General features: G+C 42.2%; 2 protein-coding genes and 1 non-coding gene across 4 annotated transcripts; 2 read left to right on the forward strand and 1 right to left on the reverse strand.

The window, feature by feature from the left end:
• Positions 1 to 9,036: 9,036 nt before the first annotated feature.
• LOC117354868 lies at positions 9,037 to 35,639 on the reverse strand. Its single transcript, XM_033932832.1, has 4 exons — positions 35,533 to 35,639; positions 33,041 to 33,329; positions 11,912 to 12,203; positions 9,037 to 9,266 (listed from the first exon to the last, which is right to left on the reverse strand). The coding sequence occupies exons 1-3, from the start codon at positions 35,637 to 35,639 to the stop codon at positions 11,931 to 11,933; spliced, it is 669 nt and encodes a 222-aa protein (XP_033788723.1). The 3' UTR covers positions 9,037 to 9,266; positions 11,912 to 11,930.
• SLC16A8 (solute carrier family 16 member 8) lies at positions 35,020 to 91,990 on the forward strand. 2 transcript variants are annotated; one of them, XM_033934086.1, is made up of 5 exons: positions 35,020 to 35,439; positions 51,742 to 52,019; positions 61,311 to 61,454; positions 75,309 to 76,151; positions 91,283 to 91,990. In XM_033934086.1, exons 2-5 carry the CDS (start codon positions 51,794 to 51,796, stop codon positions 91,654 to 91,656), a joined length of 1,587 nt encoding a protein of 528 aa, XP_033789977.1. In that variant the 5' UTR covers positions 35,020 to 35,439; positions 51,742 to 51,793; the 3' UTR covers positions 91,657 to 91,990. The 2 variants fall into 2 exon arrangements, with proteins under 2 accessions (XP_033789977.1, XP_033789978.1); XM_033934087.1 differs by lacking the exon at positions 35,020 to 35,439 and adding an exon at positions 40,833 to 40,877.
• A 16,227-nt stretch (positions 91,991 to 108,217) lies between these two features.
• Positions 108,218 to 108,324, forward strand: LOC117356144. The gene has a single exon (XR_004538578.1). It is a non-coding gene; the product is annotated as a U6 spliceosomal RNA (small nuclear RNA).
• Positions 108,325 to 117,323: the final 8,999 nt, after the last annotated feature.

Here is a 117,323-nt window from a genome sequence, read left to right on the forward strand (position 1 = left end):
GACCAATCATGCCTCTAACCATGCTCTACCCAAACTCCACCTCAGAGCACACCTCCACTGGACACCCCCCTGGTATTCAGTGCCAGTTAAACAACCAGAAACAGTTCCTGATTGGTTAACTAGTACTTAGCTATGCACTAATATTCAGTGAAAGATAACCAATTATCTCCACTGAATATTAGCAGTTAGCGGCTTGTCAGGCAACTTACCCCCCTTTTACAAAACTGTAATGTGGTTTTTAGTGCCGGCCACGGTGGTAAGAGCTCCGATGCTCACAGAAGTCCTATGAGCACCGGAGCTGTCACCGCCACGGCCAGTGCTAAAAACCATGCTACGATTTTGTAAAAGGGGGGGAAGGAAATTAGTTGGTTAATCGCAAATATTCAGCACTAACTGGCTAAGCTATTTAGTGATCAAAATAGGCTGCCTCTGACAGTCTGAATATCGGCCCCACATACTCTTACATATGGGATAATTTATGACTCATTGTATATTGTGGCAGGGCCAGGGATAAGCCTAGCGCTGGTAACCCGGCTCCTGCCCCAGGCGCAGGACGGAGCGCTCCCTGGAGGACTCCCGCTGGATAATCCCAGTAGAAAATAGCGTACACTGCTCATTTGGTAAAGTTCAGATTTTTCTTTTTATTATCCCCAGTTCAAGACACTGGGTCTCAAATAGTCCCTCTTGGCTGAGTGGACTTGAAACAAATAATACATCAGCAATGCTTCTCCTTTATAAGAGAGTCCAGACTGCTGTTCAGGCAGATAAACCAAAAATAAACAAAAACGTTTTTTTTCCCTTCAGTTTCACCAATTGTGCCTGTGGATACTTCAGGAAGCTTTTCCCACCTGACCCACCTGAAGTACAATGCCCCCTCTACCCTTATGCTCCTGGGGTAGGGGCTGGGGAACCATCCACCCTTTTCTGACTGGTTTAAGTCCCCACCCAAAAGTTCCCCTATTCAGGGCTATGTAACGTCAGGTCACTGAATTCCCGTTCAGGCTTTTCTCGGAGGTTAATTAGGGTTCCCACCTCCTTCACTCTCTCTGCAAGGCCTATCTTTCGGGCTCTAATTGACACATTCATACTTCCTTACAGTCCTGCCCAAGGGAGAAAGCACTGCTGCACAGAAAGGCGTTAACTTTCATTCCCCTCCCCCATTCATTACCTTATTGACTGTAGTTAGATAGGAGATCCCAGGCTGCCAGACTGCACTCCATTTCACTTCCTTCAGATACCTCTATCTCTATCTCCATTAGGGACTCCCCGCTCTCTGAGGCTGGATAGGAATTCCCTTCAGGGGCAGCAACCGGCCAGCCCTGCTCTGGAAGCCATTCTCCTCCCTTGAGCTTCTGCCTGGGAGCCAGAAGTTTGTTAATTCGTGAGGGCTGTAGGACAGCCTGTTCTTTAGCCCTGGACTGTGAAAGAAAACTCCTAGCTGTTTCCTTCCTGCTCTGCACTGCACGGCTCTTGCAGTTCCTGAGTTCCCCTGAGTGTTCCCAGGTGTGTTGGTTTTATACTGCAGGCTCGTTCCCACTCTCCCTCCAGGTTCGTCTTGCCTGTCAGCTCCGCCCCTTTCCTTAACCCTTCCTGGGCTAGTTTTCTTTACCAGAGGCTTTACTGGAGAACTGCCCAAGGAATTATAAAAGGGATTATAGTGCCCTAAATCAGATATTGTGGTTTCTGCCCTTCTCTCTCTGCCTTGCCCTGCCTGTTGGCTCTTTACAATAGGAACAGAGTTAATGGGCAGCTTCCTGGGCTTAGGAATAAGGACAGCCCTTTGCATGGCAGGGTTTAAAACCGGGTTTAAACCAGTGACAGGAGCTTCCCTGTCACTGTCAGCTGCAGGCAGAGAGGAGAAGGTAGCTGATTCAGCCAGAGGAGAGAGGAGCACGTGGGGAGGCAGAGAAAGCGCTGAGGAGCGCAGAAACACTTCGGGGTGGCTGAGAGGCGACCGGGGCAGCGGCAAGAGAGAAGCTCCGCCCACCCCCACCGCGTCAGCGACTCGCGACCGGGCTCCTCCCTTAAAGGAGGCAAGCCAACGGGCGCAGCACTGATCAGCTGCAGGCAGAGAGGAGAAGGTAGCTGATTCAGCCAGAGGAGAGAGGAGCACGTGGGGAGGCAGAGAAAGCGCTGAGGAGCGCAGAAACACTTCGGGGCGGCTGAGAGGCGACCGGGGCAGTGGCGAGAGAGAAGCTCCGCCCACCCTCACCGTGTCAGCGACTCGCGACCGGGCTCCTCCCTTAAAGGAGGTAAGCCAACGGTGCGCAGCCGTTCGGCGCGCGGCGAAGGCGAGCGGCAAAGGCGCTCGCCTTAGCGAGAGCGCCTTTGCGAAGGGCCTTGAGAAGGGCCTTACACACAGCCTAATCTAAACTCTTCATTCTCATACTCAACCAAACACACTCTTCCCTTTTTCTTCTCACACCCATACCCTTTTCTTGCACTCTCAATCAGATAGTTAATCTTCCCTCGAACCTCTCAGACTCTCTAAACTCTCAAACTCACCAATATCTCTATCTTCTTTTTCTCCTTACTTACTCCCTGACATCTCAACCTTTCTCTTTACAGAAATAAACCTCTCATACTTGGAAATGGCAGGGAGGACACGGAGTACCAAAGCTTCTATCAAGATCAACACTCCAGCATCCGGAGGGACCCAGGGGATGACCAAGGTCTGTACACAGAAGGAAGAGGGCGACACGGATCAGAGGGTAGAGGTCTCAGTGCAGACCGAGACCATCCCCCCCCTCCCAAGGTACACTACAGTCTCCACGCAGACAGAGGAGCGGGGACTAGGAGACTTAGACGAGGATATCTTGCAGGAACTGCTGAGCCTCAGGGAGGAGGTAAAGCGCCTGAGGAGCATCAGAGATGACGAGGCCTTCATCGACGATGCCATCCTGGAACTGTCACACATCGCAGAGAGAACCCACGACGGGTCCATCCTCGACACGCCCAAACCTACAGCCCTAAATACAACGATTGGAGTACAGGAGATGATTGGAGATGCCAGCCCCTGGCAACTGGTAACCTCCTCTACGGGCAAGCGAAGAAAACCCACCTCATTCTCACTTTCTTCTTCTTCTTTTTCTCTCCAACAGGGTAGTTCTACATCAATACCACAACTCACTCTCAGAAACAGATTTCAGATCTTGCAGGAAGGAACCACCGAGGAAACAGCAGAGGGGGATCAGGAGGATACCCACCTCACAGCTTCGATTCCAGGACTCACAGACCGGCCCCCCAGGAAGGAACGTAGAGTGGTAGTCATTGGAGACTCCATGCTAAGACCGAGGGACCAATTTGCAGGCCTAATCGACAGTCAAGAGAGGTCTGCTGTCTCCCTGGAGCAAGGATCCAGGATATCACCACCAGCCTGGACAAACTTCTAAAACCTAATGATCATTTTCCCATGTTTCTCATCCATGTAGGCACAAACGACACTGCTAAGAGTACCACAGAGAACATTCCCAGAGACTTTGGAGCACTGGGTAAGAAGTTGAAGCAGATAGGAGCACAGGTAGTCTTTTCATCAATTCTACCAGTAAGAAACAAAGGCAGAGCTAGAGAAGAGCGCATCCAATGGACTAACGAATGGCTATGCGAATGGTGCATAGAAATGAACTTTGGATTCCTAGACCACGGCGAGACACTCCAGGGACTACAAGGACCAGACGGACTCCACCTAACCAGAAGAGGTAAGAACGTATTTGGACATCAACAGGCCCGCCTACTTCATAGGGCTTTAAACTAGGTAAGTTGGGGGAGGGTACATACTTATATCCCAGAGCAGTAAGAAACCACCCTGAGGAGGCAAGTCGCACTACTGAGTCTAAGGTAGGTACCAATGATATCCACGATAATTCAGGGAGAGTTATCAATAATAATTTAGGAGCCACACTAACCCATAAGAAATGGAGGGCTATGTATGCTAATGCACACAGCTTGGGCAATAAAATTCTAGAATTAGAGACTGAAATAACTAATGCCGATCTTGATGTGATAGCGATATCCGAAACCTGGTTCACGGACTCGCATGGGTGGGATATGGTCATACCAGGCTACAACCTACTTCGTTGTGACAGGGAGGGTAAATTGGAGGAGGTGTAGCACTGTACACTAAGGAAAGCATCAAAACTACCAGAATCACAGATGTAAGATACACCGGGGAATTCCTCTGGGTGAACCTGGCCAGAGGGAATGAAAAATGCCTATACCTCGGTGTGATATACAGGCCTCCCAGGCAGCAGGAAAACAAAGACATGGAATTAATCGAGGACATAGAGAACATCACACTACGCGGGGACACAGTAATGCTAGGAGACTTCAACATGCCCGATGCAGATTGGAACACACTCTCCGCGACTACAGGTAGCAGCAAAAGAATATTAACCTCCATAAAGGGTGCATGTCTCAAACAAATGGTATTAGAACCCACCAGAGACCAGGCGATACTAGACCTAGTACTCACCAACGGAGATAGCGTCTCGGAAGTCTCAGTAGGTGATACACTGGCCTCCAGCGGCCATAATATGGTATGGCTCAACCTCAAGAAAGGTTTCTCTAAGTCCAACACAGCAACAAGGGTTCTCAACTTTAGAGGCACAGACTTCAACCGCATGGGAGATTTTGTCCATCAGGAGCTACATAAACAAGCAAAATCTGACAATTTAGAGGATATGTGGTCGTCTCTGAAGTCCATCCTACATGAAGCAACAAACCGATACACAAAAACAGTAAGTAAACGCAGGAGAAACAAAAGACCCCAATGGTTCACTAAAGAAATTTCAGACCTAGTTAAAAAGAAAAAAGAAGCATTCATCACCTACAAATATTTAGGAAACCAGGGGGCGAAAGAGGACTATCTAGACAGATCTAAAGCTGTCAAAAAAGAAGTCAGAGAGGCCAAACTCCGAAGAGCTAGCACGGAATATTAAGAAAGGGGATAAATCTTTCTTTAGTTATGTTAGTGACAGGAAAAGAAACAAAGTTGGGATAGAACGGCTGAAGCAATCGGCGGTAACTTTGCGGAATCAGATTCTGCCAAGGCAGAGCTACTAAACGAATACTTCTGTTCAGTCTTCACCTGTGAAGCACCAGGAGCTGGTCCACAGCTTCAGACGGGAGATAACCTGAAAGACCCATTTCAAGTTTACGCCCAGTAGCGTCTATGACGAACTATCAAGACTCAAAGTAAACAAGGCCATGGGACCGGACAACCTACACCCCAGGGTGCTCAGGGAGTTAAGTGAAGTCCTGGCAGAACCATTATCTGTGCTTTTCAATCTTTCCCTACGCACAGGAAGAGTCCCCTTGGACTGGAAAACCACCAACGTAATCCCACTCCACAAAAAGGGCTGCAGGACAGAGACAGCAAACTACAGACCAGTGAGTCTCACATCTATAGTGTGTAAACTCATGGAAACACTGATCAAACGGAACCTTGACACAATTCTAGACGAGGAAAACCTACGTGACCTCCACCAACATGGGTTCACCCAGGGTAGATCCTGCCAATCTAATCTGATTAGCTTTTTTGACTGGGTTACTAGACAACTGGATGCCGGCGAATCACTGGACGTGGTATATTTGGACTTCAGTAAAGCATTTGATAGCGTCCCACACCGAAGGCTTTTGAACAAGTTGAAATCGATAGGATTAGGAGACACTCTAACTGCATGGGTTGGGGATTGGCTGAGCGGTAGACTTCAGAGGGTGGTGGTAAACGGTACCCCATCTGAGCCGTCGGACGTAATCAGTGGGGTGCCACAGGGCTCAGTCCTGGGCCCGATTCTATTCAATTTATTCATAAGGGATATAAGGTATTATTCAATTTATTCATAAGGTACGTTAGATAGATTGTGAGCCCACTGGGACAGAGAGGGAAAATGCTTGAGTACCTGATTGTAAAAAACCGCTTAGATAACCTTGATAGGCGGTATATAAAATCTTAATAAACTTGAAACTTGAATATGACACAAGGGCTTAAAGGAAGGGTAGCACTGTTCGCTGATGACGCCAAACTTTGCAACATAGTAGGCAAAAATTTATTACCTGATAATATGACACACGATCTACTGCTGCTGGAAAGATGGTCAAATACTTGGCAGCTAGGCTTCAATGCTAAAAAATGCAAGTTAATGCACCTGGGTAGGAGAACCCCACGTAGAACTTATGTACTGAATGGTGAGACCTTGGTTAAGACCACGGCAGAACGCGATCTAGGGGTGATCATTAGTGAGGACATGAAAGCTGCCAATCAAGTGGAGAAGGCTTCCTCCAGGGCAAGACAAATGATGGGTTGTATCCGTAGAGGTTTTGTCAGCAGGAGACCTGAAGTCATGCTGCCGTTGTACAGATCCATGGTGAGGCCTCACTTGGAGTACTGTGTTCAGTTCTGGAGACCACACTACCGTAAGGACATACTGAGGATCGAGTCAGTTCAGCGAATGGCGACCAGGATGGTCTTGGGGCTCAAGGATCTCACGTATGAAGAAAGACTAAAAAAACTGCGGCTGTACTCACTTGAGGAAAGAAGAGAACGGGGGACATGATTGAAACGTATAAGTACATCACGGGACGTATTGAGTCGGAAGATGATATCTTCTGTCTCATGGGACCCTCAACCACCAGAGGGCATCCGCTGAAAATCAGGGGAGGAAAATTTCATAGCAACTCCAGAAAGTACTTCTTCACCGAGAGAGTAGTGAATCGGTGGAACGGACTCCCACTGCAGGTGATTGAGGCCAGCAGCGTGACGGATTTTAAGAGGAAATGGGATACTCATGTGGGATCTCTAAGGGAGTGAACTCTGGGGGGGTGGGCACTTGGAATCAGTAGACTTGGTGGGCTATAGCCCTTTTCTGCCGTCATTTTCTATGTTTCTATGTTTCTAATATGCACAGAATAACCACAAAGAGAGACAGACTATAAAACAAAAATATATAACATACTCCCCTTTTATGAAGCCGCGTTGGCATTTTTTATCGCTGGCCACAGTGGAAAAGGTTCTGACACTCATAGGAATTCTATGAGTATCAGAGCTTTTACCACCAAGGCCGATGATAAAAAACACAAAACAGCTTCATAAAAAGGGCGGGGGAGGGGAATAATCAGTAGTTTGCCAATATTTGAAAGAATTTGCAGGGTTGTCTCAGTGTCTAAAACATTAAATACACCTCAAAACTCTGTAGGGTAGTGCCACATTTGCAAATCCAGTCTAATATCAGAGACCCATTTTTTTCTCATTGGTTTTGTTCAGTCAAAAGGCAAAAAAGGACAGTCATAAAAATAGAACCTCCAAACAAACCTGATAAAATCCTTAGACCAGGCGTGTCCAACCTTTTGGCTTCCCTGGGCCGCATTGGCTAAAAAAAAATGTTACTGGGGCCCGCACAAACATAGAAACACTGCAGCAAGACAGAGGAAGGAGCCGGCAAGATAGTAAAACACTCGGGGCAGCAGAGGAAAACACTGCATCGCCCTCAACCGGGGCCACACAAAATACTTCACGGAGCCGCATGCGGCCCTCGAGCTGCAGGTTGGACACCCCTGCCTTAGACAGAACCATAAAATGGCACAAATCACATGTATAGTCTTTAAAAAAGACTTTTCAATTCTAAGAACTAATTTAAAAAAACTTCACAAAACCCCCTAATGAAATTTATGTTGTTGCTGTGCAATGGATTCACAATACAGATTTCAATGGGAGCTTTTGTGACTTCTTGTAGTGGACTGAGTTGACCAAGTAGAACCCTTTTGAAATAGCCCCACTGAAGGTTCTCCGAGGTTTGCTTGGAGGTTTGTTTTAATCCTATTTTTCCTTTTGACTAAACAAAACCAACAATAAAAAAATGTGTCTCCGATATTAGACTGAATTTGCAAATGTGGCACCACCCTACAAAGCTTTGAGGTGTATTTAATGTTTTGGATACTGAGACACCCTGCAAACTCTTTCAAATATTGGCAAGCTATTGATTATATATCATTGTACATGCATACATTAACATATGCACATGAAAATCACTTTATGAAATTAACCACTTATGTACCTATGTTGCTTTTATAAGCCAAAAAATAGTCTTAGAGACATCTGGAGCATAGAGATAAAACAGTATATTTCTGTGTCTCGTTGGCCACGAATTTGGACTTGGAGATTGAAATGTACAGCGTCAGCATTTATGAGACAAACATGGTTATTTTTGTTACATAGGATTTTCTGGACCCCAGTTCGATTAAATAAAATAGATAGTTCTAAGTCTAATAGATGCTGGCATTGTCATACTGGTATAGGGACTTTGGATCATCTGTTGTATTTTTGTCAGTTTATATTAATATATTGGAAGTCAATTTGGGGACAAATAAATTTAGTACTAGATTCAAATGTTCCAGTGTCATATGAGGCTATAATTTGTGGAACAATTTTACATGTGAAACCCACTCTAGATAAATATGAGTCGTCTATTTATGATCATAACAGGAATAGCCATTCAATTGATTACAAGTAATTGGAAAAACCATGATAGAATTAATTATACATTTTGGTGGGTGAATGTGTGTACTATATACAGATATGAACGAATTAACACAGAATATAGGGGTTTTAGTGAGGTATTTAATAAAATTTGGAGCCCAGACTAAATTTGCAAAAACATAATAATGTATTTTCATCAAATCTCTTCTTTTCTTTGGTTTATTTATCTTTATACATCCAGGGGGGTGGGGGGTTGGAGGGAGGGGAATAAATATTGATAGTGATATTTGGGTAACTTTTTATTCTTTATTTGTATTGTATATTAGGATATTATTATATGCAGGAAAATGAAATTATTGAATGATATTTATGTTACCTGTATAGATAATAGTGGAATATGTGGAATATCTTTTGTTCTTTCATTTGTATGACACTGTTTTTGATTAAAAATCAATAAAGAATTAAAAAAATAAAATAAGAGTCCAAATAAGAAATCACAGAAAATTTGTTTTTTGCAGAAAATGCATTGAGAGTCTTTTAAAGTACACCAATAGACATGCTTAATAAAATCCTTCAAAAGGCAGCAATTGTGGCTTGAAAGGACCTAGAGTCAAAATAAAACCATGAGCTGAAGAGTTTAACGAGGTACTGTAGATCTGGCTATCTAAAGAATCAATCTTTAGATAGATCGAATCTTCTTACATCAGCCCCTAAAGGCCTGTGTGTTCCAGTGGTACGTATGTTATTCCACTGGAAAGTCCAGCAAGATGGTTTTCTACTGAATGTGTATGACAGAGAGGGCAGGTTAGGAGGGGGGGTAGCTCTATACATAAAGAGGACATCAAAACCACCAGGATCACAGATGTCAAGTACACCGGGGAGTCCCTCTGGGTAAACCTGGCAAGAGGCAGAGAAAAATGCCTATATCTAGGTGTGGTTTACAGACCCCCAAGACAACTGGAAGACATGGACGCAGAATTAATTGAAGACATAGAGAATATCACTCTACGAGGAGAAGCTGTACTGCTAGGGGACTTCAATATGCCTGATGCAGACTGGAACTCATTTTCAGCGACAACCAGCGGTAGCAGGAGGCTCTTAACCTCCATAAAGGGAGCACGTCTCAAACAAATGGTAACGGAGCCCACTAGGGCCCAGGCGATCCTCGACCTGGTACTCACCAACGGGGAAAGCGTTTCAGAGGTTTCAGTAGGAGATACGCTAGCCTCCAGCGACCACAATATAGTATGGTTCAACCTTAGGAAAGGCTTCCCTAGATCAAACACGAAAACAAAGGTACTCAATTTCCGGGGAACAGACTTCGCACGCATGGGAGATTTCGTCCATCAGACGCTGCAGGACCAAGCGGAGACCGATGATGTAGAAGCTAAGTGGTTAACACTGAAATCAACCATACATGAAGCAACTAGCCGCTTCATAAAATCAGTAAATAAACGACAAAGAAACAATAAACCCCAATGGTTCACCGCGGAGATCTCGCACCTCATTAAGGAGAAGAAAAAAGCTACAGCGGTCAAAATGGCAGTTAGGGAGGCAAAACTTCGAGTGGAAGAAATTCTGGCAAAAAACATTAAAAAGGGGGACAAATCCTTCTTCAGGTATATTAGTGACAGAAAAAGAAACACAGGCGGGATAGTGCGCCTTAGAAGACCGGACGGAAGTTACGTGGAAGCAGATTCCGATAAAGCCGAACTACTGAATGAATACTTCTGCTCAGTCTTCACCTGTGAGGCACCGGGACACGGTCCCCAGTTGAAGGCAACACAAAGCACAGAAGACCCGTTTCAGAATTTTGAGTTCACACCAGGTGAAGTTTACAGTGAACTGGCAAGACTCAAGATGAACAAAGCCATGGGACCAGACAATTTGCACCCAAGAATGCTCAGAGAATTGAGCAATGTCCTGGCGAAACCGTTGGCTGAGCTATTCAATCTCTCCCTAAGTAAGGGGAAAGTTCCCCTGGACTGGAAATTAGCTAATGTTGTTCCTCTGCATAAAAAGGGTTGCAGGGCAGAGGCTGCGAATTATAGACCGGTGAGTCTCACATCAATAGTGTGCAAACTCATGGAAACACTAATTAAAAGCAAATTGGACACGATCTTGAATGAAGGGAATCTTCGGGATCCCAGTCAGCATGGATTCACCAAGGGTAGGTCCTGCCAATCCAATCTCATCAGCTTCTTTGACTGGGTAACAAGAAAGTTGGACTTGGGAGAGTCTTTGGACGTCGTGTACCTGGACTTCAGGAAAGCTTTTGACAGTGTCCCACACCGCAGGCTGCTAAGCAAGATGGAATCGATGGGGTTAGGAGAGACACTAACTGCATGGGTCAATGATTGGCTGAGTGGCAGACTTCAGAGGGTGGTGGTTAATGGTACCCTCTCTAAAACATCGGAAGTGACCAGTGGAGTGCCGCAGGGCTCGGTCCTGGGTCCACTCCTTTTCAACATATTCATAGGGGATCTGACTCAAGGGCTTCAAGGTAAAATAACACTATTCGCCGATGACGCCAAACTATGTAATATAGTAAGTGAATGCAGTTTACAGAATTATATGGCGCAGGATCTGCTTACATTGGAAAGTTGGTCCTCAACCTAGCAGCTAGACTTCAATGCTAAGAAATGTAAGGTCATGCACCTCGGAAGCGGAAATCCATGAAGATCGTACTTCTTGAACGGAGAAACTTTAACTAGGACTTCAGCAGAACGAGATTTAGGAGTAATCATCAGTGCAGACATGAAAACTGCCAATCAAGTGGAGAAGGCTTCATCTAAGGCAAGGCAGATATTGGGTTGTATCAATAGAAGTTTCGTCAGCCGAAAGCCTGAAGTCATAATGCCGTTGTACAGGGCCATGGTGAGACCTCATCTGGAGTACTGTGTGCAATTCTGGAGGCCACATTACAGTAAAGATGTGCGCAGAATTGAATCGGTTCAACGGACGGCCACCAGGATGATCTCGGGGCTCAAGGGTCTCTCGTACGAAGAGAGACTGAACAAATTGCAGCTCTACACTCTTGAGGAACGTAGGAAGAGGGGAGACATGATCGAAACATTTAAGTACCTCACGGGACGTGTCGAAGTGGAAGATGATATTTTCTTTCTCAAGGGACCCTCGGCCACAAGAGGGCACCCGCTCAAACTCAGGGGCGGAAAATTTCATGGCGACACCAGAAAGTATTTCTTCACAGAGAGAGTGGTTGATCATTGGAACAAGCTTCCAGTGCAGGTGATCGAGGCAGACAGCGTGCCAGACTTTAAGAATAAATGGGATACCCATGTGGGATCCCTACGAGGGTCAAGATAAGGAAATTGGGTCATTAGGGCATAGACAGGGGGTGGGTAAGCAGAGTGGGCAGACTTGATGGGCTGTAGCCCTTTTCTGCCGTCATCTTCTATGTTTCTATGTTTCTGTGACTGTACCGTCTTCCTGCCTCCTACTTCACCTCTGCTGTTCGAGTTCTCATTCTAGACTGGAGCCTTTCTAGCCACCTCCTCCATTTGTATTCCTGCAGCTCCTCCTCCATCAACTCTCTCTCTCTGTCCTTTTGACCTTGTGCAGTACTCCTCTTATCACTCTCTCTGTTTCCGTTTACATCTTTTTTCTCCTCTTCTCTACTCCCTTTTTGCCACACTTCTTCCTGTTTGAAAAGCATATCAGGCCTCTGTGTTGAAAATCCACAATGCTTCCTGGCAGCTGAGTGCCTTATCTAACAAATGAATGAAAAAGTCAGATATTAAAAAACTAGGCCTTAGAAAGCGTACAGTACATAGTGTGCAGATGAGAACCTACTATGCTATTTTGCCTCTGTTCACTGCAACCTAATTTGCATATGATAAAGACCTTTATGTTACTTGTGAGTATGCACTTGTTTTACCTCATGTCCAGTAACATTCTGTGAGCTCAGTTTCTTGTGCATAGGAGGGTTTAGAGAGCAATTCTAAAAAAGGGAACTTACAATTAGGCACTAAAAGGTGCCCATTTGGAGGTTAATATATAAAGAAAGGTAGGCGGCTACTTTCTTTTCTAGGATAGCAGTGTAACCAGGTGGAGACTCACATTTCAAGTTTATTTAAAAATTTGATAAAATTGCTGTTTAAAAATTTCAAAGCGATGTACAATACACTTCTCCCTCCATATTCGCAGTTTCAGCATTCACGGTTTTGATTATTCACGTTTTTTAGCTTGCTGGCTCATCCCACCCCCCCCCCCCCCACCCCAATTACGTCAACTTGCATAGAGAAATCGCCGATTCCAAGCGTTTACAGAAAAAAAATAGCTGATTCCCGGCACTTTCTTCGCCGTATTTTGCTTCTCCTTCAGGGACAGGCCAGGTCTCCCACCATGTTATTCGCGGTTTCACCATATTCACAATGGTTTTTTAATAGAAAACAGCGAATAACATATGAAAAAGATATTCGCGGTTTATCTGTATTCACGGGTCTGTTAATCCCCTATCACAGTGAATACGGAGGGAGAAGTGTAAAATGGGGAACCAAAATTTAGGCACAGAAATAATTTTTTGCTTGAATAATCACAATACAACTGCATAAAGTATAGCACCACCAGGGAATACCAGATTCCAAGCCAATCGATCAGTTTGCTTGGCGCCTCAGAACACCACTCCAGGCTCACACAGTTCACAGCCCTAAGGGCTCCTTTTACGAAGCTGCGTTAGCGGCTCTATCGCAAGCACATTTTTAGCGCGTACTAACCCCCGTGCAAGCCAAAAAACTACCGCCTGCTCAAGAGGCGGCAGCTAGTGCGGCCGGCAAATTAGCATATGCTATTACACGCGTTAAACTGCTAACGGCGGCTTCGTAAAAGGAGCCCTAAGCTTTATGTGTATGTTCCTCACAGGTTCTGAATACATCCTATATAATAAAAAGTTAGCCACGCATGCGCACTCCTATCGGCGTGCTTCCGTGATCAGTAGGTCTGTGGCCGCAGGAGTGCACATGCGCGAATTCCCAGCACTTACCTACACTCGCCGGAAGGACTGGACCCCAGCGCTGGACATCTTGCTCTCCTGTCGGCTCCTCTCATGAGCCGCACCAGTGTCAGAGAAGGCTTCCGACGCTGGCGGGGATCGAGAGGAGCCGTGGCGACACCTCTAGGGGCGGGAAGGGAAGCGCAGAAAAAAAAATCCAGCTGCTACTTTCTTCACGGGCTGTCTCTTTTCCCCCCCCCCCCCCCCAGCGCACCCGAACCCCTGTTGACCCTCCCATCCAACCCTCTCACCGCTGAGTCCGGCAATGAGAGGTTCCCTCAACAGGAAGCGTCGGGTTCAATTCAAATGCTCTCGGCAGGTTGGGAGGGGGCAGAGCAGGCTCGCACACCTGGCGGAGACAGGGCAGGATCGAGACTCCCTGCAGGAGCCGTCCTGATGGCTGGAGTTCGCTGCTAAGTCCGGTGAGGAGTGCTTCCCTCAACAGGAACCGTCGGATCGAATTCAAATACTCCCGGCAGGTTGGAAGGGGGCGGAGCAGGCTCGCACGCCCGGCAGGGACAGGGCAGGAACTAGACTCCCTGCAGGAGCCAGCCCAATGGCTGGAGATTGCTGGACTGGACAGGGGGAGCAGGTAAGAGAGTGCTGCAGTACAGGAGGAGCAGGGAAGAGGTGTTGCTGGACAAGGAGGGAGGTAACAGGAAGGGAGGCCTACTGCTGGACAGGGGGAGCATGGAAGAGGTGCTGTTAGATGGGGGAGGAGATAACAGGAAGGGAGGCCTATTGCTGGATAGGGGAAGCAGGGAAGAGTTGCTGCTAAACGAGGGGGGGAGGCAAAAGGAAGGGAGAATACTTACTGCTGGACAGGGGGAGAATGAATGGGTGCTGCTGGACAGGGGGAGACTTAAAAAGAAGGAAGAAGGGCTCCTCCTGCACAGGGGGAACAGGGAAGGGATGCTGCTGGTCAGGGGGGAGGTAAAAGGAAGGGAGAAGGGCTACTGCTGGACAGGGGGAGCAGGAAGGGGTGGTGGTGGTGGACAGCCAAGGAAAGAGAGAGACAGAAAGTGGCCAAGGAGAGAAAAAGAAAGACAGACAGACACATATTCTAGCACCCGTTAATGTAACGGGCTTAAAGACTAGTTTTTTTATATATGAACTTTAACTTATAAATATTAAAGATTTTTAAAGTGCAAACAGTGCCTAATTTCATTTTAAAGCTTTTTTAAAGTAGTACTTAGCTTAATGTGTGGTCTCAAAGTATCGGGATCATTTTAGGCCGCCGACATGTTTCGCCAGAACTTTTTCAAGGCGAGATCCCCTTTTTACTTCCCGCCAGCTTCACAGGCCACTTTAGTTCTTTGATAGAAGCTGGTGTTCTGAGGCTCTAGGAAAACTGATTGATTGGCTTGGAATCTGGTATTCCCTGAGTGGTGATATACTGGACAGCAATAAAATGGGGAAGACAGACAATTCATTTGGGAGACAACAACTTACTTCGGACAAAGGTAGACTGTCCAACAAAAGGACATTGGGGAGAACTACATTCAATATAGGAAAGAGAATGAAGAAGGAGTAAAACATTAGGGGGAGGAAAATGTATTTTGATTATTAAAATTTCTTAATTATAATATTGTAATCACATAATATGTCTTCTTATATTAATAATTGAGAGGGGGAGAAAATTATTATTTTATTTATAAATTATGTATGTAATAGTGCGTTTTATGAAATGTTTATGCTCAAGTAATTGTATTGCATTGTCAAAGTTTAAAAATCAATAAAGATTTATTAAAAAACAACAACAAAAAAACCCATTAGGGAATAACTTTGCAAAGAGAAGGCCTTGCGTGAATTGAGGTTCAAAGTCAAATTTAACTCAGAAAGGTTTTATTCAAAGGCATCCTTAAAAAGGTGGATTTTTAATTTCCCTTTGAATTTATATAGGGTTTTTTCTTCCCTCACCTGGGTTGGTAATAGATTCCAAATTTGAGGGGCTGTGACTGAGAAGAGTATTTATGGCCTAGTATTTATGGCTCTCAAAGATGGTATAGGCAGAAGGTGACAGGTCAAATGCGCGCAAGACAACAGCGCATGGACAAAAACGCGAAGACAAATCAGCGCAAAGATAATACCGTGCTAAGACAATAACACGCAAGACATTTGAGTGCAACGATAACTCAGCGTTTGTCCGCGCCCATTTGTCCGCGCGCTGTTGTCTTGCGCGCATTTGACTATGAACCAACCAGTGGGCATTCTTTAGCAGTTAGAAGCAAGGACTTTTGTCAGCTATAGAGTAGGTGTAAATGCCAGTGCCTAGATTCTGGATACAGATGTGTAACATAACATATACTATTATATAAGTTATGCAGGACTGGCTCAAGATGCTATGGCTTCCCAGACCCATTTCTGTTTTGGTGCCCCCATGCTCCACCCCTCCATGCCAGTTCCCTCTTCCCTTCTCTGATGCTACTGCCCAGTCTCAACAGGATGTGACTTCATATGCTAGTTGCTTCAAGGAGGAAGGGCCAGCAGCAGGACGGAAGTGCTGAACTTCCCTCCTCTGATGCGACATTGACGCTGGTCCTCCTCCCTAGTGGCAGCTGACCTTTGTAGCCACTTCCTGTCGGGACTGGGCTGCAGCATCGGAGGAAGGAAGATGAAGATAGTGTTCAAGCTGCATCTCATAGCTTAACTTATGGGTCGGTGATGTCACAGCCTTGGGTGTTTGGCGTCCTTTAGCGCCAGCGCCTCACCTGGTCCATAGGTTAAGCTGGACCTGAAGCTCTGTACATAAGTTTGCACTCTGCCCAGTCTCCACCCATGTGAATATGCATACAGTTATAGGATAGCTCCTATATGCTGGTGCTCTAGCCATTTACATGTGTATCGGCTTGTAAATGTTAGTGCTTCCTTTATAGAGGGCAATTCGATAAACCAGACTCTTAATAGTTACGCATCCATTGTGCATTTACATTTGTAAGCTAGCAGTTTAAATGTTTAGGGAGTTAATATTCAAAGTAATTTAAAAGGTCAGAAATAGGTCCTGGTCAGTTAAATCACCTATCCAGGGTAAGCTGTATTATGGCACAGTGGTTAGAGCAACAACGTCAGCACAAGAAGCAGCATGGGATTTGAACTCACAACCTCAAGGTTGCGAGTTCAAATCCCATGCTGCTTCTTGTGACCCTGGGCAAGTCACTTAGGCCCAAATTCTGAAACCAGTGCCTAAAGTTAGGCACCTATTTTGGAGGCGCCCAACTAGATAGGCGCCTATCTAAATTGAATAACAAGCTCAATTAAGCTTTATAATCAGCACTGAATGAAACCTAGGCGCCTATCAAGAAAGCACGATTCTGTAACAAGGCGCCTCTAAAAATTTAGGCGGCCTTCAAAAAATAGGCGCTATGCATGTTAGGCGTGGGCGTGGCTATGTGTTAGGCGCCTTCTTATAGGATCACTGCTCTTAAGCGTGCTTAAGCGTTCGCATGGGCGCCTAACTTTTAGTTGTGCCTAGAGGTGGCCTAATTAATGGGCGTCTCCAAAATAGTTGCCGCTCTGCGTGATTCACTGAATAGCACCCAATTTTACTCGAATCGCGTTGAACAGTGTCTATATAGGCCCCTAACTTTTGGGCGCTTCTTATAGAATTTGCCCTTTAATCCCCCATTGTCCCAGGTACATTAGATAGCGTGAGCCCACCAGGACAGATAGGGAAAAATGCTTGAGTGCCTGAATATAAACCACTTAGACTATAAGTGGTATATGAATTCTAAAAGAAATAAAAATAAAAGAAATAATCACTAATTTTCAGTGACACTTAACTGAAAATAACCGGTTACCACTAAACTCAGAAACGGCTATTTTGGTGATATTCTGGCAATGGAGTCAGTGCTTACCTGGCCATGCCAACCACACAAATAGGACCACGTAAAATCAGTCCTATCTTTATGTGGCAACCCATAGCTGCTTAAGTGCTGAATATTGAACTTTACTGGCTATGCTTAGCCAGCTCTGCAAATCTGTAAATTCAATGCCAGTACCCAGACATGGACCAGCTTTGAATTTCTGGGTTTAATGCGAGCAGCAGTCAGCAGAACACTGATCGCCACCAGTTAAATAATGACTCCTTAGGTGCACACCTATGTGTGTGTATGGCAGGTGCCTGCCGCATATATTTGCAAGGGGGCATACACATGAGTGAAGCTTGGTTGGGACAGAGGCATAGCTAGGGAGCACACAGGGCATGGCAGGGATTGTCTTAGCAATTACAAGGCCCTGTGTAGGCCAGTTTGGTAGGTCCCCCTGTCCTAACTTGCCCCACCTCCTGTTGATAAGATTTTTTAAAAGTTTTTTAAAAAATTTTTTTTAAAAGATGAAATTTTTAATAAAAAAAATAAAAGCAAGCAAAATTTGTACAGAAAAACTAATTCAAATAAGCACAATGCTATCATAGGAAACCTAGTATTATCAAAATAGCTAGAAATGATTCAGCTCAAGTACTCTACAATTTGGAGTTCCAGTTCTCATAACAGAAGATGATAAACTTTGATAACTCTGCCTTCAGAATCCTGGTACAATCCCTCGTATTAAGTCAACTCGACTACTGTAACATCGCCTACTTAGCAATCCCCCAAAAGAATATGCGATGCTTACAACTAATGCAAAACACTGCGGTCAGACTAATCTTCGGTCTAAAGAAGTTCGATCACGTGACGCCATACTTCAAACAGCTACACTGGCTGCCGATGGAAGCTCGTGTAAAGTTTAAGTTCGCCTGCCTCTGTTTTAAAGTTTTTTACGGTCTAACCCCTAAATACATAACTGACCTCTTCTCCTTCTCAGCCAACAAACACAAGAGAAGCTCCCACTTGCACTTCGTTTCTCCCCCAGTTAGAGGATGCAAACAAAAAAAACACCATGAGCATCTTCTCTCACATCAAGCAGCTCTATGGGGTAAAGACCTAGAACAACTCCTATTGCCCACCACTTATGAGGTATTCAGGAAACGCCTCAAAACTCACCTATTCCTGAAATACCTAGACAGCTGACCCACTTCTCTCTTTCCCCTCTCTAAAGGTGTTCCTGCCCTTTCTCCCTATTATTCCCACATCCCTTAAGTTAACTCAACTTGTACGTCAACTCAACTTGTACTTCACTAATCTTTTGTAAACCACATAGAACTTAACGGTACTGCGGTATATAAACTGTTATTATTATTATTATTATTATAAAGGAAAAATAGTAATTAACAAAAAAAGATCAGTATGTGGACTGACTACTTTAAAATTGCACCCCCCCCCTCCATTACTATAACCCACCAATCTGGACAGGCAACACCAAAGATCCCCTTGTAGCAAAAAAAGATGTCAAGTGTATATAGCAGGTTCTCCAAAAGACATTTCACTAAAGACAAAATTGCAACACATTTAGAGATAGCAAACTTTTCCATAAATCAGCTAGAGCAAGCAAAATAGTATCTAGGGAAGCCTCAGCAGGTCTGGTGGAAATTAATATCCCTGAAAAATAGCAGATAGACTGTCTTAAATCTAGTCCTAGCAGGCAAAAAGAAGAGCCCTTGTCTCAGGATACAGACACAACAACAAAGAAAAGACAAAGGGATGTTTAAATCAACCAAAACAAGTTTTTATTCAAAATAAAAGGTTATTTATTTTGAATAAAGACTTGTTTTGGTTGATCTAGATATCCCCCTTGTCTTTTCTTTGTTGTTGCGTCTTAAATCTAGTCTTATCATCATTTTCTACTTGGACAGGAGAACTCAAGGCCCACAGCTGCAAGGCTAGGGGCCTCAGGTCAAGGCTCAATTTTTTCTCTGGCCCATGAGACTAGTTATCTGGGATCTGGGGTATATAATCCTAGAAACAGCTATGAACCTTAAGTCACAAACACTGCACACAAATAGACCCTTGTCAGGTACAGATTAGCAGTGTGTGGTGCAGTGGTTAGAGCTACAGCCTCAGCACCTTGAGGTTGTGGGTTTGAATCCTGCATTGCTGCTTGTGACCCTGGGCAAGTCACTTTATGCCCATTGCCCCAGGTACATTAGATAGAGTGGGAGTCCACTGGGACAGTTAGGGAATAATAGAAACATAGAAATAGACGGCAGATAAGGGCCACGGCCCATCTAGTCTGCCCACCCCAATGACTCTCCCCTACCTTTCTCTGTGAATAGATCCCACGTGTCTATCCCATTTGGCCTTAAAATCAGGCACGCTGCTAGCCTCAATAACCTGAAGTGGAAGACTATTCCAGCGATCAACCACCCTTTCAGTGATAAAGAATTTCCTGGTGTCCCCATGCAGTTTTCCGCCCCTGATTTTCCACAGATGCCCCCTTGTTGCTGCGGGACCCTTGAAAAGAAGATGTCTTCTTCCACCTCGATGCGGCCTGTGAGATACTTGAATGTCTCCATTATGTCACCCCTCTCTCTGCTTTTCCTCTCTCTGCAACTTATCCAGCCGTTCCTCGTACGGGAGATCCTTGAGTCCTGAGACCATCAGGGTGGCCATTCTCTGGACCGACTCCAGTCTCAGCACATCTTTACGGTAATGCGGCCTCCAGAATTGCTTGAGTACCGGAATAATTTGTAATTCGCATAGAATTGTAGGATATGCAGAACATAATTTAAAAAAAAAAAAAAAAAAAGTGAGCACAAAGTTAAAATATGAGTACGTAGAAAAAAATTAAGTTTAAACCCCAAGAAGCCATACTTTGCAGGCAGTGCAACACTAGAGAAATAGGAGACACATCCTACAGTCTGCAAACTATAAAGAAAGCAGTGTAAATTTACTATAAAATTGACATTTTCCATTCACTAATTCCGAAGTTTTTCTACCTTTGTTGTCTGGTTGTTTTATTTATTTATTTCAATTTCTATCCCGTTCTTCCAGAAGCTCAGAACGGGTTGCAAATTGACATTCACAATCGTTTGAAGATAGACTAGTCATGACAACAAATAGGTTACAGTAGATAATCACAGAGCTTATTCTAGAGACCAGACTGGTCATAGCAAAGAGTACTTGGAGAAGTATATTGAGGAAGCAGTCATTGATGGCCCAATTGGCGGAAGAGGAAGGTCTTTACTGCTCTATGGAAGGTCATAGTGAGTCTAGTGACCTGATCTGTGTGGGTAGTCGGTTTCATAGCTGAGGATCATTTACATGCCTTACTCATTCGGAGGGATCTCCCTGCGGGAATGCTGAGTCTTTGTTCTGCTTTGGAGTGGAGGGGCAGTTAAGGGTGTATAGGCATAGCTTGGATGCTATGTAGGCTGGGGTTTTGTGGTGGAATCTCTTGTGGGTCATAACCAGGGCTTTGAAGATGCATCACTTTTTGACTGGTAACCAGTGGGCTGCACAGAGCACAGGAGTAATGGGGTCACAGTAGCTGAGGTTGTATAGGAGTCAAATTGCTGAGTTCTGGACTTTTTGGAAGCGTTTTAGATCTCTTGCAGTGATGCCGCTTGTCTGGGAAGTAGAATCAAATGACAAAGACCACTAAGAGTGCTTGCATAAAGAATATATGTATATTGTGCAGAAATACAGAAAGCAAGATTCATAAAGATTACAGTTAAGCATTACAATTAAGGAATAAGTTTTACAAATACAGACTGCTTCTGTGCTCTTGTGAATGAGAGAGAAAAACAGCTTCCTGAATAGGTGTTGTGAGGACAAAGAAAGAGAGAGAGAGAAAGGGGGGTGGGGAGGGTGATGTTCCAAGCTTCGGGCTCCAGAGAGAGAGGGGGGTGTTGCAGAGAGGAGGCTTTTATAGCTTGGAATCTTATTCTAAATATAAAATCTATTGAAGTTAAATATCTCTATCCTTTGTAAACTGTTTGAAACAATGGTTTCAACAGCAGTTGTAATCCACATTGGAACCAACGACATCAGCAGGAAAAATTTCAACCGGACTACACTGACTGAGCAGTTCAGGATCCTGGGGTGGAAACTGAAGCTGAGATCAAAGAGGATAGCCTTCTCGGAGATCCTGCCAGTACCGAGAGCAGACGCAAGGAGACAGAGCGAACTACAAGCAATGAACGGATGGCTGAGGAGATGGTGCGAGAGAGGAGGGTTTCCACTTTGTTCGAAACTGGACGACCTTCTTGGGGAAGAACAAGCTCTACAGGAGAGACGGACTGCACCTGAGCACGGCTGGGACGAGGCTGCTGGCAAGAAACATCCAAAACGCCATAGACCTAGCTTTAAACTGAGGAGTAGGGGAAAGCCGGAAGTCGATCTGGCCTCGACACATCGGACATTGGTATCAAAAAATGATACTGAGCAAGGACATTGCAAAAGAGAGCTTGGGACCGAGTGGGATCTTTTGGACAAAGGGACTGAGAGGAAATTCTTGGGCAAAGGGACTATGAGGGGCTTCTTGGACAAAGGGACTGAGTGGACACTTTTGGGCAAAGGGACTGAGTGGGAACTCTTGGACAAAGGGGCTGAGAGGGACTTTTTGGACAAAGGGACTGGGAGGGAACTTTTGGACAAAGGGGCTGAGTGGGAACCTTCAGAAAAAGGACCCACAGATGGGACTGAGAGGAAAATCTTGGACAAAGGCACTGAGAGGAAATTTTTGGACAAAGGGACTGGGAGGGAACTTTTGGACAAAGGGACTGAGTGGAAATCTTCAGAAAAAGGGCCCACAGATGCAATGCAGGGGCCCAGTGCCCAAATGAATCTAACAGGCAGGGTCGAGAGAGAAAAATGGGAGCCAGGGGACCATCCAAAAAAGGGGATACTGGCTGGGGGCAGAACGGACACGCCACGGGAGGTGGATGACCGAGTAAAGGCAAGCCAGGTGGGAGCGCCGAGCCATGGAAAGAAAACAGCAGGGCGTGTGACAAATCAGGACCTATATTGCCTCTACACAAATGCGAGAAGCCTCAGGGCCAAAATGGGAGAGTTGGAAATTATAGCCAGTCAAAAAGCCCTAGACATAATTGGAATCACAGAAACGTGGTGGGCTGATGACAATAAATGGGATGTGGTCATACCAGGGTACAAACTCTACAGGAGAGACAGGACACACAAGAAGGGTGGAGGAATAGCGCTATACATAAAGGACTCCATACCCTCAACCAAAATGGAAACAGCAGTAAGGGCGGACGGCTTGGAATCAATATGGGTTAAGCTACCAGGAGGATCTGGAGCAGACATCAAATTGGGTCTATACTATCGTCCGCCTGGCCAATCGGAAGAAATCGACCGGGACCTGGAGACTGAACTGCGGCAGGTATGCAAGAATGGAAGTGTGGTGGTGATGGGGGACTTCAACTACCCTGGGATAGACTGGAGTATCGGGCACTCAAGTTGCGTGAGAGAGACCAAATTCCTGGAAGCCACGAGGGACTGTTTCCTGGAGCAGCTGGTCACGGAACCTACACGAGGAGAAGCTACTCTTGATCTAATCTTCAGTGGACTGGGGGGACCTGCAAAGGAAGTAGCAGTATTAGACCCACTGGGGAACAGCGATCATAACATGATCCAGTGCAGACTAGAACTGGGATCATCCAGGGTGAAAAGAACCACAACAACAGCACTCAACTTCAGAAAAGGGAATTATGATGCAATGAGGAAAATGGTGGGGAAGAAACTCAACGGTAGCACAAGGAAGATAGAGTCCGTAGAAAGCGCCTGGACTCTGCTCAAGCATACGGTGCACGAAGCACAGAACCTGTACGTCCCCAGGTTCAGAAAAGAGTGCAAGAAAAATCGAATAAAGAACCCAGCATGGATAACGGCTGCTGTAAAAAAGGCGATCAGTGACAAGAAAGCATCGTTCAAAAAATGGAAACAGGACCAAATGCAGGCCAACCAAAAGGAACACAAGGAAAGCCAGAAGGAGTGCCACCGAGTGGTTAGGAGAGCAAAGAAGGAATATGAAGAGAGACTAGCGGGAGAGGCAAAAAATTTCAAATCATTCTTCAGGTACGTAAAGGGAAAGCAACCAGCGAGGGAGGAAGTGGGGCCCTTGGATGATGGGGATAGAAAGGGAGTAGTGAGGGAGGAAAAAGAAATAGCTGACAAGTTAAATGACTTCTTTACGTCGGTCTTCACGAGGGAGGACACATCCAACATTCCGGAACCAGAGGCAATAGAAAATGGAGATCAAGATAGCAAGCTGGTCCAACTAGAGGTGAGCCAGGAGGATGTCCTCAGGCAGATAGACAAGCTAAAGAGCGACAAGTCGCCAGGTCCGGACGGCATTCACCCAAGGGTGCTCAAGGAATTAAGGAATGAAATAGCAGAGACACTTCAGCAAATATGCAACCTATCCCTAAAAACTGGAGAGATCCCGGAGGACTGGAAAATAGCTAATGTCACGCCCATCTTCAAGAAGGGTTCAAGGGGCGACCCGGGAAACTATAGGCCGGTGAGCCTCACATCGGTCCCGGGAAAGATGATGGAGGCGCTGATTAAGGACAGCATCTGTGATCATATCAAAAAAAATGGACAGCTAAGGTCGAGCCAGCATGGGTTCTGCAAGGGTAGGTCGTGCCTCACAAACTTGTTGTACTTCTTTGAGGGGGTAAATAGCCAGGTGGACAAAGGTGAACCCATAGACATAATTTACCTAGACTTCCAGAAAGCCTTCGATAAGGTACCACATGAGCGGTTGCTCAGGAAGCTATGGAATCACGGGGTGCGAGGGGAGGTCCACCGATGGATCAAAAACTGGCTGGCAGACAGGAAGCAGAGGGTTGGTGTAAAGGGCCACTACTCGGACTGGCAAGGGGTCACGAGCGGGGTTCCTCAAGGGTCAGTGCTGGGACCGCTCCTGTTTAACATATTCATAGATGACCTGGAGGCGGGAACAAAATGTGAGGTCATCAAATTCGCAGATGACACCAAACTATTCAGCAAGGTTGAAACCACGGTAGATTGCGAGGATCTCCAAAGGGATCTTACGACACTGGAAGAATGGGCGAAAAAGTGGCAAATGAGCTTCAACATAGGGAAATGCAAGGTCATGCATATAGGGAGAAGGAACCCGATGTTCACTTACAAAATGGGGGGATCAATGCTAGGGGTCAGTAAGCTGGAAAGAGACCTGGGAGTGATGGTAGACACGACATTGAAGGCGTCGGCACAGTGCGCCACAGCCTCGAGGAAAGCAAACCAAATGTTAGGTATCATTAAGAAGGGTATCTCGACCAGAACGAAGGAAGTCATCCTGCCACTGTACCGGGCTATGGTGCGCCCGCATCTGGAATACTGTGTACAGTACTGGTCACCGTACCTCAAAAAGGACATGGCAATGCTTGAGGGAGTCCAGAGAAGAGCAACTAAACTGATTAAGGGTATGGAAAACCTTACATACACTGACAAACTGAAGAAGCTGGGGCTGTTCTCCCTGGAAAAGCGGAGACTCAGAGGAGATATGATAGAGACCTTCAAGATCCTGAGGGGCATCGAAAAGGTTGACAAGGACAGATTTTTCAATTTGAAAGAAACCACAAGAACAAGGGGACACTCGATGAAATTGAAGGGGGACAGGTTTAGAACAAACGCAAGGAAATTCTTTTTCACACAGAGGGTGGTGGACACATGGAACACCCTTCCGGAGGCCGTGATAGGAAATAGCACAGTACAGGGTTTCAAGGAAGACCTGGATAGGTTCCTGGAGGACAAAGGGATTGAGGGGTACAGATAAGAGCAGTGGAAGGTTTAGAGATAAGTGTAAGAGGTAGATATAAAATTAGTCAGGGACCGCTGCTCAGGCAATATGCCTGATGGGCCGCCGCGTGAGCAGACCGCTGGGCGGGATGGACCTCTGGTCTGCCCCGGCGGAGGCGACTACTTATGTTCTTATGTACTTATGTTCTTATGGTTAGTTTCATTGATAAGGAAGGTGAGTAAGGTGTGCTAGACTGGAGTCAAATGTACTTTCCAGTATGCCTCTGACAATAGTTTCTGATTAATCTTAGTTATCTGTGTACCTGGACCCATTGTACATCCTAAGCTGTCCATCCTAAGCATCAGACATTAACACATCTTCTTAACACCTCTTAGCTGTCTTTAGCACCTTTTTACTGCCAGGTCCCCTAAGCACTGATTTAATTAATGCTGTTTGCAATGACATTCCCTAAGGTCAGACATGAATGATATGATCTCCCATAGGCCTTTGCTGACATTGGTTAGGGCAACCGAAAATGCTGATTGCCAGCAATGCTAGGTTGACACCATTGAATAGGGAATTGCAGTAATCTAGTCTAGAGAGTGCATAGGCATATAGCTGTTGGGCTAAGTCTGTTTCTGGGAGGTAGGGTTTGATCCTTCGCAGTTGGTGTAGGTAGTAAAAAGATGTGAAAACTACCTGCAAGATATGGGCAGAGAGGAACAGGTGGCCATCCAGTATAATTCCAAGACTTCGTACCTGGTCTTTTGCTATTAAGGGGTGGATTCCTAGGATAATGTTGGACAGGTGAAAGTAGTGTTCTATTCCCTGATCCAGAGTAGTTAAGTCTTTGAGGCATTCAGCTGGAGTTTATAGGTTGTCATCCAATTTTTCATGTCAGAGAGGCAGTGTAGGAGGTTAGTGAGTTGAGTTGGCTGATCGTCACCTAGGGGGAACAATAATTGAAGGTCATCAGCATAGGAGTGAATCTTAATGTTGTATTTGTGTGCAATATCGATGACTGGCCTGATATACAGATTGAAGAGGAGAGGGGACAGCAAGGCACCTTGGGGAACTCTCTATTTAATTGATTTGGGGTTTGATTTAGCTCTCCCTAATAGCACGGATTGTGTTCTTTGATCCAGGAAGGAGGTGAACCATTGCAGTGCTGAGTTCTTGATTCCTATGTCAGTGAGTCAGTCTCGTAGAAGTTGATGATCTATAGTGTCGAAGGCGGCTCTAAGGTCAAGCAGGACCAGTAAGGCATCATTTCCTTTATCCAGTATTGACCGTCATCAATGATGTCAAGGCAGACAGATTCTGTACTTTGGCCTATTTGGAAGCCCGACTGGAGTGGAGATAGAGCTTCTTGTTGTTCAATGAAAGGTTGAAGTTGGTGGAGCACTATCTTCTCAAGTAGTTTGGAGATGAAGGGGTGGTTGGAAACAGGGTGGTAGTTGCTTGGATCATTTGGGTCGAGGGAGGGTTTCTTGAGGGTGGGTTTTATGATGGCCGATTTCCAGTTGAGGGGAATTTTTCCAGTTGACAGTGAGGTGTTGATGATGGGGAGGATCGATTCTGCAAAGGCATCTTTGAAGGACAGAAGGAGGTTGGATGGGCATGAGTCAAGGATGGAATTGGAGGGTCGAAGCTCTTATAGCATTTCTAGGAGCTCAGCATGTGTGACCGAGTGTAATTGGGAAAGGGTTCTACAGGGTGGGGTCTTGGGCATGTGAGGGGGATGAGCCTGGGGGGGGATCTTGCTGGGAGTGGAGTCGAGATTGCTTTGGATGTTATCAATTTTTATTTGGAAGAAGTTGGAGAGAGTTTTGCATCCGTGAGCAGCGGAGAAGAGGTGGTTAGTCAAGGTGAACAGGTATCTGGAATGATTAGGAACTTTCTGCAAGAGTAGTGAGCTTTCTTTGCTTCCAGAATGGCAGCTTTGTAGGTGTTTGATAAATTTCTCTAGTGTGATTTGTAGTTCTCTTTTTGGTGTTTGACCCATTTCCTCTCTGCTTGTCTCAGAGCTCTCTTTTGAGATCAGAGATCGTTATTAAAACAGGGAGCAGGATTTTTGTTTGTAACTAAGCGTGTAGTTTTGGTTTGTGCCAGGTTGTCGTAGAGAGCCTGAATCCCTGTGTGCCAGGTGGAGGCGGCCAGGTCAATGGAGTGGAGATTTTGGTTGCAAGTTTTACTGAGGTCCCAGATTCCGTGTTTGGATTCTGAGTTTGCTTAGTTAGGGTGGAGCCCTGTGGTTTGGGGGACGTGGCCATGGGCAGAATGCAGAGTTGGAAGAGGAGATGGTCTGACCATGGGACCGGTGTGGTGGTGTAGGTCAGCTCAGGAGGCACGGTGGTCTGGTCCCTGTGAGTGAAGACTAAGTCTATAGTGTTGCCAGCAGTGTGGGTTGCAGCAGTGATTGCTTGGTAAAATCCTAAACAAGTTAAGATTGCCAGGAAGTCAGCGTTCATTCCAGAGGTATTGGGATAGTCTGGGGAATTGAAGTCTCCTAAGATGGTTAAGCTCTTGTAGGAGATGTACAGATTGGTGATGAAGTCAAGGAGGACCTTGAGGTATCAGGAGGGGAGTGGGGTGCCCTGTATAGCAGGATGAAAGAAGCTTTACTATTAGGGCCCATGGTGAATGCGAGGCATTCTAGTGTAGGGAGGGTGAGGGAATATATCAATTTAGGAGAGGCACATGTTTTGATGATTGCAGCTACACCACCTCCTTCTTTACAGTGCAAGAGCAGGCCAAGCCTTGGTAACCCCGGGGGCAAAGATCACCTCGTGCAACTCCGTCATTGTCTTGGAGCCATCCGTTGTCGAGGAGATCGTGGAGAATGATGGATTTGTTGTTGGGAGGATCTTGCATTGATGAGAGCTATTGAAAGAGGGTTGTTGGCTGTAGTCAGTGGGAGGGCTGGATAGGGGTGAGGTTCAAGAGGTTCCTGGTTTGGTGGCTCTTATATTGTGAAGTGGACTTTTGTTTTTTCAAATTATATTTGTCCCAGTCTCCAGTTTCTGCTTTATTCTGTCTTTTCTTAACTTTCTTTACAAGCTTTCCCTCTCCCAGGCCAAGTCCCATCCATCTTTTACTCTGTTTCCCTTCTTCTTCCCCCCCCACCACCCATGTTCTGTACTTTCTAGGGTCTCCTGATTGTTTTGATATTTTTTCTCTGTCCATATCCCTCTATGTCCCTGCCCCTCCCCCTATGTTCCTGTGCATCTTTGTGTTCCGTTCTCCCCTTCTCTTCTGCACCCCCTCACCCCAGGGCCCACATCTCTCCTCTATCCTCTTCCCATATCTTTCACCCTTACCCTCACCCTCCCTCTTCAAATTCATCTCTTTCCCTCTCTCTCTCTGTGGGTTTAGCATCTTTCCCCATATCCTCAATCCAACTCTTCCCACCCCATCCTCCACTCTCCATATGGCACTTTTTTCTTCTCCCTTCCAGTGCATTAACCATCTTTTACTCCCCTCCCCCAGTTGGTGTATCAACCCTGTCTCTCTCTTTCCCTCCCCCTCACAGCCCAGCATCTGTCTCTTTTCCCTCTACCCTCCCCCAGTTTGGCATCTTCCCCTTTTCTCCCTGCTCCCCAGCACTACAATCTTCTGACCTTCCAGCATCGCCACAGAAAGGCAACCTCATCTACTAGCCCCAGAAGTTTTCCCTCTGTGTTGGCCAGTCTATGTGGGAACAGGAAGTGCAGAGGGAAGACTCTGAGGCCAGCAGGCAATGAGGCTGCCTTGATTCTGCAGTGATGCTGGAAGGACTGCCCCCCCCCCCCAACCTGTTATCCAAATATGGCTACGTTTCTGAGATAGAATATAGATGGAGCTTCCACGTATATGAATACCTTGCAGAATACCATAAGTTACATGCATTTTTGCCACATTTAGGCACTTGCACTTATACAAGATCTCTAAATCTTTGGCACGTCAACACTGGTATTCTATAGTGAAATGGAGGTGCTCAGGTGGCTAAGTTCTTTATAGAATGTGCTCCGCACATGATTACAGAATCGCACTCAGGAGCACAACAGCCATTTACACATAGCTGGATGTTCAAATTCTATGCATTTAACTATGCAAATGGGGCCAGATTCTATAAATGGCACCAAAAATTTGGCACCTGGAAGAGCGCTGTAGAATAACACTGAGTGCCAAATTCGGCACTCAGCTTTGGGTATGAGGATTGTGGTAAATCCCAGTGTGTAAATTGGGCATGGATCCTGGCTCTTCTGCAATACTGTTCACAAATTTTGTGAGTAAACCTGACTGGCACATGCCCCTCCCCTAGCCACGCCCCCTTTTGAGTGGCACACGATCCAGTTTGAAGTGCCCATTGTTACAGAATAGTGCATAGCCCAATTGGTGCACAGCTCATAATTAATGCTAATTAACTGCGTGTTAGTTCCAGTAATTAAATCATTGCAGCCCATCAACTAATTATTTTGACCACCAATCTTTGGTCCATGCTCAATTTTATGCACTCAAATAAATTTTGTTTGAAGAGGATTTTCATATAAATGTCTTTGACTAGGATGAGGGCCAGTGTGTGTTCATAATCAGGCGATACTGGAGCGTGGCGGCGGCGGAGAGAGAGCTCCATGTTGGACTCGGCCCCAGCGATGTCAGTGTACAGCTCGGAGCCTTGTGACTGCTGAAGTGCATTTACATCCACCGCCTGTATCCTGCATATGGGACTTCAGCGGCGTTGGACTGATCATCACCTGCCTACCCGAGATTCGGATGACTTCTACCCTGGTGTCCCGCTGTTTGTCGGCCAAGGTTGGCACAGTGATGACAGGACAGGAGTGTCCTATTTACCCTAGCAACACCGCTTGCTGCTCCAAATTCATCAATAACGCTGAATCTTGTTTAAAGACACTATTTTTCATTTTTACTTTATTTTTCTTGTAATATTATGAATTTCTTTAACATTATCTATTGTTTTTAATTCTGCCTTTATTATGTTATATCTCCTCATTTAAATTCTCTTCAAGATTCTATTTTCTAACGGTTCTCCCTTTTATATCTATTCCTTTTCTCCTCTCTTCCACTACCAAAGTACTAATCAGATCTATGCTATCTAGTTAAAATATTTAACATTAATCCTCTTCTTTATTTTTTCACTTCTTTATCAACTTTCAGGTGCTTTAGTTAGATTGTGAGCCTTCGGGACAGTAAGGGAATTTTTATTAAGCACCTTTCTTACTTCTCACTTTCAATTTAAATGTATATTTTCTTAAAACCGCTTAGAACCTAACGGATGTAGCGGTATACAAGAAATAAATTACATTACAAATTACATTACATAATTATGTAATCCTAGGTAAGCATCAAGCAGATTGCTTTTAGTAGAATATAACAATTTGTAGGGAGGTCAGGACCAGAACCACCTTTTACTGGGAGGCCATTGGCATGGAAAATTCACTCGCTCAACCTTCTTCTGATAGAAACATAGAACATAGAAAAATGACGGCAGAAAAGGGCCATAGCCCATCGAGTCTGCCCATACCAATGACCCACTCCCTGATTCTTACTCTTCTAGAAATCCCACATGAATATCCCATTTTTTCTTGAAATCTAATACGCTGCTGGCCTCAATCACCCGCTGAGGCAGCTCGTTCCAATGATCGACCACCCTTTCGGTGAAGAAGTACTTATAGAAACATAGAAAAAAGTACTTATAGCAACTCAGTCCAGGCCAGAAAGCATGTTCTGATTTGCCGACCGTGAACTTGGCTTTAATTAGATAGTAAGCTCTAGCGAACAGGATTTTCCCTTACATGTTAATGCAAGAAGAGAATGACAATGTGGTTCAACCAATGATCTGAAACAATGTCAAAACAGAGGATTTCGTTCCTGCATTTTGTCATTTTTTCAGGTCATTGATTGAACCATATTGAGGGGTTGAGCCAGGTTGAGAGGTGGTAGATTCAAAGGAAATGTTAGGAAGTTCTACTTTAAGGAGAGGGTGGTGGATGCCTGGAATGCGCTCCCAAGAGAGGTGGAGAGTAAAACTGTGACTGAGTTCAAAGGAGCGTTGGATGAATAGAGAGGATCTAGAATCGGAAAATAATATTAAATATTGAACTAAGGCCAGTATTGGGCAGACTTGCACGGTCTGTGTCTGTGTATGGCCGTTTGGTGGGCGATGGGCTGGGGAGGGCTTCAGTGGCTGGGAGGGTTTAGATGGGCTGGAGTAGGTTTTAACGGAGATTTCAGCAGTAGGAACCCAAGCACAATACCGAGTAGAGCTTTGGATTCTTGCCCAGAAATAGCTAAGAAGAAAAAATTAAAAAAAATTTAAATTGAATTAGGTTGGGCAGACTGAATGGACCATTCAGGTCTTTATCTGCCATCATCTACTATGTTACTATGTCACTATATTCTCTTGGTTGAGTTGAGAACTTTCAGCACCACGTTGTACTAACTCCCCCCCTCCCCCTTTCTACTAAGCTATGGTAGAGGTTTCTACTGTGTCTCGAAGCACAAAATGCTCTGATGCTGCTCCGATGTTCACAGAATTCCTACGAGTGTCAGAGCCTTTAGCACCCTGGGCCATGGTAGAAACCTCCGCCATGGCTTAGTCTTTATTTATTTATTCCATTTTCTATACCATTCTCCCAAGGGAGCTCAGAATGGTTTACATGAATTTATTCAGGCATTTTTTTCCATCTACCCTGGTGGACTCACAATCTATCTAATATACCTGGGGAATGGGGAGATTAACCCCCTCTTCTACAAAGTGTCATTAGCCGGGCCCGCGAGGTAACAGTGGGGGACCGCCGACTGGTGACAGCACGACCCTGGCGCGGCTCCCAAAGAACATAAGAAATTGCCTCCACTGGGTCAGACCAGAGGTCCATCGCGCCCAGCGGTCCGCACCCACGGCAGCCCATCAGGTCCATGACCTGTTAAGTGGTCCCTGACTTTCCTATAACCTATCTCTACTTTCTATCTGTACCCCTCAATCCCCTTATCCTGCAGGAATTTATCTAAACCACAGATATAATAATAATAATAATACATCAAAAGTTCTCAGACTATTGCAGTAAATTTTAATCCACAAAATGAAAGGAAACACAACTATTGTACTGGCTTTCACTCCAGGAGCAAAAAGTTCATAGCAGCCAGTTTGTAGTCCAGCGAACAAACTTAAGCTTGGTTTCAGGTAAGTAATCATAAGTTCAAGGCAACATCCGGCAGCTTCACATAGCTTCAAACCAGAAACAAAAACAAAGGAAACACTTTAATACCTCTTCCTAGAGACCTGGGCTTTCAGTAATACAGTCCTGTTTTTCACCAGGCTCCTGTATAATAAATCACAAAATAAAAGTTCAGAGCTTGTAAACTTCGCCTCTCTAGGCTGCAGCAACTCACCAGCCCCTGGAGACTGGGAACAGAATTGCTGGGCCCATCTTTTACTATTGGCTTTTTCAAGCACCCGCAAAAATCCCAACTCTAGGTCTTCGGGGAACCCTCCCCAATTCTGCAAGTCACTGGCTTGCAATGCAGCCAACAAAAGAAAGCCACACCAGCTTCCTACAAGCTCAGTCCCAGCTGATGTAAAGCAGTTCAATTAGTGCTGTGCACAACTCCAGCACTGCTTTCAGCCCAGCCCCCACTGCTGTGCAACAACAACAACAACAACAAAAAACTTTCTCAAAACAAACGAGTTTGTTCAATCAATTTGTAAACTGAGAATTTTTATAGCTCTGCTAATTTAACCAGTAACCTTAAGTACTATATAGCTTTCCACTTCCATTATGTAAGATTGTATTGATGACTTTGAATTGTGACCTCTTCGCTGATTGTCCAGCGCTTCTTGTGGTAAACCGCCTCGAACTATCATGGCTTTGGCGGTATATAAGAATAAAATTATTATTATTATAAATTGTCCCAAAGAGCAAAATAAGTTACTGGCAAGAAACTGCCAAACTCACATCCATCGGTTCCACCGATTCAGCATCAGGCACTCCAAACTCAGCTATGTCCATACATTCTTCTGGAGCCTCCAGCTCTGTAATCTCCTGGGGTGCAGAGCCTTCCCATTCCATGGGCTCCTGGCTCGTGCCTTGCTTTTGCCTTTGCCTGGCCAGAAGAGCCCTATCTGCCAGGTCTTCCTGTGCTACCTGCTTTACAGTCTTTGAGAGCTGTTTTAAGGTGTTCAAGCCATTCCCTAGCTTTGGCTGGGGCACAGGTTTGAGTGCTCTCTGGCTCCCTCTCAGGTCACTGGGAATATTACTGTTAGGGAACTGATTAAATAAACTTCCTAAGGGAGCTTACTCTCCTAACAGGCTCTGGCCCTAGCATGGGTTCCAGCTCGGGGTCAGGTTCATGCTCCTCAGGATAGGCAGCCCTGTCCTCAACAGCCTCTGAGGTTCTACTTGCAACTGGTTTCCTGCCTCGGGGAACTGATTTAACACCTGAGTTAACCCTGACAGGTTCATCTCTAGGGATGGAAATGTTGCAAAAGCCAAGTGGCAACAGCCCTGAATCCCTTTAAATCTCTATGGGGCTTTGGGGCCGTTACCGCGCAGCAGACGCTAGCGCGGCTTTGTAGAAGAGGGGGTAAGTGACTTGTCCAGGGTCAGTATTATTTTGGAGCCCTTCTACCAAACCAATAAAAAGTGGCCTTAATACACCCTTATGTGGGTCTTTCCTGCGCACTAAGGCCATTTGTACTGCACATTTTTCCATTAATGACCACTAGTAACCATTAATTTTCTGTAGCACTAAAACAGCACTAATCAGTCAGCACAGAGCAATACTGATCTGCTAATTCGCAGAAATGCCCCCCTCCTTGAAAGAACTGAAAATATTTTAGTGCATGCTTTGCATGCATACTTGCAGAAATTCTGGCAAGACACCTTAGCACACCCTGTGATATGCCATGTTAAGCTGTAGCAAATACATGATTGTACTAACTGCAGCTTTGTGAAAGGGATCCTTAAGTTTTTTTAAATGGTTTCTTTAATTGTTTTTTATATCCTTGTCACTATATATTTTTTGGCCTTTGGGAAGGATCAAAGAAATTGCTGTTTTATTAATACCAGCTTTCTCTCTTTTAATTTTCAAATCAAGCTTTCTATGCCTGTCAGAAATTTTGTTCTAATTTTATAGCCCTTTAGTGGACCCTTCATTTAATCTGGGAAGAAGGATTGTGTGTGTACCCCACTGTAGCTGAAAAAAGTGTTATCTTATTTGATATGTGCCAAATTGCAGACAGGAAATTCTATGGGGTTGTTTATTTTTTTTTTAACATTGGTTCAGATCATGGATTGAAACATAATCACGTCATTCTCTTGGTTGAGCTGAGAACTTTTCAGCACCTCCTTGCATATCTTTTTTTTTTTGGGGGGGGGGCAGCTGGAATCTGGGTAAATCTCTTCATAAAGGTGGTCAATAAATTTTAATACATAAAACCAAATTCTGGTCTTCTGAAGAAATTAAATGGTCAGTCGTTTGGCTCAAGGAGCTCTGCTACCTATTACACCTGTGTAAATTCTGTTAATTGCTTGTTACCCCTATTTCCCATCTTAGTACACATTGGGAATTATAATAAGGAATCTGTAATACGCGCAGAGAGGAGAAGCCTATGACTCTCTTGAGATATGAAGGATGGGCCATTTTTCCACACGAGGAGTCAGAGATCTATTTCTCCCATGAGAATAATTCCTGGCATTTCTGGCTCTGTTTTTCATCCCATGCTGAAATGACAACATTATCACGGTTGAGAGAGCAAACGGAGGAGGAAGAGAGGGGGAAGGAAGGGGGGGGGGAGACTGTGATGTCAGAAAGACATGCTCTCCATACGTGCTCAACCCTCCTGTCTGCTGTACGCACAAGAGACAAATTCTGACCCTAGCAGACAGTCTCCACCCGGACCAAGCCCTAGCTTCTTAAAAGAGGAAATACTGATAAAATGCAAAATCAGCACCTGAAAGAGAGGATTTCTATAGGCTGGAAGGTATGCACAGCCCACAGGTCTGATCTGGGGACCATGGCAGGGGCTGCTTCTGAGACCCTCCCAGGCACATCAAACTGATTTCCAGCCAAAGAGCACCCCCATCTTCTTCACAGCGAAGGCGTTGCACCTGAACAGCTCTTGAGAAGCAATGCTTTCCGGAAGGCAAAGCCGGGGTCTGTGAGGGGATCTGAGGTGAAGGGCAGAGCTGAAGACGTGAAATGACAAAGGACTGACAGCAGCATCTGCTTGGGGTAAGAAAGTGCCTTCCTCTCTCGGGGTTAAGGACGACGCTGGCAGAGGAAAGGACAAGAGGATTGCATCTGCCTTGAAGCAAGGGGGGGGGCAGGAATCCACACCTGTCTAACAGTCAAGGTTTGTCTTTAAAGCTCTTTTATAAATATTCTCACTACAGAGGCCACCAGAACGGTGGGCTCTGTCTGGGCCAACCCAGGGGACCACTCATACCCCACAAAAGATGCAGGGAAGTTGGCACAATTTGCATAGTACAAGGTCCTAACACCCTTGGAAAGATGTTCTAATCCTCTGGTTTCGTCTTCCATCTCTGCAGACATAGCTAGTCCCTCACCACTAATCCGACTGGTGTCACTAAGGATGGACAGTTTGTCAGAATCATTTTACTTACAATTCCCTGTACGTTTTAGTTTCCTAGAGTCTCTCAGTATAAACCCCACATGGGTTATGCAGGGCACGGCTCTTCAAGCACTGTGGCTATTAGAATTATTCAAATGTAGTTATTTTGCAAAGAATCCATGTGACAGATTCCTATTTTAAGAAAGTGCTACAATATGTAATTAAATCCTCGTTCTGATAAATGTACCTTTTAAAATCTTTTGTGTGCAAGCACAAATGCCTCGAGCGTTATAGAGCATTTAAAAACAGCCTTTTAAAATACAAACTTCTAAACTAATAAAAAAAGGGAGGTGTCTGAAATCGTGTACATTGTTTTCTTCTTGATAATGCCCTAAATCGACCCGAGTTTTCTCTTTTAAATGCATCTATAAGTAATTAAGCCTGTTTGTCACAAAAATAATACCTTCCTTCGAAAACATTCAAGTTTTATTTAAAATTTGATATACACGCTTATCAAATATTTCTAAGCGATTACAATTCTAAAATGGAGTGACAATAATATACTGTACATGGACAAATTTCAAACAGACGTACACATCCTGGTCCAGGATGGAAGAGGGAAAGAACTGCAAAAGTAACAGTGCAGAAAGGAACATGTAGGGTTAGCACAATTAGCTCATTACATTTTAGGGATTGTGCAATTTTAAACATTTATGAGGACAGTAAAACCTTGGTTTGCGAGCATAACTTATTCCAGAAGCATGCTTGTAATCCAAAGCACTCGTATCAGAAAGCGAATTTCCCCATAGCAAATAATGGAAACTCAGATGATTCGTTCCACAACCCAAAAACTTTAATACAAAATACTATATGTACTTGAATTGTAAGACCTCGCTCATTTAAAACAGTCACTACACTCCCGCAGCGTCAGAGAGAGAAGAACCATCGGCTCAGTTGTGATGATGCAACGCGTGTATACTGTATGTACTCATATTGCAAGACTTTGCTCGTTTAGAACAGTCACTACATAACATGACATAACATTATACTTAAAGACCGCATTACCAAAAAGTTCTACGCGGTTTACAAAAGATTATAAACCTTAAACATAATCGTATATTTGAATGAGTCAGCTAGTTGGGTATTTGGAGAGAAGATAGGTTTTTAGCTGTTTTCTAAAATGTGGTGTAAGAAACAGCTGTGAGCAACAATGATCGAAATTCTTTTTCATGAGAAGCTGCCTGAGATGCTAAAGAGTGATTTAGGAATTTCTTGCTTTTACAACCTTTTACAGTCAAGATCATTCAATTCCTATGGGCTTCAGTGCGTTTACCGCGGCAGCATCGCTACCATGGCTTTGTATAAGGGGCCCTAAATCCATTAGCGCACCTTAGTAAACAGACTCCTTTATGTCCTATGAACTAGTGGAATATTCCTTTTCTATTTCACACCATTTACATTTTATTAGCTCCAGTTATTAAAAATACATGTACAGTAAAACCTTGTTTTGCAAGTGTTTTGCAAGACAAACAAAACATTTTATTAAATTTTAACTTGATATACAAGCAATGTCTTGCAATACAAGTACATACAGTATACGCACATCACAAATGAACCGATGATTCTCTCTCTGATGTTGCGAGAGTGTAGTGACTGTTCTAAACGGGCCTTTGGTGTGTGCTAAATGCCACACATCCCACTGTATACCGTTGGGCTGCATGGCGCTTAACACACACCGATTCATTAGTGTGCACTAAATCCATTAGCGCGCATACTCCCCTCCCCCTTTACAAAACCTTAGCGCGGTTTTTAGCGCCAGCCGCGGCGGTAACAGCTCCGATGATCATAGGAATTTTATGAGCGTTGAAGCTGTTACTGCCGTAGCCAACGCTAAAAACCGTGCTATGGTTTTGTAAAAGGGGAGGTTAATAAAAGGATCCCATAATGAGTTAAGCCGATATTGTACCTTGGTGTGACTGAAAGGCATTCAAAGAAGCAAGCCTCTAAGATTGTTAAAATCCCTTCCATGCGCTTCATTCAGAAGCTTTCATTAGCCTTATAAAACTGTCACTCCCCTCCCCTCGTAATTCTGAGACTATAATGGTCAACATTTTTTAAATGCAGACTACTGCAAGAAAGAAAATCATAATATTCAACAGCACTATCTAGATCGAATCGAATCTGTGATTTTTGAGTCGCTCTATGCCTAATGAGGTTCAAGGGACTTACAACTGAAGAGAAAAACAGAGTCGTTAGGGGTACATAGAAGTTATGAAGCAAGTAGCATATAATGTGATCTGGTGTACATAGCAATTATAATGCAAGCAGCGTAATGGCAGAGATCATATAATATTAAGCCTAAGCTATTTGTCTGTGGGGCATATTTCCTCAAAGAGGTGAGCTTTTAGTTTTCTTCTGAATCTGAGGTAGTTGGGCTCTGCCTTGATCGTTGTTGGAAGTCTGTTCCAGGTCTTTGCACTGATATAGGTGAGTAGTGTGTTGAATATGCATTTGTATTTGACTCCTTTTGGAGACGGTAGGAACAGAAGAAGTTTCTTGTAGGTTCTGGCTGAGGCAGCCTAGGAGCTGATTAAGAGGTCAATGAGCAGTTTTGCAGAGTTTGCATATAGGATATGAAACATACATGATAATTTGAAGGTAATATGTTCATTGATGGGTAGCCAGTGAAGAAGGTTGTGATACTGTGTTATAGGTTCAAATTGTGTCATTCTGAATAATAGCAGTGTTATGGATCAGCTGTAGTTTGTGGATGAGAGTAGTGCTTATGCCTGCATAGAGAGAGTTGCAGTAGTCTAGTTGAAATAGTACTAGTATTTATGTTAGTATGGCGAAGTGGTGATCATGGAAGAGAGGTCTGATTAATCATACTATAGAAGGTTTTTTTTCTCAGGTTTGAAATTTGAGGCTCGTAGGAAATGACTGCCACTGAACATCTGGAAAAAGTGGTGAGGTTCCGGAACTTTCCAGAGAGTGGCATTATTCATCCTCTATGTACAGATAACTTATCCATATAGCTCTCAACAGTTTATTTGGTGTCCTAAATTTTCTAGATGGTTATCCAGAGAGTGGCACTGAAAATTGCTGCTAACCAGTTAAACTGTCTCTGCAAGTTTTATCCTACTTCTTTTATGGGCTCTTATGGTTGTGGCATCTTTTTAAAAAGTTGTGATGCAGAAATTTTTCAGACCATGCCTGTGACACTACAGTTTCATGAAGTAAAGTTTTATTACAATCCAGATTACAAAAGATTTTTTGAATGTATTTTTTGTAGGGAGATAAATGGTTGGGTGTGGCACGTTCCTCTTCTTCCACTTTTGGGCTTCCAGCTTTGTTGGCATCAGCCTATAAAGATCAATTCTTACATTTTTCTACCCAACTGCACCCCTAAATGTACAGAATATAGACATTTTCACACCCAAGTGTACACTTACTCCTGAAAATGTCAGTAGAGTGTCTGATATTCTACTAATATGCACTGAAATAACAATAGTATTATGTATATTTTTGTAAATGGGGCATATGCCTGGGGGAGGTCATAGTTGGTGTTGATGTGAGGGCATAGCTTATAGAATACTGTAAATTGCTGGTTTGTCTGCTACATTAAATATTTATGCCAGATATGTAGCAGCTGTAAATGGGGGTGCTCAAATGTAGATGTATCTCTAATTAGACTTAGAGATGTTTAAATATCTCCATGGCGTTAATGTATAGTAGGTGAGTCTTTTTCAAATGAAGGAAAATTCCAGAAGGAGAAGGCATATGATGAAGTTAAGAGGTGATAGGCTCAGGAATAATCTAAGGAAATACATCTTTAGGTAGTAGATGTGTGGAATAGTCTCCTGGTAGAGGTAGTGGAGACAAAGACTGTGTCTGAATTCAAGAAAGCATGGGATAGGCATTAGAGAATGACACGGTGAAAAAATTGGTCCCCGTCACCGCCCCGTCCCCGTCTCACCATCCCCGTCACCGCCCCGTCCCCGTCTCACCATCCCCGTCACCGCCCCGTCCCCGTCTCACCATCCTCTTCACCGCCCCGTCACCGCCACTGCCACCCCATTCACCGCCCCGTCACCGCCACTGCAATCCCATTCACTTTTCTTTATTTACGTATAAAGGAAACATTCTTTAAAACTTTAAAACTTAGTTAAATATTAGTTAATAACTATACAAAAACAAAACACGCAGAGAAAAAATTAATTAATATAAATTCTCAAAACTGACACATTTTGATCACTAAATTTAAAATAGTTATTTTTCATACAGTTTTTCAATCACTAATCTTTACTAGAGATCTTACTGAGCTCCTTCAAACCCCCAAGCTCCCATCCCATACACCTCATTTGGGCCAAAAGGGTTTCCGAAAGTACTTTAACCCAAAGAATGTAGGGCCTCCCTTTAGGTACAATTTAGTTAAACTTTAGTTAATAACTATACAAAAACAAAACACGCAGAGAAAAAATTAATTAATATAAATTCCCTGACTTCCCTGCACTGTCCCCCCTTGAAGGTCTGTCCCCATCCTGAAAGCCTGATGCCCCCCCCCCCGACGTCCGATACATCCCTCCCCCCGAAGGACCGCCGACTCCCCAACAATATCGGGCCAGGAGGGAGCCCAAATCCTCCTGGCCACGGCGACCCCCTAACCCCACCCCGCACTACATTACGGGCAGGAGGGATCCCAGGCCCTCCTGCCCTCGACGCAAACCCCCCTCCCCCCAACGACCGCCCCCCCCCAAGAACCTCCGACCGCCCCCCCAGCCGACCCGCGATCCCCCTGGCGACCCCCACGACCCCTCCACCCCCCTTCCCCGTACCTTTGGTAGTTGGCCGGACAGACGGGAGCCAAACCCGCCTGTCCGGCAGGCAGCCAACGAAGGAATGAGGCCGGATTGGCCCATCCATCCTAAAGCTCCGCCTACTGGTGGGGCCTAAGGCGCGTGGGCCAATCAGAATAGGCCCTGGAGCCTTAGGTCCCACCTGGGGGCGCGGCCTGAGGCACATGGGCCCGACCATGTGCCTCAGGCCGCGCCCCCAGGTGGGACCTAAGGCTCCAGGGCCTATTCTGATTGGCCCACGCGCCTTAGGCCCCACCAGTAGGCGGAGCTTTAGGATGGATGGGCCAATCCGGCCTCATTCCTTCGTTGGCTGCCTGCCGGACAGGCGGGTTTGGCTCCCGTCTGTCCGGCCAACTACCAAAGGTACGGGGAAGGGGGGTGGAGGGGTCGTGGGGGTCGCCAGGGGGATCGCGGGTCGGCTGGGGGGGCGGTCGGAGGTTCTTGGGGGGGGCGGTCGTTGGGGGGAGGGGGGTTTGCGTCGAGGGCAGGAGGGCCTGGGATCCCTCCTGCCCGTAATGTAGTGCGGGGTGGGGTTAGGGGGTCGCCATGGCCAGGAGGGTTTGGGCTCCCTTCTGGCCCGATATTGTCGGGAAGTCGGCGGTCCTTCGGGGTGGGGGTGCGAGTGGTCCTGCCGGGGGGGGGGATGTATCGGACGTCGGGGAGTCGGCCGGGCAAGAGGGCTTGGGCTCCCTCTTGCTCCGATCGCGGGTGCGGGTGGGAGCGCGTGCGAGCGGTCGTTCGGGGTGGGGGTGCGAGCGGTCCTGCTGGGGGGGTGAATCGGGCGTCGGGCGGGGTGGGAACTATGTTTTAAAACTTTTGTATACCATGCGTGAAAATACGGTAAATAGCGGTTCCTAGAAGGGGGTACATTGGCCCGCGGGGACAAACCTGTTCACCGTTTCCGCGGTCGGTGAATGGCCTTGTCCCCGTCACCGCAGCGACTGCTAGTTTTCTTCCCCGTTTTCGGCGGTGACCCGCGGCTTAAATGCGGTGGCCGCGGGTAAACCGTCACCGTGTCATTCTCTAATAGGCATGTAGGATCTCTTAGGGAGATGGCAGACAGGATGGGCCATTCGGCCTTTATCTGCAATCATGTTTCTGTTTCTATGTTAAATGTACATACAGAATAGCTCTCACCCACATCACTAGTTTCCTAAATAGAGGCTTTATTGCCCCATATTCTGCTGTGGTGCTATGGGCCTTTACCTGGGTTATTTTACCCATTTCACATTCTCTCCTAATCTAGTTCAGATGTTGCAGTGATGGTCCTTGGTCAGGAACCACAAACCATGGCACCTTCTAAGTCCTGGCTAATATGGATTCTGACTCTGGCTATCAGGTATCCTGATTGCAAGGTAACCAGGATTCCCTCCCCCACCCAGAGAAAGAGGTGAATTTGTTTTGTAAGGAACATGATCCCATTTCTGAACATGCTGCTAGGTTCAGGAAGGCACAGAAAATAAATTGGATGTAGCATAAGTGACTGCGTAAGATCAGGAAATCACTAGTGAGAAGATGGAAGAGAAAAGTTGTTACAGAGATCAGATTCAGGTGATTCTTTTAGGGTCTCAGACACTGTTACTGACGACCAGCAGACAGTTCCTAATTCATTTTCATAGTGTAGTTGATGTTCACGCCAAACTTGATTTTAGGCTAAATCAGCGCCAGTAATTGGTGTGCAAAAGTCTGGAACCACTTGTGAATTTTGCATTCTTTCAACTTTCTGACCTTTTATTTTAAATTTTTGTTGACCCAATAGATTTTTCTGTATACCACATTATAAGGGATACATTTGGCTATTAGAATCGATTTTTTTAAGATCATGTGTTTCTAATTTTACAATTTTGTGGATACAAGAACATAGCTACTATAACTTTACAGATCATGCTTCAAAACTGGATCAAGACTGTCCAATCAGCACACATTATTTCTTTCTTTTTTTTTTTATAATTCTTTATTCATTTTATAACTTACATCAAGTACATCAACATTGGTATTAACATTTTAACACAGATATATCACTTGAAATTCTACAATTAATCTTATCAAATTAAATTTATCCCCTTCCCTCCCATCCTTTTATATTTCATAAAAACATTTTCCAATAATAAATACCCCCCTCCCCCCGCCCAATTTCCATTTGTACTAATCAGGGAAGAAAAATATATACTCATTCTTTACAATAATCTGATAATGGCCTCCACACATCCTGAAATTTATTAAAGTTCCCTTTTTGAATGGCTAATGTTCTTTCCATTTTATAAATATGGCATACTGAATTCCACCAAAAACTAAAGTTCAATCTATTCCAACTTTTCCAATTAAGTGTTATTTGTTGTATGGCAACTCCTGTCAAAATGAGCAATAATTTATTATTTGTAGAGGATATTTGACTCTTAGCTCTCATCTCCATGCCAAATAATATTGTATCATAGGATAATGCCACATGATTTTCTAATAAACAATTTATTTGACTCCAAATTGATTTCCAAAATTCCATAATAAATGGACAATAGAATAATAAATGGTCTAAAGTCCCTGCTTCAAGATGACAATACCAACATCTATCAGACTTAGAGCTATCTAATTTTTAAACGAACAGGGGTCCAGAATGCTCTATGCAACAGGAAAAACCATGTTTGTCTCATAGATGCAGACATTGTACATCTCATCATGCTAGAATTGATAGAGAAATTTGGAAGATTTTCAGGTTATAAAATAAATTGGAATAAGTCAGAAGTTCTTCTACTCAATGTTTATTGTACAAAAGGTTTATTCAGTTCATTTCCCTTTATTTGGAAAGAGGAGGGGAAAAATATTTAGGTATTTGGATAAAAAACACACTGGAAGAAACAATAAAAATGAATGAAAAATGTTTGTTACAGAAGGTTACAGAATTATGTGAGCAATGGAATCCTTTACATCTATCCTGGTGGGGGAGAATCCAAACTATTAAAATGATGATTTCCCCTGTGGTTTGTTACCAAATGGGTATGATGCCAGTTTTTTTTCAGGGGTCTTTCTATAAAAAAATAAATAATATTCTTACAAAATTTATTTGGCTGGGTAGACATGCTAGGATTGCCTTAGTATCCCTACAAAAACCAATTACAGAGGGAGGGGTAAATTTTCCAGATTTTTATAGGTATCATCAGTCCTATATTATGCGCCAGGGTATGTATTGGGTGCTCCCAGAACTCATGGAAAAGCTCCCTGATTGGCTGAGGTTGGACTGGCAGCTCCTGTTTCCTTTAAGGCTGTGTCATGTTCTTAGCATTAAAATGCCTAGGTTGTACAAAGAAAACAAAATATTAATAGATACATGGAAAACTATAAGATATGTTAATAATTTAACACCTATCCCAATACAAAAATCTACAAATCAAACTATATGGCTTATCTCCAAGATCAAAATAGGCGGATTTAAGGTCGTTTGGAAGCATTGGATAATAGCAGGAATACGTACTTTAGATGATGTTATATCTAATGGTAAACTGCTTGATTTTTCACAGTTGCAACACAAATTTGGTCTTGATAAATCACAAAATTATAAATGGTTACAACTGAAACAGGTCATTCAAGCAGGGTTCCCTGAATGGAAAAATCTTAATAATCAATATACAGTGGTACAAATTAATATCTGGATTCATGAATAGAAAAACAAAGACAGGTCTTAGAGACATTTGGAGCAAACATTATTTCTGACCAATCAGAAGGCTGTTTTCATCAGCCAATCACAGTCTATACATCTAGGTAACAGGGCAGCTATTTTAAAAAATGCACACTTTTTCAGTTTCATAAACTTTCTACATCAACCATGAGCAAGACTTGAAACCTGACGGAGGAGCATGTTCGTGTGTCAATGATGAGTGAGGAAAGATTTTCGTGCCACCAGATCACCAGCAAATCACAGCACGGTAGTAAAGGTTGTACAAAAGAAGAATGCCATGGGTTCAGTGGTAGTCAAGCCTCAATCCGGTCATCCACATATATCAACATTACACCAAGACCGTGCTCTTCGACACATTTCATTGATAAATCGCAAGTTGACACCTTAGCTACTATGTGAGTGGTCAGATGAGTGTCATGTCAGTGTCAGCTCATCAACAGTTCATCGCCATTGCTTGCAGTTTGGTCTATGGGGTTCAAAGCATGCAACAAGTGACTGATGTCTAAAGGTGCAACCGGATTGAGTGTGCATGGAAGCATTCAAGCTGGACATGTGAAATGTGAGAAGAGGTGCTTTTCATTGATGAAAGCACCTTCTGCCTGTTTGGTTACCAGGCCTACATCTATGTGAGGAGGTTTTCTGGAGAGGAGTTCAAGCCTGAGTGCCTCAACCTCACTATGAAGCATCCTTTGAAGGTCATGGTCTGGGGCTGCATGGCTACCAGTGTTGTCGGATGTCTGCACATCATCAATTGAATGGTCAGTGGGACCAAGCACATCACAATACTGCAAAAGTGCTGGTCCTGGTCCAAGATGACAATGCCCCTTGCATCACTCCAAACAGGTGATTAACTGGAAGCGGCAGAACAACATCAGGTCAACAGACTGGTCTGTCCAATCTCTGGATCTGAATCCGATCAAGAACTTGTGGCACAAGGTAGCCTGGGAAATATCTAAGAGACATCCAACATCAAAACCTGATTTGACTGAGTTACTCATTGCACCCATGATCCCCTCATCAAACTAGGTCACTCAATGCCGACACGGTGCAGATAGGTGATCAAGAACAGAAGGTGACCAACCAAATACTGAGCCATCACTGACACACAAAATGGCCACCTACATGAATATGAAGGATAGAAGATGCTCATATGTACTTTTTTGACCATCGTAGTACATTTCTCGATTTACGCAGAAAAACAATTAATATGGCAACTTAAACAAACTCAGAAATTTAAAGCCAAAATAAAAAGTTGATTCTAATAGCCAAATGTATCCCTTATAATGTGGTACATGAACAAATCTATTGGGTCAACAAAAAAATTAAAATAAAAGGTCAGAAAGTTGAAAGAATGCAAAATTCACAAGTGGTTCCAGTCTTTTGCACACCACTGTAACAACTCATAATTGATATTAAATGAAGTTAATTAAATGTTAGGTGCATACCTTAGTAGGTACAATTCTATAGAAGTTAGGCACCTTGTCCAAAGCGCCTATCTTAAAGTGGGCATGGTTAGGAATAGATCATGGACATTTGTTTTAGTTATGCACACGATTATAGAATATGGGTCCATGTGTATACATTTGAGGCACAGACATTTAGGCCAAGAAAACCCTGGCATAAATAGGGTACGTTTAAGTGTTAGGATGCATAGCAATGCCTAATTCCACTTAGGTGACACTAAACGTGATTCTATATAATGCACCCAACTTTTAAATAATCGCGCTTAGCGCTGCACTAGTCAACACTGATTTTGTAGATAACATATATTGTATAGAATTAGGCCCCAAGAGTATAAAGCCGGTGTGTAGCCTCAAGAGGAGGGGGGTCTTGGACTAGCACAAGTCTCTCCAATTAATCTCAGGCCCCTCCAATGCTCCCAGAAAGAATTCCAGTGTTGGCAGGGATTCTAAGGCAAAGGTACCATGAACCCCCTGGAGCAACTTCCTCCTCCCATGCCTCAGCCACATCAGCAATCAGAGAGTGGTGGAGGCCTGATGCACGATCCATGAGACTCCATAAAGTCTGTAACTGCACTGCAGCTGAAGATGAACATGGTAAAGACACAAGTAATGTTATCAGATTATCTTATTTCAGATTTTCCAACATCCTTCCGAATTGATAATGTTGAGATTGCTTTTGTTCAGAAGATTTGTTTCTGAGGCATAATCATTGATACTGTGCTGACTGCGCAACAGCAAATAAGTAAAACAATTGGCATTATTTTTTCTAGGCTTAGATTAGTGAGAAGACTTAAAGATTATTTAGCACCACAAACTTTTAGGATGGTAATTCACAGCATAGTTATTCTATGTTTTGATTATTGTCATAGTCTGTTTTTAGGATTAATAAAGAACGCATTGAAAATTGAAATCCCTTCATATTGCACAAAATTTAGCAGCTCATTTGCTTTATGGATTGCCTAGATTTGATCATATTTCTCTGACTCTCTTATAACTATGTTTGTTACCAGTAGAGTACAGAATATTATATAAGTTTTTATTACTGCTGTTTAAAGTTTTGACAAGTAATATTTCACCAGCTATCTCTGCAAGCTTACATAAAGTACAAAAGATCGCAGAAAGAAGAAGACAGCCAAGAATATCTGGAAAAGTTAAGAGAAGCTGATAGAGTAGTCAGAAAGCAAAGATGCAAACGGGAGAGAAGCAAGTCAAAACTTAAAATGACTTTCTCAAGGCATAGAGGGGTTTAACTTGCAACCAGCCACCTTGCTGGACCAACTCAATGGATCATACTGATATTCATCTGCCATTATTTACAGCATAGCATAGCACCCTCCCTTTGGAATGCCATGCCATCGAATCTCTGTTCTGAAAATTTATTAAACAAGTTCAAAACACTCCTTAATTCATTTCTCTTTAAAGACGCTTATCAAAATTTCAACTGAATTTCCAAATAAAAACAGGACTACAAAAATGCTTCCAGGAAGCGACACCCCATATTTCCCTTTTGTTTTATCCTCCCCTCCTCACTTTCCCTTCCCCTCTCTCCCCTTTTGTTACATTACATTACATTAGTGATTTTTATTCCGCTTGTACCTTGTGGTTCAAAGCGGATTACATAAGAAGAAAGCTGGACATTTCCAGGAGGGTACATGACATTGGAGAAAACAGATTGAGGGTAAGACTTAATAACAGAATGAGTGTAGACTTAGTAATATTGGAAGATAGATCAAGTTACATTACATTACATATCAATAGTCTGTTTCCATGCGTTGGTAGGTAATCGGTTTCGGTAGGATGGATTAGGTTCCATGTTTTTTTTTTGTCGATTGAGGGTAAGGTGCCAGGGAGTGAGCAAAACCTGTAAGTCGGTGTAAGTGGAAGAGGAGAGGGAGATTAGGTAGATTGTATATACTTTTTGAATAGCAGTGTTTTGATTTCTTTACGGAAAACTTTGAAGTCAGATGTTGAGGTTAACAATCTGGTGATGGAGGGTTCGAGTTTTGCTGCATGCGTTGCTATGAGGTTATCATAAAGCTTTTTACGATGAGTGCCGTTGAGTGGTGGGTATGAGAATGGTGTCAGAGTTCTTCTTATTCTGGGTGGAAGGTTTACGGTTTAGGCGATCGTTTAGATAGGCAGGTGCAGTACCGTTGAATACTTTGAAGATTAGACAGTATAGTTTGAATTGAATTCTGGCTCTAATCGGTAGCCAATGTGAGTCTAGGTAGGCGTTGGTGATGTGGTCATATTTTCCGAGGGAGTAGATTAGTCTGAGAGCAGTGTTCTGAATGGTCTGTAGTTTTTTGATCATGTTTGTAGGACATGGTAGATATAGGATGTTGCAGTAGTCCACAAGTCCTAGTACCAGGGATTGGACAATGATCCTGTAGTGTTGTTTGTCGAAGAATTTCCTTATTTTTCTTAAGTTGCGCATTGTGAAGAATGCTTTTTGGGTAGTTTTGTTGATTTGAGCCTGCATTGTGCAGCATCTATCTATCAGCACTCCCAGGATTTTGAGGGAGGTTTGGATTGGGTGTTTGATTGCTTTAATTTCCAGGTCTGTTATGGATGGGTTTTTGTCCGTTTCAAGCATTAAGAATTTGGTTTTGTCTGAGTTTAGTTTTAATTTGTGGTTTGTCATCCATTTTTCTACTTTGTCCAGTATTGTTTCCAGGTGTCCTGTTGAGGTGTGGTCTTGGGTTTCGAAGGGGAGGAGAATAGTTATGTCGTCTGCGTAGCTGAAGGATGTTACATTTAGGTTGTCTAGAGTGGTACCTAGGGAGGAGATGTAGAGATTGAATAGAATGGGTGAAAGTGGAGATCCCTGTGGGACTCCGCATGGATTTGACCATGTGTTAGATTTCGAACCGTTTATCTTAACTCTATACGTTCTTGTTTTAAGGTATCCTTGGAACCAGTTGTAAACCACCCCTGAGATCCCTATTGCATCAAGTATCTGGAGTAGTATGGTATGATCAACTAGATCAAAGGCTGCAGAGAGATCTAGTTGGATAATTAGGATCCTGTGTCCTTTACTGAGGTGTTGTCGGGCTATGTCCAGTAGTGTTGCTAGTAGAGTTTCCGTGCTGTGGTAAGATCTAAATCCTGATTGAGATGAGTGAAGTATATTGTGGTCAGCTAGGTAGTTGGTGAGGTATTGAGCCACAAGTCCTTCAATCAGCTTGACATATAATGGGATCGACGCGATAGGTCTATAGTTGGTAGGTGTGTCTACAGGACCTTTTTGGTCTTTCAGTATGGGTGTGATTATGATCTCTCCAAGATCTTGTGGGAATTGGCCTTCTATGAGAGTGCTTTGTATCCACTGCATGAGGCTGGTTTTGAATTTAGGGGAGGCATTTGTGAGTAGATACGATGGGCAGTAGTTCAAGTCGCATGAGGTGTGGCTGTATTTTTTATATAGTCGGTTCAAATCAGGCCATTGTAGAGTTGGGAAGGTGACCCATGTTCTGTCTGCTGTTATGGCTTCTTCTGTTGTGGGGGTAGTTATTAACTCGTTGAGTATGGTAGTTGAGTTGTTGAAGGTAGTTCTGATTTTGATGATCTTGAGTTTGAAATGGTCAGCTAATTGGGAAGCTGTTGGTGTTTTGTTGCCTTGGGTGGCAAGGAATGGGTTTGTGTCTGTAAGTTTTTTTACTAAGTTGAAGAGTGTTTTTGTGTCGGGGTTGTTTGTGCTAATTAGTTTAGTGTAGTATGTTTTGCGCTTTTCCTTAAGTTTGTTGTTATATAGTTTGATTTGGGTTCTCCAAGCGGATTTGGTTTGGTCATTTCTCTTTTTTCTCCAAGATCTTTCAAGTTGTCTGCAATGCCTTTTTAGTAGGTGGAGTTCTGAGTCGAACCACTTGTCTGAGGGTCTACAGGTTCTGTGTTTGGTTTTTTCTGGGGCTAGCTCATTCAAGGTTGTTTCACTTAGGGTGCGCCAGTGGTTTACGAAGTCTGTAGGGTCAGTGGGATCGATTGCAGGGTCCACTTTGTCCCAGAATGTGGCTGGTTCAATTTTCTGTCTAGATTTGAAGGTTGTTTTTTGGGGCATAGATTTTATGTTATTTTGAGGCCAGTTGATTGTGAAGGTGTATTTGTGGTGGTCTGACCAAAGAGAGGGATGCCAAGTACCATTGGTGATGTGAATGTTTGGGGAGTGCAGGTTATGAGGCGAGAATGCTGCTATATCAAGTTGGTGACCTTTTTCGTGCATGGGTTCCGGATTGAGGATCTGGAAGGATAGGGCGTCGAGGTATGAGAGTATTTCGTTTGCTTGTTTGGATGTGTGGTCTTCGAGGTGGAGATTGATGTCTCCTAGGAGCAAGTTGTATGTGGAGGTTAGAGAGTTCTGGAATAAGAATTCTTCGAGGTCATGTTTTGAGGTGTTCCATTTTCCTGGAGTGATGTAGCATAGTAGACAGTTCAAGGTGCCTGTGAGTGTGTCGTCGGAGAGTTGGCAAGCAAGAAGGTCTAAGTGAGGGGTTGATTGTTTGTGTAGCACTTTTAGGTTGAGATTATTTTTTACTAGGATCGCTAGTCCTCCCCCTCGTTTGTTTTCTCGACATACCATTTCTAATTTGTAACCTTTGGGGCTGAATTCGGTTATGCATGGGTCCGAGTTGGATGTTAGCCAGGTTTCAGTTAGGAAGAGACAGTTTAGTTGTTCTTTGATTATCCAGTCTTTGATTAGAATTGCTTTTGGGCTTATTGATCTTATATTCATGTAGGCACAGGCTAGCGACCTTACCCTCCACATTTTTAATTTTTGCTTTTTATATATATATCTTTTATCTTTTATTACTGTAAACTGACCAGATACTTGGGATGGTCGGTATATCAAAATATTAATAAACTTGAAATTTGAACTCATCATCTTACCTCTCTCTGTTACTCCCCCTTTGAAACTAAGTCCCAATCTTCCTCCTCACTCCATCTCTTCTTTCCTGTTCCCTAGGATGGTAGCTGGAGAAGCATTAATCAGATGTCATCTCCTGCTACCAGCTTGCAGGAGCTTGCTGAAAGCTTGCAGGTTTTGTTATAGTTTCATAGTGAATGATGGCAGATAAATGCCAGTACAGTTCATCTAGTCTGTCCAATAATTTGGATAGAGTTATTCCTGTTGGTATGTGCAAGTTATTTTTCTCTATACCTTTCTTTAGCATTGTGTTTGCCACTCTGCAGTTTACACCCCTCTATATCTTTGCTGAAATGTGAAAGTAATTCCAAGCTTCCCTTTGATTCCATCTTCTTGTTGTATAGGGATTCTCTGTACTTATGCCATGCCTTTTGTGAATTCTGTCACTGTTTCTGTCTCCATCACCTCCACTGGGAGGACATTCCAGCATCCACCACCTTTTCCATGAAAAAGTATTTTTTTATGTTACCCTTTAGTTTACCTCTTGCAGCTTCATTTCATGTCCTCTAGTTTCCCAATCTTTGAAGATTATTTTTTCATGAATACCTTTCAAGTATTTAAATGTTTGTGTCTGTAGTCTGATAATTTCCTGAGAGTCTGGAGCAGGAGCTCTCAGCTCAGTCCTCAAGACACACCAAGTCAATTGGGTTTTTAGGATATCCCCAATGAATATGTATGCGATAGATTTGCATACAATGGAGGTAGTACATTCAAATGTATCTATGTAGAAGGTTACCAGATGTTCAGATTTACCTGGACATTTCCTCTGTTTATAGAACTGTCCAGGTGTTTGAATGGATTTTGAAAACCCAGCAGTTTGTCTGGGCTATGTCTTGAGGGTCTCCAAGCATGCACAGATGTGGCACGATAATGTCACATGCATGTGGTGTCATTGCGTCACATCCACACATGCTTGGAGGCCCTCCAGATGCGGCCCTGAGCTCAGGGAAGGAGAAGAGATGAGGTTTGTGTGGGGACGGGGTTGGAGGCGGAATGGGGCAGGGCCACATGTCCTCTTTTGTTACTTAAACAAATATAGTAACCCTATCTAGTGGATATCCTGAAAACCTGACTGGTTCTGCATGTCCCAAGGACTGGGTTGAGAACCTCTGGTCTAGAGGACTGCAATTGTAAGGGGTATTCATTATATCTCATTGTCTTATCTTTCTGCAGAGGGTGTGATTGGTCCTCTCTCTGTGCCACCTGACTTCTTGCCGTTCGGACAATGGGTATCCCTGTGCCAGACAGCACCCCAGGACCTAGGGTCAAGCCCCCAGATGGAGGCTGGGGTTGGATTGTGCTTCTTGGCTGTTTCATCATTACTGGCTTCTCCTATGCCTTCCCAAAGGCTGTTAGTGTTTATTTCAAAGAACTTATGCACAGCTTCAATGTGGGATACAGTGACACAGCCTGGATCTCTTCTATAATCCTGGCTATGCTGTATGGCACAGGTAAGAATCCTTTATTCTTCAAGCAAGATATAGGATAAAGCGCAGTACAGTAGATAATCATAATTGAAAAATCTTATTTTCTTATTTTTTAAAAAATCTTTATTGAATTTCCAAACTACAATTGTGCAAACAAGTAACATCTATGAATAATATTACAAGAAAAAAAGCACATTGAACTTACAGAGAATAATATACAATTATTTCCCCCTTCCCTCCTAATAATCAAGTAAAATAAAACCTGCAAGAATTAATCCATAAATTCTCCTAATCAAATTCTAAAGCAAATCCCTCCCCCCATCACCTTGGATGTGTATGTTTAAAGGTCCATAAATAAAATCAGATATCATTCCTTACAAAATTTAGTCAATGGCTCCCAAACATCCCAAAATTTCCTATAACGCCCCTGCTGTATGGCCATCAGACGTTCCATTTTAAAAATATGGCAAAGAGATTCCCACGAAAAGGTGTAATTTAACCTATCCCAGTTCTTCCAATTCCTCAATATAAGTTGTATGGCCACCCCTGTCATTATAAAGAGAAGCTTGTTATTCCGAGCCGATATTTGGCTTTTAGCTCTCATTAACGTACCAAATAAGATGGTATCGTACGTCAATGCCACTGGATTTTCCAATATTTTATTCACTTGATCCCAGATGGACCTCCAAAATTTAAGTATCAAGGGACAAGAGATGATCCAATGTCCAAGCTTTAAGATGACAATACCAGCATCTATTAGACTTTAAACTATCTAATTTCTGTAAGCGAACTGGGGTCCAAAATGCTTTATGTACCGTCTCATAGATGCTGACATCGTACATCTCATCCTCCAAGTCCAAATACGTGACTATTGAAACACAGTAATCTGATGCCTTATCTCAATGCTCCAAATGTCACGAAGACCAGTCTTTGGTTTCTTATTTAAAAATCCGGATATTAATTTATACCACTGAGCAGCCTGGTGTCCCATGAAATCCGCCTGAAAGCATAAGACCGGCAAGCTATACTGATTTTTAAGATTTTGCCAATCAGGGAACCCCTCCTGAATGACCTGCTTCAACTACAACCATCTATAATTTTGAGACTTAGCAATACCTAATGTATATTGCAGTCGTGGAAAGTCAAGCAGCTTACCATCTGATATAACATCATCCAAAGTGCGTATACCTGCTTTCATCCAATGCTTCCAGATTACCTTAAATCCGCCAAATTGAATCTTGGAGTTCAGCCAGAGGGACTGACACGTGGATTTATGAATTGGAATAGGTATTAAATTATTAATATATTTTAATGTCTGCCAAGTGTCTAATAAAATTCTATTATCCTTATATAACCTAGATAACTTGATACTCAAAACGTGACCTAATTGCAGTGGAGACAGGAGTTGCTATTCCAACCATAGCCAGTCTGAAAGATTTTCCATCGGGGAGGATCCAATACATACCCTGACGCATTATATAGGCTTGATGATACCTATAAAAGTTGGGAAATTTACCCCACCCTCCGCAATTGGTTTTTGTAAAGATACTAAAGCAATTCTTGCTGCTTTCGCCAGCCAAATAAATTTTGTGAGAATATTATTTAATTTTTTGTAAAAGGACCCCTGAAAAAACACTGATAACGTACCCATTTGATAGCAACCCTCAGGCAAAATCATCATCTTAACTGTTTGAATTCTCCCCCACCAAGACAGATGTAAGGGGTTCTATTGCTCACACATTTCTGTGACCTTATGCAGCAAAGATTTTGCATTTACTTTCACCGTCTCTTCCAATGTTTTTTGTATCCAAATACCTAAATATTTTATACCCTCTTCCTTCCAAAGAAAAGGGAATGAATCAAATAATCCTTTTGGACAATGTACATTAAGCAGAAGAACCTCTGATTTACTCCAATTTATTTTAGACCCTGAAAATTTCCCAAATCTTATTTTCTAATGAGTAGAGCAGATCTGTTATGATGAGGTCTTGTGACAACATTCCAGGTCTCAGGATGGCCGCCTCCTATACTAAAAGGGAGAAGATAGTTTAAAGGGAAATGCTGTGCATTTTTGTTTGCTAAGGTTACTGGGTATGAATCCTCTAATCACCACTAGAGTGTGAGATTTTAGAAACAGCATCTGACTGAAAAAAAGTCCAAATGGGTAAGACTGCGGAAAAGATGTACGTGAAGCAGGCTTTTTATTCAGTTATTAGCGTATATCAATAAATAATCCACGATTGCTCTTAATGAGTGAGGAGCCAACACGGTCCATGTTTTGATTAAAACATCTTCCTCAGGGGTCCGGAGGAATCTATGTTCAAAAAAAAGAGAGCCAAAGGTGGATGTAAAATAAGGTAAAACCTATTATGAATCCTCTCAAAGGTGTGAGATTGACAAATGGTGGCTGTAATCCACAAATGGAGCGATTCACCAGAGCAACAGGATGCAAAGGTAGGGTTTCCAGATGTCCAGACTTCCCCGGACATGTTCTCCTTTTCGAGGAGCTTTTTGAAACCCAGCACTTTTCCAGATTTTGAAAAGCTTCCTCAAAATCGCGTTGGGCAGGAGGGCATCCGGGCAGGGCTGGGGTGGGTCTAGGATGGGATTGGGGCCTAATAGGGCAGGGTGGGTGGAACTGGGCGGGCCTGGGAGCAGGTCTAGAGGTCTAGATTTTACTAAAATAAAATCTGGTAACCTTATGCAAAGGTCACTTCCAAATATGCAAATGAAAGAAGTCCTCCCCTTTCAGTTTCAAGATGGGGCTTGTGACTCTTCACTGAGTGCTTTAAGAGTGAAGTGTGCCACTGCAGGGAAATAGCTTCAGATATGGTACCACAGCAATGTCTCTGCTGCTGAATTAATGCTACAACCCAGTTCACCTGGTCTTTTGAATACTTCATTAAAGCATACTGTATAATGAAAGACTGTTCTTGGTTTTCTTTTTAATCAAAATCTGTTTCCAAAATCATAGTCTCCGGAATGAAGTGATAACAATGTTTGGATAGATATTCAGCCGATAGTGTTTTGCTGACCACCTCTGACTTTATTCCCAGATATTCAAGGTCGGACCATGTCTGGGCACACATGGGCATACACGGCTGGATAAAACATAGCTGGCTAAGTGCAGTACTCAGCAGTTAACCAGCTACAATGAATTGCATAAAGGTACAATTCTGTTTTATCCAGTCCTATTTATGTCGTTAGCTGGTTAAGTGCTGAATACGTATTGGAATATAACTGGCTAAGTACTGGTTCTGTTCTGGAATACCTTCATAGCAGTCAGTTTTGGCTTGGGTGCTAACCAGATATTTTCAGCAGTATTATCCTTTTAATCAATTTGACTATCGAACCTGTTCTCTTCATAGTAATATTTTTAAAACAAGACCTTTCCATGCTAGTCTTTCCTTGATGGTTTATTAATTAATTAATTTGGTTTTCTGTCCTATTATCCCAGAACAGCCCAGAGCCTGTGTTGCAAGAGCATATCCACAGTTGGTTGGCACATAGGCAGCTAAATGCTGTTTTGATTGGTGAATAAAGATTAATAAAGTTTAAATTAGCCACAACTTTTTGAAAATATATAGAAAACTAACCACTAGTTCCTCAGTTTGCCACACTATGATGACGTATGGTAGCTGTCCTCATAGGAACTTTATAGCGTGTATAGTTTTCATTATTTTTATACTTTTCATTTCCTTTATTTTATATTATATTTGCTTGTGAGATACTTGTGCCTAGTATAATAGCATTTATAGCAAAAGTGATGATAATAACAGTCACTTAGCTTTTATCTAGCTCTGGGTCTAGCTCAATCCCCACCGACGCGTTTCACGATTTCATCAGGGTCGGGGAAGGAGAACGCAGAGCAGAATCTTTTCCTAGCAAAACGCTAGGAAAAGATTCTGCTCTGCGTTGGATCTAGCGTTTTGCTAGGAAAAGATTCTGCTCTGCGTCGGTGGGGATTGAGCTAGACCCAGAGCTAGATAAAAGCTAAGTGACTGTTATTATCATCACTTTTGCTATAAATGCTATTATACTAGGCACAAGTATCTCACAAGCAAATATAATATAAAATAAAGGAAATGAAAAGTATAAAAATAATGAAAACTATACACGCTATAAAGTTCCTATGAGGACAGCTACCATACGTCATCATAGTGTGGCAAACTGAGGAACTAGTGGTTAGTTTTCTATATATTTTCAAAAAGTTGTGGCTAATTTAAACTTTATTAATCTTTATTTATTAGTCTTTGAACCTTGGTGCACTATTTTTTTGGTTTTGATTGGTGGGCAGCAGGCCCCAGTGGAATCCTGCGGCAAGGCCTCTCATCAGCTTCTGACTCCCCCACTCACCTCCTCCTGGCTACTTTTAAATCTTCAGGCAGCCACCAAGCAGCGTCAATGAGCAGGCTTGCCCCCAGAAGTAGAATGAAGGGTTCCGGGCTAGGCCTGCTCATTGATGCTGCATGGCTGCCCAAAGATTTCAAATACAGCACCGGAGGAGGTGGGTGGGGGAGTAGAGCCATAACTGACCAGCAACCACCAATTTTGGAGAGACAGTGGCCCCTGTGACCTCCCCCATTCCGATGCCCATGGGTTGGCAGACAATTTGTTAGATAGGTATATATAAGTACAACCACGGTTAGATCTTAGACTTTGGATATTATGAATTAGACTAAACATTGCACCAGGAATGAGACATTATTAAACTTCAGCTGGATATAAAGGATAAGCAGATAATTCTAGGAGGTCTGAGCTGTAGTCTCAAACAGTAAGCTGATTATTAACCAGGACTGTTTTCACTGCTTTTCAGAAGAGGAACAAGTTGTCTATTGATCTGATGTGAGGAGGTAGTTGGTTCTAAAACTTAGACACCATGTGGAATTAGACTTGTTTACAAGTACCTTACAAGTGGAGAAGTTTTGCTGATGGGATACTGAAACATTTTTCCTGTTGAGATCGAAGTGTCTGGGTTGGGTGATAAATGGGAATCTTTATCGACATGTAGAGGGGGACATGTTGTGGAAGCGCTTAAAAGCTACCATAAGAATCTTAAAAATGCCTTGCTTTTTAATTGAAAGCCAGTGTACTTCATTCAGTGTGGTGGAGATGTGATCGAAAGGGCCTGACGATGTCACACTGATGCTGTAACACTTGGGTTTTTCCTGGCAGCTTTTCCTTGTATATTGGCTGAGGCATTAACCAGTTTTACTGGGGGAACAAATGAACCTGCAGCACCAACTCATAACATTATTCTCTTTCCTTTTTTTCCTTAAATTCATCTTTGTCTTTTTGTCTTTCTGTTTCTGTTAATTCATTTTTTTTATTATAAATGTAAACCACTTTTCAAAGCGCTGATAAGGAAGGCAAAGAGAGACCTTGAAAAGAAGATTGCACTGGAGACAAAATCACATAGTAAAAACTTTTTTAGGTTTATTAGAAGAAAGAAGCTAGGAGAAGAATCAGTTGGACCACTAGAAGGCCGAGGGATAAAAGGGGCACTCAGGGAACATAAGGCTATAGCAGAGAGATGAAGTGAATTCTTTGCTTCAGTCTTCACCCAGGAAAATGTGGGGGAAATACCAAATCAAACGTAGGAGAAAAGGGAAACTAACTTTGCCCCAAAAAAGCGAACAGTACAGAGAAAAAGGAAGGCAAGGCACATGTCCTATTCTAACAAGGGCAAACTTTATTTATATGAAAATCATCAAGTATAGGCCCAACAAGGATCCAAGTTTCGGCAGAAAAACTGCTTTCTTCAGGGGACAAAGAACAATTAAAAATAAAATATACAGTATATATATAAATGACCAACATAGGAGTATAAAGCATAAAACAAGTAACATATCGGTAGGTAAAATTTAAGAGGAACAACAATAACTAATATAATTAAAACAAATTAAGAACCATAAAAGAAAAAACATATGAATAGTAAGCAGGAGAAACATGATTAAAATACATTTAAAGGAAATCATAGAATTATCACAATACATAAAATATATATAATATAATAATGAATGATAATAAATTATAGAATAAAAAAATAATACCACCCAGCATTTAGATGAACCATCAAATAAAACATGTGTACATACCAAAGCCAAAAATGGCATTTAGTGCTGATGAGTCAGAGAAACTAAAACAAATCTCTAACACTGGAAGATGTAATGGGCAATCTGACAAATTGAAGAGTAGCAAATCAATACAATACATTTATTTATATACCACGAATAGCTCAACAAAGTTCATTGTGGTTTAACATTGAAAGAAGTGGAGACAATGACCAGAATTACAATCTTCAAATCTACATTGAATTTACTGCTGCCTTCTTAAAATTTTTATAATTATTCTCTGGTCATATGGTCTGATAAACATCCCAGAGTACTGATATTATTGAAAAGTGAGCACAGTTGCAGCAAAAATATGGTCTTAATAAAACACAAAGTTTTAAATGGTTGCAACTGAAGCAGGCTATTCACGAGGGGTTCCCTGAATGGAAGAATCTTAATAATCAATATAGTCTAGAATTCTTATGCTTTCAGGTGGACTTCTTGGGACACCAAGCCGCACAGTATAAATTGATAACAGGATTTATAAATAAAAAACCAAAGACTGGCCTCAAAGATATTTGGAGATTTGAGATTAAGCATCAAATTTCTGCGTCTCAATGGCCACGAATTTGGTCTTGGAGGATGAAGTGTACAGTGTCTGCATCTTTTTGTTGCATAGAGCATTTTGGATCCCAGTTCGATTACAAAAGTGAGACAGCTCTAAATCTAATAGATGCTGGTATTGTAAACTTGAAGCACGGACTCTAGATCATTTATTATTCTATTGTCTCTTTATCATGGCCTTTTGGAAATCAATTTGGTCCCAAATTAATTGTTTATTAGAGAATCATGTAGCATTATCATATGATATGATTCTATTCGGTACAACAATGAGAACAAGGAGTCAGATTTCATCAAATAACAATAAACTTTTATTGATTATGACAGGGGTCGCCATTCAAAATATCACAAATAATTGGAAAAACTGCAGTAGATTAAATTATACTTTCTGGTGGAATTCGTTATGTCACATTTATAAAATGGAAAGCATAATTGCTATTCAAAAAGGGTATTATAATAAATTTAAAAAGATCTGGGGGCCATTGACAACTTACTGTAATGAGTAGATATTTTCTATTGAAAGTATATTTGCAAATGGGGGGAGGAGGGTAAATTAAAGTTTACTGTAGGTTTAATCAATAGAAAAGAATATTTATTTTTGTGTATTTTTGATTAAATGCTAAAGAAAAGGGTGGGTGGGAAGGGAATACATTTATTTATTTGATGTTATACTAGAAAGAAATTCAAGTGATGTATTTAATTTTAAATGTTTTATTATTTGTACACTTGTAAGATTATGAAATGAATAAAGTAAGTTTGGCTAGTAAAGGAATATTAGAAATTGGTCGATAATTAGATTTTTCCAGCACACTTGTTTTATGGTCTTTAATTGATGGAAAGATGACAGCTTCCTTCTAGTATTTAGGTATTCTTCTAGTAGATAAACTGGAAGAGACAAGGTCAAGAATAAATGGCCCAAAGAATGAGATAAATAATTTCAAGATGAACATAAGAATTGCCACTGCTGGGTCAGACCAGTGGTCCATCGTGCCCAGCAGTCCGTTCATGCGGCGGCCCTTAGGTCAAAGACCAGTGCCCTAACTGAGACTAGTCTTACCTGCGTATGTTCTGGTTCAGCAGGAACTTGTCTAACTTTGTCTTGAATACCTGGAGGGTATTTTCCCCTATAACAGCCTCCGGAAGAGCGTTCCAGTTTTCTACCACTCTCTGAGTGAAGAAGAACTTCCTTATGTTTGTACATAATCTATCCCCTTTTAACTTTAGAGAGTGCCCTCTCGTTTTCTCTACCTTGGAGAAGGTGAACAACCTGTCTCTATCTACTAAGTCTATTCCCTTCATTATCTTTAATGTTTCGATCATGTCCCCTCTCTGTCTCCTCTTTTCAAGGGAGAAGAGGCCCAGTTTCTCTAATCTCTCACTGTATGGCAACTCCTCCAGCCCCTTAACCATTTTAGTCGCTCTTCTCTGGACCCTTTCGAATAGTACTGTGTCCTTCTTCATGTACGGTGACCAGTGCTGGATGCAGTATTCCAGATGAGGGTGTACCATGGCCCGGTACAGTGGCATGATAACCTACAATCTGTTCGTGATCCCCTTCTTAATCATTCCTAGCATTCTTTTTGTCCCTTTCGCTGCCACTGATTGCCACCGCCGCCGCTGATTCCTCCCACATCCAAAAGGTCTTTTTCTAGGCATTTTGGACTTGGATGATTTTTTGGACAAGAATATGGTATAAAGATAGACAATTTAGCGGTCTGGACAATCAAACGGCTGGATGTAGAAGTAGACGATTCTCGGAAAAAAAAAAAAAAATTGGGGATGTATTTTTCGAGAATGGACTTTAGACATTGCCGACTTTGAACAACTAGTGACTTAGGCCCAAAATGGACTTAGACTTTTTTTTATTATTATGCTGTTCCACATGTATAGCCCTCGATAGAGACTACGTTGCATAACTTGCTTTTTTATCAAACTTTTCAAACCACCCTCATTAGTATGAAAAGGGTGGAAGAGCTCCATAACATGTACTTAAAAATAAATATGAAAAAATGTAGATGCAGAAGCATATATAATACAAGAGCATCAAGAGCTCTTTCTAATAAGGAAAGCTGACAATTTCTTCCACTGTTAGGGGTTCTTGAAGAATAAGACCTGAAATCACTGGAGAGGAGAGGATAAGGGCTAAACTTTTCTGTTTTTTTGTGGATCTTGCCTCAGCATTTTTGTTGGTATTGCTTTTGCTAGTATCAATTAGGAAACTCGTGTATGAATTTAGATGAAATTGAACCTTAATGGTTATCACAGGAAAATATCAAGTTTTAATCTAAACCTGGTGACTGGATTTTCCCTTCTAACATGCCTGTGTAAAACCAGTGGGCATATACTTGTTGGAATTCTCATCTTCAAGTTTTCTAAAGGTCACATCTTGGGTCCCTTGTTCAAAAGCAGAACTATACAATGCTTTGTGAATATCTGGACCAGGATCTCAGCACCTGATTTTTCATGGAGTACCTTTAGCAAGTCTGGACAAATATGGGGCTTCTGTCTCTCTTGGTCCTTGCTCTGCTAGGAGCCAGCTCCAGTGAACCAGCCAGACAAAATGAGCACCCAATTTGGGGGAGCTGAGAAGTAGTGAGACAGTACAGCATTGTGTCATTGTTTCTTTTGCTTTTCTTTCCAGGACCCATCTCCAGTATCTTGGTGAATCGGTTTGGTTGCCGCCCTGTGATGCTCGTTGGTGGGATGCTGGCTGCTTCTGGGATGATCACAGCTTCCTTCTGTAAAAATATTATTCAGCTCTACTTGACAGCAGGAGTGTTGACAGGTCAGAAAATTTAAGATACATATTCTTATTAAAGAGGACATTTTTCCATTTTATGCTGTGGAAAAATGTCTTCTTGAATAAGGGAATAAGAGAATGGGTCTCTTGGTGTGCTGTGTTTCTTACCATGTGATGTCCTGCTGAAAACATTTAGAAGTACTGGCTTTATGGTATATAGCAATATAATTAAAACGCAATGTAAAATTATCTTATTCCATTGTATACCATCACATTGTCTGCCCTCTGCTCCACCTCTCATTTCAGTTGATAGTTCATTACTGACTACTTCATTCAAGAATGGCAGCACTTTACAATGCTCTCTCCTCTCCTCACCGAGCAACAAATTCTGTATAACTGAAACATTGCTTGGAAGGGGGAAGGAACTGATCCTTAATCAATGCTTCTCATCTGAATATTCAGCTTTCTCTATATGTAGTACCTTCTACAGATGAGTGGGAGTGTTCCAACACATTTCAGTATCATGAGGTTCTCTTGATAAAAATACTTTAACTTATTCTTCACATGTAAGAAGAAAAACTCCTTATATGGTGCTTAGGCTTCTCCCAGTGCATCCCAGGATGCACTGGGCAGGGGCAAGATGTCACCATTTTGAAGAGGCATAACATAATATAACATAACTTTATTTTTGTATACCGCCACAATCAAAAAAATTCTAGGCGGTTTACACAAGAGAGAAAAACTGGACAATCGGCGAAGTACAATATTAAAATGAGAATACAGCATATTAATTAAAAAGACAATAAAAATTTAAGTGAAAGTGGTAAAATTATTATATTAAGAATAAAAACATAGTATTATTTGATAAATTTATTTCTTAATTCGGTCTTAATTTCTTTTCGGAAGGCACTGTAAGATAACACGGCTCCGCTAATATGGTTACCAAACCAGGACTGTTGTTTACTTGCTTGAAATGCAAGCATCCTGTCTAAAAAAGACCAAACTTTACAGCCTAAAATCTTTGAGTATGCACATAAGTTACAATTAAGGCAGGCCCAGAGGTTGGATAGAGTAGGCACCGCTCCTTCCTGCCACTTCGGAAAAGGTACGGGAGGAGTGAGAGGGTTTCTTAGCTTGTCTCCCAGCTGTCTGGCTGGTCAGCCCACCCTCCCACTGTTGGAGGGAGGGGGAGAAAACAAGGGGGGCTGTTGACCTGGGGGCCCAGCCTAGAGGGGTTTCAGAGAAGTCCGTTGGACCACCAGAGACTTTTTAGGTGAGGTGCTCAGGAAGGTGTTGACAGGAGTCTACTGGACCAGCAGGATATTTCTTAAGTCTCGGGGATGAGGGTGGGGGAGGTGGGGTTGGGAGGGGTCAACTGGACCACCAGGGATTTTTTTTAATTTGGGTGGGGGTTCACTGGACTCCTCAGGATTTTTGCAGGTCAGGCTCATGTGATTCCATGACTTTCCTGTCAGTGCCTCATCCAATGAGTAAAGCTATGAGATCTCAGACCTGCTGGAAACATTTGCGTACTAAAAGCTGGCCATTCATTGCTTTTCATTGCACTATGTGCTCATTTTAATACTAATGAGCTCTTTGTAATGCATTTGCGTAGGATTTTTGGTGGCTATTGACAATATCGGTAAAAGCCACTGAGAACCCTTTTGTACATTGGAAGCTGAACTAACGTGCAAGCTAGCCTGGCTACAACCAATCTTGCTTGCATGTTATGCTTCTGAGCATCTGCCTCCTAGTAGTAGTGTCATGATGCTACTGCTAGCGGGCATCCTTATATGGAAGAATGTTCCTAGTGGTAGTACCACCATAAGGGGTCATGGCATCCATTTTGGATCCTCTTCAGGAAAGATAGGATAGGAAGAAATGGAGGGGGGGTGGGGGTGGAATTACATGTTAAAGATCATATTAAAACCACACAATTGCAGGATGGAAAATGTATTTACATAGGTGTGATATACAGGCCTCCTTCTCAGACAGAAGTGGACAGAGATTTAATAGCAGACATTCAAAATATAACTGGAAAAGTGAAAGTACTAATAATAGGTGATTTTAATATGCCAGATATTGATTGGGCTATCCCTATTGTGGGGTCTCCTAGAAGTAGGGAGATCCTGGAATCTCTACAAGGAGAACTGTTCCAGCAGTTTGTAATGGAAACCATGTGGGATGGGGTCATACTGGATTTAGAGCTTACAAATGGGGAAAGTGTTTCTGATGTTTTAGTGGGTGATCATCTGGCATGGTATGGTTTAATATTAAGACAGGCACAGAGAAGGCTTATTCAAAAGTGAAGGTTCTAGAATTTACAAAAAATGAACTTTGTTCAGATGGGGGATTATGTCAAGGAATTATTGTCTGGATGGGAACACCTGGAAGAAGAAGGAAAGCAGTGGGCAAAACTGAAAGAAGCTATTATAAGGGCAACAAATCATTTTGTAAGGAAAATAATTAACCGTAAGAGGAAAAGAAGGCCACTTCGGTTCTCAAAAGTAGTAGCTGAGAAGATAACGAGAAAGAGGTTAATTTTCATTAACTACAAAAGACTGCAGAAAGAGGAAGACAGGTCAAATATTTGGAAAGGTTAAGAGAGACTGGTTGAGTAAGCCAGGAAAGCAAAGATGCAAATGGAAGAAAAATAGCTAGCAAGGTATTGTTTAGAAATATTAGTGATAGGAAGAAGTGCAAAAGTGGCATTGTGAGACTTGAAGGGGAGAAATAGGTAGAAGCTGATATATAAAAGGCCGAATTGCTTAAAAAATATTTCTGTTCTGTGTTCACAGCTGAAGTGCCAGCAGTGGAACTGCAGAAGACAAACACAAATAGGGCTGAAGGTGTGGTAGATCCTGATCAATTTTGAGAGGATTGTGTTTGTGAGGTGCTAGCTAAACTAAAGGTGGACAAAGTGATGGGGCAAGATGGTGTATATCCAAGGGTACTGAAGGAATTTAGGAAAATTCTGGTGGTTCTGCTGGCTGACCTTTTCAATGCTTCTCTAGAGTCGGAATTGGTATCAGAGGACTGGAGAAGGGTGGATGTACAGTACTCCCCTGACATTCACAGGGGTTCCATTCCAGGAACCCCCACGAATGTTGAAAAACCGCGAATACAGTTTTTAGGCAAGGGAGACAGGCTGGAGAGCCGGCGAGTGAAGGGAATCACTCGCGGTATGCTACGACCACCTCATCCTATACTAAAGTCTGGCCTCACCAATCAGGAGCTGCTTTGACATGCAGCTCCTGATTGGTAAGGCCCGACTTTAGTACAGGAAGGGGCGGTCGGAGCATACTGCGAGTGATTTCCTTCACTTGCCGGGCTTCGGCTGCCCTCTCCTGCCTCTCCAGCTGCCCTCTCATGCCTCCTCTTCACAGTCAGAAAATACTGCGAATGACTGGGACTGTGAACCGCGGACCACAAATTCGTGGGTGAGCACTGTAGTCTCTCTCCACAATACTGGAAGTAAGGAAGAAGTAGGGAGCTAAAGGCTGGTATGTCTGACTTGTGTGGTAAGTAAATTAATAGAAACTCTTTTGAAACAGTGAATAGTGAATTCTGGAATCCAGTGCTTACAGGACCCGAGGCAACATGGATTCACTAGAGGTAGGTCTTGTCAGACAAATCTGATAAATTTTTTTGCCTGGGTGACCAGAGCATTAGATAGAGGGAGTGTGCTAGATGTGGTCTATTTAGGTTTTAGCAAAGCCTTTGACAAGTGTTCCACACAGGCTTCTAATAAATAAACTTGAATGCTCCAAAGTGACGGAATGGGTCAGGTACAGGTTGACAGAGGGTAGTGGTCAATGTAGATTACTCAGAGGAAAGGGATGTTACCAGTGGTGTGTCTCAAGGTTCAGTTCTTGGACCTGTTTTTTTTAGCATTTTTGCAGAAGGGTTGTCAGGTAAGATTTGCCTCTTTGTGGATGATACCAAAATCTGAAATAGAGTAGAAACCCCTGATGGTGCAGATAACATGAGGAAGGATTAGCGAAGCTTGAAGAATGGTCTAAAATTTGGCAGCTAAAATTTAATCAAAATCTAAATAAATTGGAGAAAAAAATCTATATACTTAATTCACAATTTAAACAATGTAACTAATAAAGTGAATTTGAATAATAAACAATATTAATCAATCATTAAAAATGATTTTAAGAGTGCTCAGTGTGATATCTTATTCATAACCAGCAGGTTATTGGAATAAAGATGTGTAATCATTGCATCATCGCACTCACCTCTGATCAGCCTTCAAAGACGTCTCTTTTTGAGCAATCTCATTCATGAGTGGTGAACTTATCAACATCTTGTGAATTCAGCTAAGTACTCATCTTTATACATCGTTTATCATAAACCTGTTTGAACAGCTTATTTTCTGCAAGATGTTTAGGGCTGGTAGGGAGGTGAGTGCGATGATGCAATGATTACACATCTTTATTCCAATAACCTGCTGGTTATGAATAAGATATCACACTGAGCACTCTTAAAATCATTTTTAATGATTGATTAATATTGTTTATTATTCAAATTCACTTTATTAGTTACATTGTTTAAATTGTGAATTAAGTATATAGATTTTTTTCTCCAATTTATTTAGATTTTGATTTTCAATTTGATTAAGGAGAATAATGGCCTCCATTGGATGGGATACAAAGTCAGGATTATCCAATGAGAGAATCACCCAATTAATGAGTGGTACACATCTTCTAATAGGAGCACATGAAACTAATACTGATGATTGGACCAACACAGTCAAATTACATAAAACATTAATTAGAGAACAAATGCATTCAGCAACATTATTAGAATATTGTCACACTCAAAGAATCCCAAGGGGACTAAGACTATATAAGGAACCTAGATTCCTCAATAATCCACAATATGTGGAAAAATGGAACGCGTTACTTACCCAATGTGGTTTAGATCTAATGTTACTAACAATCGATAATCTTGATACCATCATTAAAGATTTAGAATTAGAATTACTTGAAAAATTGGAAAACATCAAAAAGGTGGAAAATTCAGAAGATTTTGAAACTCACTATCAGGAACATTTCAAAGCTATGGAATTATATCAAACAGATATCCGTAAACAAAAAATAGCTAAGTTTAAAAGGGATGAATTAGATTATACCAAAGGATACATATATCCATGGATGGATAAAAATAGAAAATCAAGACGGAATCGTCCCAATAAGAAACATATTACATTCATTAATTCCTCTAGTGAATCATCCAATGATGGAATGAAAACAACTGGTCCAAAACCAGATTCGATACCACTTATTCCTGATTCTTTTTTACGTTTAACAACGTCAACAGAAAAACAAACAGATCCGGGTATTCAGAACAAACTCAAACCACGCAAACTGAACAAGAATCGTTAACATTGGTATTCAATATTTCATCAAGAATGTTAACTTCTTCAGAAATTTCATTGTTACAAATGGGATTGTCTTTTGTTCCATTTACTTATTATGATTCTTATGATACTCAAGCCTGGTTACACAAATTTTTCAGATCATTGAAATTGAAACTATTTTTTGGCCAGACTAATATACCATCTCAAGATGAACCTTCCTTCACTGACTCTCATCACGTTCCTTCAACATGGGTGCCACCTGGTCCCGTAGATAATATGATTGGTGCTTTTGAAAAACTGGTATTGAGAGATATGGCTACAATGGAGTCAAATAATTACAAACAATATCACAACTTGACACGAGCACAAAGAACAGCTTTAGAGACATTGACACATGACAGGTCTATAAAAATTTTACGTGCTGACAAAGGGGGAGGAGTTGTAGTCATGGACACGGAAGCATATCACATAGAAGCTAGACGTCAACTTTCAGATTCTACAGTCTATCAACGGGTGGAGAATGATATAACCAAAGATCTTCAACAGATTATATATACCACTCTATGTCAGGCTAACACCGATGGCATTATATCATCTAAAGAATTTAAATATCTATATTGTAAGAATCCTGCCGTTCCGATAATAAAGTTTCTCCCGAAAATACACAAATCATTTCACAATCCACCGGGGAGACCCATAGTATCCTGTTGTGGTTCTTTATTAGAACCTTTATCACAATACATTGATTTTTATTTACAGCCATTTATGTTATCTATTCGTTCCTACATTAGGGATTCTATGGATTTATTAGTACAAATTCAAGATTTGGATTTTTCTTCTAGTAATACAGAGGATATGGAGAACACAGAAGATTTGATATTGGTCACACTGGATATAACCTCTCTATACACTAGTATACCACAACAAGCAGCCCTACAGATCATTGAATACTACTTGTTACAATCACCACAAGTAGGGAATAAATTCAATCTATTAATGTTTATGGCTCGATTAGTGATAAATAACAATTATTTTGTATATGAGGATCAATACTTCATACAACGCAAAGGTGTTGCTATGGGAGCAACAGTAGCTCCAGCCGTAGCATGTTTATTCATGGCCCAATTTGAAGACAAATATATATATAATTCAATATTCTTTTCCAAGATTTTATTTTGGAAGAGATTTATTGATGATATTATTTTTATTTGGAAAGGCACTATGGAGGAAGTGGATTTATTTGTGAATCAGCTTAATGAATGTGACTGTAATATCAAGTTCACTGCTAATATGGATAAGTCTAAAATTAATTTTCTAGATATTCAAATATCCCTCATAGCTGGTCAGTTCCATTCGACTATTTACAGAAAAAACACTGATAGAAATTCTATTCTTCACTATAGGAGTTTTCATTCTAAAAAACTCAAAAATAGTATACCAAATAGTCAATTCCTCAGATTGAAACGGTTATGTTCTTCACCTATTGAATACCTTCATCAAGCAAGAGTAATGAGTCAACGGTTTCGTGATAGAGGCTATCCGGAACAATGCATTAAAGTTGCACATAAGAGAGCCAAGAATGCCAATCGTGATTGGCTTTTGCTGCCAAGTAACAAGTCTGATCAAAGTAATTCAAGAATGACTTGTGTATTGCCATTCTCTAGTAAAACACATCATATACAAATAATTATACATAAACATTGGAATATACTTAGCTTCCATCCAGTGTTTTCAGAGATGCCGATGTTTGCATACAAAAGAAGTAAGAATTTAGGTGAATTTTTCAATATAAATCCTATTCAACAAGATCTGATTGGACCAATGGGTCACACAAGCTGTGGTAGTTGCAAATATTGTAGCCACTCTTTGACAATTAATCAAATCATGATACCTAATACTAATAAAATATATTATCTGCGGGATCATTCGGACTGTAATACCTCTCAGGTAGTATATGGGATTTTTTGTCCATGCAATAAAGTTTATATAGGTCAAACTAAAAGACCTATTAAATTAAGAATAGCGGAACATCTGAGCAGTATTAGAACTAACAAACTAGAAGCTCCGTTAACAGAACATTGGCTTTCTGCTGGCCATTCTTTAAATGAACTCAAATTTAGTGTAATCAGGCAATTTAATTTCAATAGGCAGGGTGATATCTCTCACATTCTTTTATACCATGAACAAAGGCTGATTTATACTTGGAACACAGTAGTTCCAAACGGTCTCAACAGAGAAATAGAATGGACCATCAGGTAATAATTAGTCCGCAGGTTTCATCAATACGATATACATCATGTGACCTTCTGACGGCCTTTTTATGGCGCCACGTTTGAACGTCAAACGTAGGTTCGGCTCACTTGTTGAAAAATCCTAGACGGTGTGTTCCCTCTTTTTGGAAGCCCGAAGGTAATTTATCATTAGTTTTTTCAAAAATTTTTCTTCAAAATACATTTATGACATTTGACAACTATAATATATTCATTGTTATGTTTTGTTTTACGTTTAGTTTTTTCCTCCTGATGACGCTATTTGTAGCGAAACACGATCGGTGTTGAGGAAATAAGGAGATATTGGACACTTTACTTCAGTTTTTAGATATAGACATTTTAGTTACACATTTATTTTTCATTTTTGTGGTTGTTGTGGAGACTCACTTTATTTGACATTATTTCCTAACCAGCGGTAACAACATGAAGTAACAACTTGGAACAATTCATTGCAATTAATTAGTTTTCATCTCTGATCAGCCTTCAAAGACGTCTCTTTTTGAGCAATCTCATTCATGAGTGGTGGACTTATCAACATCTTGTGAATTCAGCTAAGTACTCATCTTTATACATCGTTTATCATAAACCTGTTTGAACAGCTTATTTTCTGCAAGATGTTTAGGGCTGGTAGGGAGGTGAGTGCGATGATGCAATGATTACACATCTTTATTCCAATAACCTGCTGGTTATGAATAAGATATCACACTGAGCACTCTTAAAATCATTTTTAATGATTGATTAATATTGTTTATTATTCAAATTCACTTTATTAGTTACATTAGCTAAAATTTAATGCAATGAAATGGAAGGTCATGCATTTGGGCTACAAAAATCCAATACTCCAAGGGAATGGTACTGTTTAGGGGGTGAAGAACTTTTGTGTATAAAAGAGGAGTGGGATCTGTGTGTGATTGTATGTGATAATCAATTTGAAAAGGCGATGGTGAAAGCTAGAAAGATGCTAGGATGCTTAGTGAGTGGTATGGCCAGTAGGAAAAAGGAGGTATTGATGCCCCTGTATAAGACTTTCGTGAGACTTCATTTAGAATATTGTGTACAATTCTGGAGGCCACATCTTCAAAAAGATATAAAAAGGATGGAGTCGGTCCAGAGGAAGGCTACTGAAATGGTCGGTGGCCTTCATCATAAGGTATATGGGGACAGACTTAAAGATCTCAATATGTATACCTTGGAGGAAAGGTGATAGAGGGGAGATATGATAGAGACATTTAAATACCTATGTGGCATAAATAGGCATGAAGCCAGTCTCTATCAATTGAAAGGAAACTCCAGGGTGAGGGGGCAAAGGATGAAGTTAAGAAGTGATGGCTCAGGTATAATCTGAGAAAATAATACTTTTTTACAGAAAGGGTGATAGATGCATGTAATAGGTTCCTGGTAGAGATAGTGGAAACAAAGACTGTGTCTGAATTCAAGAAAGTGTGCGACAAGCACATGGGATCTCTTATGGAGAGGAAGAGATAGTGCATGCTGCAGATGGGCAGACTGGATGGGCCATTTAGCCTTTATCTGCCACCATGTTTCTATGCTTCTACATGACTTTGAAAATTATGTTCCTCAGGTGCCAGCTGGTGCCACGTTTTCAGGACAGGTAGATCTTGCTCTGCTTTTAACCATATAACATGCATTCAACTTTAGCTCTGATTTCCCAATGACTCTAAAAGTAGACCCTTTGCCTTTTCATAAGGGCCAGTGACAATCAACATTTTGCTGACCACTGCAGGTGTTATGCTTAGAAATTCAATGTCAGGCTATGCCTAAGCTCTGGCATTGAATTTCTATATATAAAGAGTGATCAAAAACATGTCAGCATTTAACCAGCTATGGTGAATTGCATAAAAACATAAACATTGCCATACTGGGACAGACTGAAGGTCCATCAAGCCGAGCTATGGAGGTGCTTTTTGATGCATAATGCCACATGCCCTGGCCTACATTTCAAGTGCCTACCTTTGATGAAGCTGCAATTCTACAAATGGTGCTGGTGCATGATTGACGCATGATCAGCGGCCATTTTTTAGGCCACTGCTGATACCAGCGCCATTTGTAGAATCTAGCTCTAAGGGGCTAATTATATATATGGCACCTAAAAAATTAGTGCTAACTAGATCAGCGCTTAGTGCAATTCAATAAAGGTTTATGCACAACTTATAGAATAATACTAAGGGCTCCTTTTACTAAGCTGCGATAGCGTTTTTAGTGCATGCAGGATTTTAGCGCACGCTAAACCCGCACTACGCAGCTAGAACTGACGCCAGCTCAATGCTGGTATTAAGATCTAGCGCACACGGCAATTCAATCTCAATCTCAAATAAATTACTTTGCATTACATTACATTAGTGACTTTTATTCCACCTTAACCTCGCAGTTCTAGGCGGATTACAAAAGAGGTAAGCTGGACATTTCCAGGAGAATTACAGGATCAGGTCCTAATTACAAGACTGTAATTGAGGAGTGTGTGGCGCGGTGGATGAAGCTACAGCCTCAGCACCCTGAGGTTGTGGGTTCAAATCCCGCGCTGCTCCTTGTGACCCTGGGCAAGTCACTTAATCCTCCATAGCCCCAGGTACGTTAGATAGATTGTGAGCCCACCGGGACAGATAGGGAAAATGCTTGAGTACCTGATTGTAAAAACCGCTTAGATAACCTTGATAGGCGGTATATAAAATCCTAATAAACTTGAAACTGTGACTTAGTCTGAAATAAGGGATACTTAAGGTACGGCATTAGTTTGTCTTGACAAAGTTTCTGAATAGCAGGGTCTTTATTTCCCTTTGGAGGGTTTTGTAATCAGGTGTTGTTATCAGTATGTGAGCGAGATGGTGGTCTAGTTTCGCTGCCTGAGTTTCTAGTAGTCCGTCATATGGTGTCAGGTCAAAACCGCGGAAGACAAAGGCGCGCGCGGACAACTGAGCACAGCGCGGAGGCGCGCGCCGAAGAAAATAACTGTTTTTAGGGGCTCCGACGGAGTGTGTGTGGGGGAACCCCCCCACTTTACTTTATACAGATCGTGCCGCATTGTGGGGGCGTTGTGGGTGGTATGGGGGGTTGTAACCCCCCACATTTGACTGAAAACTTCACTTATTCCCTAAAAACAGGGAAAAAGTTAAGTTTACAGTATAATGAGGGGGGTTACATCTCCCCAAACCACCCACAACGCCGCCGCAATCTGTATTAAGTAAAGTGGGGGGGGGGCTCCCCAACAAATCCCCCCGTCGGAACCCCTAAAAACTGTCATTTTCTTTGGCGCGCGCCTCCGTCTTGCGCTCAGTTGTCGGCGCGCGCCTTTGTCTTCCGCGGTTTTGTCTATGAGCCCCGTCATACATCTTCATGCACTACATGAAAACTTCTGAGCTGAAATGGTGTATTATTGAGCAAATTCCTACTTTCTTCAACGGAGACAAGTCATCTTACCTTCTGGTACGGGAACAGTATTGGATTTTTCATTGAAAGGCTTTTAGTCCTTAGAGTCTCAATGAAAATGTGGATCGGTGTGTATCTGGATAATATACAGTACTATATATTTTTCATAACCGCATAGTGTGAATGAAATCTTATGATGATTTTTATACTCAAACTAGTCTCATTTTTAATAAGGTTTAAGTCTAACCACACTTTCAATAAAGTTATTTAAGAATATGATGTCATCACGCAGATATAGAGCGAATTGTCCACGCTGTGCTCCTCAGCGTTTCATTGAATAGACACCGTTGTCAACTTCACTACAAACTCCATTGCTGTGTTCATTAAATTTGTGAAGCAGCCTTTATTGTGAACTTTTGGAGCATTTTATTTATAGACACCATCTTTGTACGCATGAAAAGTGTGAATCCGTTTCTGCCCCTGAAGAAAGATCGAAACGGAGATCTGTCGGGCAGTCACTATGATTCTCTTTGATCCAGATAAGTTTTGATTTTCATTTTTTTGTCTGTTTAAATCTTTATTGATTTTCAAACTTTGATAGTGCAATACAATTGGTAAATCATAAATACTGCATAAAACGCACTAATAACTATACAATTATTACATTAAACAATCATTTACTCCAATCCCCATCTTAATTATTAATACAATAATACATATGATATGATTTCAATATTATCCTATATAATAAAACCCTAAGCGCGCATGCGCACTTAGGGTATCGTGATCCCTGTGGCCGTGTTTTGTGATCCATGGCCGAATTCTATTTTAGAACCCAGCGGCAGGGAATACTCTGGCCACTCCCATCCTCCCGCCCTCACTCACCAACCGCTGGACGAAGCGCAGGCAAGCTCTCTCTCTGCCCGCCGCTGTCACTCCTCACACGCGCATGACGCCGAGCCAACAGGCCAGTGCCCAGCAGAAGCCCTGACACAGCGCCGACCACAAGGGAATTGCACACAGGAGCCCCACCCTAACACAACTCTCCAAGACAGGCAGCACGGACATGGAGCCCCGAAGGCAGCCCAGGAACACGTGCCAACTCTGCCGACAAAGGGGGGGCACACCTTCTGTACCTGAGGCCGGCGCACAGCTCCACCCATGCAACCACTGCGCACCAACTGAAGAAAACGCCACGGACGCCCGCCCGGAAGGTGGGCCCTCAGGACAACACTCACAGCTCCGAGCAACCAGCACTCCCGACACGCAGCCCGCTGGCCGGTTCCGACTATCACCCGTCTCCAGCGCCACCCAGCCACGCGTTCCACGCACTTCCAGCACACGAGGCCTAGCCAAGTCCAGCATACACACCCAGGCAAAGGGCGGCAACAGCTGCAACCCTAGCCTAGCGAACCCCCCCGTCAAAAGAAACAAGACTCATCAACCCCAAGCAGGGAAGAGGGACAGGGGGAGCAGGGAAGAGGTGCTACTGGACTGGGGGAGCAATGGAGAGGGACAGAGGGAGCAGGGAAGAGGTGCTACTGGGCCAGGGGAGCAATGAAGAGGGACAGGGGGAGCAGGGAAGAGGTGCTACTGGACCGGGGGAGCAGGGAAGAGGGACAGGGGGAGCAGGGAAGAGGTGCTGCTGAACCGGGGGAGCAGGGAAGAGGGACAGGGGGAACAGGGAAGAGGTGCTACTGGGCCGGAGGAGCAATGAAGAGGGACAGGGGGAGCAGGGAAGAGGTGCTACTGGACCGGGGGAGCAGGGAAGAGATGTTACTGGACAGGGGACCAGGGAAGAGGTGCTACTGAGCCAGGGGAGCAATGAAGAGGGACAGGGGGAGCAGGGAAGAGGTGCTACTGGACCGGGGGAGCAGGGAAGAGGGACAGGGGGAGCAGGGAAGAGGTGCTGCTGGACCGGGGGAGCAGGGAAGAGGGACAGGGGGAACAGGGAAGAGGTGCTACTGGGCCGGAGGAGCAATGAAGAGGGACAGGGGGAACAGGGAAGAGGTGTTACTGGACCGGGGGAGCAGGGAAGAGGGACAGGGGGAGCAGAGAAGAGGTGCTACTGGGCCAGGGGAGCAATGAAGAGGGACAGGAGGAGCAGGGAAGAGGTGCTCCTGGACAGGGAAGTGGAGTAGGGAGGGAAATGCTGCTGGTGAGAAAAGGGGGCTCGGGCTGAAAGGGAATAGATGGGAGAAGGGGGCTGGGGGGGTAAAAATGGATTTGGAGCTGGGGCTGAAAATAGGGGACATGTGAGGGAAGGAGGCTTTACTAGCACCCGTTAATGTAAAGGGCTTAAATACTAGTAATTAAATAATTTAACTCCTCAACGTACATTTCCCTTCCCCCACCCACCCACCCTCCCTGGATGTGTAAAGATGTAATAAATGTGTAAAGTTGTAATGCTGTATGGAGTCCATTGACTACTTTTGGTGTGTTTTTAAAAAAATTTGTAGTCACCTTATTTGATTTTTTTTAGCAGGGTTGGCACATGGACTATTTGTATATCATTTATTGAGTGGACCTATCTCCAAATGAACACCTAATATACATTTAGATATATTCACTGGGATTTTGATATTTGGTTTGCATCAAATTACAAGAGACATTATGATATACAGAATGAACTCATTTAGGCACTTGTTTCATCTGTGCCATGTTTTGGATACCGGCTTGGGTTAAACTGCTTTTGTTACCTACAGCAGTCCCCTAGTACTGAAGTCTCTTAACCAATTTTATACCCTGAAGTTTTCATGTATGTGCCTTTATTTGAGATCGGCCCATGGGAAATATTTCCTTAAGAATACTCATAAACTGATTTGGATATATCTGATATAATGTTTATTTTTCTCTAATTTGTCTTTTCCCACCCAGGTCTTGGCTTAGCGTTGAATTTTCAGCCTTCTTTAATAATGCTTGGTGCCTATTTTGATAAGAGAAGACCATTAGCAAATGGGCTGGCTGCAGCTGGGAGCCCTGTTTTCCTCTCTTCTCTCTCTCCTTTGGGGCAAATCCTGCTTGAAACCTTTGGCTGGAGAGGAGGGTTCCTCATCACGGGTGGTTTGCTCCTGAACTGTTGCACCTGTGGAGCTGTGATGAGACCTCTGAAGGCCAAAACTAAAGAGAAGACAGAAGACAAATTTGAGGGCAAGGAGATGCTCTCACCTGGCAAGGCTGAGGAGGGTACTGCAGATGTCTCCAGAGACAACACCAAGAAAGAGAAGTCAAAGATATCCAAGAAACTGCTTGATTTTTCTGTCTTCTCCAACAAAGGGTTTGTCATTTACACCATAGCTAAGTTTTTCCTGGTTCTCGGGCTGTTTGTGCCTCCCATTTTACTGGTCAACTATGCCAAAGACATAGGTATCCCAGATACCGAAGCTGCCTTCCTGCTCTCCATCATTGGCTTCATTGACATTTTTGCCCGTCCAACCTGCGGCATCATTGCGGGATTGAAGTGGGTGCGACCACGGATGACTTACTTATTTAGCATTGCAATGCTCTTCAATGGTTTGACTGATATCTGCAGTGCCGGGGCCTCGGACTACAAAGGACTGGTAATCTTCTGCATTTTCTTTGGCATTTCCTACGGAATGGTTGGGGCACTGCAGTTTGAGGTGCTGATGTCTATAGTGGGGTCCCAGAAGTTCTCCAGTGCCATTGGGTTGGTCCTCCTCATTGAAGCAGTTGCGGTACTTATAGGTCCTCCTTCAGCAGGTACGTATATTTCTTTACTTAATTTGTTAGGCTTTTGCTATTATCTGACTTTCCTATCTAATTTCCTGTTTGGAGTCCTGGAAGTAATCAAAAATATAGAATATCTTAACATCAGAGATGGACAGATATTGGTGGGTTTACAGACTCCACCTTTGGTCAGTGCACCCTCTAAGGAATGGCCGAGTGTGTGCAAATTTTTTTTCATGTGGTGTCAGCAAAATCTGCTCACGGGCAGCATGGGCAGTGAGCAGATTTTGCCGACACTGAAAGTTATCCAACCCTATCCCTGAAGCAGCCTTCTGGCAAAAAGCTTTGGCCACTGTCAGAGGGGGCGGGAAAGCAGTGCCCGAAGAAGCCACAGATGTCTTTTCTGTTCAAAATTTATTTTGTGGCTTAAATGGGACAATTGTTTAATAGCAACTTATTTAGCTCTAATTTGGGTCACAAACTAATTTTTTTTGCCTTAAATGGGATAGTTACTAATAACAACTAATCTTGTTTCAACTGAGACTATGTTTAACACCAACTAACTTGTTTATGACATTAGCGTTAACAACAGCATAGAGGAGGTTTTTGAGCCAACGACGTTAACCTTACCCTCTCGAGTTAGAGAAGGGTTCTTCCCTAATGGGATTCTGAGGCTTTTCCTCCTCTGGACTCATTGTTGAGTTGGCTGGTTGTTTGTGATTTATATAGTTTATTCATGGCTTGTTTACATTTGGACCCAAATTTTTTGGCTGTGTAAAAGTTTTCTTTCAAGTGAACCCCACTATTTACCCTTCTCCATTGAGAATATTGACCATTTTAAACCCACTCTCTGTTTGTCTTTCAATCAGCTCTTAATCCATAATAGGACATTAACTCCTATCCCATGACTGTCTAGTTCCTCTTTGATTCCCACAAAAATGACTTGGGTTCACAGTACAATTGCCCCCGCCAGGAAAAACACCTTCTCCTGTTGCCAGACTTTGTTAACCATGACCTCTGGTAATTCACTGCTTCTTCCTGGTTTTATTAGCACTGAGAACACATCTCAAACAGCCATTAATTTAAGCATCTTTCTTGACTGAACCCTGGCAAGCAGCCAACAAATTTCCTTCTTTTCAAAACTCACCAACAAAGGCTTCAGTTACTGAATATCACAAGAATGTGAAACTCCTTCTCATTTGAGTCTTGCCAAGCATTCCTGCAGGCCCATCTTCTTTCCAGATTAGAAGAGGCCAATTGCATTTTGTCCACCCTCCCAGGTTTGCTTTACCCCCTCTCTGTATCACTCAGAACTCCATTTCCAGACTCTTACACCTGCCTGACTTTATCCAAGCTACCCCTCTTCTGTCAAAATCATACTGGCACCCAGTCAGAAGCAGAATTATATGCAGTATGCTATTTTCACATTCAAATTCATCCATCGTCTTGCTCCCATTTACATTTGTTGTTTTATTATCAAATATGTGCCTCATGCACTCTTTGGTCGATGACCCTTACCATTCTTCATACCTCATGCAATTGGATTCCTCTCTGCACTAACCTGATACCACTGAATCCATTTTCTTCCGAAATTCAAAATGCTATATACGTTGGTGCCACACCTTTGTCCTCTTTTCAAAGCCTGTTTAAGGAATCATAACCTAACCTCTAATGTTGAAGAGAAAGGAAAATGGTAAAACCAGAGGACATAATTTGAGGTTGAGGGGTGGTAGATTCAAGAGCAATGTTATGAAATTCTAATTTATGGAGAGGGTGGTGGATGCCTGGAATGTGCTCCCGAGAGAGGTGGTGGAGAGGAAAATGGTGACAGAGTTCAAAGAAGCATGGGATGAACACAGATGATCTAGAATCATAAAATAATATTAAATATTGAATTAAGGCCAGTACTGGGCAGAATTGCACGGTCTGTGTCTGTATATGGCCGTTTGGGGGAGGATGGGCTGGAGAGGGCTTCAATGGCTGGGAGGGTGTAAATGGGCTGGAGTAGGTTTTGACGGAGATTTTGGCAGTTGGAACCCAAGCACAGTACCAGGTAGAGCTTTGGATTCGTGCCCAGAAATAGCTAAGAAGAAAAAATAAAAAAAATTTAAATTGAATGAAGTTGGGCAGACTGGATGGACCATTCGGGTCTTTATCTGCCGTCATATACTATGTTATGTTACGATTCTCCCCATTTTCTGATGCATTCCCCATCACTCCCGTGACTATTATGTAACTTTTCGTACAGCGTCCTAGTTTTAGGACACTATAAATTTAAAAAAAAACCAAAAGCCACACCACAATCTAGTAAAACAGAAGAGAATTTTAAAATTTGTAAGGGTTGATGTTTGCAACCATTTATTTGGGTAGCAGCATCAGCTATATCAGTGGTCTCAAACTCAAACCCTTTGCAGGGCCACATTTTGGATTTGTAGGTACTTGGAGGGCCGCAGAAAAAAAGTTAATGTCTTATTAAAGAAATGACAATTTTGCATGAGGTAAAACTATTGTTTATAAATCTTCCCTCCTCCCCTAAAGGCCTGCATGTTCCCCCCTTCTTTGCAGCATCCTCCAGCTTCTCCCCTGGCCTCCCGGTCTTAGTTTCAGCTATTTACCGCAGCCTGCAGAGAGGATCACCGGTACTGTAGCGTTCCTTGCAGGCTGCCATCGGCCTCCGCAGCATATTCTCTCTGCCGCGGTCCCGCCCCTCCTCTGATGTCAGGGGCAGGATCGCGGCAGGGGGAACGTGCTGCTGGGGATGACAGCAGCCTACAAAGATCGCTACAGCACCAGCGATCCTCTCTGCAGGCTGCGGTAATTATCTGAAGGTAAGAGTGGGAGGCCAGGGGGGAAGCTGGAGGACGCTGCAAAGAGTGAGCAGCACTAGTACAGACAGCACTAGTATAGACTGCGGGCTGCAAAATAATACCTGGAGGGCCGCATGTGGCCCCCGGGCCGCGAGTTTGAGACCACTGAGCTATATGGATAAATGCCGATGAGAAAGTAGCCAGCTCCCCTCTTACTACAATTTCAGGAAAATGTTAAAGACATATCTCCTCTTCTCTTTATAACTCACTTGAGGTGCACCCTTTTAAGATCCCAGAAACCTTACAGTAACCTCAATTTACGGGATATAAGAAATTATATGGTATGATCAGTCTTTGAATTTTAAGTTTCTCCAACTTTGTAATAATCATCTGCTCCTTTTAAGAAGCTCTGGTTCTCTTCCATTCTTCCGTAAACTCTTGAAAACCACTTTATTCACTCACGCACTTTGGAAATTAATTTTCTTCGAAATCTTTTGTCTTATGGTTCTTATTTGTTTAAGTTAACTATTGTAAATCGAATCGAGCTTTCTTAGAATGAAGACTCGATATATAAAGCCAAGTATTAGATTAGATTAGATATAATATGTAAACTGCTTTTATTGTAATCACAGAAAGCTGGTATATCAAGTCTCATCCCAATATATGGATAACTCAGGACAGCAAAAAAAACTGTCCTATATGAATCTAGATAAGTTATTTGCAGAGCAATTGTATGGAACAGCTACCCGGATAGCACTGGACAATCACCGCATTATTCTAATATTGATCAGCAACCACCATCTGAGTTCTACCACTGCATATCTGGGGTGGGGGGTGGGGAGGGGGTTTGCCTGTGAGAGCCAGCTTTTATTAAAATTTATGTATTTCTTGTATTGAATATGCAATGATATTTGGTGGTGGTCATGGAACATTGTAAGTGCAATAATGGTTCTTCACACACTCTTGCTTATTTATGTATGGGTATGAACTTTATTCACTATAAGTAATTTTATTACAGAAAATATCATAAAACAATTACAATTTGTAGTCCTGTATTTATATATTTTTTATACTTTGAATTTTGAACAATGGACAGGGATCATTCAATAGCATACCAGTGAGGATCAGTGGGAGATGATAAGAAAACGAATAAGGATTCACATAGTAGTTTTGGAAAGGAAAGAACATAGTTTGACGTTTCTGTAGAGAAAAAAGTGACAGATGTAGCCGGTGGTGTTCTAGTAAATGTTTAATAACTGGCTTTCCCTCCAAGCAATCAAATCTAGCCAACCCTGCAATTTGGGGGCAACCTAGGAGTAGACTGGGGGGGAGGGGTAATGCGTTCCTCTCTCTTCCCATCCCCCTTGACATTACACCTATGCTACCAGTGAATCACCAGGCCAACTCAGTTTACTTTATTTATTTTCAGATAAACTTTTCTGGGGCCAGCCTGATAGCTCTGTGATGTTGATGTTCACTGACATACAGATGGTCCTCGGTTCAATCTCCAAGCTGGGTCTTTTGTTCAGAAAACTCTTCACTGTCAAACAAACTGTTAAATGGTCAGATTTGAAAACAATACGAAAAGTGCAGGGATCAATGCAAATGGAAATATATGAACTCAATCATGCACAATCACATCTGTGCTTCAATTGACACAAGCAAGTGAACTGAAACTTATCTGGAAAGACAACTGAACATATGCATAAACATAAACACATCTTCCACATAGCTGTTCACATTTCAGGCTTTTCCCACTGGGGCCCCCTGTTTCCTAAAATGCTGCATCAAGGGAAGTGAGGAACACCAACTCTTGCACCCAACTTTCAAAGTGGCTGCAATGGAACATGGATGCCAACAGTTAAAGGTTCTTCTCAAAGATGTCAACAAACTCCACCCACAAAACTGAAAAGAAAGTTTCCATTCAACCAGAGAATTCAGCCTATTAGGATCAATCCCATCTAGGCAAAAAATTCACTTCTGCTCTCGGTGTAATAACTGCCACTGAATATTACCCCCAGTGCTTGGATACTGCAAGCTGTTCAATTACCCCAATATTGGCTGGATAAATGTTGCATCAGGAAATGCTATGAAAAATCAATGATAGCTTCATGGAGCAGCTGGTCTAGGAACCAACAAGAGGGGAAGCTATTTAGATCTACTCCTAGAGGAATGCAAGACTTGGTGTGAGAGATAACAGTGTTGGTGCATCAGTGATCATAACATAATCTAATCTGAGTTAATAACTGACATGGAAATATTAAAGAAATCTACTGAAGCAGCATTTAACTTTGAAAGGTAACTGCAATAAAATGAGGAATATACGTCATTAAACAAAAGCTAAAAGGAACAACTGCAAAAGTTCGGATTTTAAATGAGGCAAGAATTACCTCAAGGCAGTGTATAGCAAGAATAAGTCCAACATACACAATAGACAGCAGTAAAAATATTCAAATAATAATACAAAGTATGGCATGGCCTTTTATAAAGGAGCGCTAGCGGTTTTAGCACGCGCTAGCTGCTACCGCCTCCTTTTGAGCAGGCGGTAATTTTTCGGCTAGCGCGCACTATAGCACATGCTAATCTTGTGCGTGCACTAAAATCGCTAGCACACCTTAGTAAAAGGATTTACAAAGCTATATGGAGGGGCTTTTTAACTATGATATCTAAATCCAAGTTTAAATGTTTTATGGAACACGCATAAAAATCCAGAACCAAATGTGTCCATTTTCATAACTGTAAAATGTCTATCTTGGTTTTTTGAAAATGGAAGTTTGCGCTCTGTGCGTCTATCTTTTTGAACCATATTTGGAACCGTATGTTGAACCATATTTGGGGAAAAAAAAACCCATCCAAAATAAAAACACACAAAACAAGCCATTGGGATGTAGGAGGGTCCAGCATTCTTTGTTAGCTGGCCACACAGACATCCCAGCAGAGGAGAGGGCACTGCAGTGAACCTGGAACTTTTTTTTATATGCTAAGCCCTCCAAAACCCACTCAAAACCCACTGTGCCCAACTGTACACCCTACCAGTAGCCCTTATGCCTGCAGGTAGCATCTATATGTAAGTACAGTAGAATTAGGATGAGGTTTGGAAGGCTTACAAATTCCACCATAAGTGTAGTGGTTAGAGTAGAATATCTATCTCTATGGTTGGCTACACAGCCCACCAGGCTACTCCAGAAACCTGCTTGCTGCTCTAACAGAACTGGATGTAATATCTGAAGCTGTCATACAGGAAGGTATGCATTATTCCATTCACATCTCTTGGGGGTGGGAGGGGGTCACTGACTACTGAGGGCGTGCCAGAGGGTTCATGCTTATATTCTTACACTGGTTATCTAGTCAGTTTGGGCAACATTTTGGCACTTATTTGTTGTTTAAAACATGTATAGCCCCAGACCTCTAAATTGTGCCCTAGATATATTCTTAAATGTTCGATTATGGTAGGAAAAAAGTCCAAGTCATAAACCTACCTGTACTACGCCTCTAACATGCCCCTTGAGATTTAGATAGACTACAGATGAACAGCATAGATATCTGTCTAGAAAATAGGTTCAGAAAACAGTGAATTGGTAGGGTTGATTCACTTCCTTCCTGAGTAATAGATTGCAAAGCGTAGGCCCTGTTGAAACCAAAACCAATCATAGAAACATGATGGCAGATAAAGGCCAAATGGCCCATCTAGTCTGTCCATTCACAGTAACCATTATCTCTTTCTCTCTAAAAGATTCCACGTGCCTATCCCACTTTATCTCCAAGGGGCTCTACTATCCCCTCTATTATTTAATATCTACATTAGACCCGTCCTAGACATAGCCCACAAACACCAAATTCAGATTCACTCCTTTGCGGATGACATACAACTGTATCTTCTGCTGGGAGGAATCCGCAACTCTCATCACAAAACTCATGGACTGCCTCTCTGAAATCAAAAATTGGATGTCCATTAAGAAATTGCAACTGAATGCCTCCAAAATGGAATTCCTTTGGATCCGCAAAGAGCATTGCACCCACACACACCTCTCCCTACTCTGGGGAATCAACCACCAAAAAGGGGGTGCATGTTATGGAGCAAATACACCTCCACACACACCCCCCCCGGCGTTCTGCTGCAGCTTGTCCCCCCCGCTCCCCACTGCTGCTGGTGCTGCTCACTGCCCTCTTACCCGCTCGTCACCGCAGGAAAGGAAGAGAAGGGCTGGCAGTGTGCAATCGGGCAACCAAGTCTTGCCCCAACGTCAATTCTGACATCAGAGAGCAGGTCTGGGCCAGACAATCGCTGGCCCGGACCTTATCTCTGATGACAGAATTGACGCCGGGGAAGGCTTGTGTGCCTGATTGCATGCCGTCGGCCCTTTCCTTCGTGGAGTTGCGGCAGCAGTGGGCGAGCGGCGGACCAGGGAGGAGGAATCAGCGTGGCAGAGAAGAAGGCGGCTTCGGTGCGGGAGGGAGGCAGGCTTCGGTGTGGCAGGGAGGAAGGGAGGGAGGAAGGTAGGCAGGCAGGCTTTGGTGTAGGAGGGATGAAGGACAAAGGCTGGAAGGTAGTGAGGGGGAGGGGGCAAGAACTCGGGACATAGGAAGGAAGGAGGGCGGGAGGTAATAGAAAGAGACAATTGTTGGGCCTGAGGAAAGAAAGGAAAGGAAGGAAGAACCATCTAGTGCAACCAGAAATCAACATACAACAAAGGTAGGATTTCAATTTAGTGATCAAAATCTGTCTGCTGCAGTATATTTGTCTATTTTTCTAGGGAGCTGGGTTCAGAGGCACAATTTGGTTCAGAATATTTGTTTCTTGGTTTTTCCTCCTCTAAATCTAGGGTGCATCTTATGGTCAGGGGTGTCTTATGGAGCGAAAAATACGGTAAATAACAATTACTCAGTAAACCAAATGAGACAGCAAAACCTGGAACAGGATTTTGCTATTGTAAACCTCATCATGCCAAGAGTGGATCATTTCATCTTAAATTTTCCTATTCAGTGAATATAGCCTATAAGAATACTTGCCTGTGTTTGTTGAACTAGTTACTGGTTTCTAGTGAAACAGAACAGTGATGAGAAGGGTCACTTTGGAAGTGGAGAAAAAGCTGAAGATGATTGCAATTCTTGGTGGATTAACATTGGGATGATTGTCCACTGCTAGTCTTTAGAGGGGAAGCCTGCTTGTCTAGCCCCAAGACTGAAGGGTTCCAGCACATTTTATGTTCTTACATCAGTTCTTGATATTCAAACAGAGAGACAATGATTCCAACTTTGTAAAACCCTTCTTTGCATTTGGCCAGCATGATGATGATAACAAAGATGCAAGTGATGAATTAGACCGCACTGCTTCTAATGTAGATGATAATGTCAATGATGATGATAAAGTATTCTTCACTTTTTGGAAATCAAGTGTTCCTGATCAATATCTGCAGACCCAATCTAAAGACATCAGTAATAGTGCAGCCTGGTCTGATTTGAAGGAGCTTTTTAATCATACTGAGCAATCCATCTTCTGCCAGTGTAGTTTTTTAACACTTTTTTTAGTTGTGTTTGTTTAATAATGACTCACAAGCACACTCATGTGAGTCATTTCCAAAATTTAGTTTTACTAAAAGCAAAGTGGACTGAGCAGTAAAGTTGTTGGGATAAAACATTAACAACAGTTTTATTCAATGTAGTTAAGATACTTTTACTTTGTATTCAAAAAGTATTATATTAAGCAATTACGTTTTTCTTTCACTTAACTACATTTTTAATGTGTTATTCACTATAATTTTACTTTGAGTATTAAAAAATACACTTATTTTTACTTTGACTTAAGTACTTTGAAGAACACTGAGTGAAAGCCTACGTTCATTGTGAAACTCCTTTTTGCCTACTCCTCTACAGTTCCCTAGATGGCATTTCTTTGAAGCCAGGGTGATGTTGATTCATTCATTCTGAGCACAGATGGGAAAATGTGGTGAATAGCTATTTGGGAGTCCTGAGAGAATGCAAACTGCAAGATTCAAAGCCTGAGCAGAAGCTGTGTGGGAGGCTAAAAAGCTGTGAATTAGATGATAATAAGCATATAAACCCCTATTTATGTATTTTAAATACGTATTACCCATTTAAATATGAAGCACTCTTGCAAGGTAAAACATCAAATATCAAAAACATGTAAAAGGGTTTTGTGGGGGATTTAGCTCACAGTTTTTTCATTCAGGTACAGTAGGTATTTCCCTTTCCCTGAAGGGCTTAGAATAATTTTATATATGAAACAAAGGAGGTTAAGTGATTTGCCAAGATCACAGGGAGTGTTAGAACATAAGAACAACATTACTGGGTCAGACTAATGGTCCATCAAGCCCATTAGCCCATTCTCACGGTGGCCAATCCAGGTCACTAGTACCTAGCCAAAACCTAAGGAGTAGCAACATTCCATGCTACCGATCCAGGGCAAGCAGTGGCTTCCCCCATGTCTTTCTCAATAACAGACTATGGACTTTTCCTCCAGCAAATTGTCCAATCCTCTCATAAAACCAGTCTTTCGCACTGAGAGTCACATGTATGATTTTCTCCCGGTTGGTGAGAAGTTATATGTGTGTGTTTGCTGCAAAGAGTTCCTAGGTCTCAGAGAATGAGTATGTTCCCTTGAGGCTAAAGTAGCAGACTTGGAGGAGCTGAGGGAGACAGAGAAGTACAGGGATGTTGTAGAGAAGTCCCACCTCCAGTCTGGTAGACCCTGTGCTGCAGCGGAGGAGAGAGGTATCCTAGGAGGAAAGCATCACCCTAGTGAAGTAGGAAATAATCCTGTAGCCAGGGCCTGCCCACCAGGGGATGCAATATCCTCTCACACCGAGGATGTGTCTTCAGAGGCTTCTGCTCACGAGGGAAGGAATTGTTCTGTCTTTTGCTACCGATGATCAAAGATAACATGAAAAAAGCTAGCTATACCACATGGCAGCTTACAGGTTTCTTGATGTGATGGAATGAATGGATTGGGCATCCCTCCTTCTGGGGATGTTGCGAGGGGTGGCAACAAGAGGGATTGGACATCCATTCTGCCAGAGATGTTGCGGGGGTGATGGCAGGAGGGAGTGGGCATCTCTCTTGCTGCGGACATTGTGGGGTGGTTCGGGGTTGGTGGCAGGGGAGTGGGCATCCCTCCTGTCAGCTGACTTGCAGTGGGGTTCAGGGGTTCCCTGCCAAGGCTGCTCAGCCGATCAGGGCAGAAGAATTCCCCCCAACCCATCAGCTGAGTGGCAGGGATTCCCCAAAGCCGTGATTCTGTAACCAGTGCCCTAGAATGATTGACAGGCAATCCGACTTAGGCCCCAGTTATAGAATTGCGGCTTTGGGGAGTCTCTGCTGCTCATCTGATGGGGGAGGGGGAATTCCCCTGCCACGATCGGCTGCTACAGTCTAGCGGCAAAGATTAGTGGCTGAAATTTAGGCCATGGTTTTCCAGGCCTACATTTCAGCCGCCTATGTTAACTGAATAGGCGCAATTCTGTAACCGATGCCCTCAAATGATTGATAGGCGATTGGCAACTGCTTTTAAGGCAGCCACTGACTTGGGCGCCGGTTACAGAATCCAGCTCCAAATGCCTACTGCTCAAGGGACCAACGGAGTTTGCCCTGTGGGGACTCCAGCCAGGAGGGGGTCCTTGGATCAGGGAGGCATTACAAGGAGACATCACAAAAAAAGTAATAAAAATCTCCCGATACTCTGCTATTTTCATTCTGACAAATGGCTAAAACAAAGAAGGGAAGATCAGGCTGACTAGGAAATCAAAGGAAATGTGTGAGCAAGAGGGAGGCTGCCTGGTCTTTCTCTTGCCTGGAGACCCAAAGTACATCTTTTGGGAGGGTAATAAAACCTGTGTATCACTGTATCTAGATAGATGGACAATCTGTGATATAGAATTAAAGGAAGAGTGTAATTGAGTAATGAAGGATATTTATTTATTTATTTATTAAAAAATTTATATACCGCATACAAATATGCAGTTTCCATACATAAAATCTTATTTCCATGCAATTACCACATGTAACATAGACATGTCTAAACAACGTCATTAATCGTCCCTATTATAAACAGGGATAGAGCGCAAATTCAATCAATTCAGAAATACAATCAAGCCTTAAATCATACATTGCTGTCAAAATAATTAAGTTTTCAGCATTTTCTTAAAATTCATCCTCCCCATACAAAACAGCAGTGGTGTATCTAGGGTATATGGCACCCGGGGCCCATCATTTTTTTGATACCCCCCCCCCCCCCCATGTAAAAAAATATTTTTTGTAATGACCATGAAACGGAATAAATGGTCAGAATAGAAACAGGCAGTGAAAATTTTCTTTTATTGACCCTCATATATGTAACCATTATTCCAAACATAACATAAATTATGTCTGAATTGTCATGACATCAGAAGTACATATGGAGTAGTTGCAGGTAATGCTTGGGACAGTTCTGATTGTATTAGTTTGGTTTTATGTGTTTTTTGAATAGAAGGGTTTTTATTTCTTTTTTGAAGGTTTTGTAGTCTGTGGTCGAGGTTGTAGAGTTGGGGGTCGAGTGTTGCAGCTCGAATGGCTAGGAGGTTATCGAACAGTTTTTTTCTTTTGATGTTTTTGGTTGGAGGGTGTGTGAATGGTGCGTGAGTTCTCCTATGTCTGGTTGAGGTGGATTGAATTATTTAGCTGAAGAAATTAGTTACCCCCCATTCCACACACAGTAATTCTCTTCCATTTTTGTTCCCATTATAAAAAACACTGATAAGTTCCCAGAAAAAAAATACATTAAAATAAGAAGTGAAAACAAAAACCCTTACAGATGAGAACATAACATAAGAATAGCCTACCTGGGTCAGACCAATCATGCCCAGTAGCCCATTCTCATGGTAGCCAATCCAGATCACTAGTACCTGGTCAAAACCCAAAGAGTAGCAACATTCCATGCTACCGATCCAGGGCAAGCAGACACTTCCCCCATGTCTTAATAACAGACTATGGACTTTTCCTCCAGGAATTTGTCCAAATCTTTCTTAAAACCAGCTACGCTATGTGCTTTTACCATAAATTCTGGCCACTTCATTTTTAAGCTTAGATCTTTCCTTCCAAACAGAGACCTTGCTAGATGTCAAATACAGCACAAGGTAACTTCACACGGAGTTAGCTGTGCAGGAAATGTGAATCTCCTCATACACCCACCATATAGTGCATAGCCTAATGCCACACAAGCAGCGCTGTTACAAACATATTCTGAAGGTCAATGCTAAGGTTAACAAAGTTTCCTTCCTTAGACCACAAGGAGATACTGACAAACCACTGGAAGAGATCCCAAAACAACTACCCAGGCACAACACCCAAAGACCCACTCAGTGTGTGAACCAGATGAGTGGAATGGACTAACTGGTGGGTGGAAATGGGCCTGGAGTTTGCTCAGCAGAATTTCCCAGACCACCTCTTCCTCTCAGTACATTGACACGCTGCTGCCGCCGCCACCACCACTAGGAACACCTCACTGGGTAGGCCAGCAATGCTTATAAACTTTATAAAACACATTATTATATTTTCTTATAAAGAATATATTTTAACTGAACTCTCTGACATCCTCAGCCTTTCCATTCAAAAAAAATAGAAGGAAGAAAAGTTCCCATTTCCTGCTGTCTCATGTCCCCGGCCTATACAATATTTTTCTTCTGCAGACCTTTCAAAAGTCTGACCAAATCCTCGTTTCACTTGCATTATAAAGTACTGAGGATGCCATCTCTCCCCAATCCCAGGTCCTAAAGTCTAACACAGTAAAGCAAACTAGTGCTGCCTGATTCAGGGAAAAAAAATTTGGGTGCTTTTTTTCAAACATCCTGGTGGGTTTATTTTATAGCTTTTTCACACACACACACCCCCCCCCACCCCCTTTGGCTTCTCCTAACCACACTAGCGCTGTGGTGTAAATAAAATAAAGAAACAAAAAGGACTTTTCCTCTCTGTTAAATCCTAGCTCACATTTGCGGTCTAACACCAGCTCTGGCAGGATACACATTTCAAATCTGGCATATTGTAATCATAAAACATAAAATAAAATTAGTTTTTCTACCTTTTGTTGTCTGGTTATTTTTCCAAATCTTGTTGGTCCAAGGCTCTGGTTGTCTTCTGATAACTTGCTTGCCAGGGTCTCCTTCTTTCTTCTTTCTGCATGCTAACCATCCATCTGCCATCTCTGTCCTCCCCTTCCGTTTCCCTTCCCTCCCCAGGAGGTCTGGCATCTTTCATTTTTTCATCTCCCTCCAAAGATCCATCTTTTCTTAACTACCCTTTCATCCAGCATCTCTCCCTCCTTCCTCACCACCCCATAGTCCACCATCTCTCCCTTTCTTTTTCCAACTACCCTCCTATCCAGTATCTCTATCCCCCCTCCACACCATCCCGTGTCCAACTTCTCTCCCTGTCTGTTCCTTCCCTCCCTAGAACCCATGATCCATCATCTCTCCCTCTCCTCTATTTTCAGACCCATTATTTCTTCCCACCCAAAGTCCGGCATATGCACGTTTCTTTAAACCCCCCCCCCTTCCCTCCGTGTACTTCTACACCAGGCCTCCCCTCCCCTGAAGGCCTGCTTCCTCCGCCGCGGTCCCGCCCCTCCTCTGATGTCAGAGGAGGGGTGGAACCACGGCAGAGGAAGCAGCGCCGAAGCAGCGCAGGGATCGCCGGCATCACGATCCCGCTGTAGGCTGCTTCTCCACCGCAAATGGTGCAGGGGGGCTGGGGGGGGGAATACGGATGCCAGACGCCAGGGGGGAGAACCAGATGTTGGGGGGGGCTTCAAGGCCGGGAGCACCCCCTCAGGGCTTGCACCCAGGGCGGACCGCCCCCCATCCCCCCTTTGGTACGCCACTGGGCATTCCATAGTTCTACGCCAGCCACAGATATCATTGATGCTCTGATCCTAGCATGCATACTCAACATTCTACCCTCCAAACTTAATTTCATTCCATTTACATCTCTAAGCTCTCTTCTCGGTTTATAGATCTCAAAGAATTATTGTAAGATATTGAGTGGTTTCAGCTGCTGAGTTCTCCAAATGTCTTTTTTCAGGTCCATAACCTTTTGCCTGCTCCTAAATACATTGAAAAGTGGTCAAATATTCCTTTCAGGGCTGGCTTAATCTATGCACCAAGTGAGACTCTGGTCCAGGATGCTGGCACTAAAAGGCGTCAAACGCCCAGTGCCGTGACATCACCAGCCCATGAGTTAATCTATGAGATGGCATGAACACTCTCCAAGTCCTCTCTTCTCCAATGCTGCTTCATAGGCCAGCTGCTATGAGGGGGGGAGGGGGGGAGGAACAGCATAAGTGTCAGAGAAGGGAGGTCTCTCCTTCCTCCTAACGGTACTGCTTGATACTAACACTGTCTCTCCTTCCTCGAAACAGCTGGCCTATGAAGCCGCATCCTGTCAGGAGTGGGCAGTAGCATCAGAGGAAAGAGGAGGGAACTGGCATAGGGGTCTAGGCATGGGGGTGCCAAAAAAAGTGCCAGGTCCAGGGTGCCAAAACAGACGTAGGTCCAGGGCTCCATAACCTTTTGAGTCGGCCTTGATTCCCTTATACAACAGCAGATATTTGCTAAAACACCAAATTCAGCTATTTGACAATAAACAGTCTTAGTTTCTGTATAACTCCCCCTACTTCTGGATCCCCTCTCTTATTTCTCCATACCCCTTCCCTACTACTTTACCCCTTCCTCCTTGATCTGTCGCCTTTAGCCTGTATAGGTATGTGTGATGCACAAATGGAAGATTAGATCGATCCTTACATTTTTATTGAAACCTTCTGTGTTTAGGAGACAAAGTACTTTCCAATTTCAAAATGCAGAAAAAGTCACCAAACTACAGAGATTGACCTTATTATAAAGCATTCTGGGAATTTTCGAGGTGCTGTAAAATTTAGGAGTCACCTGCCTTCGTGACTTGCAGTTTGATTTATTCTCTCTTATTATTCTTCAAATTCCTCTAAAGAAACAAGTAACAATGTTTCCCTTCCTTTTGATTGTTCCTTATTTGGCTTTCTTTCCTATACAACTTGTAGTTCCATCTCAGCTTCCTTTTGACTCATGTTTGTCTATCAAAATTGTCAACTATTAGTAGTAGTAGTTATTTGATGTTGTTTTACTTAAATTCTTTTAATTTTCCTGTTTATGGCATTGTTTTTATTTTATGTTTTTGTTTTTCCCATTATTTTTTAATTTGTATTTTGCTTAGAAATTGGATAAGCGACTGAATCAAATTAAAAAAAAAACTTGAAATTAGATTTAGTGCATGCTAGTACAAATGAAAAGATGAGTCTCTTTTCTGTGATTGATTTCTGATTTATTTTGTTCCCAGGACGACTGGTGGATGCATACAGAAACTATGAGCTGATCTTCTATGTGGCTGGAGTGACAGTAACCTTCTCAGCCTTATTCCTGGCCACTGCAACATACTGCTGTCTAAGGCAGACGCAGGAGCCAGAGCCCCCACCACCAGAGAACCATGGGGAGACCAGTGACCGTCCAGAACAGACAGATAATCCTGAGCCTCCAGATGAGCACACTGGTGAGCAAAACCTGTCCACAGCAGAGCAAGCAGAGACTGGCGCTGGTCCCTCAAAGAACACGACAGCAGCAGAGGAAGACCAGCAGGAAGAGGAAGTACCTGCCATGGAGGGTGCTGGCCAGAACAGTAGTTCTGACCAGCCAGCTGAAAGAAGTTGCTCTTAGGTTGTACAACAGTTGTCTACATGTAATCCAACAAAGAGTGTAGGCGGAGCTTTAGCAGAAGATAATGTTTTTTGTACATGGCTTGTACGCAACTGGTAGACTCATCAGCGGCAGCTTGTGTTAGTTACTCCTCCAGTTTTGTCTCGGTAAAATCATAAAAATAGCAGTTTCCCTTTAAAGCACCTTGTAATAAAATGGCAGATGAAGTTTAATGTTGTTAATTAGAAAATGATCCACAAAAATAGTTCAAACTTCTTATACATAGTGATGAACTCCTGCTTGACTGTTTTATTAAGGGAAGAGATGATGGAAACACTCTGGATAGTTCTCTTAAAACAGTGGTCTAGTATTTATTGGCAATCAAAATGCATTCCAAAAATCCAATCATTGCACAATAGTGATACCTAGTTGCTAAATTTAGGACCCATGATTGCAAGGTGCTGGCAGGTGTTCTAGAGCAGTGGTTCCCAACCCTGTCCTGGAGGATCACCAGGCCAATCGGGTTTTCAGGCTAGCCCTAATGAATATGCATGGAGCAGATTTGCATACCTGTCACTTCCATTATATGCAAATCTCTCTCATGCATATTCATTAGGGCTAGCCTGAAAACCCAATTGGCCTGGTGGTCCTCCAGGACAGGGTTGGGAACCACTATTCGAGGATGGTCCTGGCAGCAGAACTTTACTGCAGTGACTGGATTAGTGAAAGTTGTCAGAAGATAGGAAAATAGGGAAATATCCTTGTGTAGTTGCAAACAAGGAGTCATGGTGCTCAGTCACAGCCATGGTTCCATTTGAATTGGGAGCGCAAAGTCAATATGAAACTATAGGGTCAATAAATAAAAAGGATATTAGGAACAGGGTTGGTTCAGCAAGCACTGCCATGTACAGTCTCCAGTTCTCTTCCTAATCAACTCTTCTGATCTGTGGCTCAGCTGTGGCTGAGGATGGTATGGATGCCTTTGTTCCCAGTTCCCAGTGGGAAGGGTGTCATGCTCACCACTCAAAGAGGACACCTAGTGGCTATATTTTAGGACCTAAGATTCTAGCATTCTGGGAGGAGTGGTAATGTTTATGTTTATTTAAGATTTAATATACCATTTAAGATTTAATATACCACTCCTGCATTTTACTGACCTAAGTGGTTTACAAAGTATCAAACTAAAATGAAATTAGGTACTTAAGAAAAACGACCCTATCTGTCCCGAAGGCTCACAATCTAGCTACAGTACCTGATAAACTAAAAATATGTAATAACAACATATAATACATTTCTAAGATCAAAAATCAAAGAAACAGAAAATAGAAATAATGAAAGAAGATAAAAAATTAAAAATAAAATATCAAGGTAAAAATTCTCGGAAATTGCAAATGAAAGATCATTACACACCTAGGGTTATCAGATTTTATGTCAATTGTAGAGAAATGAAATAAGGAACCCTAATTTAATATAGTTCTTAATACAAGACCTAAGGGGTGTCCAATGAAGCTCTTGAAAGAAACGGCAGGTTCAAAGCAGGCAAACAGAAGCACTGCTTCATATAGTACATAGTTAATCAGTAGGACAACCTTGTGGAGCTAAACAGAACTATATTACCCCCATCATGTTCCAAAACTGCTAAACCTGTATGAACAAAGTTGTGATTATTGTGCTCTGCAATAAGAATTAAATGCTGTATTCTACGATATCGCTATAAGAAGATGGCAGAGATACCAGTACAATCCACGAATAGTGATTCAGTTGAATACTCACAAGTCACATAAGACCATAGTAAGGGTTTTCATTTTCTATGGCACAGAATATGAAAAAATCCCTTTTGAATAAGGCCTAAAATTTCTCTGTGTCACATAGGGGCAATTTTATAACTGGGTGCCTATCTCAAAGGCATGTGGTAGGAGACTATTCTGTAAAGCAGGCTTGTTCAGTCTTTTCCTATTGGGGGGCCACATTTTACATTTTGTACGATATGGAAGGCCAAAACACATGCATGCATTTACAATCTCATGGGCTCTTTTGGAGAATCACACAATCCTGAACTCTCTAAGACACCCAGTCTCTATCTCTCTCAAGTTCCCCCACCAGCCTTCACCCAATCTCTTTCTCATATCCCCACTCTAGAAGGAGCTGCCATTTTGCACCATATGTACCCTTTTCTGCATTATCTTCAAAAAAGTTTATAAAATTACTCCCAGAGAGCCTAAAACCAATTTCTGAGGAAATTGTGGCTTACCATTAAAAACATGGAAATCCCCCCTGTTCTTTTTCCATGCATGGAACTAGTACCTTTTCATATTCACATTAAAGCCAAAATAAAATGGGTTCATATGGAACATCTTCACAGGTGACATTACATACTACAGATCAAAGATACACTGGGGTTTTTTTTGCACATAAAGCTTGAAATTATCTAGGCAGACAAAAGAGAATGTATTGGACATCTCACTTCTGGGGTTGATATCCATGGTAGCAATCTCCACTGTCTTTGCCTGAATTTGATGCCACAAATCATCTTCACCTTTGATCCACTCCCTCACAACACATTGGTACATTCCCTGGTTGACTGGCATCATATGAGACACTGGTAAGCTTTACAGTAGTTATTGCTTCCTACTGTATCCATGTGGATCCCTCTGCTCTTGTAGCGCCCTTCATACTTGACCAGGTTGGAAGAGATCCTGTTGTGTCAGGTAGCGGACTTCACTCCATGCAACACCCGTTGTGCCTCCCTCATCTGGCTCCAGCTGCAGAAGCTCAGCAGGATACCTGCTTCCCTGTATGACTCAGCTATCTGGAAGCATGAGTTGTGCAATGCTAGAAGTTTGGGTTAGCCTCGTGGATTCAAGTCTCACAAGACTTGCAGACAGCTGAGTCATGGTGGAGGAAGCAGGAATCCTGCTGAGCTTCTGATGTCCAAGTAAAAGCACTTGGTGGGCTGAGTTCTGGCCCACGGGCCATAGGTTGAACAAACCTACTATAAAGGAACTTAGGTTCCATTATAGAATACTGGCATAAGCCAGTATTGATGTGCCTAACATTTAAGTGTGTGAGGTTACACGAGCCGTAGAGCTGATGTAAGAGTGGGCACCCAATGCAGCAGCTACCCTCATAACTTACAATAATCTGTAAGTTACACACATAAGTGGGAGTCCACCTATATCCCAGCCATGCTTTGCTCCTGTGTATACCCTTTTTGCAAACAGACACTATGTAAGTTAAGCAAGTGTTTTCAGAATAATGCTTAGATGAAATATTGGTATGTATGTGCTTAAGTGTGCAGATAAACCTGTATATGCCATTAATCTAAACATATGCATATAATGTAAATGTGAGAGTCCAGATTATAGGAATACCCTTATAGTGGTTGCCCATTAGGTAAAAGTTTCATTCTTTCTGACATTGAGTGAGGAGAGGCGTTTCCATCGTTTCATAAGCGGAGAAACAATGCGTTGCTTATGGAGAGTTTTTGTCCTGAGCGAACACTGATAATACGGAAATCCAGTGTCTTAATGAGCAATGACCGTGTATTCTGTTTACATCATGGTGTAGCTGTCATGGCTGTGTTGCTTTGTTTGTAGCTATTAAAATGTGTGTGTGTGTTTGTGAGGTCACTAACCAGCGGGAAAGCTATGGCACTGATATGCTATTCTGGTTCCAGAACACTAACAAGAAAATGGTGTTTTCTAGTTCAGTGGTTCCAAAGTCTGTCCTGGGGGATCCCCAGCTAGTTGGGGTAATCAGGATTTATACATATGAAAGCTTTTGGACTTCTGTATATGTAGAACTAACTGCTGGTGAAACTACCTGTCAGCTCCAAATCTATAACCTTTCGATCCATTATTTTGCCTTTTCAGAGCTCATTCTGTGAACTCTCAAAACCTTTGCCAGGACACCCAGGTGAAAAAGTAAAAACTGCTAAATTGACAGATTCTGCCTGCAGAACAGTGTGAGCCCTGGCCTGCACATCCCACGCTGGGCTATGTACTTGTCGGAGCAACACTTCTGCACAAGCAGGAGAGCAGGAATGTATGCAAAGCCTAAGAAATGAGCATTCTAGGGATCGGCAGCACCCACCTTTAAAATTCTCCACTTTCAGACCCACCACGAGCAGAGTTTAAGCGGATTCCATTTAAATTCCCAGGTGTATAAACTGCTTTTTATAAGCCCCACACCCCCGTCAGAGCTCTTTAAAACAAAGTTTTCCCGCGGCGCGCTCCTTTCTTGCGCCAAATTGTCAGCGCTGGCTTGTCAGCGTGCTGGTGTCTGGCGCGCGATTATCCCATCACCCCTAAAATTAGGACACTTAGCAATGCCTATCACCACTTAGGTGGCGCTGTGTGATTTCATACTGTGCGCCTAACTTTTTTAGAATCACACTTACCGCCTCTCTAGTTGGCACCAATTTTTTAGGCAACCTATATAGAATTGAGGCTTTACTGCACCAGTTATCTCTCTCACTTGACACCATTACCCATTCTTGCCTCTTCAGTGCACACTTACTCAACACCTTGTACAGTCTATGTTAATGAGCAGTTGTGTAAGTGATTTAGGAAAAGGAGTAAGTCTAGTAATTCACCACTACATGTGGAAGAATAAAATGATAAATTTATATAGCTCTTTGGAATAACCTTTATTTAGCTTACCAAGTTCTAAGTCCCTAAATATGCTGGTAAACTCCAAAATAACACCAAACTAATAATTTTAAGAAAAGAAAGATTTACATGAAGAATAAGTACTATTTGCAAGAATGAAGTGTAAGCAAATGAATGAGGACAGAAATAACTAGAATATAGAATTAACGTGTGAGCATTTCGAATGTCACAGAATAAAAGCAATATACAGTATTAGATCTTTAAAAGATATAGACATTAACACAGACTCCCTGTTGGCAAAATGCCGACTGTTTGTTATCTGCAAGTGATTACAGATTTTGATCAAACGTCCTGCATGTGTCACCAGTCTCTCTTTAGCATGACTGACATAACAGGTGTATATCGTCACAAGGAGTGCTTGATCTGAAGTGTTTTGGTGCTCAATAAAATGAGCTCATTGAAGATGAACATTGTAGAGAATGACAGGGTGACAGAATCCATCACCGTCCCCGTCCCCGTGAATAACCGTGGGAATCCATCCCCATGTCATTCTTTAAGGAGCGAGGGAAGAATCAGAGTCTGAATGGGCCCAGCCACTGACCCTCAAGCCTTGCATTGAAGAATGCTGGTGTAGAAGGGCTTAGGTTGAGATAGACACTAAAGAATGACACGGGATGGTTTCCCGCGGTTATTATGGAAGCGTGGCGCGTGGCTAGCGTGCTGTTTATGGTACGATGCAATGGATGTCAGAAGCATGATAGTGCAGTATTTTTATAGCGCCAGTTTTTCGTATGATTCTGGGTAATTCTAGTTAGACAAACATCTGTGTTAGTTAAGGACCGCGCCCAAATAGAAGCGTACGAAAAATAGGTGAATAAAACATTTAAATATAATGTAGCTAAGGCCAGAGAAAAATATACTAAGGATTAATATAAGGAAAAGAATGGTGTTTTTTTGTGCACTTTGCTGTTTGAGCTAAATCATGGTGGAAATCATGACTACATGAGACATGGAGTCCAGTTTAGATTCTTTGTATGTGCTATAACTGTCCTGTCTTAGGCCAGCATCTTGTGCCAGTGAATAGTTTCTGTTCTTTGTTCAGCTTCCCGCCTTTAGCCTCGTGGTTCTAATTGAAAACAGATGTGCTTAGACCAGTTAGAAAAAGCATATTAGATTCCATATTCCAAACTGAGATATAAAATGTATGAAGTATGAATGGCCAAGATATGAATGAAATTATGAATGTTTGGGGCCCATGAATGTGATATGTGGTGACATGAATGTAAAATATGATTGTGGATATATAAATGGTTTTATAAGCATAAACACGCTTCAGGAAGAGGAGAGGGGGATTTAACCCCCCCTTTTTTCCTCCTGAGTAAGATTTCTGTGTAAGGCTGTGTAATTTGAATCTGTCAGCTTAGGAGTTTTTTCCTTTAAGGCTCAGAACTTGTCAGCATGGAAGGACTGAGAATTTACCATGTTAATAATTGTGAATTCTTTTGAATGTTAATGTTAATTCAGAAATCATCTGAAACTTTGTATAACTTTTAAACATGGAGGAATGTTTCTTTGTCTAAACTTTAAGACCACCCATAGAAATGTTATTGGTCGTCAAACTTGATGATGTCACTAAACCAAAAGTTATATAATAGACTGTAATGAGATAGAAAAACGAGACCATTGTGAGAAGGCCAGTCTTTGGCCACGATGATGATCTCCCATGAGCGCAACGTAAGCAATTATGCTATTCTTTTGATCTAATAATGGGAAAATAGAACCAATAATTCAATAAATTCTGGTTATAATTTTAAAACCTTGCGCTGGTGTCATTTTGCATGTAGAATTATTTTCAAACCTGAAGCTTTCACAAATGGCGTCAATGCCCCATGCTCAATTGGTGGCGAAACCCGGGAACTAACTAATTTGACGCATTGAAAAAGCTTATAGGTTATTCATGGAACCTCTAGGAAATTTAGAGATTTCGCATGGTTGTGTAACAAAAGGTAGTCACAGGTTGACTGGCTGCGCAGGAATATGGCGGAAATTAGAGATAAAACGGGACCGGAAAACTGGAAAATTGTGAGTATTACGCCTGTTTAAAGAAAAAAAATTAATTAAAAAAAAAAATTAATTAATTAAAAATAATAAAAAAATTATTTAACAGTAAGGAGCATGCATGCTTGTATATATCTGTACATAAGAAATTAAATATTAATGGAAAAAGAAAAAAAGAAAAAATTAGAAATAAAAGTAACACAGAAAGAATGTAACAGCCCAGTGGAACAGCAAAGATGGCTTGTGAAAAGAAAGAAAAAACCTTGCAGTGCTGGCATTTTTCCATCTGGCTCTGTCTGAAAGAAGAAAAAAATGTGCCCAGTAGAGAGCAGGTCTCCTCTGTGAACGTAAGTTTTTGCTTGTTTAAAAATGCGTTATTAAGTTTGAAGAAAAAAAACAAATTTGTTCTTTCCTGCTGTGTGTCTAAGCTTTGTCTCTGAACTAACTCTATCTGACTTTGAAAAGTTTCCCTCTGTCCCGTCTTTTTGTTTGAAAAAACGGGCTGAGGGCACCCCCCCTCTTTCTTTGTCTCTCTCTCTGCATTTTCAGTGCCTATCTGAAGTAACTACTTTGAAAAGAAAAAAGAAATTGTGTTTCTCAGCTTTGTCTTTCTAAACTCCAGTTCTGTCTCTCTCTGTCTTTTTTGCTCTGCCCTAACTTTTTCTCTTGTCTCTGGAAAAAGAAAAATAAAGTTAATGGCTTCCCGTTCCCTTGCTATGCTGTTCCTTTGTTTGAAAGAGCGGGCTGCAAATGGGGGATTTTCACCCCCACCTTTTTCCTTCCTCTATGCCTTCCACACACGTGAGCTGAAGGCGGGCTTCTCCTTTGTTCATTACCAGGCAGAGGAGAAGGAGGAGGGAATAGCAGCAATGGAGTCCTTTGTCTCAGGGCTACAGATTTCCAACAGGTATTTGCTTATCTCGGAGCAAGTCTGTTTTGCATATTAAAAGGGTTTATTGAGAACTGGTAGTTTAGCAAGACATGAGAATCCTATGTATCCGTGGTTTAAATTTGTTTCCGATGTAGTAGAAAAAAGATTCAATGTGGTCTCTCTCTGATAAAACTTTACCAGCATGCTGTTTAGAGTTCCGTAAAGTTTGTGTATGTTGTTTTTGTAGTGATCCCTGCGGTGTTAGGAACAATGGAGGTACTTTGGGAAAGTTTCAGAAGCTATTTGTAGCCTAAGGGCTCAGTGCAAGATGCATTCTAGAAAAAAAAAAAGACGTTATGTAGCTTGAATTTTTCCCTTGTTCCTTTATTTTTTAAAAGGGTTATAAGAGTGTTGCAAGAAAAGAAATGTTGGGTCAGAATGTGATATTTAAACAAGGTGGATTTTGCCATAAGTGAAAAGGAAAAGAAAATTAAATGTTTGGCTGTTTCAAAGCAGGGAGATAGTTTGTAGAACGAATGTACAGGAATGTGGAAAGAAAGCTTGTGAAATGTGCTATGGAAAAGTTCGATAGGGAAGATGGGAGAAAAGAAAGAATTCTGCTGGACTTGGGTATATATTCAACAGTGAAAGGATAATTTTGTGGAAAAAAAAAAAAGATTTATTCCAAAAAACAGATACCATGCTTAAAAGCAGGCAAGTGTGCATAAGGGAAAAATAAAATCCCTGCCTTTATATTTTTATCTCAGGGTTCAAATTAATTTTGAATATGAATTTTTGTTCCCCTGCATGGTTTATAAAGTATTTTTAAACTTGTGCATTGTCCAAAATGTATGATTAGGGAGTAATTAAATTTAAATACATTTTAAAATTAAATTGGGAAGTTTAAAATAAAAAGATTAACGAAAGTAGAGGTTAAGTACCTATATTTTTTTGAAAATCGAAATAAATGTGAAACAAAGGGCTTGCTAACTTGGTTAACAGAAAAGAACAATTATAATAAACTTTTATGTAAGTGGATGAATTCGGAATTGAAATTTTCTTACTTTTTACAAGTAAGCTCTTCAGGATAGGAACCTAATAAAAAAATATGAAATTGAGAATAATTCCCTGATGTTAGAAAAAAAGAAAGTCTAATTTTACCATGTAGAGAATGTGTCTGCATGTTTAAATTTTCCTGTGGCCAATTTTGGTACTACAGGACCCTGAAAAAAGTCTATTTAATCTGTATGTTTTGTGTTTCAGTTAAGAACCTTCTTTGAATCGTTTCAACAATTTTGCACAGAAGACTCTGCAATACAAGAATTAGTACTGTTTGCAGAGGGGATAAAGTGCTATGTGTTTTTTTCTTTGTTCTTTTGTTAATGAACATGTGCTTTCCTTCCAGGATTTACACTGACCAGCAGTACCACATACCACCACTAGAGCTGTGGAGAACACAGAAAAAAAAATTCCGATGCTGAATTTTCGGCGGGAATTTCAGTGTTCCTTTGTCTTCAACTAATGAGCTGTGCTTACCTTTCAGTTGTACAGAAAAGCCAAGCTTGAATTATGAAAACGTTGCAGCATGAACTTTTTAAAGCCATGATTTAAATTTCACTGAAATTAATTTAGAGACTCCGACCTTACAAGTTGCTAAAACTATTTGCAAAAGACATTTCTGGACTCATAAAAAAATTTTGAATGAAAAAACAGACTTTATCTTAAACCATGTTACTTTAAATCACTTCATTTGAATTAGGCTTCTGAACTTTAATTATGCTTTTGCATAATTTCATAGACTTATTCTGATATTGTATTAATAACTGTATTTTCTTTATCATTGTCTTCATGCATTGTTCTCAGAAAATATTTTGTGTATCCTGTATTTTAAATTTTATTTCATATGACTGTATTTCTATACACAGTGGCAGCTTCTAAGCTGTAACACAGTGCCACAATATTGTTTAATTGGGTTTAACAGCTGATATCATCAGTCCTTTTAATGATTTTAATTTAAATTTGAGAAATGAGTTCCTGCAACACACACAGAAAAAGAAAACTTATATCTGATGTGCATGCATTATCTGCACATGAGTACATTTCCATATTAAGCATATATTTGGGTTTTCTTAACACTGTGCATTATTTTACACTTTATTGATTTAATTCCAAGATTTTATAACATAACACTTTTGAGCATAGGGACCAATTAAGTTAGATAATACTGAGGTTCTCTTTATCTTAGGGAAATCTAGGGTTCTATTTTTCTGTAACTATACTTTCTCTAAATTTTCTGACTTTTTAACTTTAAAAGTACTGGAGTTTCATGAATACCTCTATGAATAAAACAACAGACGTCTCTGCTCTAGGACTGTACTTGCACCTAGAACAGACACTGCCTAACTACCACTGGAATGGTAAGTTTCCTATATGATATGGTTTAGACAGCAACTTACATAAATGTACACTTAGATGGGTTTTATCTAGAATAGTGGATGGGATTTGCTTGCATTCTCACTAGAGAATTCAAGTACACTTTGGGTAAGATCTTCTAGGCACCTGCCGTTGCAGGCCTAGGTAGTACATTTTTCTGGCTTTTGCTATCTAATTGGCATTTAAAAGAATATACTTGCACAGACACACTGATCCATGAGAAGAACCGTACCCAGAGTAAACCCCAGCGCCACAGATAAGACCACGAGCTCAATTCTGAATATTACTTCATAAATTCAGTAATATCCAAGAGGGGATTATGGAAGCGTGGCGCGTGGCTAGCGTGCTGTTTATGGTACGATGCAATGGATGTCAGAAGCATGATAGTGCAGTATTTTTATAGCGCCAGTTTTTCGTATGATTCTGGGTAATTCTAGTTAGACAAACATCTGTGTTAGTTAAGGACCGCGCCCAAATAGAAGCGTACGAAAAATAGGTGAATAAAACATTTAAATATAATGTAGCTAAGGCCAGAGAAAAATATACTAAGGATTAATATAAGGAAAAGAATGGTGTTTTTTTGTGCACTTTGCTGTTTGAGCTAAATCATGGTGGAAATCATGACTACATGAGACATGGAGTCCAGTTTAGATTCTTTGTATGTGCTATAACTGTCCTGTCTTAGGCCAGCATCTTGTGCCAGTGAATAGTTTCTGTTCTTTGTTCAGCTTCCCGCCTTTAGCCTCGTGGTTCTAATTGAAAACAGATGTGCTTAGACCAGTTAGAAAAAGCATATTAGATTCCATATTCCAAACTGAGATATAAAATGTATGAAGTATGAATGGCCAAGATATGAATGAAATTATGAATGTTTGGGGCCCATGAATGTGATATGTGGTGACATGAATGTAAAATATGATTGTGGATATATAAATGGTTTTATAAGCATAAACACGCTTCAGGAAGAGGAGAGGGGGATTTAACCCCCCCTTTTTTCCTCCTGAGTAAGATTTCTGTGTAAGGCTGTGTAATTTGAATCTGTCAGCTTAGGAGTTTTTTCCTTTAAGGCTCAGAACTTGTCAGCATGGAAGGACTGAGAATTTACCATGTTAATAATTGTGAATTCTTTTGAATGTTAATGTTAATTCAGAAATCATCTGAAACTTTGTATAACTTTTAAACATGGAGGAATGTTTCTTTGTCTAAACTTTAAGACCACCCATAGAAATGTTATTGGTCGTCAAACTTGATGATGTCACTAAACCAAAAGTTATATAATAGACTGTAATGAGATAGAAAAACGAGACCATTGTGAGAAGGCCAGTCTTTGGCCACGATGATGATCTCCCATGAGCGCAACGTAAGCAATTATGCTATTCTTTTGATCTAATAATGGGAAAATAGAACCAATAATTCAATAAATTCTGGTTATAATTTTAAAACCTTGCGCTGGTGTCATTTTGCATGTAGAATTATTTTCAAACCTGAAGCTTTCACAAATGGCGTCAATGCCCCATGCTCATTATCCACGGGGACGGGAATGATGACAAATTCGATCACCGTGCCATTCTCTAGAACATTGCTGATGCATAGCGAGATGTAGATGATAAGCAGGGCCTTTATATCATTCCCTCTGTGAGAAACTCCCAAACCCCTATTTGTCCTGTTTTGTCTGTTTTAATTAGATTGTAAGCTGTATTGGGCAGGGATTGTCTCTTACATGTTAATGTACAGTGCTGCATATGTCTAGCAGTGCTACAGCAATGATTATATTAGTATTGTTTTGTTATCAGCACTGTCAGATAATCTGATAACATCACAGAAGGTGATTGGCTTGAGAAAGCACAGAGATGTCATTGATGACTTTATGAAAATTCTTTCCTGAGTGCAGGGTTTGTATACCACATTTTTGTAGTTTAATAACCACACTCAAAGCAATTTTCATACAGGTACTTCAAACATTTTCCCTGTCTGTCCTGATGGGCTCACAACCTATCTAATAGATATCTAGGGTCACTGTGACCCAGAATAATAATAATAATAATAAAAATAACAGCTTATATACCGCAATACTGTGAAGTTCTATGCGGTTTACAAAGATTAAGCAAAGGTACAAATTGATTGACTTTAAGAGGGGAGGAAGAAAGAGGGTTAATAGGACAGGAAATCCATAGTCCATATTCTTTTGCCTCGTTCTTAGCCAGCTTACTTGCTTGGGCATACAAAGATTTGTCTTAAAGCACAAATCACTGCAGACTTGGGGCTAGATTCACTAAGCAAACCGGTCGTGTACCGATCAGTTTGCGAGCCCTTTGTGACCCGATTTCCCTCCGACCCGATTCACTAACCTCTCCTCCGATCCGATTCCGATCCGTGCATGCAAAGCAGGAAGGACGCAAGTCACTAATTCTTTCCTAACACACCAACTGGCTGGCCAATCCAAAAACAAAACGACTGGTGTAAAAAAACACCCTGCTCTCAGCCCCGATCTGCTCTCTGCCCTGACTCTCCTGCCCTTCCCCGCGGAGCAGGCAGGGTGCTCAATCCTTCCTGCTCCAATGCCTCCCGACTCCCCACCCACCAACCAACCAAAAAACAAACGGCAGAAGGGATGCCAACTCCCTCCTGCCACTCACCAGATGCCCCCTCCCCGTTCCCACCCCCCTCCCCGTACCTTTAACAGAGCAGGAAGGGTGCTCAATCCCTCCTGCTCCAATGCCTCCTGCGACAAGTCTGAGGCCATAGGCCCCGCCCCGGTGCATCATGTAATGCATGGGGCGGGGCCTAAGGCCCTAATTGGCTCAGGCGCTTCGGGCTCCTCCCTTGGGAGGGGCCTGAGGCACCTCAGCCAATCAGGGACTTCCTTAGTGAGTACCTAAGGAAGTCCCTGATTGGCCGTGCAGTCAGTTGGAGGCATGCCAACGATCGCCCCCATTTGCAAGCTGGCCTTTAGTGAATTCTTTGGCCTGCATGCAATCGGACACGGATCTCAGGTTACTGAATCTAGCCCTTGGTAATTTACGAGCATGTCCCTCAGGTTTAACATGATCAATCTCTGTAATACACTGGTAATCTTGTGACAGGAGCTCTTAGTTTGGAATCAGAATAAGAACGTAAAACATAAGCACTGCCATACTGGGTTAGACCAAAGGTCCATCAAGCCCATTATCCTGTATCCAATAGTAACCAATCCAGGTCACAAGTACATAGTAAGAGCCCCATAAGAGTGAAATAGATTTCATGCTGCTTATCCTAGAAATAAGCAGTGGATTTTCCCAAGTCCATTTTAATAATGCTTATGGACGTTTTCTTTTAGGAACTTGTCCAAATCTTTTTTAAACCCTGCCAAGCTAACTGCTTTCACAACATACTCTGGCAATGCATTCCAAAATTTAATTACACATTGGGTGAAGAAATATTTTCTCTACTTTATTTTAAATCTACTAATTAGGGGGAAATCATCAACGGGCACTCAGCATTTAGCACTACCACATGCTAATGATCAGCGTGCACTAAACACCAACACCCATTATATTCCTATAAGCATCTTTGCAGTTAGCATGTGATAATGCGGTTAGCACATGCTAAATCACTTACTACCCACTGATGAATTTCCCTCTTTTAGTAGCTTCATTGCCTGACCCTAGTCCTAGTATTTTTGGAAACAGTAAACATGTGATTTAGGTCTACCCGTTCCACTCCACTCAGTATTTTATAAACCTCTATCAAATCTAGGGTGACCAGGCTACCTATACCAGAAAGGAGACTTTTTGGCCAGTCTTGGATTTCTGCCAACCTCATCCTGGTGCATTATGGGAACTACAACTCTGATTTCAATGGATAGAATCATGGACTACAAAATATACGACCTGCTTTGGGATGTAATTTTAAAACCAAAACTGGCCAAAAAGTTTCCCTTCTGGAATGGATAACCTGGTCACCCTAATCATATCTTCCCTTAGCCATCTCTTCTCCAAACTGAAAAGCTCTAGTCACTTTAGCCTTTCCTCATAGTGAAGTTGTCCTATATCATTTTTGTCATCCTTCTCTGTATCTTTTCTAATTCCACTATATCTTTTTTGAGATGCTATGTAGGATTCAGGTCTGCAGACGAGGACTATTGGAAAAAAAGAATTACCCTTTCCACACTGACTAGCTAAATTTACCCCTCTGTATTCACAAGGCAGACAAATGCTGGGTATGAAAGTGGCAAGGGGGCCTTATAGCTTAGCTTTGGCGCTGATTTTCAGGATTGTAAGTTAAATTTAACCGGGCAATGCCAGCAGTGCATATAGCATTTCTAAATCTAGCTATGAAAATTGTACTCAGCTAGATTTAGGGACATTTTCAACTGAAAACCTAACTGGTTAGGTTTAGCTGAAAATGTGACCAAATTAGCCAGTTATTTTGTCCACCCAGTAGGACTTTCAAAACTGACTCCTTGGAAATGCTTGATTATGTCGTTAAGAAACAGTCCCTGACTCCTGATTTGCTGGGTTTAGTCATGTGATACATTATTAAAAAGTTAATGAAATCAAACTGTGTGCATTTGTATCCACTAAGCTCTCATCACCAATAAAAATAGAAGTTCATGACAGCAAATGTGTCACAAAACAGGAGCCCAATGAACTTCTATTTTTATTGGTGATGCTATGCCAGCTCTGTTTGTTCTGCTTGTTTTGATCCTGGTTGTATGTTCCCTTTGCAATTGCTAATAAAGACAATAAAAAAAAAAAAAAATAGAAGTTACAGTCATGAAACATTTTTCATATAGCAGATGGTGACATGACTAATTTAAGCCTAATGCATCTTTGCCCAAGACATGCAATGCAACGCACAGAAAGGGAAAGTCAAGTCTTTTACATTCCTGTAAGTCTGTTTAATATCTTTTTTGAAGTGAGGTGTATTGTCACTTGTATTCATTGTGCCTTTTCTATCTTTTTACCGCTCAAGCTATATATTTTGTTATTACCACTGTGAATTTTGTACGAGACTATTAAACATTCAAAATCTGTACTGGCCTATGTATTTTGAAGCATTAACAGACCAGAGGGGAGTTTGAGAGAATGACACGGTGACAAAATTCATCACCGTTCCCGTCGCCGCGGATAACCGCGGGAAACCATTTTCATGCCATTCTTTAAGGAAAGAGGGAAGAATCAGAGTATGAATGGCCACAACCATTGACCCGCAAGCTTTGCTTTGAAGAATGCTGGTGTAGAAGGACAGAGGATGAAATAGACACTAGACAATGACATGGGTTTATTTCCCGCGGTTACCCGCGGGGACGGGGACGGTGATGAATTTTGTCACTGTGTCATTCTCTATTAAGATAGATGTTCCTAGCTTTAAGAGTTGTGCTCATAAACTGGCCTCTTTGAAAATATACTAGGGCTCAGTGCATAACTTTATACTCAAAATTTCACTGAACATCTATATTTAGGAGCATAAAATCTAGTTAGCAACAGGGGTGCATTTAGGGCAGGGAAAATAGGAGCTTAGCACTGATGTTCAGCATTAGCCTCCTAAAACTTGCCAAGTAAATGCAGTTTTGAATTTATAAATATAACCTCCTAAATTAAGATGAATTTTCAGTTGAAAACTTGGGCTACTAACCCCCTCTTCTACTAAACCACGCTAGCGGTTTTAGCGCAGGGAGCCGCGCTGCTCCTGACGTTCACAGAATTCTTATGAGCGTCGGGAGCAGCGCAGGTCATTCAGCGCGGCTCCTGGCGCTAAAACCGCTAGCGTGGTTTAGTAGAAGAGGCCCTAAGGTTTGGCTGAAAATAGGGCATGAGTTGAGGCACCATCCGATATTCACAGCTGGCCACCGACTGGATTATTTAGGACATGGATTATTTAGGGACTCTACACAGAATTAAGCAACAAATCATTTATTTATTTAATTTCTAAAATTTCTTAACCGCTTATAACTAAGCGGTTAACACATAAAACATTCACAATGGTTCAGAGGACAACATACATAAAAAATACTTTCAATACAACATAATCATGTTATACATTAGCCCACTAAATAGCATTTTTTTTTTTTAACCTGGAGGGAATTACATAATTTGCAACAATATGAGATACAGTTTAGATAGTATTGTCTATAATGGTCTCTTGGTCTCTGAGCACATCACATTATTCATATGACATTTTGTACAGAGTGAGTTTTCAATCTTTTTTTGTCACAAGTAATTTTCCCCCAGTTGGTGAATATTTCCCTTGTTTTATGGTGACAAATCTTTTTTGGCTGGCAGGGCTTGCTCGTCCCTGCCAGTCATACATCTAGTGCTGCAGTTTTGGAGGGGGCCTGAGCCCAAAGCGGATGCCCAGAACTCCAAGCTCTCCCCCCTCCCCAACCACCACCACCACATGGCTACGGCCCTAGCATGTATGTGTGTCTTTCTGTGATTCAAGCTGCCTTCCTGAGTGGAGTAGAATGGGTACAAGTGGATCAATTTATCGCTCCGTCAAAAATTACAAAGACTAGGGGACACTCGAAGTTACACGGAAATACTTTTTTTTAATTTTTATAATTCTTTATTCATTTTGAAACTTAAAATAGTGCATACATGAATACATTACAGAATATATTAAAAATAGCGTGCTTGCTTCGTCAGCACATATACTAAAATTGGAACGATACAGAGAAGATTAGCATGGCCCCTGCGCATGGATGACACGCAACTTCGTGAAGCGTTCCACATTTAAAAAAAAAAAAAGTGACAAGATGGCGGCGGTGTGAGAGTCGCAGCGAAGCGGAGCAGGAAGAATCTGAATGATTGCAGGCACTTTTTTTTAACCTGAAAATCTTTTCCTGACGTTCAGATGCCGCCGAAGAGGAAAGGGGTGATAAGGGCCGTTCCCTCGCCGGCCCTTTCTTCGACACCCATCCAGCAAACCATTCAGCAAACCGTTGACCGCTTCTTTGCAGCTCAGTCGACGGCAATCCGAGTTCCCAGAGGAAGTGACCCGGCTTTGGGGGAAGGCGATGGAGAGCTTTTCCCCCTTTCGGGGATTGAAATATCTTTGTCCCCTCCGGATCCATCTACCCCCGTGTGTCCAGCTACTGCCGGGGTTCAGCTGCGGGAGAACCATGACCCTGGAAGAGAATCTATGGGGCTGTCCGGTGAGGGCGCTGAACCTGAACCAGCAAGTGCAGGAAAGCTGAAGGAACTAACGTCTACACCTACACCAACGGAGGCTTCCTTGGGAGATATTTGATTGCTTCTACAACATATGGAGGCTTCTATGGTCAAAAATACTGAGGAGATAACAAACATTAACTCTAAGATTGATACTTTAACTAAAACCATTACTCAGTTAAATTGGATTTCTCAAGCCAAAACAAACAGTTACGGGAAGATATACAGCAGCTTCAAATGTTTAAAACAGCAATAATTAAAGATAATTCCTCTATACACAGAAAATTAGAGCAATTTGAAAATTATAATAGGAGATTGAATCTTCGTTTTCTGAATTTCCCAATTTCACCTGGTATTCCGCCTATTGATTTCTTCAAAAGATATTTGATTGAGAACTTGGGAATTTCTTCTGACAATATTCCTCCTTTAAATAAGATTTACTATTTGCCAAATAAAAAGATTCCTCAAAAGAATATGGAGAAAAATAATGGACAAGAGGAACAGATTGATTTTGCTAATGTTACTGCTCTTTTAGAACAAACTTTGAATCCAGATACTGAGAGAACTACGCTTCTAATATCTTTTGTTTTTGAGCAAGATTTAAATATGATCTTAAAGATTATATTTTAAAAATTCTCAAAAATTATTTGGAGCACAACGTATCTGGATTTATCCAGATGTTTCCAAAGCGAAGGAAAGATTTTCTTTCCTTACGTCAAGAAACTCTTAAATTGGGTGCTACATTCCTATTAGCTTATCCCTGTAAATGTTTGGTAAGGTACTTGGAAACCAAATATGTTTTTTTTTTCTTCAGACCATTTAAAGGAGTTCCTAAGAGTTAAAAAGATCACCAAGGATTGATGTAGAATGGAATATAATTAGAAGGTAGCCGTGCCTCACTAAGCCTTTTCCTTTGAAATTAATTCTTTAATTTATGTCTCCAATATTATTTGATTATCACACCCCTTTTTTATTGTGGTCTAAGGAAGGGATAAAATGTTTTATTCAAATTTGATATATTGTTTTGGTGAAATTTGTTTCTTTCTCTGTATTGCATGGAACAAGATTACTCTTGTGAATTGTAGTTAAAACTTAAATACAGAAAAAATAGCACTTACAACTTTCAATAAGATATATAAATAATATTTTCACCCTCCCCCCCTCTTATTTCAATATAATCAAGAAAACAATCCCAATATAATATCTCCCTCCCTCCTTCCCATCCCCCTCCATGGATGTGTAAATTCTAATCAAGAGTAAAGGGAAACATCATTCACGTAGTATCAATAAAGTTAGTCAATAGACCCCCCATTCCTGTTTAAACCATTTATTACCTCCTTGCATAAATATCATTTTTTCGTATCTATAAACTAAACATGAGTGCCACCAAAAAGTAAAATTCGAACGATCAAAATTTTTTCGATTTTTTTTGTGACCATTTGGATGGCTACCCCAGTCATAATACCCAACAGTCTGTTTTTATGTTTATTATGGTGGCTTAAGGGATAATAATGACCCGCAGATTACCGTTTCATAAGATAACAGAATCACAGTCTCTAAAATCAAGTTAATATGTCCCCAAATAGATTTCCATGGAAATACTTTTAAAACTAATAGGAGGAATTTTTTTTTCACTCAGAGAATAGTTAAGCTCTGGAATGCGTTGCCAGAGGATATGGTAAGAGCGGATAGCGTAGCTGGTTTTAAGAAAGGTTTGTACAAGTTCCTGGAGGAAAAGTCCATGAGAAAGACATGGGGGAAGCCTCTGCTTGTCCTGTATCGGTAGCATGGAATGTTGCTATTCCTTAGGTTTTGGCCAGGTACTAGTGACCAGGATTGGCTACTGGGCTTGATGGACCATTGATCTGACCCAGTAAGGCTCTTCTTATGTTCCAATTCTTCACTCTCATTGCCTTTCCATTGGCTGGATTTTACCTACAGCTTCTGCTGCTAGTTATAATGGAAAGAGGCAGGGCAGGTTCATTCATACAGGTGGGGAGGAAGGGTAGAACTACAGATCGTTTTAGTTCAGTTTATTGGATGACTTAATATACCATCTCTCACTCTTAGAGAGGACATAGCAAAACACTTGCAAAAAAGAGGAAAATGAAAAAAAACAACCAAAAAGGAAAACAAAATTACACTCAAGAGAGAGGGGGGCCAATGTTCCTTGTGGATCTATGAACCAAGATAATCACACATTAACCAAACATTAACGGAAATAGGTGAGTTTTCAGGGCTGTTTTCTATTTTACACTATTCTGTTATTTATTATCCATCTTATTTCCATTAAGATTCAAGCTGAATTACAATATAAACTTTCTACGCATGGAAAGTAATACAAATGCCCAGATAAATAACAATACATTATTAAGATAGTACATCATCTAATTTGGGAAATAAGCAGGTCTATAAAGCTTTCCAAAATAGAAGAAAATAAGTGATATGCCAGATTGAATTGAAATGTTCCAAATTTTTGCTCCTTGATATGAAAAAGAGATTATGTACTTACCCTTAATCTCTTTTCCAGTAAATAGGGGAGACATCTGGACAGTAGGATTATTTCCTACTCTACCTCTGTTGTACTTCAATGGGCTCTCTAGCTCCACCTTCAGTTAGTACCCAAGCATGTAAAGCCACCCAATACACATGAAGTAGAGGCTTTAAAAAATCATTCTGCTCAAACAGTAACTAAACCTAATATTAGATGTGTATGACGATTGATTTGGTATGAACATATGCAAATAAGTAGGATGATCGATGTGCCGGTAACATAAGTAGGATGATTGATTATGCCATAATTATGCCGGTCTTAATAACTCTGTATTGTAACACTGTTACAGAAGCCCCTGTAACTCTGTATAGAGCCCATGTATTGTAACACCTCGCAGAAGCTCTTTGTAACTCTGTATTATAACACCTCTACAGAAGCTCATGTATTGTAACACCTCTAAAGAAGCTCATGCAAAGTGCTCTGAATTGACACCCCAGTCATTAGTAGCGGTATAGAAACTCACAATAAACAATAAACAGCACCACTAACCACCAACATGGGCTTCACAGGAGCTCAGAAACTACTTCCCAATAAATTGAAACATACTCGTATATACAAATTCCTGTCAGCTGCATCCAAGAATCAGCTTGAAGAAGCATAAACAGACTGAAAACTGTAAGCAGGCGCAGGAAGGACAGGGCGGGAGTCTAGAATGTCTCACCTATCTATTGGAAAAGAGCTTACCAGGGTAAGTACATAATCTCTTTTTTCTAGTGCAATAGGTGAGATATTCTAGACAGGGAAGTACAAAAGCAGTCCCCCAAAAAGCTAGGGCGGGCTTGTTGCACGGACCTTTAAGACCAAGGACCCAAAGGCGGAATCCTGCCTTGCCACCACGTACACTCTGTAGAACTTGGCAAATGTGTGAAGAGACCATGTTGCTGCTCTGCAAATCTCAGGTCCACAAAGAAGCCACACTCCTGGTAGAATGCACCTTGACAGAAACAGGAGACTGTTTCCCAGAAAGAATGTAAGCTGACATAATGGTCCTATGGATCCATCTGGAAATCGTGGCCTTAGAAGCAGGAGCACCTTGCTTAACTGAATGAATCAGCACAAATGGTCAGAGAGACGAAACACGTTGGTGATCTCCAGATAACGCAGAAGAACTCTGCGCACATCCTGTTTCTTCAACAGGCGTTCCTTTGTCTTGGAACCTGTCAGTTGAAAGGCAGGCAAACACATTTCCTGATTAACACGGAAAGCCGAAACTACCTTCGGCAGGAAGGAAGGAACTGTCTGAAGGGAAACCCCCTGCCTCTGAAATACGGAGGAAAGGGTCCCTGCAGGTCCGCAGCCTGGCTGACGGAAGGACCAGCTTTTCCAAGCCCCAAAAGTAACGATGGCCACCCCACCAGGCTAGCTGAGTGTTTGGTCACCTGCTTCTACAGGGGAGAAGCTAAGTTGAATGCTGTGTTTCCCCCCCCCCCCCCCCCCCCCGTGCCACACAGCACATGAAGCAAGGATGCTCTAAAAGTACCAAATTTGTGCAATACTGGCATGAATCCACATGAGGAGAGCCTAAGGACTCCATCACAGCAGGTTGCCAAGCAAAATTTGCAATTTTGAAGAAGCAGGGAACTTTACAAAAAAAAGATCACTAAAATCCAAAATGGCCACCGTCATAAAATTTGCGCCAAAATCACGATATTTTTCACACTTCCAAAACACTAAAAACAGATATTTTAGGATTTTTCAGGAGGAGGCCCAGAACTTTCAGAAACCTTCAAAACCCTACTTTTCCAACCTCTCCTTATGTCTCTCACAGGCTGTCTGCCTGTGTACTCACTGTGACCTGACAGGGTCAATGCTGGATTCTGCTACTGCTCTCTCACAGTAGCTGGATGAGAAAATTCATTATCACAGTGCAGGGGATACTTCTGCAAAGCTGATCTTCGGGATGCCAGATTCCTACAAATGACTGTACCTCCACCCCTGTGGACCAACCGATGCACACCAGGATGGGCAGGATGATGATGGAGCTGGCACCCTGCAAGACCGGTCGAGCCTCCTAAGGGCTAACAGCCTGCACTTGACCCCTGATTAACAGGTGAGACCACCTCAAGGATGACCCTAAGCTCCAGAGAAAACTATGCAAGCTGGCCAGGTACCCAATGGGTTCTGCCTGTCAGATACAGACCGGTCTGTGAATTCTTAAGCAGGCAGAGCTTCAAAATCACTCCTAGCACTAAATTACCCAAAAAGGGGATGAAATTACATCGAGTTAAAAATAATAAAATGAGGTGAGCAGAACAAACACTCCTGCAGGCATGCATACAGAAGGAAAGAACTGAAGGTGAAGCTAGAGAGCCCAGTGAAGTACAACAGAAGAAGAGTGAAAAATACGGAATGGATTCCTTCTGCGGCAGCATGCGGGTATGGGGGAAATAACCCTACTGTCTAGAATGTTTCACCTATTGCACTGAAAAAGGAGTGTTCCAATCTAAGTTTTGATCTGATGCTTTTAAAATTTTTGAAAAACAGGAATTTGGGTAATAACTGAAAACATTCAGTACTCGTAAATATGAAAGTTTAAATTCATGTAATAGAGCAATTTAAACACTAAAGGGCAGGGGTGCCCAAAAAGTCGATCGCGATCAACCAATAAATTGCAAAGGCAACGCGAGTCAATCGCGGAGCCACAATAGACTCACATTGCCTTTGCATTCTGTTCTTCCTGCTTCCCCAATGCCAGGCCAGGCGCGTACAAGACTTCCCCCAGTAAATTCTGACATTGGGGAGGAAGTTCTGGGCCAGCCAATTGCTGGCTGGCCCAGAACTTCCTCTCCATCAGAATTGACGTCAGGGGGGAAGGCTTCTGGGCCCGGCGCTTGTACATGCCTGGCCTGGCATCGGGAAAGCAGGGAGAAATCAGCGGTGGTGGCTTGATGGGGGCAGGGAGAGAGAAAGACAGAAAGAAAGAAAAGGGGGCAGGGAGAGAGACAGACAGGGAGAAAGAAGGGATAGGGAGAGAGACAGACAGACATAAGGGGGCAGGGAGCGAGAAAGAGAGTGAGAGGACGTTTAAATGAGTGCTCCCTTTGGAACCCTTGAAAAAGCCTTTTGAGGCGAAACGGGTCCCGTTGGGCATTAATGTTGGGGCAAGCAATATCGATACAACAATAAAGAAAAAGATTAAGGCTTCCAGTTCAGGCGCAGGATGCCTGTAGGAGCCACTGCCCATGGCTTTGTGCACTGAATCAGTTAGGAATAGGGAGCTGGCTTGAAGATAACGCCGCATCGATCGCACTGTAGACCGGCGACTGAAGAACACTGTTTTGGGCCTGATGCCCATGCTGGCCCTGTGGACCAGCAGGAAATTTCTGTGGACCGGCACTGGCCCATAGACCAGTGATTGAAGAACACTGATCTAAAGAAATACTTTTTTTACAGAAAGGGTGATAGATGCATGGAACAGTCTCCCAGAAGAGGTGGTGGAGACAGAGACTGTGTCTGAATTCAAAAGGGCCTGGGATAGGCATGTGGGATCTTGGAGAAAAAAAAGAGATAATGGATACTGTTGTTGGGCAAACTAGATGGGCCATTTGCCCTTTATCTGTCATCATGTTTCTATAGCTTTCATAAACTAATTGCATCTTCCCTAAGGGACAGATGCCTAACCCCCACCTAACCGCCCCGATTCTCTAACTGGCACCCATTTCACAGGCGCCAGTTAGAGAATTGCGCCTGATCCCTTGCCATCAGCTAATCATGCCAAGGAAATCCCCCCTGCCATGATCAACTGAGCAGCTGTGGCAGGGGCCCCCCACAAGTCCCATCGAAATCGGCAGGAGAGATGCACACTTCCTCCTCCCACCAACATGCATGAGAGAGATTTGCATACCAAGAAGGCAGTGCAGGCAAATCTCTCTCATGCATATTCATTGTGGATATCCTGAAAACCTGGCCTGCCATTAGATCTCAAGGACTGGACTTGGGCAGCCCTGGTCTAGTTACTTTATATCAGTGGTTCCCAAACCTGTCCTGGGGGACCCCCAGCCAGTCAGGTTTTCAAGATATCCCTAATGAATATGCATGAGAGAGATTTGCATACCTGTCACTTCCATTATATGCAAATCTTTCTCATGCATATTCATTAGGGAAATCTTGAAAACCTGACTGGCTGGGGGTCCCCCAGGACAGGTTTGGGAACCACTGCTTTATATAGTTATTTTGTAGTGACACCCATCCACATTTCTTTGCATCACCAGGCCCATTATTGGGCTTCTTCTAGTTTCCAGCAAACTTCCTTTTAAGTGAAATTATTCAAGTGTGAACATGAGGTAATAACAAAGATGGCTGGGTCTTCAACATACTGAACACAAAAAGTCGGGTGATACCGATCTTTGTGGTACCCTGGTCCATCTCTGTGGTTGGTAGGACCGTCTTCGTGACGCACCACCCCATAGCATCGTTTTGTAATTGGGTCTTCAACATTTCAGCACTTTATGTCAAATATTTTTGATTTAGTAAGCAAAAAACAAACCTGAGAGTGATAACCTTCCACTTTCTATTACAAATCTACCCACCTTCTCTGGATTAATAAAGACACTTAAAACACACCTTTGGTCAAACAAACATTCAGCCAAACACTCACTTTTCTCTTTGTAGTTTTTTTTTGTGTTTGTGCCTTTTGTTGACCTGTGTAATGCTATTTTGTTAAAGACATGTTTCCTTGTTTTATTGTTAAGACTGTAAACCACTATGAAGCCTAATTAGGCCATTTGGCTGTATATCAAATAACAATAAAAGATAAAGATGAAGTGGAGTCAGTGCTAGCAAAGAAATAAAATCATGTTCAGTCAACTGCTGATTTGGGGCTGGATAAACATGAACATAACATTCCTTTTTAAACTGCTAGTGATTTTGTATGAGTTTGTATCAGCAGTTATGTCAGTATCTACTGGACAATATTCAATGCTATGTTCCAAGACAAGCTCATCAAGCCAAGAGTTTTGAAGGCTGATTGTGACAGTTCGTGATGCTCACCTTGAATATACTCGTAAGAGGAGTTATTCAATAGCTGGCTCAGCAGCGTGGAACATGTTACCCGTGGGGTATGCCAGCATACATTTTGGCTCAATTTAAGCATCTCTTGAAGCAAAATCTGCTTGTACAGAATCAACACTGATGGGCTGCTGCAACCTGGACTCTCCCAATGATACTGTGTATTTTTGTTTTGTGGTTTCAGTTTAATGTTTATGTTTTTATGTATCATGCCTTGGAATAAGGCAGTTTATAAAGCTTAATAAATTAACTGTAACATCAAATTTAGCAGATTTAGATTGATGATCTCATCATGAACTTTGTCATAGAAGATATGCAGGAATCCAGTTAGCTATTTTTAAGGGTTCCCCCCCCTTATTTGATTTAAATACCTTCCTAATTGTGCTGGATCCCTATATTTGAGGACTTCAGCATTTTGGTCCTGATTCTCGAAAAGCGCGTCCCAATTGCAGGCGGCGGTAGGCATCCTACCAGCTGGCAGACAATAGGGATAAATGTTTTTAAAAAAGGGTCTGAGGCAGGATGCCTACAATGTAGACTTCTGTAGCACGTCTACGAAGATGCATACCCATGCTTAAGTAAGCCCAAGGCAGGGTGTGGGTGTGGTTTCACCCAGAAGTAGCATTGAGCGAGCTTAAGTGTCGGTACGCATCTCCGTAGATGCGAGATAGACACTTTAAATATAAGCTTGTAAAATGCTGGCCTACATTTAAGGCGTCTGTCTTGGAGTATAGATACGATTCTGAATAGGACGCAATGCATGACTGACACTCAATAAGTGGTGACTTCTTAGGTGGCTGCTGATATCTGCATCCTATATAGAATCAGGCCCTTTCTGTTTAGATGGTTTCTTTCATAATGGATGGATTTCCTACTGCTAGAATTAATTTTATGCAAAATCAAAACAACTGTTTATAATCCAAAAATTCAAAAGTAACTAAAAGTAACACATTATTTTCACAGTAACTTGTTTAATGAAAGTAATATATTAAGTAACCAGTAAC

This window comes from Geotrypetes seraphini, chromosome 2 (assembly GCF_902459505.1).
Source record: "Geotrypetes seraphini chromosome 2, aGeoSer1.1, whole genome shotgun sequence".
NCBI classification, from domain to species: domain Eukaryota; kingdom Metazoa; phylum Chordata; class Amphibia; order Gymnophiona; family Dermophiidae; genus Geotrypetes; species Geotrypetes seraphini.

Excerpts from the sequence above, each read along its gene's own strand:
- LOC117354868 (XM_033932832.1), bottom strand. The coding sequence starts at position 35,639 with ATGTCTGCAGAGATGGAAGACGAAACCAGAGGATTAGAACATCTTTCC. Across the intron at positions 33,330-35,532 it reads TTCCCTGCATCTTTTGTGGG|TGACCTGAGAGGGAGCCAGA; the intron begins GTATGAGTGGTC and ends TAATATTCCCAG. Across the intron at positions 12,204-33,040 it reads AATCGGTGGAACCGATGGAT|ATAAGGCACTCAGCTGCCAG; the intron begins GTGAGTTTGGCA and ends TTCATTTGTTAG.
- SLC16A8 (XM_033934086.1), top strand. The coding sequence starts at position 51,794 with ATGGGTATCCCTGTGCCAGACAGCACCCCAGGACCTAGGGTCAAGCCC. Across the intron at positions 61,455-75,308 it reads GACAGCAGGAGTGTTGACAG|GTCTTGGCTTAGCGTTGAAT; the intron begins GTCAGAAAATTT and ends TTTCCCACCCAG. Across the intron at positions 76,152-91,282 it reads TATAGGTCCTCCTTCAGCAG|GACGACTGGTGGATGCATAC; the intron begins GTACGTATATTT and ends TTTTGTTCCCAG.